The 144179-nt window shown below is 46.0% G+C and overlaps 1 protein-coding gene across 1 annotated transcript; it reads right to left on the bottom strand.

The window, feature by feature from the left end:
• Positions 1–47455: 47455 nt before the first annotated feature.
• On the bottom strand, positions 47456–100732 carry LOC140722069 (NACHT, LRR and PYD domains-containing protein 3-like). The gene is made up of 15 exons (XM_073036867.1): positions 100275–100732; positions 93133–93301; positions 91815–91982; positions 88408–88504; positions 83246–83605; positions 82507–82673; positions 73985–74156; positions 73812–73877; positions 66002–67739; positions 54092–54178; positions 49321–49491; positions 48995–49165; positions 48669–48839; positions 48346–48513; positions 47456–48181 (listed from the first exon to the last, which is right to left on the bottom strand). The coding sequence occupies exons 4-15, from the start codon at positions 88415–88417 to the stop codon at positions 48091–48093; spliced, it is 3372 nt and encodes a 1123-aa protein (XP_072892968.1). The 5' UTR covers positions 88418–88504; positions 91815–91982; positions 93133–93301; positions 100275–100732; the 3' UTR covers positions 47456–48090.
• Positions 100733–144179: the final 43447 nt, after the last annotated feature.

Here is a 144179-nt window from a genome sequence, read left to right as displayed (position 1 = left end):
TTTAGAATTTTATATGTTTCAATAAGATCCCCCCTCAGTCTTCTAAATTCCAGCGAGTATAAGCCTAGTCGATCCAGTCTTTCTTCATATGAAAGTCCTGCCATCCCAGGAATCAATCTGGTGAACCTTCTTTGTACTCCCTCTATGGCAAGAATGTCTTTCCTCGTGCTTTTATATACACGACAGATCATGTATACGGCTACATGATTTGTCACTGGAGGCAATGTAAAGCATGAAACCTGTCATAAAGCACTTTTCGATCAGGAAGGGCTTGTACCAACCTGCAGTCCCGGTAATTCTCCTAGTTTACCAGTTCCAAAACCAGGTCGTGATAATGAGTGACTTTTTTTTGCAATACTTAAGAGCGATTAGCAGGATAGCATGTCAAGGGTTTACTGATGGCTATTTATCAGAACGACACGGGACCGCAGACAACCCAATGCATAGTGCTCTGCACAATTACCAGCAGTTGTGAGAGGCATGCCTGGGTGTCTAACATCTGTCGCCGATACTACAATTAAAAAACATAGAACATAGAAACCTACAGCCCATTACAGGCCCTTCGGCCCACAATGTTGTGCCCACCATGAAACCCACTCAAGAAACTGCCTTGGATTTCCCTGGTGCATAGACCTCTACTTCTCAAAGTTCCATGTACCTGTCCGAGAGGCTCTTAAAGACCCTATTGTATTCGCTTCCATCACCGCCGCCGGCAGTGTTTTCCACGCACCCAACACTCTCTGTGTGAAAACTGGAGTCTGACATTCCCCCGGTACCTATTTCCAAGCACCTTAAAAGTATACCCCGCGTGTTAGTCATTTTGCCTCTGGTTATCCACACGATCGGTGCCGCTCATCATCTTATGCATATAATTATGGTAGAAACGTCCGATCCTATTAAGTTATATCTCCCTGATGAAGTGTGTCAGCCCGGAACATTGACTGTTTACTCTTTTGCATAGATTCTGCCCGGCTTGCTGAGCTCCTTAGGATTGTGTGGGTATTACTTTGATTTCCAGCGTCTGCAGATGTTCTCCAGTTTGCGATTACACTTGGACAACAGTCAACAGCATTGGAAACTGCGCTGCCTTTACGAGGCAAAATTAACCCCAGGTCATTACCAACTCCGGAATGCGATGGTCTTGTCATTTAATCTTGCCAGTCATTTATGTTGCAGTCTTTAAGCCACTCAATCTGATTGGGAGTTAAATTGGGCAAGACTAGAATGACGTCGCTTGGGATTCACGCTGCTTTTGTGTTCACGGTGGCCGGAGATGGGACACAATCCTTAAGTATCACTGGAAACATTATTTATGATAAAGCGTTGAGTTGGTAATAACCGACGCGAGATGCATAAATCAATTGTGCGCTCAAAACGATATCTGTCGTGTCGACTCTTACTTCCGTCATCTCCGGGCGAGGAGAATCACCGGTGTTGTGTAACGCTGATCGGTTGCAGGACAGACATCAGTGAGACGGAACTGGAAATGTAACAGAGTGAGTAATGGTCCGTCAGAAAGCGGTACAACGTCTTTGAAACTAATTTTAATTCGGATTTCCAGTATCATTCTTTTATTTTTCATACATCGATAAAACTTCCAGGTAGAGCATAGTTAGTTGGAGAGAGAAAAAATAAACAAATAACTTTTTTTTTACCCGTGGCTCTGGTAGCTGATTAAATTTCATCGTACATTGATGATCAATATAAATATATGTTCCTGCAATGAGATTTGCTTTGCTCAGTACGCGACCGGATGGAAGTTGTGGTCAGAGAGAAACAGAGAACAGAGGGAAACAGAGGGAAAGAAACAGACTGTGACGGGGCCTCGGGATGTGAACAGAGATAATGCCGGAGATATGCGGGGACAACGAGGGAGCAGGTCGGAGATGGAGACGGAGTTGACAAAGAAGGAAAAGAACGCACATACGCTATGTTCCAGCCCGATCATGTCTCCCTCAAAGTGAAACTCACTAGTCTGCAAGGAGATTAAATTCTGTTCCGAACGGGACCGGACGTGCGGACAGAGAGAAACAGGAAACAGTGGAAACAGATTTTCTCGGGACCTCAGGATGTGACCAGAGATAAAGAGGCAGATATGAAAGGACAAAGCGGAGCAGTCCGGAGATGGAAAAGGAGGAGGAAAAGTAAAGAAACACACACACCACACACACACACACACACACACCCTCACACACACACACACACACACAAACACACACACACACACACACACACACACACACACACACACACACACACACACACACACACACACACACACACACACACCTCCGCTATGTTTCAGTCTGATCACGTTCCCCTCACCGGCGTGGGGGAAGGAGTGAGCGAGGACAACGTGAGAGATATTGGGAGCAAAACACTGTGAGCGTCACTGAAAAGGATGAATCAGAAACAACGGAGAGAATGGAGAAAAGGGAGAGGATTCTTCCTAACTGGACCAACCCAGAGTAAAACGCTGTCAGATGTGATGGAGATTATTAAAGTAAAACGGACGGGATCTGACTATGGACCCTCCATCGGGGTGAATTACAGCTGAGGTGACCGCTACATATTACATATTTGATGAAGGACACATTTCACCTTTACGGGGAAAACAGCGAGTGAAATATATCATCACAAAATTCATGCGTATTTCACAGCGCTCAGTTGTTACCCTTAGTTCTACATATCGGCAGGTGGATAGATTATGAAGGAAACATGGTGTTTGACTTAAATGTCTGGCAGAAACCAACGAGTCGCTCTATGATTTAAGGAATTTGGTTAACAGTTTCAGCGGGTATTTCACCGCGTTCTTCAGCTCCTCTCTGAACTTGCTCTGAGTCACGGCGTAAATACATGTGTTGGTGCAGGAGCTGAGGATCTGCAGCATCGTCGCCGTGGATTCTGCGATATAAATCGGACCCGTGTCCGAGTAACGAGGGATGTTTGCAATCAGAACGTAAATATCAGAAACCAGCAGAGTTAACCACAGAAATATAAAACTACCGGTTATACTGAATAGTAAAACCACCGATTTCCTTCGGTTCTCCATCTCCGGGTCCTTGTCATTGTTTCCGGTGCTGCGGCCCCGGAACCCCATCCGGACTTTATTAGCGGACACAATCCGTCTGACCGTCAGAGTATTGAATAATAAAATCAGAACAAACGGGAGACAAGGCATGAAAATGCGATGAATCATAAGAAGTGCGGCCCACGAGGGAGATGTATAGAAGCTTTCTTTGGTCAAACAGCCATAGAAAACTCCATCAATTATCATCAAAGGCTCCAATGTAAAGTAGAAAGGGACACTTCCTAAACAGCCCAGAACACTCACTGTCCCGATAACCACAGCCGCCGTTCTTTCGGTGCAATATTTTGTTTTCAGCTTATCACAACAAATGGCTACAAATCTGTCACAGGTGAACGCGACTGTCAGCCAGACAGAGACCCCGGTGCTTCCTATGAGCAGGCAAAGAACAATCCTACAAACGGGAGTCCAATAGAGGAAGGAAGACCGAAAGTATAAGAGAACAGTCCACTTCAGCAGAGGGTCAGAGATAACGACCAGGAGATCGGCCGCTGCCATTCCCAGCAGGTAGCGAGTGATGCATTTGGAGAGGCCGCACTTTCCTCGGGACAGGATAACAATCGCCACCAGGTTAACTGCAAGAGAGAGGGAGGGAAACAGAGAAATTGCTGACCCGTCAGGGCAATAGAGCAAAATTATTATTATTAGACTTCATCTTGTGTTTTTTTTCTGCTTCAAATGGTGGAAACTGGACCCAGAACAAATGAACCCGCTGAGAGTGTGCAATATCGGCGTGATAGAGAACTCTCCGCGAGTTTTGTAAATGGGTTCAATCTGGGTGAATTCCCAAACCGACCAGGTGACAGCTGGTTAAACGCTTCCTGGCCGCAGTAAGGAATGGGTCTGATATACCAACGTCACTGGTCTGAGCCGAACAGGAATGAAATGAAATCCACATCGGCGGTTCCCTCTGCTCATATTTCTATCATAAATGAGTCATTCGCGTTGTTCCATCACCCAGTCAGGCAATTCACAGTCGATTCATACGGACAGAACAGAAGGTCGGCTGGCTCCCACGGATGCAGAGTAGCCCGGTGTCCCCCTGTGCAGACATTTTGATTCACAATTATTACATGATATCGAGCCAGCGGAGAGGATTTTCAGTCAAAGACAGCATCTCGGCTCCAATATGGAGCGCTGTCTGCTACGAAAGCAATGGGATTAATATTGTCAGCGCCTTCCGCCCATAACTGAACTGCAGGGACTGGACAGGTGGCTGTGGAAGCAAGTAGCGAGAGAAACGCTTCAGAACACCGGAATTAACTCTCAGTTCCTGCCGTTTGCAGGCGTGACAGCGGCTTTACCGGGAATTCCAACGGCTGAAATAACAGGGAAGTAAATCTCTTCTATCCGCCAGATTACTGGATATCCCATTTGAGTGACGCAGTGAAACGCTATTGCTCTGAATTCCACAGCTCGGCAAGACACTCTGGCTGACGTACTGCAACAGGCTCTGATTTATACAGGGGATCGATCTCCAGTGACAAGGTCCCACCTCCCACCATTGTTACTGAACAAACAAATTACATCACCGGCAGTGACTCAGGTGCAAATACTGTTTGGTATGTAACACGAACACGTCAATGCCATTGGCATTACCTCAGTCAGATCCCTCTGTGTAATTTGACCCAAAACGTGTAATGAGACCAGTAAGTGAACAATGAGCCGCCCTATTTACAACTTTTCAGAGTTGTATTGGCAGCGGTCACGACTGTTCGCATTTTCCAAACAGAAACTTTCACTGTGGTTCCACCATTTTCTGCCGCTTTTCACTGTCACGCCCGCTGTTTCATCTACAAATAAATCCGCTTTCCCCTCACTGTGCTCTGGATCCAGGGACACATGAAAACCCCTCCCACTCTCCTCCTACAGACTTCAGTTTAATATCTTCCACATTTTTTTAAATTCAGCTGCTCCACCCCGTCACGCTATGTGCCTCCAGATATAAAACATCCCCACTGTGTACACGGATACTCTGTCCAGTTCTCCATCAGCCCTGGACGACATCGATGTTGAAGTCATTTTTATCAGGTTCCAGTACAATATATATTCTCGATATCTTGAAGCTCAGAGCTGTCCACGGGATCTCTCCATCCCTCCATCTCTTAAACTATCTTCTCTACATCTGGTGTGTGTGTGTGTGTGTGTGTGTGTGGTGTGTGTGTGTGTTGTGTGTGTGTGTGTGTGTGTGTGTGTGTGTGTGTGTGTGGGTGTGTGTGTGTGTGTGTTTGCTTGAGTCTGTACATCTGTGTGTTTATGTGTAGATGTGTATGTATGTCTGTGTGTATATTTGTGTGAGTGTGTATCTCTGTGTGTATGCATATGTGTGAATGTGTGTGTGTGTGTGCGTTGCGTGGGCGGCGTGTGTGGATAAGGAGTCGGTCTAGTGATCTGAAGATCGCTGTTTCGATCTTAACTGCGTGTGTGTCCTTGAGCAAGGCACTTAACAACACATTGCTCTGCGACGACACCGGTGCCCAATCTGTATGGGTCCTAATGCCCTTCCCTTCGACAACATCGGTGGCGTGAAGAGGGGAGACTTGCAGCATGGGTAACTGCCGGTCTCCATACAAGCTTGCGAAGGCCTCAGTCAACATCGAAAATCGATGGACATCTCCTTGAGCCAGTGTGCAAATGTGGGTGGAGTAGTAGACTTCCGGGTCAGAAGAATAAGTTTCTTAGTCACCACCATTTCCTAGATGCAGAGCAATCCGCATGTCGTGCGGCAACTCCAAAGAATCAGTGCAGAGCATCCAAAGATGGCGAGGTCGTGATTCGGCTGATGTCCTCTACAAGAGGCTTTTGAGAGCCGCTCAAAAATTGCAGTGCAAAAGTTGTATAATGTAGGGCCAAACCAGAAAAGATGTGCTCGTGAGCCCTCGGCAGAGCGGCACCTGTCGCAATCAGGAGACACAGATGGGAAGATGCGATTCAGTTTTGTTTTTGAATAATGCAATCTATGCATCACCTTGTACTGGATTAAGCTGCAGCGTTAATAGAACAACAGTAAACCCGGGACATTGCCTCCTCCCAAAGTTCCGCTGATATCTCTGAGTTCAAGTCCCTAGCCCAGGCTTCCCTAATAAAATCTGTAGAAACCAAAGGAGTAAAACAATTCGCACATTTTGATATTAACTGTTTGGAGTCTGGAGGGAACAAGAGGTTTTCGAGAAAGGGATGTGTGGTGGAAATAGCTCGAAGTGTGGGCACTTTTCCTTAACGAGTGTCTAACTTGGAGACAGCGAAAAATGTGAATTTGGAAGGTTGAACTTGTGCATCTGCACAACCCCAATACACGGAATATATTTGATAGAATAAGGGGACCTTTCCTGGCTCAGTGTCATATTACCTCACATACATTGTGACCTTGACCTGTCTAGTCTCATGAATGGGTGTGATGCCTAACCGATAACTATATTCGGTGATACCACTATTGCTTCAACTGTTTTTTTGAAATATACTTATGTGATCTTGTAAATTGCTGGTAGCCTTTTTGTTCTTGATTTTGATTTGTTGGTGTCTGTGCTCCACCAGGAGCTACATTTCCTTTGTATTGTTTTGTACGTCTTCAATATGTTTTGTATTTGTAAAAATGAAAATTGTAATAAAGTATTAAAAAAAAAGAAAATTGATGGGCAAGCCGAAGAAAAAGTGTGTGTGTGTGTGTGTGTGATTGTGTGTGTGTGTGTGGTTGGTTGTGTGTGTGGTGTGGTGTGTGTGTGTGTGGTGTGTGTGTGTGTGTGTGTGTGTGTGTGTGTGTGTGTGTGTGTGTGTGTGTGGGTGGTGTGTGTGTGTGTGTGTGTATGTGTACTTGTAATTTATATGTATAAAAATTTCTTACTCGGGCTGTGGATTTGGAAGGGTTAAAGTGACGGAAAAGCCGCTGTTCATCCACCTGAGGAACAGTTAGATGCTGAAATACTCCGGTGATTAGAAATATAATGGCTGATATGGCTGTCATTCACTGTCCCGTGGGTTACGAACACAACCATCAACACGTTTGTCTCTGGTGTGAATACCGACATGAGTTAACAAAAATACCTTCAGCCGTGTATAGATTTCATTCCAATTTCATGTCATGGTTTTAACATAACAATACCCGTGACCTTAGCATTACCTCCGCAATGCCTTTGAAGAAATAAAAGCAGCACCACCAAATAATATCACACCATCGCATAAAAAACATGCTAGAAACCATTATTAGGCTCTCTCTCTCTCTCTCTCTCTCTCTCTCTCACACTCTCTCTCTCTCCATCTCTCTCTCTCTCTCTCCCTCTCCTCCTCTCTCTCTCTCTCTCTCTCTCTATCTCTCTCTCTCTCAACGCGCACACATTCACACACGCACAGATACTATCCCTCTCACATACACATGTACACAAGCACAGAAACATAAACCCAGAACGTTTCCTCTTTCACACACAAACCTAAATGCAGACACCCTCCCTCTCTCTCTCCCCACCCCCGAACACACAGGCAAATAAACGCCCGTGCAGCTATGAAATCCTTTGCCGATCTCCCTGCCCATGACTTTCCCTTCCCACTCCGACCGCGTAGAGTCAGCATGGCGATCAGGAGATAAAAGCAACAGGAGCGACATTGAAACAGCCGCAGGACCATGTTGTAGAAACTAAGAACACTCATAGCAGAATGACACACAAGCAGTAAACTGGGAGAGCAGAGAGCAATAGCCCAGGTTGCCAGAGAGCAAAGGATTCATGATTCAGTAGGTCTCCAGCTGAAAATGAAGAGATGGTTGATATGTAGTTCACATAAGATGCAGAATTAGTGAGATAGAACGACAGCAGTGCAGAGACAATCAACAAAGTGCAGACATTCAGATGGATAATATGAGAACGTGCGTTTCATTTTCCCCTGCTAGTCGCCGGTATAACGTGAAAAGGGTGTTCATTCTGTACCCACAGGTCTCGGGTGCAATGTGAGAGTGGGGGGCGGATTCATTTTGTGGATATCAGTCCCTGCTACAGACTGGGAGTGTGGGGTTCTGTCACTCTCTGGTTCTCATTGAGTGTGTGAATTTTATTCTGTACGGGACAGTATCTGTTACAGTCTGAGAGTGTGGGTTTCATTCTGTATCTAGAGTGTGGGTTTCATTCTGTATCTGTCAGTCTCTGCTACAGTGTGAGAGAGAGGGTTTCATTCTGTATCTGTCAGTCTCTGTTACAGTGTGAGAGAGTGGGTTTCATTCTGTATCTGTCAGTCTCTGTTACAGTGTGTGAGTGTGTGTTTCATTCTGTATCTGTCACTCTCTGTTACAGTGTGAGAGTGTGGGGTTCATTCTGTATCTGTCAGTCTCTGTTACAGTGTGAGAGAGAGGGTTTCATTCTGTATCTGTCAGTCTCTGCTACAGTGTGAGAGTGTGGGTTTCATTCTGTATCTGTCAGTCTCTGTTATAGTGTGAGAGTGTGGGTTTCATTCTGTATCTGTCAGTCTCTGTTACAGTGTGAGAGTGTGGGGTTCATTCTGTATCTGTCAGTCTCTGTTACAGTGTGAGAGTGTGGGTTTCATTCTGTATCTGTCAATCTCTACTATTGTGCAAGTGTCGGTTTCGTTCTGTATCTGTCAGTCTCTGCTATCGTGTAAGGGTCGGTTTCGTTGTGTATCTGTCAGTCTCTACTATCGTGTAAGTGTCTGTTTCGTTCTGTATCTGTCAGTCTCTACTATCGTGTAAGTGTCGGTTTCGTTCTGTATCTGTCTGCTCCAGCGTTACGCGTGTTGTCTCAGTCCCGTACCTGTGAATATCTGACTCAGTGTGAGCCGCTGGGTTTTTTTCTCCTTCTTTCCCGCTGTTCCACCAATCTAGTGAATACTCTTAAAATATATTCTGTAGTCACTGAGCTATTCTTAGAACAAGAGTCTTCTGCTGTTGGAAGATGTTAAAATTGTAAGAGGGACTGTGAACTGATGAATAATGACGGTTGTGTTGAGAAGCACATTCAGCGTCATAGGGTCATATGGCAAGCAGACCGTTCGGCCCGGCATAATTCTGCATGCTATTCGCTGCTAAACCACACAGCGCCAAGTTAGCAGCATCTGATCCGTAAACCTCTGTGGTTCGGCAACACAACTTCTGAAACGTTGAATGAAAATAAACAAAATAAATATATTAATTATTTTAAATAGATAAGTGCGTAATTAATTTCATAATTTGATCGAAATAAAACCCACCAAGGCAGCTTGTTTCATGTACCAGCATTACTTATATGAATACATTTCCCTCAGAAATTCTAAATTGCTGCCTTCACCGTGTATCTCGGCACTCTTGCGTTTGCCGAATCTGTCACATATTCCTCAATGTAAAGCGGAGCGTGAATCTATTCGAGTTATATCCCACTCATAAATAATATAAGAATCTTTTTGATTTTCTGATGACAGTTTCGGACTCCTCTGCAACATCCCATGCATTTTGATTTGGAAACTTGTAACTATGTTGTTCGGTGCAGCACTGAGAGTTTGGGAGCAGGAATTCGAGGGAAGCTCCAGTTTGACTTCTGGAATTATCCACAGGTTCACATTGCAGAAGGCGGTTGATTGATGGACTCTGGGAAATTGCAGTCACTGGTACGTCACTGCACAGCCGGGAATGTTCCGCTCGTCAGGGACATGGCTGGCGGGAGAGCTTGTTCCGGTGATGCAAGACACCGTGTCCTATATTACACCCGTCAGTGCAGAAGAACGAGATGAAAGTAGGTGAATGGACAGCGGATTCACATTACAATGTGAACACATCACCTGGACATGTTGGGATCATGGAACAGTAGAGAACAGGAACAAACCCTGTGACTCACTACTCCTGCGCTGAACAAGATACCGAATGAGACTAAACTCTGATTATTGTACATGACCCATCTCCCTTCATTCACTGGATGCTCATGTGCTTTGACTGAATATTTACCGTTATGGGAATGTACAGGTTATATCCCAATAGAAGGCGAACCTTTGCCATCACCTCCCTTGATGAAGTAAATATTTGAGAAGGCAAAAGAAAACACTGATGGATTAAAAAGGTGGAGGGTAACTTAAAGACATCCCCAGAAAGGAACAGGAGGACTGGTGAGCTAGTCGTAACTGGAATAAACTTGGGTGGTGAAATGGAATCCAGATATAGAGGTAGGAATGACAGAAAACCAGCCTGTACACATACTGTACATATACTGTTCACATATAGACTTAGTCATGACACAACAACATGATCAGGAGTTAGCAAAGGTACACACAGGAGAGGATTCTGAAGATTATGGGAAATATCGATGGATACAGGCACGGATTTGGATTATACTTGATAGTGGTAAATTTGAGTTGCGGAATTGTGAAAGAAACCAGATGATGTATTGGCACCATGACATTTGTGGGCATCAAGGATCAGATAGAACTGTGGAACAGTTGAAGAATCTGTGTCGGTGGCCAAAACTGCGAGGAGATGTACATTATTGTAAGAATTGTTTGATTTGTGAACAGTGATAACACAGATAAATCGGCTAGAAAAGCAGTTTCAGGATACGCCCCATAGGGGGACCATGTGTTAACTTGCAGGTTTGCTTTGTTTGATCTTCACCTCCATCCCTGGAAGACTGAACTATATCCCCGAGATAGTGGATGCATTCACCAAGTGGATAGAGACTTTCCCAACTAGATAATGAAAACCGCTGACGTTGCAGCCAGGATTTTGTTTGGAGAGAGTTTTTACCCGTCGTGCATTGCCGAGGATTCTAGGATCGGATCATGGTCCCCGATACACCGCACAGGCGATACAAAATGTAATGAAACTGTCTGGGGAAAAACACAGGTTGGTATCCCTTATCGACCACAATACAGTACAATTGCTGAATGGATAACTGGGACTTTAAAGTCAATGCGAAAATAAAAGTGTTAGAATCCTTGTTTGGGCTGGATTTATCATCAACCGCCCATAAGAGGAGACGGAAGAAACAGCAGAGCAAAGCTTATTTCAAGGTGCGAACAGAACCGCGGGAGTTGGAAATCGGACAGAAGGTTATAATGTCTTTCCATCAGCCGAGCCCCTTTACAGCTTCGCGATTTGTAGGGACATGTGATATCGCTGACAGAGCCAGTTCACCAGTATATTGAATTCAGACTGTTCCAAACAAGTTGGACTCGTATCATATTAACCCACGCAAACCCCTTGGAGATAGTCAATGTCATCTAGTAGCTCAGTTCTAGACAGCATCTTGTCAAAGGGATGCTCTGGACCGAGATGAGATCATACTCTTAGATTCACGTTTCAGGCAATCAATGGTAATGCGGATGAAGAGCAGTTGTCCATTCAGAGAGTTGGGCAGCCACTTCCGGTTTGTACCCGGAGGAGAAGGATAGTTCACATGTTCGCACTCGGCCGAGTCAAAGCGAGGAAAATGGAAGAGAGAAACAGATGGGAGAACGTGTTTATTACGTGGTCTTCTGCAAATAAAGTGGGAGTTAATGGATGTGGTGTAAATGCATTTTAATAACCCTAACCCTAACCCTAACCCTGACCCTAACCCTAGCCATGGTAGGACCATTCATGATGTCAGAAGGTTTGGTATCCACGGAACGTTGGCTGGTATATTCAGAAATGACGCCCGCGGAAGCAGAGGATAGTTGTGGATGGAGATTAAGGGAGCTTGGGCTTTACTCTCTGGAGAGAAGGAGGATGAGCGGGGACATGAAAGAGGTATACAAGATATTAAGAGGAATAGATAGAGTGGGCATCCAGCGCTTCTTCCCCAGGGCACCTCTGCTCAATACAAGAGGACATGGCTTTCAGGTAAGGGGTGGGAAGTTCAAGGGAGATATTAGAGGAATTTTGTTTTTACTCAGAGAGTGGTTGATGCGCGTACTGCACTGTCTGAGTCAGTGGTGGAGGCAGATACACTCGTGAAATTTAATAGACTACCAGGCAGGTATGTGGAGGGATTTAAGGAGAGATGTCATATGTGAGGCAGGGTTTAAGGGTCGACACAATATTGTGGGCCGTAGAGTCTGCACTGTGCAGTACTATTCTATGTTCTATGTTCCTGCTATGGGGTTAAATACCATCACAATGGAATAATAATTAGCAGGTACATTCATATTCACGAGAACAATTGCCGTGTCTGCTGCGCTGCCGAATCAGTGTTTGTGACACCCGGTCTAGGGCTCCACAGCACTCTGTGCTAGAGCATTACGCAGGTTCATTACTCTCTGGATAAAACAAGAAATAAACTCTTTACTCTGCTCTAAAACGTTGCCCTCCAATTTCGAGGCTGCGCACATCCCCCTTACACGGTCTTCTCAGCATCCAGTAGGTTTCTGTGAGATCCCCCCGCTTTCTTCTAAATCGCAGTGAGAACAGGCTCAAAGCTGCCAAATGCTCCTCATATGCTAACCCATTAATTCCCGGAATCATCATCGCCAACTTCCATTGGACTCACTCCAATGACAAAACATCCTTTCAGGGATATGGTGTCTAAAATTTTTGACATTATTCCAAGTTCAGCCTCGCCAATGTCTTATAAAACCTCGGCATTATGTCCTTGTTTTTAAGTTCTATTCCCCTTGAAATAAATGGAAACATTGCATTTGCCTTCTTTCCTACAGACTTAACCTGCAAATTAACCTACCAGGACTCCTTCACGAGGATTCAAGTCTCTTTGCACCTCTGATGTGTAAATTGTCTTCCCATTTAGATAATAGAATGTACTTTTGTTCCCTTTACCAGAATGTATGCCGATACATTTTCCGTCACTGTATTCCATCTGCCAGTCGCATGCCCATTCTTCCAGTGTTTCTGACCTTCTTGCACTTTTTCCCTTTGTAATAACAATGGCACCCATTCCTGCTTCCTGACAGTCACGGGCGTCTGGCACACTGCTAGGATATTCCACAGTGAAGACTGATGCAAAGGACCCATTAATTTATAAGTCATTTCGTTGTTCCCAATTAGTATTTCAGCTGCATCATTTTTCAGAGGCCGAATATCAACTCTCATGTCCCTTTTATTTTAAAAAAACTTTCAATCAACCGCTTTAAATTATTGGCGAGTTTAACCTCATATTTCATGTTTTCCCATCTTATGGCTTTTAGTTGTCGATTTGTTGAATTTTAAAAACTTCCCCATCATCCAACTTCCCACTCACTTCTGCTAAGTTATATGTTCTTTCCTTTTTTTTATGTCCTACTTAACTTCCGTTAGCCTCGGTTGCCCACACCTGCCATTGGAGAACAACTTCTGCAGTGGAGCATATTTATTCTCGGTATTGTGAGATTTTTCTAGAAACGTCAGCCATATCTGCTCTGCCGTAATGCCCGCCTGTATCCCCAGCCCCCTCCAATTTACACTGGCACCTCATCTTTCATGCTTGTGTAATTCTCCTATCGAATTGACGAAAAAGCTTTTCTTTGATCTCTAACCGGGTAAAGGCATTGATTTTAATCGACGTTTCGCTGACAAACTCTGTCACTACTTCAATAATGATGTCTGGACAGGCCTCCTCCGGTGGTATTCATATCCCCGGCGTCCGTCCTTGTGTATTTGTGTGTGTGTGTGTACATGTACCTTGGAGGAAGGATTACAGGAAGATGCACAGAAATATAGAGAGCCACATAGATGGATAGATGCAAGAGAGAGAGGGAGATGCCAATGGACAGAAAGTATTCATAATCAAGTACATACTCCCATTGTCTTATAACCTTTCTTTTCAGTATGATAATACAGAGCACCCTAACAGAACCTGTCACTTCAGGATTGAAAAATGCTGAGGGTTTCATCTTGAATGATTGGAAAATTATAAGAGACAAACGATAGTCTGAATGTTTCCCAGTCGTAGGGGCATAACAGGAATAAATGTATTGCTGTAATTTGAGAGAGAATTAAACAGTCCTACGTGGAAACCTGTTTATTCAGGGACTGTTTGATATTTGGAACAGTGGATGATGAGATCAGATATAATCAGGGACAGATTGATGTTGGAACAGGGGTGAGAGAGAAACGCCAGGCGATAGGTAAAACGGAGGGAAAGGATGAAGCAAAGAGCTAAGAAGTTGGTTGGTGAAAGAGACAGAAGGCCATGGAAGAAAGGGGAGGGTGAAGCACCAGAGGAATAACACCTGGAAGTTTTGCTTACAACATTTCCTGATTGAATTCCATTCTCTTGGAGATCCACGTTGTAGACTGCAATATATTTAGAGCAATAAGCTTCAACGTCCCTGGGAGCATACGATCATCAAGGACAGGGCCCACTATACCATAAGGTATTCTTACATTTGAAGAAAAGGTTTTAGCAGGTTATTGCAGCGACTTGGAGAATCACGCTCTGGAAATGTGAACGCTTCAAAAACATGAACTGATTTGCTCATTCGGAATTGTAACTCTGAGAAATTGACAGCACATTTTACACCACTACGACCATATATACTAGTTGACATTTTGGAATCAGATTCCAAATAAGATGATGTTTACCTGAAAAAAAAAATAGATTTTGTGCTTAACTTGTTATATGGGTTTTGAAAGAAAGCTTGAACTCTGAAAATTGAAAGGTGAGTGGAGTGACGGAAGAAAGTAGAGAACTTGATCCGGGTAGATAACTTTATTCCGTGAATCCAAAATACATTTATTACGGATTGGAAAGCTTGGATTGAACTGGGTTTTATCTCCTTGGTGGATGAGAGCTGACGATAGAATTGGACAAGATGGTAAGAGGCACATAGTGTCCGTGCAGTTGGCATTTGTATCCTCTCAGGTTTCCTCCAGGCACTCCAGGTCTACAAAACTGCGAGCATCAGCCGCTGCAAATAAGCAGCAGATCTCTACTGTGCTGGGAGATAGTGGCTCGGGGTTAAAATGGAAGCAATCAACTCCCGAGAGATGGTGGGCCTGGACTAAGAGAGGCCAGGAGCCAGTTCCGGTGTGATATCTCCTTGTGACTTTAATCCCGCCTACTCTCTCCTCTGAATTGGTTTAAACAGATCAGCGGCCAGTGTTCGTACATCTGAGTTGTGTACACTTCGGCCCGTCTTCGGACTGCACGGTTTTTTAATGTTTATTAATATATTGAACAAGTGAGTTCATCGGATATTTCGCTGCCTTCATTAACTGCTGTCTGAACTTGGACTGAGTGACGCCGTAAATAAATGTGTTTGTGCAACAACTTAAAGAGGTCATCATGATTCCGAAGTGTGCAAACAGATACTGGTAATCGTTATAGTTACTGGGATTCACTCCGCTAATTGTGTAATAAAGGAAATTGGCCACATTCACTGACCACAGGAGTACGAAATTGCCTGATATGGTGAAGAGTAAGATAGCGGACCTTCTCCTGCTCTCCATCTCGGGGTCACTGCTGTTCTCCGCCCTGCTCTGACCCCTCAGACCCTTACGAACACGACTGGTTACTAAAATGTGTCTGACTGTTATGGCGTTCAGCAACAGTATTAATACAAACGGGAGCAATGGCGTCAGAATTGTATCCAGCCAAACAAATGCCACCCACCCTGGATCCGTTACCAGGTCCGCCTTCCGAAAACAGCCCCAGGGCACGTTGCCGATCACTGCTCCGGGTTGCAATATAAAGTAGATGGGGACATTCATTGAAACGAACAGAAATCCTGTTGCCGTGAGAACCACAGCCGCAGTTCTCCCAGTGCAGTATTTTGCTTTCAGTTTCTGGCAGCAGATGGCGACAAACCTATCAAAGGTGAAAGCGATGGTAAACCAGACAGAACTGTCTATGGCTGCAGATACCAAGGCAGAGATGACACTGCACACAGGGGTGATATCCAAAAATGTCCCAGGGAAATAATAGTAACTGATTCGCCAGAGTATACCGTCAGTGATGATGTAAAGTAGATCCGCCGTTGCCATGGCCACCAGGTAGCGAGTGGTGCAGGTGGAGAGGCCGCACTTTCCCCGGGACAGGATGATAATCGCCACTAAGTTCACTGGGGAAGAAAAGTACAAATGTCTGAAGTTACTGGCTACTCACTCAGTACCTCTAAAACAGAGAGTCTCAGACTGAATCCAACAACAATCAGACTTTGATCCTGAGTTCATTCCAGACAAAAACGATTTTAAACGGCGATGTTTCTCGGCTTTCTCCTGTAATGTTCGGAATGAAAGTACGTACCGGGTATGCAGCGGAAAGGTGATAAAGGGAGTTGTTACGTTATGAGTTGATTACAGAGAGAGCTTTGCTAGTACCAGTCCATATCAAGCTCATGTTACCTACTGTTCGGTTACGATGAACCCGGACGTTACTTCACCTGACTCGCTGGAATCTAAAGTCGTCAGTCGTTTCCACTCATAGAGTATGTACCCGCGCGCTAAGTAAAATAACCGACTTTCATTTCCCCGCGCTCCCTTCCAACTCAAATGTATCCGTTTACAATGCTCCTTTCAACATCACAGGCGGCTTGATTCCCTCACTGAATTAAACGTACCGGAATTAACGTAAAGAGATATATGCTAATGCGTAATTCCATGAAATATAAACGAAACAGAGTTAGATTACTGAGACAGAATCATTCTGTTTTCTGTAATTTCTGATCATCACCCTCCCCAAACACCGAAGCGCGGTGAAATATCTGCCTTTATGACATGGCGGGTATGATATATCTTTCAGCTCGGCTTCTTATGCAAGATTAGAGAAACTCCCACCGCAGGTGAGAGTCTTGAGAATGAAGTGATGACGCTGTACAGAAAGAATTGATAGAGCTATGGTAATTTCATTCGGACTATTCCGAAAAACAAATGAAACGGTACTTGTCTTCATAAACAGTGGGGGTATCCACAACGATTTGCGCAATGGAACCCCAGTTTTCCAGCTTCGCTCCACCTGCAAGGCCTCGGTACTCGCGCCCAGCACGCATTCCGTGGGGTCGTCGCTCCAGTGGATCCACCTTGTCCTTTTGCCCGGACTTCTTCAAACACACCTCGCTCTGCTTCTCGCGCCTCCTTTATACTCACGCTAATAATTGGAACCAGACTTTATTTCATTACGAAATATATTGAAACTAATTCAAATCATTTTGAAGCATTAATATCTGAGGTCAAACATTTTAAATAGCCTGTTAGTTCCTCGCCATCAGCGCCTGGAAAGTGCCGGACTAATGATGATTTACCCTCGGGTGAATTTTGAGCCGTGGCTTAGGTTTAGCTTTCATCAATACTATGGATCGTATTCTGCCAAGTCCAGCAGTGTTTTACAATCGGATTAGCAGCTTTCATTCAGCGCTGTCTCACAGTGAAAGATATCACGTATCAAACTTCACTAACAAATGGTTAGCTGAACCGTGGAGCGGATGCAAGGCCGAGTTCGTGGCTTCCCCCGTGATGTTTGACCATGGACAAATCTACAAGTCTCATAAATGGAAGACCCAAGGGACTACAGATGGTAGAATCTGCGGCGACAGAAAACCTGCTGGGGAAACTTACCGCATCGACCTGAGGGGCGGTGAGGAATTGTCAGCGTCCCGCGGCGACTCCTGGGCCACAACTGAGAGCGCAGGGGAGAGATGCCGAGCATAAAGAGGAGTGAGGACAGTGACCGGTGCCGGAGGAGATTGTTTGATTAAGGCGAGATGAACGATGCTCACACCAGGAAAGCAATGATGCATAGAGACATATAAGGAGGTAAATGGAGGGATGTGGGCGGAAGATAGTGTAAAGTTTGGCGACATCTGATGGGTGTCGATGCGAAGGAACACAGGGTGTATTTCCTGAGCTGGAATACAGAGGTCAAGTATTAAGATACGGTTCTGAAATAATTCCAGTAGTTGGTAAATCCGCCGAGCTGTTCTAATTGTATTCAGGTTTCTTCAAGTTGAAATTAACTACAAGTTATTAAATGAATTCGGTCCTTTAATAATAGTGCAAACAGGTGTTGTTTGATAATAGTGCAAACAGCTAATTGTCGAAAATGATAACCAACTACCAACACACACACACACACACACACACACACACACACACACACACACACACACACACACACACACACACTCACACACACACACACACACACACACACACACACATACACACACACACACACACACACACACACACACTCACTCACGCACGCACGCACACACACACACACACACACTCACACTCACACACACAATGGTGACAGAATTCAGGTGGGGCAGAGTGGCTTGGCAACATCAATGGACATGAAGAAACAGTCGACATTTCGGTCATCCGGATGGAAGGTCTCGGTCTGAAATGTCGACTGTTCATTCGTTTCCATAGACGCTGCCTGATCTGCTGAGTTGCTCGAGCGTTTCCTGCCGGATATCCAGTATCAGCATCGTGTGCTCACTGCGTATTGTCTGATGCATTACATTCCACACAGCAGAGACCACCTTCAGTTCCAATGTCAGACCTATCACAGACCCGCAGCCGGTAACTGTAATTTCATACATTGTTTAAGTTCTGGGCTGATTACACGTGGTAATAAAATTTGGTGCAGCAAAACGCCGATAATCTATCATCTGAAAATTCATATAGCCCGGCGTTTGAGCATCTAGCCAACAGGTGATTTTCTTTTCCCCACGATTCTCACAGATCCTACCTTGCACTGCGGGTCACCGGCAGGTTTCCCAGAAGACATCGGGCGTAAAGTGTTAAAGAAAAAGATTTATGCAATCCTCTGCACAAGCGACCGGCCCGGCAGTGTTCAGCCACTCTGCACTTCCTCTGTCGCTGCCGCACTTCATTTGGCATTGAAATTGATAAACATTGCTGGACCACAATACACTGTGCACTCATCTCATGTGCATTAACAGTATGCAGGACAAGCAATTCACTGCATCTTGCTACACGTGACATTAAAAAAAATACAATTCCAATTCCAGATCCATTTTAACTGACAGGAGCATCGACATGACGAGATTACCCCTGCGCACTGGTCTCCGGTAGTACTAGACCGTCTCTAACATCGTTCTCATGGCGTCTGTGTCAACAGTGGCTACACAGCAATGGAGAAATTCGGAATATTCGGAATATTCGGAGAGCTCCCTCTTCCTGATGTCTTCTCAGGGGTGAATGATACATCTGCATCACAGTATTTCCGGGGACAGAGTGATCTTACGCACAAAATTGCAGAGGTTACTTTGCCAGTGTCCTTACCAGGAATCCCGATCACGACAATGAGAACGAAGTATATTTTTCTGACAGAGTGAAGTATCGCACGCATGATGATTGAATCAATCTGCCTTCGTTCTGCCCGCGATCTCTCTGAAGGAGATGCTCCGCCGATGAATCTCCACGGCCGCTAATTTATACCATGCTGCTTTCTCATCCCAGTCACGGTAATGAATGTCAGTTTACCTTGGGGATTAGACAAAACAACATTACGATACTCCAAGTAAGTCCCAATTGCGATGAGTAATGTGGAGTTCCGTGCCCCGATTGCAATATCCCAGAAGCAAGGGAATCGTCATCTCAGAAATCAGACAAGGTTCTTCATTTTACCTTTCGGATTCATCTTTCGATTTCGCCGCTTGTGATTTTCTGATCGATGATCATCACAAATCTCCAGTCCTACATTGTCTTCAAAGGCTGATTGATTCTGCACTAGAATTGGTCTCAAATTGAGGGTATTCACACAGAAAAACACAGCTTCGACTGCCTGCCTCTGTAAATTCCACAACTAATTCACGGACTAACTGAAAGACATCCAAGACTCAGACCATGCAAACTAAAGCAAATCTTCAAAGTATTTGTGATATAAGGATTTAGGAATCTAATAGATGCGAACAGATCTAAAACGAGACATCACCGACAGGAAAGTAACGCAAAAACTAACATTTACCCCCTCTATGTGCTAAAAATGCTTACAGTAATACAGCATATCAGGGGTCGAAATCTTCGTTGTCATCTGCCAATCATGCACGCGGGGTCTCGTTTTAGCTCTGACCATTTTCATTATGTCTGCCAAACCTACATTTCAAGTGTCTTGTTGATTCCGAGGCCTTCCGCTGGTCGGGGCCGACATGGATATTCCGTCCTCGCTCTCTGCGTGATACACAAGCCGGGACCGTACTGGAGAACCAGCAGTTGACAAAGAGCCTCCACTACCTCTTCTCCATGCAGCTGATGAACCCAGAGGAACGGCAGGGACTAATAGAGTTTGGCACACCCGTCGCAGGAACTGCTAGATAACATTAAACACAAGATATGACTGCTATATGGAATCGAGTTCCGGTTTGCACCCAGTGTCTTTCCAATGAGTGGGTTTAGCCGGAAGACGGCGGAGGTTTAAGATTAGTGTTTTCCTTCTCAGAGATGAGTTGTTAGCCACGGCTGACGAGCCCCATCTGTCCGTTGCGACTAGTTTTAAGGCACAGTAACTGGACCTTGCCCGTCTTCTGTCAGTAGAAACAGTTCCGCCGAGCTTATTACCTAAGACACAGGTAATACTGTTCAGACACTGGAGTTGTTTTGTGTTTTCTGGGAAGAGGTCTCCACCTGTGAGCGACGAGCGCAGAAAGCATTTAACTATTAACACGCTGGCATTTCTTTTCCCCTTAGGCCTCGAGCTACCATCAATATTAGAGACCCCTAATCTGATCTTCAGAAATGACCAAACTACTTCCGAACTCCCTTTGCCCGAGTCATGACCTCCCTAATCACATTGCAATTGGATTAGCTTATTTGCCCAAATTTCATTCCAGCGCCTGTCTTTGTACAGACGGTGCCTGACTTCCTTAGCGCCTATGATATTCACTGTACCTGTTGTAAATTCTCAATGGCTTTCTCAGGATGCGCGGACAATCCAAATCTCTCTGTGGGCATACAACTTCCTAAATATGTGTCTGAAATTCACTTCGCAGTAAATAGCAAAATAACAATTTTCCTGATTTATTAATTTATTTGGAGACGCAGGGCCGAACGGACCGTTCCGGCAACCCTCCTATTTACCTATTTTACAGTGACCAGTAGTGTGTCAATACAACTTTGATCCGCAGCAGGACATCGGAGCACCCAGGGAAAGCCACGTGCTCTGGGGAAGGACATTCTTACGGAGGACGCCGGAATGGAACTCCGAACCCTGGCACCCCAAGCTGTAATGGAGTCACGCTTCCCGCTAAGCTGCTGTGGCGCCTAATTATAGTTCTACCCAAGTTACAGAACTTTTATTGTAGGCTCTGTTCCAAATTCGAACAGTTTTACGTCTGAAATACAGCTGCACAGTCAATTTACAGTGGGTAAAAGATGCTTCCATCTAAGCAGCCGCCGGAAAAAAAAATCTGTCTGTTTCTGAAGCGCTCGTTTACGTCCCCGTGCTGTACCTTAAAGGATCTTTCCTATCATCGGCGGACACGGCTTGCTACAATTAATTCCCAACTATCTGAGAGTTCTGAAATATCATTCTATACACACAATTACAAACAAGAACAAAGCTGCCGATGCTGTTGCTATGCAGACAATTCACTTCTTTACCTATGTAACCCTCAGGCTCGCCCAGCTTTACCTGTGTAACCCTCGGGCTCGCCCAGCTTTACCTGTGTAACCCTCGGGCTCGCCCAGCTTTACCTGTGTAACCCTCGGGCTCGCCCAGCTTTACCGGTGTAACCCTCGGGCTCGCCCAGTTTTACCTGTGTAACCCTCCGGCTCACCCAGCTTTACCTGTGTAACCCTCGGGCTCGCCCAGCTTTACCTGTGTAACCCTCGGGCTCGCCCAGCTTTACCTGTGTAACCCTCAGGCTCGCCCAGTTCGTGTCCGTCTCGGGAAGCAGCCTTCGGCCCCGTCAAACTGGGAAATCACGTTTGGGTGGCTGCTGTACCCCCAGTTACAAACCCACAACGCAAAATATCAGACAGTCCACCATATGCAATTAAATGATTGAACTTTATGAATCTTAATATGAATATAGGGTTCATAATGAAGATGAAAAAGGGGCCCAAGTCAAGTCAGAGTCACGTTGGAGCTCACTCAGTAGTCCTTCTTCCACCAATGGTCTCATCCGAGCGTCGCCGACATTCGGACCCTCAGATCCCAGACCACAAGTACCAAGTGGGAGATCTGTGGGGAGGGACGTGTGGACCAGGCCGTCACCACAACGGGGTCTCTGTTCCCCTTGACTTCACCTACCACCTAATCAGCCTCCGGATCTAGCAAGTTTTCCTCTGCAACTTCCGCCACCTTCAACAGGACCCCACCACTAAGCACATCTTTCCCTCTCTACCCCTCTCTGCTTTTCGCAGGGATCGTTCCCTCCGTGACTGCCTGGTCCCCACGTCCCTCCCCACAGATCTCTCACCTGGTACTTATCCCTGCAAGCATAAGTGCTACACCTGTCCCTACGCCTCCTCTCTTACTACCATTCAGGGCCCCAAACGGTCCTTCCAGGTGAGGCAACAATTCACTTGTGAGTCTGTTGGGGTCATCTATTGCATCCGGTGCTCCCGGTGCTGCCTCCTCTACATCGGCGAGACCCGACGCATCAAACTGTTAACGCAGCAAATAACACTGGTATTTATTACAACAGGGCTGGAGTTTAGAAATACAACTGTGCAGAGTATTAACACAGACACACCTCGACCATTGTGTACGGTTCTGAATTCCCTATTTAAGAGAGAATACGTTCACGTTGACTGTCCAGAACATATCACCTCAGCGAATTCCTGGATCAAAAGTGTGCTGTTATCACAAAAGGCTAAAGATTGCAGAGTGTGGGGTGACCTATTTGAACCAGACAGAACCTGAGAAGACACGGCCGGAGGCAGAGAAACACACAGCACGAAAATAGGCTCTTCAACCTATTAACTCTTTGCTAGCCATCAAGGTCTATTTTAAAACTAAATATGCCCCAGCCCTTCATATTCCCCTTACATTCCCACTTGTTCTCATGCACAGTCTGCCGCTCACCTGCATTTAAAGCGACACATAAAACAAACCGAAATCACACACATATTTGGGATGTTAGAGGAAACTGGAACATCCGGGTTAAATATCTGTGAACACGAGGATTCCGTGTAATCTCCACGTAACCCACCCAAGGGATATGTATCCACTTGCAATAGAGCTTTCAAAAAGCGGACATAATGGGGCCGATTGACAACTGACGTCGATCGCAATTTCCTCTCGTGGAAAAGAGTGAATATCTGGAATTCTCTACCTTAGAGGTTTGCTGAGATTAGATCAATGGCTGTACATAATAAGGAAGGGGATACCTTTTCAAATACTGGGAATTTAGAACAATGGGGGCCTGGAACAGGAGAGAAGTTGAGAGATGGTAAAGATCCATGGATAGTATCGACTGTTAGGACTGGCTTGAGGGGCTGAATCGCCGACAGCTGCACCTGTTTTATTATCTTCCTGTCTAAAGTGAAAGAGGGATCCCGGGTGGTAAACTCGGAACACAGGGACTTGGAGGGAAGGGTTGGAGGATTTACATTCAGGATGATAAAGTGAACAGGGCTGGGCAGCAGCAATATCCAAGAGGGAATTCATGCCTTCCCCAGCCCATCGTCCCTCTTTCACCTCAGTCTCATTTATATTGGTTGTTCAAAGGCTTGGGGAAGAGGCTGGACACAAAATATTCACCGTCCATTCCCCCGCACACAATAGTTGCCTGACATGCTGACATATTGCATCAGAAGTTATGTTTGATCCAGGTTTCCGTATCTGGAGTGTCTCGTGTCTCAAAGGTGCTCAGTGTTCTTGTAACTTGTCACCAGATGTTGTCTCTGTCTTTCCCATGCTGACGCCATCTTTCTCAGTCTGACAACTTCCTGTAACAAACACCACATCGGTAAGTACTGCTGCCGCAAAACAAATACTTTCACGACAGACATGTCAGTGACAATATATCTGATTCTGATTGGGAAATGACCTGTGAAAGCTACAATGTACAATAGGCAGCAAGAAATTCAAAATGCATGAAGAAAGATCTTAAGTGGATCCACTGTGGCAATGGGCTGCGTCCTGGGGAAGGAATTTATAATCAATTTGAATTAATGTAATCACGCAAGTACAGCCCATTCAAGCAAAGCAGAACCAGCCTGTGTTTGTGATCTGCACCAGCTCCTTTAACCACGCCCCTTTCAAGTGGCCGTCATATTATCTCTTCCCATCTCTCCTTATGGAATTACGCAGCCACCCTTTGAATAAGTATTGAGCTGAATTTTGAGGAACTATCTCCATGTGTAAAGAAGCCCCACGACAGCTGCAGATACCAGCTGAGTTCCTACGAATATAATGGCAACATTCCCTGTGGAAAATGACCGTGCACAGGACAAACTCCCCCACATCAGCAGAGTGTCCATGTTGGACTCTGGGATGTGCATACAGGAATATATTAGATATTGAGGGAGCGCGGGCATACATACGCAGGATCAAACCCCATACTGTAATGTTGAACCCAGTGTGTGATGTGCTCTCACCCACGACCATTTCCACCCGATCATCATCATCATCAGGCCTCTCTTTTTCTCACAATCTTCCTCAGTACCTGAAACCAGAGAGTTTTGCTCACTCTGTTGTTGGAATAAAATGATTAGACTGGACGTAGTGTAGAAAGGTTTTATGAGGATGTTACTTGGTCTCGAGGGTCAGAATTATGAATTTGGCCAGGCTGAGTGTTTATGCCTTTGAAAGTAGACGAATGGGGATGAAAGCTATAGGAATGTAACTTGTCACAGTCACAGTGTCACTTGTCACAGTGTTTAACCCTTGTAACTTGTCCTATATCACACTCTATCAGGTGTGATAGAGTAGGAGGGGCCAGAGGAGGAGGTGTTGCATTGCTTGTCCGAGAAAATCTTATGGCGGTGCTTTGGAAGGATAGATTACAGAGCTCCTCTAGGGAGGCTATTTGGGTGGAATTGAGGAATGGGAAAGGTGTAGTAACACTGATAGGAGTGTATTATAGGCCACCTAATGGGGAGCGTGAGTTGGAAGAGCAAATGTGTAAGGAGATAGCAGATATTTGTAGTAAACACAAGGTGGTGATTGTGGGAGATTTTAATTTTCCACACATAGATTGGGAAGCTCATTCTGTAAAAGGGCTGGATGGTTTAGAGTTTGTGAAATGTGTGCAGGATAGCTTTTTGCAACAATACATAGAAGTACCGACTAGAGATGGGGCAGTGTTGGATCTCCTGTTAGGGAATGCGATAGGTCAGCTGACAGATGTATGTGTTGGGGAGCACTTCGGGTCCAGTGATCACAATAGCATTAGCTTCAATATAATTATGGAGAAGGACAGGACTGGACCTAGAGTTGAGATTTTTGATTGGAGAAAGGCTAACTTTGAGGAGATGCGCAGGGATTTAGAGAGAGTGGAATGGGTCAAGTTGTTTTATGGGAAGGATGTAATAGAGAAATGGAGGTCATTTAAGGGTGAAATTATGAGGGTACAGAATCTTTATGTTCCTGTTCGGTTGAAAGGAAAGATTAAAGGTTTGAAAGCGCCATGGTTTTCAAGGGATATTAGAAACTTGGTTCGAAAAAAGAGGGATGTCTACAATAGATATAGGCAGCATGGAGTAAAGGAATTGCTCGAGGAATATAAAGAATGTAAAAGGAAACTTAAGAAAGAGATTAGAAAAGCTAAAAGAAGTTACGAGTTTGGTTTGGCAAATAAGGTGGAAGTAAATCCGAAAGGCTTCTACAGTTATATTAAAAGCAAGAGGATAGTGAGGGATAAAATTGGTCCCTTAGAGAATCAGGGTGGTCAGCTATGTGTGGAGCCGAGGGAGATGGGAGAGATTTTGAACGATTTCTTCTCTTCGGTATTCACTAAGGAGAAGGATATCGAATGGTGTAAGGTGTGGGAAACAAGTAAGGAAGTTATGGAACCTATGACAATTAAAGAGGTGGAAGTACTGGCGCTTTTAAGAAATTTAAAAGTGGATAAATCTCCGGGTCCTGACCGGATATTCCCCAGGACCTTGAGGGAAGTTTGTGTAGAGATAGCAGGAGCTCTGACGGAGATCTTTCAGATGTCATTAGAAACGGGGATTGTGCCGGAGGATTGGCGTATTGCTCATGTGGTTCCATTGTTTAAAAAGGGTTCTAGAAGTAAGCCTGGCAATTATAGACCTGTCAGTTTGACATCAGTGGTGGGTAAATTAATGGAAAGTATTCTTAGAGATAGTATTTATAATTATCTGGATAGACAGGATCTGATTAGGAGTAGCCAGCATGGATTTGTGCGTGGAAGGTCATGTTTGACAAACCTTATTGAATTTTTTGAAGTAGTTACGAGGAATGTTGACGAGGGTAAGGCAGTGGATGTAGTCTATATGGACTTCAGCAAGGCCTTTGACAAAGTTCCACATGGAAGGTTAGTTAAGAAGGTTCAGTCGTTAGGTATTAGTGCTGGAGTAATAAAATGGATTCAACAGTGGCTAGATGGGAGATGCCAGAGAGTAGTGGTGGATAATTGTTTATCGGGATGGAGGCCGGTGACTAGCGGGGTGCCTCAGGGATCTGTTTTGGGCCCAATGTTGTTTGTAATATACATAAATGATCTGGATGATGGGGTGGTAAATTGGATTAGTAAGTATGCTGATGATACTAAGGTAGGAGGTGTTGTGGATAATGAGGTGGGTTTTCAAAGCTTGCAGGGAGATTTATGCCGGTTAGAAGAATGGGCTGAACGTTGGCAGATGGAGTTTAATGCTGAGAAGTGTGAGGTTCTACATTTTGGCAGGAATAATCCAAATAGAACATACAGGGTAAATGGTAGGGCATTGAGGAATGCAGTGGAACAGAGAGATCTAGGAATAACAGTGCATAGTTCCCTGAAGGTGGAGTCTCATGTAGATAGGGTGGTGAAGAAGGCTTTTGGAACGCTGGCCTTTATAAATCAGAGCATTGAGTACAGAAGTTGGGATGTAATGTTAAAATTGTACAAGGCATTGGTAAGGCCAAATTTGGAATATTGTGTACAGTTCTGGTCACCGAATTATAGGAAAGATATCAATAAATTAGAGAGAGTGCAGAGACGATTTACTAGGATGTTACCAGGGTTTCAGCACTTAAGTTACAGAGAAAGGTTGAACAAGTTAGGTCTCTATTCATTGGAGCGTAGAAGGTTGAGGGGGGATTTGATCGAGGTATTTAAAATGTTGAGAGGGATAGATAGAGTTGACGTGAATAGGCTGTTTCCATTGAGAGTAGGGGAGATTCAAACGAGAGGACATGATTTGAGAGTTAGGGGGCAAAAGTTTAAGGGAAACACGAGGGGGTATTTCTTTACTCAGAGAGTGATAGCTGTGTGGAATGAGCTTCCTGTAGAAGTAGTAGAGGCCAGATCAGTTGTGTCATTTAAGGTAAAATTGGATAGGTATATGGATAGGAAAGGAGTGGAGGGTTATGGGCTGAGTGCGGGTAGGTGGGACTAGGTGAGATTAAGAGTTCGGCACGGACTAGGAGGGCCGGAATGGCCTGTTTCCGTGCTGTGATTGTTATATGGTTATATGGTTATATGGTTATAATGTTGCGTAGGTGTGTCCAAAATGAGTGGCGCAGGTTCAGGCTGAGTGGGCAAAGATTTAGAAGGCGCTGAGCATCAGGAATGAGGCCAGGGAACGTGGTTGAGGCAGATTCACCGGGATCAGTGAAGAGGAGCTTCGGTCGGTACATGGGCGATGTTTTAAGTATCGATATTAAAGTGCAAGGGGCGAAGCTGAAGTTGAATTTATTGTTATAATTAGCACTAGAGCATAGATGAACAGTTACAACGCGCGAAGTTTCTGTGAGGTACATCCCACCTCACCTGGAAGGACTGTTTAAGGCCCTGAGGGAGGAGGTGTAGGGGCAGGTGTAGCACTTGCTCCGCTTGTAAGCATAAGCGCCAGGAGGGCGATCGATGGGGAGGGTCGAATGGACAAAGGAGTCCCGCGGAGAACAGAAAGTGGCTGGGGAGGGGGAGCCGTGAATTGAAGATGCACATGGTGGGATTCCGTTGGAGATGGTCATAGGAGGAGAGGAATGGAGTGATTAAATATGAAGGGTATCACGCCAATATTATCAACAATCATCCAGTTTTTTCGGTTATATATATAGTAAAAAACATGGGAGTGTAAACATTGCTGGGAAATAGCGCTGTAGAGATAATAACTGGATTCAAGGGAATGGCGGACGAACTGAACAAGTATTTTGCACCAGTCTTTACTGTCGAAGACACTGACAGTGTGCTGAGAGTTCGAGGGTGTCGGGGCAGAAGTGAGGGCGGTTGCTTTGACTAAGGAAAAGCTGCTTCAGAAACTAATCAGTCTGAAGGTAGATCGGTCACCTTGAAATGACGGGAAGACACCCCAGTGTTTTAAAAGTGGCGACTAACGGCATTGTGGGTGCTTTAGTCATCATCTTTCAAATATTAAGATACTCTGGCATGGTTGCAGAGGACTGAGAATACCAAATGACACTTCAGTCTTCAGGCAGGGAGGGAAGCTTCAGAAAGGAAATTATAGGGCAGTTTGCTCTATAATTAGACCGCAGTGGTTGGGAAGATGTTGGAGTGGATTGTTAAAGAAGCGGTTTCGGGATAATCGAAGACACGTGACAAAATAGGTTTCCTCAAGGGAACCTGGCAAACCCGTTGGAATTATTTGAGGAAATAACAAGCTGGATGGACAAATGAGAATCGGTGGATTTTGCGCACTTCGATTTTCAGAAGGTCTTTGACAAGATTCCGCACATGAATCTGCCCAGTGTATTACATGAAAGGCAGCCGCATACATAGAGCATTGGCTGGTTGACAACAGGGAAAGCGTGGGAACAAAGCAAAGGGATGGTTTGCGGGTTGTCTACCGGTGACTAGGAGTGTTCCACAAGGGTGTGTTAGGACGGCTTTTTTAACGATGATGAAATTGATGGCTCTGTAGCGAAGACTGCGGACTATGCGTAGACAGGTGGAGGAGCGGCAAGTGTTGTTTTAAGGAGGGCGGGTGCAGGAGGACAGAGACTGATAAAGAGAATGGACAAAGTGGTGGCATGAATCGCTTCGCGCTCGAAAGTTACCAGTCATCTCAACTCCTACTTCAATGGTGTTGTAAAACTCCGATCGGGTGGAATACCCACCAGATGATGAATGTAAGAAAATACCGTGTTCGAATCCACAGACACGAGGTACTGTGGTGCTTCTTCTTGTGGTGAAACTCCGATCGGGTGGAAGACCGATCAGATGATGAATGGAAGAACATACCGTGTTCGAATCCATAAACACGAGGTACTGTGGTGTTTCTCCTTGTGGTGAAACTCCGATCGGGTGGAAGACCCATCGGATGATGAATGTGAGAAGATACCGTGTTCGAATCCACAGACACGAGGTACGGTGGTGTTTTTCCTTGTGGTGGAACTCCGATCGGGTGGAAGACCCATCAGATGATGAATGGAAGAAGATACCGTGTTCGAATCCACAGACACGAGGTACGGTGGTGTTTCTCCTTGTGGTGAAACTCCGATCGGGTGGAAGACCCGTCAGATGATGACTGGAAGAAGATACCGTGTTCGAATCCACAGACACGAGGTACTGTGGTGTTTCTCCTTGTGGTGAACAGTAACTAGAGACACCTCAAATATCAATTATTATATTTAAAAAGACCTACATCATCAGCGGAGCGTTTTCTGCAATTTCAGTTTTAATTCGGATTTCCAGCATCATATTTCCTTCTTTTTTATTCAAAAAACGATTAGATTTCAAGTTAAAGTCCAGTTAGTTGCAGAGAGATAGAGAGACGGAAAAAGATCAAAAGACGTCTTTTTCTCCCGGTGTCTTTGAAAGTTATTTAAAGTGCAATGTACAATTATGATCAGTGTAAATATATGCTCCGAAACGCTACAACGAGATGTACTTTGCTCAGCAGCGGACCGGACTTGTGGTCAGCGAGAAACAGACAACAGAGGGCGAAGTGAGGAAGCAAATTGTCACGGAGACTTGGGATGTGAACAGACATAATGACGGAGATATGAAAGAACAAAGAGGGAGCAGTCCGGAGATGGAAAGAGTGTTGAAAAAGAAAACAAAACACTGTGTGAAGGTCCGATAATGATTCCTCATGCAGCAACACACCAATCTGAATTTGTATACCGGCGAGGGTGAAGACATAAGCGGGGATGTTTCCGGAGGATCGGGAGCGAAATCCGAAGCAAAACACCGTGAACATCACTAAATAGGAGAATGAGAAACAGCGAGGAGGATGGAGGAAAGGGTGCTGATCCACTCTGACTGGACCAGCCCGGAGTAAAACACCGTGAACATCACTAAATAGGAAAATGAGAAACAGCGAGGAGGATGGAGAAAAGGGAGCTGATCCACTCTGACTGGACCAGCCCGGAGTAAAACACTGTGAACATCACTAAATAGGAAAATGAGAATCAGCGAGGAGGATGGCGAAAAGGGAGCTGATCCACTCTGACTGGACCAGCCCGGAGTAAAACACCGTGAACATCACTAAATAGGAGAATGAGAAACAGCGAGGAGGATGGAGAAAAGGGAGCTGATCCACTCTGACTGGACCAGCCCGGAGTAAAACACCGGGAACATCACTAAATAGGAAAATGAGAAACAGCGAGGAGGATGGAGAAAAGGGAGCTGATCCACTCTGACTGGACCAGCCCGGAGTAAAACACCGGGAACATCACTAAATAGGAAAATGAGAAACAGCGAGGAGGATGGAGAAAAGGGAGCTGATCCACTCTGACTGGACCAGCCCGGAGTAAAACACCGTGAACATCACTAAATAGGAGAATGAGAAACAGCGAGGAGGATGGGGAAAAGGGAGCTGATCCATTCTGACTGGACCAGCCCGGAGTAAAACACCGTGATCATCACTAAATAGGAAAATGAGAAACAGCGAGGAGGATGAAGAAAAGGGAGCTGATCCACTCTGACTGGACCAGCCCGGAGTAAAACACCGTGAACATAATCAGATAGAAGAATGAGACCGAACGGAGAGAATGAAAACGAAAGAAAGGAAGAACGGACGGGACACGAGTGCCCCATCCCCGACAGTTCCCATGTTCTACAGAGCGACCATCCGGGTGGACAGCTGATCTGATCCTTATATATTATATATCTGATGACGGGCACATTTCATCTCTGAGCGAATTACTTCTCAGAGGCGAGTGAAATATATCATCACTAAACGCATGCGTATGTCAGAGATCTCAGTTGTTAACCGTGATTCCACGTATCGGCAAGTGGATAGCTTATGGAGGAAACATGGGGTTTGACTTAATTCTACTGCAGAAACCAACTGGTCGCTCTATGATTAACGAATGTAGATAACCGTTTCAACGGGCATTTCTCCGCGTTCATCAGACCGCACGGAGTATTGTGATCGGTCTGGGACACCTCATTAAGAAAGGTAGTGCTGGTATTGGATAAGGTCCAGAGGGGGCTCACTAGAATGATCCCGGGAATGCACGGCTGAGCGTATGAGGAGAGTTTGAAGGTTCTGAACCTGTACTCGCCTGAGTTCAGAACAAGGAGGGTGGATTTATGGAAATCTATCGAATACCCAAAGGACGAGATGGAGTAACTGTGGAAACAGGACCAGAGGGCACAGCGTCAGTACAGAAGGAAGACCATTTAAAGCAGAGATGAGAAGGAATTCGCTCAGCCAGATGGTGTTGAACCTGTGTAACTCATTGCTATCGACGGCTGTAGACGCCAAAACACTGAGTATACTAAAGCGTGGATTTGTTGGTTCCTGGTTAGTCTGGATGCCACGTCACGGGGAGAAGGCGGGAGAATGGGGTGAAGAGTAGTTATAAATGAGCCATGATAGAATGGGAGAGAAGACTCGATCGGCCGAGTGGACTACTCCTACTCCTGTATATAATGGTCTAATCACACTGGGAAAGATGGGGATCGAGCTAGAATATGAAACTGGAGGTGATAAAAGATAGAAGGCGATAGATAAAGCTAATAAGCTGGGGTAGGGGCGGGATGAAAGAAAAAAATCGTGTCCCCATTATGCTCCACAGCAGCTCTGAGGTGTCTATGAAAACACAGAGTTCTGTTTATTGAACTGGTGTCTTTTTGAAGGTCCAAATTACGGCTTTGATTACTCTAACATGTTTGCATACCATTCAGTTTGTGTTCGGGACTGCTGACCCCTTCAGTCGTGGCGGTGTCTCTCCAGGACGTCACAGACACGCGGTCAGTATGCCGAGTGGAGAGTTTGTGCTGATCCAATCGGAACTAATTCACGTCCTTCTCCGTCTGCAGATCTGCCTCGCTTTGATTCCCTGCCGCGTACAGACTCACATTCACGAATCTTTAAAACGCACCTTCTCAGTTGTTTGGCAGCGGCTATCTGCTTATGTGTAGCAGTTGGGGGAAAATAATTTACTTTTCTTCCACACCCTCCTGTAACAGCCAGAAAAGAAAAAGATCTTGAGATAGGATATGGTGACATATACGGATTTTGATGATAGACTCACTTTGAACCGGTGATTTCTAACGTATCTTGACACTGGAATAACATAGGGATTCGTGTTTTAATTGGAGATCGTTTAATAACTTGTCTATATTTGATTTTTCGCAAACGCACAACTGTGATTGATTCATCCTGTGATTGTACACTTTGGCTCTTGATGGAAAATTCACAATTTAATATGCAGAATAAGGGTTGGGTATTTAGAATTAAATGTAATATTGTGCTCGGATATTCAGTCACAGTCCGTGGTCGATGATTATGGGGTATTATTATTGACGAGTTTAAATATGAACGTCACTGCCGTGCCCGAGTTGGGACAGGAAATGTAACGGCAGTGTTAGTTTCGTGAGGGAAGTTCTGAATGAGCAATGAGATGATCTGTGCAGATATTCATGGACCTGATAGAAACATTTCTAACACGATTGCCGATATTGAGGGAGAAGCCTTGTCCCTGTGGTCAGTGACCGGTCTGAATACACAGTGACAATACCAGAGCGTCAGTGATGCGACACCAGCAGTCGTGATCGCTCTGTTTACTCCACGTTGAAGTGACAGGTCAGATCTCTCGCTTTTCTCCTCTGATTCAGGGAATAAAGCGATAACCTGTTCAAGCTATACTTATAGCTCTGTCCTCAATACCCCGCAACAGTCTCGTAAAATCTCTATGAACTCATTCAATCTTATTGATACCGTTCCTTCAGAAAGGTGACCAGATCTGCATACAATACTCCTAATTCGGCGTCACCGACGTCATAAAACTTCAACATAACATCTCATCACCGATACCCAATACCTTAACATATGAAGGTCAATGTACCAAATACCCTCTTTACGGCCCTGTCGAACTTTGATGCCGCTTTCGAGAGATTATGGATCTCCATTCCCAGATCCCCCTGTTCCACCGCACTCATCGCTGCCCCAACATTCAACGTGTGAATCCTCCTAACGCAACAGCTCGCAGTTCCCTGAATGAAATTACATCGACCACTTCTCAGCCCGTTTTGCCGGCTGCTCCAATGACTCTGAATGACTTTGACGGATTTGGGGAGGTCAGGTGAGTTTGGAACACCCGCCAATGGCATTAGGTCTGTGCTAAGTCTGAAGGAACGCGCAGTTCCAGAGTTTTCAGTCTCTCGATCCCTATCGGTAAAACACCAAAGTATGTGCGCTGTATTTCCCCCGCGTTTCTTTCACATTGGAATCCGGCGACGTGTCTGTCCTCGCCTTCCCCCCTCGACCAGACGGAGGCTTTATAAAAAACTACAGCAATTGCACCCCACATTGCGGACTGACATTCGCATTTCCACAAAACTAGCATCGACTTTTCAAGCTTCCGTTAACACTGAGATTGCCAGAAGTTTCCGGAATCCTTGGTCTCGGTCAGCGATACCCGGGACACGATCTCCAGTCTCGAACTGCGAACTGAGGGAACTGGACCGCTGAACAGGAGAGGTTTCGGGAACACAGAATCTCACGCTGGAGCAGGGCAGTGCATCCGAACCAGATGGACGGTGGGACTTGCAAGACAGAACTGTGGGTCACAAGGGCGGCGCTGATCTACACTGACAAACGTAGGTCGTTCCACTCGGGAAGAGAGGGGAATATACACTGGTGAATGCAGAAAAAAAGCGATTCAAAGGGTCGTCAGTTGAGCGGGAGTGAGGAATCATGCGCGATAGTAAAGCGAGTACGGAATGAGACGAACACGTATTTACACGGGTCCCCTTTGGTGCAGAGTTTGTCTACAATGTGGTGAATTAGTTGAGCCAGGCAGGGAAACATCATTAATTCATGACATCCTTCCAGCAATGAGAGCCAGGGGATATTTTATCGCGTCCTTCAGTTGCTCCCTGAACTTGGTCTGGGTGACGGCGTAAAGAGCCGTGTTTGTGCAGCAGCTCAGAAGCTGCAGCATCGAGCCCAGTTCTCGCAGAGAATCAGGAGGAAGATTCGCCCCAGAGGAAGCAGACAGTCGGTTCCACAAAGAATAAACAGTGAACGGTCCCCACAGCAGGACGAAATTACCAGAGATGATCAGCAGTAAAACGAGGGATTTCCTGCGGCTCTCCATCTCCGGGTCCCCGGCACCCTGTCCCTTGTCAGCACACCGGAGTCTCCTGCGCCCTCTGCTGGTGACTAAAACATGCCGGACGGTCAATGCATTCGTCAGGAGAACCAGCAGGAATGGGATTACAGGGGTGAGAAGGTAATGAAATAAGTCTATTGGCATTGCGACAGATAAGGACAAATAATTCTCAGTTTTCATACAAATAAATGGAGCAATTATCGCTTCATAATGTCCTGAGAACCGAAAATACCAGTAAATGTTCTTTAAGCAGCTGATCACTGTCACTGTCCCCAGAATCACAGCCGCAGTTTTCCCGGTGCAATATTTTGTTTTCAGCTTCTGGCAACAAATGGCCACAAACCGATCAAAGGTGAAAGTGACGGTGAAACAGACCGAACAATCGGTGGCGGCGTAAAGCAGGACGGCGTGGATTTTACACACTGGTGTACCCGCAGCCCAGAGGAAAAGTTTCACTGGCACGTAAGTGTACGGAATCTTGCTGAATATCAGGTCCAGGACAACGACCATAAGATCCGCCGCTGCCATGGCAACCAGGTAGCGAGTGACAACTCTGGAGAGACCGCACTTTCCTCTGGACAGGATTAACATCGTCACCAGGTTCACTGCGAGGAGGAGAAAAATAAATAATATTCAAGTGACACACATCAGGAAGCATTTTCTGTTAAGAATTTATCCGATTTGTGGCTAGTGTGTAGATTTGTGGCTGGCGCTTAGTCGACAGGGCAGTTGGCTGCAAGAATATTGCGGATTTGGATTATATTTCCAAATATTTGGATTTGGAAAATTAATTTGCATTGTAAACACAAGGTCTGGAAGCAACTTGATTCGGCTGCTGATGTTCTCGAGGGGAGATGAAGCGACAGAAAAGAAGCAACGTTTCCAGAGGCAAAATATCAAAGCCCCGGCCATGTCATGATGTGTGCAACGGCTGGACAGAGTTTACCGGTTACATCACCGACCTGAGCAGTGCCAGGAGTCACAGGGAACAGCATCGCTGCAGAATTTGAAGCTTTCAAAATGTCTTATCCGCAGTGTGCGACAGCAGCAATGATTTCAAATGGGCGATAAACATTAGAAAACAGTTTAATATTGTTGCATAGTTGAGCTTTCGAGAGAGACTTACCGGGAAGAGCAATGATAGCGAGGACGGGAAAGAAAATCATTTGAATTGTTATTAACGCATGCGTAATTCGAAGATCTAAGGTCATCCATTCATAATTCGCAAAGACAAACTGAGCAGCCCAGAAGACATTCTTCGGAATTTCTGTCACACTCCACGCTGCTGTTCCCGGACTCTGATCCATTACGGAACCAGCAAACCTTCCTTCTGCAGCGTGCTCTCTCTGTCCCGCTGTGTGGATCGGCGAATCACTGTGAGTGCCGGAGCGGCTGTTCAGTGAGAGCTCAGTGATTCAGATGCTTATTAATAGGAGAGGGAAACTCCCTGGAGACGCTGAAACCCTCCGTGGAAATGACGATATCGGCATTTAATGAAATGACACATGCAGTTAACCCTTTTTGCGTAGCAGCTGAGCAGCAGGTGTGGGGAGGTGTTGTCAAATAATATCGATGTATGAAGTTCTATATGTTCATAATTTATTGATAAAATATTCAGTAGATTTCGCAACAAAACTGAGTAAAATTCGAAGATGTTAGAATAAAACGTGCAGATTCTATCATTAAGCTCTTTTAAAGAAAAGCGGTATATGTTTCAAAAGCTTACTTTTGAATATTGTGATTGAAAAGCAGGGTGGCATGAGTATTTGGCTTAAGGAGAGAGACAGTGAGAGCGAGAGAGGGAGAGAAGCGAGAGAGACGGGAGAGGAGAGAGAGAGACTGACAGAGAGAGGGAGAGGAGAGAGGGGAGAGACTGAGAGAGAGACAGAGAGAGACTGACAGAGGGAGGGAGAGAGAGGGGAGAGACAGAAAGAGAGACTGTCAGAGACAGAGAGAGACTGACAGAGGGAGAGAAGGAGAGAGGGGAGAGTGAGAGAGAGACTGTCAGAGGGAGAGAGACTGACAGAGAGAGGGAGGGGAGAGAGGGGAGAGTGAGAGAGAGACAGTCACAGAGAGAGAGACAGACAGATAGAGAGAGAGAGGGGAGAGTGAGAGAGAGTGTGTCAGTGAGAGAGAGAGACTGACAGAGGGAGAGAAGGAGAGAGGGGAGAGTGAGAGAGAGTGTGTCAGTGAGAGAGAGACTGACAGAGAGAGGGAGGGGAGAGAGGGGAGAGTGAGAGAGAGACAGTCACAGAGAGAGACAGAGAGAGACTGACAGAGGGAGAGAAGGAGAGAGGGGAGAGTGAGAGACTGTCAGAGAGAGAGAGACTGACAGAGAGAGGGAGGGGAGAGAGGGGAGAGTGAGAGAGAGAGACAGTCACAGAGAGAGACAGACAGATAGAGAGAGAGAGGAGATTATTATTCTCTGCCCTCGGTCTTTCTGTTCCTTTTCACGTGTTTCATGGCCAATTTTCACATCATCATAATACAGTATAATTGTTCATGAAACATGTGGGGGAGAGTTTCTGAATTACAAAACCTTTGGCATTGGGACAGCTCCACTCTTTTGACCTCAGTAGTCCGTGTCTAGTGGCACAAACTGACCTCTTTCTTGGTTCCAGTGAAGAACCGTGAGTTCATCGGTGCCTTGACAGGCCCTTCGCTCTCCCCGGAGCGTTGCAGTACCGAATGCAAACAGATATTCTCAGGATCAAAATCACGTTTAATATCACCGGCATGTGCCGTGATATTTGTTAACTGAGCAGCAGCAGGTCAATGCAATACTTAACATAGAAAAAGTAGATAAATAAGTAAAGTAAATACATCGGGTGTATAGTGAATTTTAAAAATCGTGCAAAACAGAAATAATATATGATAAAAATGTGAGATAGTAAGCGCGGGTTCAATGTCCATTTAGGAATCGGATGGCAGAGGGGAAGAACCTGTTCCTGAATCGCTGAGTGTGTGCCGTCAGGCTCCTGTACCTCCCCCCTGATGGTAGCAATGAGAAAGGGGTATGCCCTGGGTGATCGGGGTCCTGAATAATGGACGCTGACACCGCTCCAAGATGACGTCCTGGGAACTTTACAGGCTAGTATTCAAGATGGAGCTGCCTAAATTTACCACCCTCTGCAGCTTCTTTCGGCCCTGTGCAGTAGCACCGCACCTACCCGCCCCCCCCCCCCTAACAACCCTCCATACCAGACAGTGACCCAGCCTGTCAGAATGCTCTCCCGTCTATAGAAGTTTTGGAGTTTATTTTGTTCACATACCAAATCTCTTCAAACTACAAAATGAAGTGTAGTCGCGGACTGGCCGTCTTTATAGCTGCATCGATGTGTTGGGACCAGGTTAGGTCCTCAGAGAAACAGACACCCAGGAACTTGAAACTGCTCCTCTCTCCACTTCCGATCCCTCTGTGTGGATCGGTATCAGATCCTTTGTCTTGCCGTTCCTGAAGTCCACAATCAGCTCTTCCGTCTCACTGACGTTGAGTGCCAGGTTGTTGCTGAGACACCACTCCACTAGCTGGTATATCTCGTTCCTGTGCGCCCTCTCGTCTCCATCTCATATTCGACCAACAATGGTTGTATCATCAGTCAATTTATAGATGGTATATGAGCCATGTCTAACCACACAGTCATGGGTGTACAGAGAGTAGAGCAGTGGGCTAAGCACACAGCCCTGAGGTGCACCAAAGTTGATCGTCAGCGTGGAGGAGATATTTTCACGAATCCGCACAGATTTTCGTCTTCCAGTTAGGAAGTCGAGGATCCAATTACAGACGGAGGCACAGAAGGCCAGGTTCTGTAACTTCTTAATCACGATTGCGGAATGATGGTGTGAATGCTGAGCTATTGTCACCAAACAGCATCCTGCACAGGTGTTTGTATTGTCCAGGTTGCTAAAGCCGTATGAAGAGGCATTACGAATGCTTCTGACGTTGACCTGTTGTGGCGATAGGCAAATTGCAGTGGGTCTAGATGTTTGCTGAGGCAGGACTTCACTCCAGTTATGAACACCCTCTCAAAGCATTTCATCACTCTAGATGTGAGTGCTACCGGGCGATAGTCATTAAGGCAGCTCACATTAATCTTTTTAGGCACTGGTACAATTGTAGCTTTATTTGAATCAGTGGGAAATTCTGCCCGGAGCAGTGAGAGGTTGAAAATGTCCTTGAATACTCCCACCATTTAGGTGACAGGTTTTCAGAGCCTTACCAGGAATTCCATCGAACCTTTCACCATGTGAGGGTTCACTCACTTTAAAGACAGCCTAACATCGGCCTCTGAGACGACGATCACAGAGTCACCGCGTCCAGCAGGGATCTTCACAGCTGTAGTTATATTCGCGCGTAGAAGACGTTGGGTACATTTGGTAGTGAAGCATCGCTGCCATTCATGCCATTGGGTTTCGCTTTGTAGGACGTAATGCCTTGCAAACCCTGCCAGAGTTGTCGTACATCCGATGTCGCCTCCAACCTCGTTGGAAATTGTCACTTCACCCTCCCCAAATCATACCTGTTTTTCTGGTACAGACACTGGTCGCCAAATGTAAATGCCACAGATCTAGACTTCAGCAGACAACGTACCAACTGGTTCAGCCATGGCCTTTGGTTTGGGATTGTACAGTAATTCTTTGTAGACACACTCTCATCCACACAGTTTTATTGAAGTCCGTAACAACTACATCATACTCATCCAGATTCGAAGATGAATCCCTGAATACAGTCCAGTCCACCGATTCAAGGCAGTTCTGTAGTCGCTCCTGTGCTTCCCTTGTCCAAACCTTCTTGGTCCTCACTTCTCTTGCTGTAGTCTTCGGTCTCTGCCTATACTTGGGGGTAGAAGTACAGCCAGGTGATCAGACTTCCCGAAGTGAGGGCGTGGAATAGGACAGTAGGCATTCTTGGCGGTGGTGTAGCAATGGTCCAGAGTGTTGTCTCCTCTGGTACTGCAAGTGATATGTTGATGGTAATTGCTTAGTGATTTTTTTCAGACTGGCCTGGTTGACAATTCCCAAACCACTGGTGAAGGCGTTAGGGGGCGCTGTTTCGTGCATGATGATCCCATTATTCCTTCCTTGTGCCACCGAAAGTACGGTTCACACCATTTACGATGGTGATTGATAGGTTCGTTGCCTAAGGTAGAGGGAGTCAATTTTAGAAAACCTAGCATATTTATTTTTCAACATAGTTCCCTCCTACACGTACGCACATAGTCCAGCGGTGGTGGAGCATACGGATCCCTTCATTGTAGAAGTGGCCCACAGCAGGGGTGATTGATAAGTTCGTGGCCTACGGAAGAAGGGGATGAGTTATTCCCTTCAAACTCTCTGCATTTTCACCCAAAGAGTTGAACTGCACGTGCATGTAACAGAGCGTCTTGGACCTGCAGGTGGGCCACAGCAGGGATTATTAAGTTCGTGGCCTAAGCTAGAAGGAGATATACAGCTCTCGTTACATGCACGTGCAGGTCAACTCTTTGAGTAAAAATGCAGAAAGTTGGACGTTAACAACTCATCTCCTTCAAACGTAGGCTACGAACTTATCAATCACCCCATGCTGTGGACCACTTCTGGAGGTCCAAGACGCCGACTTATACAAAGAAGGGATCTGTATGCTCCACGACCACTGGACTAAGTGTGTAAATGTAGGAGGGGACAATGTTGAAAATTAAATGTCCTAGGTTTTCTAAAATTGACTCCTTTTACCTTAGGCCACGTACTTATCAATCACCCCTCATAGGTTATTGATTGAAACGTCTGTTTTCTCTCTAACAACCTGGAAACGAGTAGGATGATGGTCATTCGTCCCAAACGAGTTCTCCACTGACACAGAAGCCGCTTGACCCGTCTCGTTCCCTCACAAGTGATCGAGTGCAACAGTCTGTCTTTCAGTATAAACTTCATTTCAGTTCTCAAAGCGGCGCCGAAGGCACAAAGCACATTTGACCCAATCTTCATCGGTGGCACTTCGGCAGCTCTGGGCAATATTTGGGAGGAATTCATCGGGTATTATTATTATATTTTTTTTACTCGCCTACCTATCTCTGAATTCCACACGTATTCTCACCTCTACTCTACCCGTAATAATGGATCGCTCGTCATGTTATTGTAGACCTCTGACTCTAAAACAGGACGCGGATTGTATTTATAGTAATGTATGGCACCTTTTATGAGTTTGCCACTTAAAGCAACATTTTGGTGAATGATGTTTGCCCCGTGATCGTGTCCGTGTCAGTAACCAGATGAGAAGCTCCCGCACGGGAGGTCGGTCACGAAGGTTCAGTCGCTCGGCATTCACGATGAGGTAGTAAATGGGATCAGACATCGGCTTTGTGGTGGAAGCCAGAGAGTGGAGGGAGATTGTCGCATCTCTGACTGGCGGCCTGTGACTCCTACAGTGCCGCAGGGAGCCGTGCCGGGTACGTTTTTGTTTCTCGTCTATATCAACCATCTGAATGATAATGTGGTTTACTGGAAATCTGCGGATGACAACCTGATTGGAGGTGTAGTGGATAGCGAGGAAGGCAGTAATGACTTACAGCGGGATCCGCACCAGCTGGGAAAATGAGCTGTAAATGGCTGATGGAATTTCATGCATACAATGAGGTGTTGCTCTTCGGCAGAAGTAACCAGGTAAGGCAATGTGGAGTGCGGTAGAACAAAGGGAGCTGGGAATACAGGTCCATAATCTGTTGAAAGTGGCGTCACAGGTAGATAGGGTCATAAAGAAAGCTTTGGGTACATTGGTCTTCATGTCTCAAAAAGTTAAGTACAGGAGATGGGATGTCACGCTGTATGATGCATTTTTGAGGAAATTTACAATGATGTTGCCGGGTCTCGAGTTCATGGTTTCTCGAGTTCGAGCTTAAGGTAACGGGAGGTAAGTTCAAGGGGGATATTAGAGGAAGGTTTTTCACTTAGAGAGTGGTTGGTGCGTGGAATGCACTGCCTGAGTCAGTAGAGAAGGCAGATACACTAGTGAAGTTTAAGAGACTTCTAGACAGGTATATGGAGGAATTTAAGGTGGGGGGTTATAAGGGAGGCAGGGTTTGAGGGTCGGCACAACATTCTGGGCCGAAGGGCCTGTAATGTGCTGTACTATTCTATGTTCTATGTTTTATGCTCTTCCATTGGTTAACAGTTTCTACTGTCTTGATACTTCCTTCATTTTTCATCCTTGTGCTTTCATTTAATTTCAGTTCCGTGTACTTCTTAACAGAATAGTATATGTTCGTTGGAGTGGTTAATCATGTTTCCGTTGATGAAAATATATCCTGAGAAGTTTTATCTGACTGTTGTGTAAAGTATTTATGTCTTATTCTGTTCATTCTTCTTTCCCAGGTGGAGTTAATGTAAATGGGTTCGAGTGTACATGGAAATTTCTAAAATTCCTCATTTCAGTCCACATTTTCCTTTGTAAGTCTTTTTTCAGATCTGTTTCAGAACGGGATATTATGCGATATATCTGCTATACATGTCAATATGTATTATATTGCTTTTCTAGGCTCAAGCTGATAAAACCAGAGGTCCGGACACACTCATTTCTCAATTGCTCAGAACTTTCCGACTATTCTAATGGTGGTTAGTATTGAGCTTTTCTGGAGATTTACTGACATACTGCTGTGTGAGGAGGACGGGGGGATGGAGGAGATGAGCCGTGTGGACAGGGGAGAGAAGATGGTGAGGGAGCTACACACACTCAGACAGGGGATTGGGAAGTTCCATTCTCTCTGACCCAAACACAGTAAGCAAGGCAGCACAAGGGGAGGGTCTGAGGTTTCCCATTCTCGCTCCGTTCGCCAGTTCCTCCTGTTCCCGAGCTGCGGTGCGAGTTTCTGCTGCTCTGAATGGAGCCTTTCACGCGTCGCTGTTCCGTCCACATCTCGTCTCCGATTGACACTGATCCTAACACTCACTATCTCTCTCTGTATTTCTCCATCCATTCGCTGTTCTCTCCCCCCTCTCTCTTTAACTATCACACATTTTTAACTCTCTCTCTCTCTCTCTCTCTCTCTCTCTCTCTCTCTCTCTCTCTCTCTCTCTCTCTCTCTCTCTCTCTCTCTCTCTTTTACTCATTTCTCTCTCGGACTTACTCACTCACCCCCTTGGGTTTGCTTTCTGATTTTTTTCTGTCTCTTTCCTGTATTTGTCTGTCTGTCTGACTGTTTTTCTCGTGTTTTTTTTTATTCTCACTGCTTCTAAATCTTTCTCTATAACAATCCTTCTCACACTTCGCGCACTTCCTCCCGTGGGAGAATCTGTGGTTTGGGATTGAGAGAAAGGGACTGTGGCATTAGGGAGAAAGGGGGCGGGGAAAAGAGAGAGTGAAAGAAAGAGACATTTACTTCCACCACACTTCTCACACTCAACGTCTCCGTTGAGGTGATGGGGGAAGAGAGGGAGACGTCAGAGAGAGAGACGGGAGAGAAAGAGCTCCGGGATAGAGAGTCTGGAGAGGGACTGCGAGTCTGAGGTAGATATACAGGGGTGAGGAGAGTTTGGAGAAGGACCCTGGAGGAAGAAAACACTGCTTAATTACCCCCAGCTTTTATATTTCATTGATTGTATTGTGGTTATTATTTTATGTTGTTTCTTGTGTATGTCTGCAAGAAAATGTCATGTTCGGCCCAACTTTGTCGTCCGAAGGGCCTGTATTGTGCTAGGTTTTCTGTTTCTAAACTGAATTTCAGAGCTGTATACGGTGACAGAGATGTACTTTCATAATAAATTTGCTTTTACCTATGAAAGAGACTGTCGGAGAGAGAGAATCTGGAAGGGTGGAGAGAGAGCGAATGGGGAGCCAGGAGTGTGAGACGGGGAGAAAGGCCAGTGAGAGAGAGGGAGAGACCAAGCCTGAAAATAGACAAGGTGGAGAGGGAGAGAAATCGTAGATGAGAGAGCAGCCGGGATGAGGGGGAGATTTGGGATGAGACCGGGGACATAGAGACGGGGAGAAGGGTACATGAGACTGGGTGCCGAGAGTGTAAAAGAGGAAAGGAGCAAGAGCGCGTGAGGGGTAGAGAGAGAGAGATGGGGACAGGGGGAGAAACGAAATAAAGGGTGGTGAGAGGGGCTGGAGGACAGGATGGGGGAGAGAGAGGTGGGGGAAGAGACGGAGAGGGCAAATGGGACAGAAGGGGAAGAGAGAGAGAGAGGCTGAGGGAGTGGGTAATGGACGACGCAGAGGCTCGTCTCGTCTCCTCTCCTCACCTTTTCTTTCTCCCCTCCCCTCCTCAACCTGATCCCTCCCTCTCACACCGCCCCCTGCTAACCAGCCCGCACCGACAGATCGCCTTCATCTTCTCCAGCAAGCCCGCGCCACTCCTGCCTTTGACGGATTCGGGCCGAGCGACCTGAGGCGGGGAGGGAGAAAAATCAAGGTGGTATTTTGGAGATGGGAGGGGGTGGTAACGGCGCCAAGCTCTAACCGGAACTACATTCCTCCCCATGGGTACCCCTCACTGTTCCAGCTCCCTTGTTACGAGTCTTCTTGTCCCAGCCCTGGCATCCTGTCGCTCCTGAAACACTCCGCTCTCTGTCCCCTCGCTCTCCCCTCTATCACCGCCCATCTCACCCTGGCTGGCGGCCATTTTGTGATGTTTACCATTGACAACCGCTCTCCCAGCATCACTCCCCTACTCACCCGGTCACTCCTGACACATCTATCCCCTCTCTGTCCCCTTGTCCGTTCTACTGTCATCCACCACATCTTGCGTGGTGAACATTTTCTGATGGGAAATTTCGCTCCCCCACCCAATCCCTTCCCTTCCCTCCGTCGTTGAGTGAGTCTCTCCCCTTTCTCTCCGTTGTGACACTCTACTCTCCCTCCCATCAGCTCTGACCACGTCCCGACCCCTTGTTCCCCTTTACCCCGAACACACCTCTCTTTCTTGCAGCTTGTTTTATTTGCGAAGGAATTGTCAGCACCCATCCGTCCTCCACTGTAGAAAAAGTCACTCCCCCCAACCTCCCCATCCTGTTCCTCCTCACCCTGTCCAATCAGACCACTCCTTCCCGTCCCATCATTCCCGCTCCCTCCCCGTCCCATCACTCCTCCCTTCCCGTCCCATTATTCTCGCTCCCTTCCTGTCGTTTCACACCTCCTCACCCCGTCTTTATCTTCTCCATGTCGGGCACCAGTTTGTGACAGGAAGTTCCGCCCCTCCCCTTTCCGTCCCCTACTGAGTCAGTGACTTCGCCACTTACACCGTCTCATCAGTCCACTCCTCGTCCCATCACTCCTCTTCCTCCCATACCCCTCCCCTGCACCCAAAAACCCACATGTATATGCGTATGTGTGGATATCTAAGATATATATATATATTAGTTTATTCAACATTATTAAAATTAAAACTATATATAGTACGCAAGGCTATGTGAAACACATATTAAAATAGTCAATAACATACTCGATCCCGGGATTGCATCTATGGGCACCGCATGTTCCTTCGCCATAGATTCTGTGCATGTCAGTGGCCATTATAAGTCAGTGTCTCACTCCATCCCTGGCGGCCACATTAACCAAGGATTCGCCCATTTTAAATCAGCGCGTCCCTCCCTCTCTTGTGCTCACTTCTACCAAAGCCGCCAGTTCCTCCCCAGCGGCCATTTCCAGTGAAGCGTCGGCCATTTGAAGTCAACGTGTCCTTCACTCCTTCTCTGTCGCTCACTTTAACCGAGGCTTCGCTCCCTCCTTGGTCCCGTTTCAACCCGGCCGAACGGGGTCTCCTTCAGTCACCACATCTCTGCCTTTTTCTCAACAAAATTAATCCGCACATAACTCCCCACCCCCCACCCGTGGTAATTTTCAGTAAGGACACAATCACTACCCTGTTGGTCATTTTAACTCTGCCAGTCACTCCCACTCTCTTGTCAGTGTGTCACTCCCTCCCTGCCGGCCATGAGAAACAAGGTGACCACGGCCATCTTAATTCCGCCCATCGCCCCCTCCCTGGCGTCCATTTCCACTCAGCCCATCACTTTCTCCCTGGAGACCATTTTCAGTCAACCTTTCACTCCCTCCCTAGTGACCATTCTAAATCCTTCTGTCGTTCCCTCCCTATTCACCATTTTCAATCAGGAGCTCCTGGCAGGACACTCTGTCGACCACCCTCCACTTGATTGCGTAGACTGTTTATCACAAACAATAGAGACCGATCCGACATCCTCATCTCCGGAGATTTGGAGACCGAGGGCACGTTTCTCGGTCTCCAAATCCCAAATTGCGAATTTTCCCAGCCACGGTTCCCGATCTCTGTCTCCACACCGAGAGTTTTACCGCGCACGGTGTCGGGTCTCTGCATCGACACCGGGAATATTACCGCACACGTTTCCTGGTCTCCACCAAAAGTTAGAACCTCATCAATTTTACAAACTCGTCAACATCCTCACGACCCTCGAATTTCCTGGTAACTAATAAACCATCGGCGTTCTCGTCAAATTCCCTAAACGCAGCCCTGAGTTCTGTCAAGCTCGGAATTCAGGCGTCCCGGAAATTTCCAGGTTAACAGACCGATAGGAAATGAACTGGAAGGCGTCTCATTGGGAGGCAGATGGACGTAGTGAATGGGAAGGGGTGGGGCCCATTGGGTGAGAATGGAAAGGGGTGGGTCGATTGGAAATGAATGGGAACGGTTGAGTCCTATTGGAAGTGAACATGAAGGTATGTGTCCCACTGGGGGTGAATGGGAAGGGTGAATCGCATTGGGAGTGATCGGAAAGGACTGGGTCCCTTTCAGAGTGAGTGGGAAAGGGTGGGTCCCATTGGGAGTAAATGGGAAGGGATGGGTCCCATTGGGAGTGAATGGGAAGGGCTGGGTCCATTGGGAATGAATGGGAATGGTTGGAGTCCATTGGGAATGAATGGGAATGGTTGGAGTCCATTGGGTGTGAATGGTAAGTGTTGGGGTCCATTGGGAGTGAATGGGAAGGGCTGGGTCCCATTGGGAGTATGGGAAGGGATGGGTCCCATTGGGAGTGAATGGGAAGGGCTGGGTCCATTGGGAATGAATGGGAATGGTTGGAGTCCATTGGGAATGAATGGGAATGGTTGGAGTCCATTGGGTGTGAATGGTAAGTGTTGGGGTCCATTGGGAGTGAATGGGAAGGGCTGGGTCCCATTGGGAGTATGGGAAGGGGTGAGGTCCATTGGGATGTCGGGCGATGAGAGCGAATGGATGGGGGTGTGTCCCGTTACGAATGCAGATGGGTGCAGTGAATGGGAAGGGGTGGGGTCTATTGGGAGCGCAGACAGTGATTAGACGATGGGAGTGAATGGGTAGTGGCATGTCCCGTTGGGAATGCGGATGGTGGGAATGAATGAGAAAAGGTGGCCTTTGAGAGCGAGGCCTGTGCGAGTGGATGGGAAGGTACGACATCCTGTTAGGAGTGCGGACGGTGAGAGAGACCGGCAAGGGGTGCGGTCTCGGTTTTGCAACATTATCCTCATCTTCGATCTCATCCTGGGCTACTTCTTAACGGTAGAAGTCAAATATGATTCTCAACCGGAAGTGTGTGATGTGTCGGTATGGAGGGAGCTTCACTCTGTGTCTGACCCCGGGAGTGTGTAATGGGACGGTGTAGGCAGCTTTCCTGCGTGCTAACGCCGGTTTTCCATTCCCATCCCTCTCGCACTGAGGACCTCAGTGGACTCACGACGATTTTAACTGTCTGCAGGGTAGGAGGGGGTCAGTTAGCCAGGAAGGGGGTTGGGTGGAGACGAGATACTGGGCATCCAGACTCTGCCAGTCCGACCTCCCTCAGCCTGGAGCTCAGACGCTACTGTGTCAGTGTGAGGAGCTCCGACCCACTGTTGCAGTGCACAGGGTGCGGGGGGCAGCAGAAACCTCAAATAAAACTCAAGTCCGGCACCAGGACAGGAAGTTACAGCGGTTTATTGATTTCATCATGACAAATGTAAATTTAACAATGTGTGAGCTGCTGACGTGAGGGAATAAATAAGCTGCTCCCGACTCACTCACAGTCACACACAATTAACTGACCGGCGACAACGAGTGACCGGTTGAATAATCAGTCCCGTTTCTCACCGTCACTCTGCATCGGGGAACCGATGATTATAAAATCACACTTCAGGACCGTGTCCGGGATCGCTGCAGATCCAGGGTCACTGCCGAGGGATTTGTCCATTTAACATCATTATATCGGCCAGGCTGCCGAATGCACCGTCCTCAGCAAAGGGAGCAAAATGATTCTCTCCCGGGATAATCCCACCCCGGGACACCGGTGTCCCAGACTGAGCCCCGGACCCCGGGCTCTTCCTGTCTGGGTATTTCCCCGGGTGGCACGTGGGAGTCCCGAACACGCACTGCGGAAACACGTCACTGCGGGACCGCTCCGAGTGGCACAGCGCGAGACCAGCACCGGTTCCGTTAAAACCGTTGGGAGTACACCGGCGTGCGGCCATTAAAGGAAAGGGCGGGAGTTAAAGGGGAGGGCGGGGAATCGGCCAAATGTCCCCATCCCGCGGGCGGGGATGTTCACACATTCAGATGTTCACATGGTCCACACTCTCAGTCCGGGTCTGACTCCCTGCAGAGATCTCAGTTGCTTCTCCCCGGTCCCACTGAACCGATTCCCCCGCAGCCTGAATCAGATGGGAGAATAAAGATGAAATAAACAGATTTCACAACAGTGTCAGTAACAGGGGACCGGGGTTAATGTTTCAACAACTCTCACAGACAAATATCATCAGAAAACCCGCGGATCCGCTGATATTTTATCACATTGAACATTAACACAAACATTCACCAGATCTGCTCCAGTCTCGGGAGGGTCAGTATGAGGCGGCGGAGAGCGGGGACAGATCGGTCTGTCAGCGAGTTCCATCCCAGGCTCAGCACCGTCAGTGATGGGTTTGTACTGAGAGCGGAGACGAGATCCTCGGCACCAGAATCTGTGAGACCGACATCCCTCAGCCTGGAGATGAGAGAGAGTGAGGGTGAAGGACACAGAGAGACAGGAGACGGTACAAATCCCCAGTGTTTATCAGTAACACAATTACTGATCACATTAATGTTCAGTGTCAGACACCCAGTGACTGTAAACACAATCTCCCACAGTCCGGTACTTACCACAGTTTCTGTATTTTACGCTCCGGGTCCCTCAGAGCCGCAGACACCAGTTTCACTCCTGAATCTCCCAGTTTATTACCACTCAGGTCCAGATCCGTCAGTGATGGGATTGTACTGAGAGTGGAGACGAGATCCTCGACACCAGAATCTGTGAGACCGACATCCCTCAGCCTGGAGATGAGAGAGAGTGAGGGTGAAGGACACAGAGAGACAGGAGACGGTACAAATCCCCAGTGTTTATCAGTAACACAATTACTGATCACATTAATGTTCAGTGTCAGACACCCAGTGACTGTAAACACAATCTCCCACAGTCTGGTACTTACCACAGTTTCTGTATTTTACACTCCGGGTTCCTCAGAGCCGCAGACACCAGTTTCCCTCCTGAATCTCCCAGTTTATTACCACTCAGGTCCAGCTCCGTCAGTGATGGGTTTGTACTGAGAGCGGAGACGAGATCCTCAGCACCAGAATCTGTGAGACCGACATTGTTCAGCCTGGAGATGAGAGAGAGTAAGGGTGAAGAACACAGAGAGACAGGAGACGGTACAAATCCCCAGTGTTTATCAGTAACACAATTACTGATCACATTAATGTTCAGTGTCAGACACCCAGTGACTGTAAACACAATCTCCCACAGTCTGGTACTTACCACAGTTTCTGTATTTTACACTCCGGGTTCCTCAGAGCCGCAGACACCAGTTTCACTCCTGAATCTCCCAGTTCATTACCACTCAGGTTCAGCTCCGTCAGTGATGGGTTTGTACTGAGAGCGGAGGCGAGATCCTCGGCACCAGATTCTGTGAGACCGACATTGTCCAGCCTGGAGATGAGAGAGAGTGAGGTTAAGGACACAGAGAGACAGGAGATGGTACAAATCCCCAGTGTTTATCAGTAACACAATCACTGATTTTTTTTCTTCAGCACGACTGCGCAAGTTGGCCAGTGAGAACAGCGAGAAGAGTTTAAAAGGAAGACAGATTTACAGAGCGAGTGTCAGAGGAGCGGGAGACAGAGTAGGAAGGCTTTGGCTCAACGGGGCTTCGGTGATAAAGGGTCGAGGCGAGGTAGGTTATCTGTTGACAATACAGACAGAGAGTATGTGTGTGAGGCTGGTTTTCTGTGCTCGGTGTCAGATGTGGGAGATACTGGAGACTCCCAGCCTCCTGAACGGCAACATCTGCACCCGGTGTGTCGAGCTGCAGCTCCTGAGGGACCGAGTTAGGGAACTGGAGATGCAGTTCGATGACCTTCGTCTGGTCAGGGAGAGCGAGGAGGTGATAGAGAGGAGTTACAGGCAGGTGGTCACACCGGGGCTACGGGAAACTGAAGAAGTGGGTGACAGTCAGGAGAAGGAAGGGCAAGAAGCAGATACTAGAGAGTACCCCTGTGACTGTACCCCTTGACAATAAGTTCTCCTGTTCGAGTACTGCCGGACGGGGGTGGCCTATGGGTTGGGGAGCATCAGTGTCAGTGCCTCTGGCACAGAGTCTGGCCCTATGGCTCAGGAGGGCAGGGAAAGGAAGAGGAAGGCAGCAGAGATAGGGGACTATAGTCAGGGGGTCAGGCAGATGATTCTGTGGACGCAGGAAAGAAACTCGGATGCTAGTTTGCCTCATAGGTGCCAAGGTCTGGGATGTTTCTGATCACGTCCAAGATATCCTGCAGTGGGAGGGAGAACAGCCAGAGGTCGTGGTACATATTGGTACCAGTGACATAGGAAAAGGGAAGAGGTCCTGAAAACAGACTACAGGGAGTTAGGAAGGAAGTTGAGAAGCAGGACCTCAGAGGTAGTGATCTTGGAATTACTGCCTGTGCCACGTGACAGTGAGAATAAGATTAGGATGAGGTGGAGGATAAACGCATTGACTGAGGGATTGGAGCAGGAGGCAGGGATTCAGATTTCTGGATCATTAGGACCTCTTTTGGGGCAGGAGTGACCTGTACAAAAATGACGGGTTGCACTTGAATTCCCGGGGGACCAATATCCTGGCAGCAAGATTTGCTAAGGCTATTGGGGAGAGTTTAAACTAGAATTGCTGGGGGGAGGGAACCAAATTGATGTGATGGAGGAGAGGGAGGTTGGCTCACAAATAGAGAGAATTTGGAGACAGTGTGAAAGGGAGGGTACGCGGGTGATAGAGAAGGAGGCACTCAGTCCGATGGTTTGAGATGTGTCTATTTTAATGCAAGGAGTATGATGAATAAACCGGATGAGCTTAGAGCGTGGATCAGCTCTTGGAGCTATGATGTTGTGGCCATTACAGAGACTTGGATGGTGCAGGAGCAGGAATGGCTACTTCAAGTGTCAGGATTTAATTGTTTCAGAAAGGACAGGGAGGGAGGCAAAAGAGGTGGGGACGTGGCACTGTTGATCAGAGATAGTGTCATGGCTACAGAAAAGGAGGACACTACGGCATCTCTGGGTGGAAGTTAGGAACAGGAAGGAGTCAATAACATTACTGGGTGTTTTGTATAGACCACCCAACAGTAACAGGGACATCGAGGAGCAGGTAGGGAGACAGATTCTGGAAAGGAGTTTTAATAACAGGGTTGTTGAGGTGTGAGATTTTAATTTCCCAAATATTGATTGGTATCTCCCTAGAGTGAGGGGTTTAGATGGAGTGGAGTTTGTTAGGTGTGTTCAGGAAGGTTTTCTGACACAATATGTAGATAAGCCTACAAGAGGAGAGGTTGTACTTGATCTGCTATTGGGAAATGAACCTGGTCAGGTGTCAGGTCTCTCAGTGGGAGAGCATTTTGGAGATAGTGATCACAATTTTGTCTCTTTTACCACACCTTTAGAGAGGTATGGGTCAGTTAAGTTAGGGAAACCTTTAATTGGAGTAAGGGGAACTATGGGGCTATCAGGTTGGAACTTGTAAGCATGAATTGGAAACAGATGTTGTCAGAGAATAGTACCGAAGCAATGTAGAAAATGTCCAAGGGATATTTACATGGGGTTCTGAGAAGGTGCGTTCCAATGAGACATGGAAAGGATGGTAGGGGACAAGATCTGTGATGTACAAAGGCTGTTGTAAATCTAGTCAAGAAGAAAAGAAGAGCTTACAAAAGGTTCAAAAACGAGGTAGTGATATGAATCTGGAAGATTATAAGGCTAGCAGGAAGGAGCTTAAGAATGAAATCAGGAGAGCTAGAAGGGGCCATGAGAAGGCCTTGGCGGACAGGATTAAGGAAAACCCTAAAGCATTCTGCAAGTATGTGAAGAGCAAGAGGATAAGACATGACAGAATAGGACGAATCAAGTGTGACAATGGAAAAGAGCGTATTGAACTGGAGGAAATAGCGGAGATATTTAATGAACTATTTCCTTCAGTATTCATGACGGAAAAGGATCTTGGCAATTGTAGGGATGACTTGCAGTGGACTGAAAAGCTTGAGAATGTAGATATTAAGAAATATGTGGTGGAGCTTTTGGAAAGCATCAAGTTGGATAAGTCACCGCGACCGGAAAAGGTGTACACCAGGCGACTGTTGGAAGCGAGGGAAGAGATTGCTGAGCCTCTGGCGATGATCTTTGCATCATCAATGAGGACATGAGAGTTTCCGGAGGATTGGAGGGTTGCGAATCTCGTTCACTTATTCAAGAAAGGGAGTAGGGTTAGCCCAGGAAATTATAGACCAGTGAGTCTTACTTCAGTGGTTGGTAAGTTGATGGAGAAGATCCTGAGAGGTAGGATTTATGAACATCTGGAGAGGCAAAATATGATTAGGAATAGTCAGCATGACTTTGTCAAAGGCAGGTTGTGCCTTACGAGTCTGAATGATTTTGTTGAGGATGTGACTAAACACATTGATGAAGGAAGGAAGAAGATGCAGTGTATATTGATTTTAAGCAAGGCATTTGATAAGGTACACCATGCAAGGCTTATTGAGAAAGTAAGGAGGCATGGGATCCAAGGGGACATTGCTTTGTGGATCCAGAACTGGCTTGCCCACAGAAGGCAAAGAGTGGTTGTAGACGGGTCATATTCTGCATGGAGGCCGGTGACCAGTGGAGTGCCTCAGGGATCTGTTCTGGGACCCTCAGTCTTTGTGATTTTTATAAATGACCTGGATGAGGAAGTGGAGGGTAGGGTTAGTAAATATGATGATGACACAAAGCTTGGGGGTGTTGTGGATAGTGTGGAGGGATGTCAGAGTTTACAATGGGACATTGATAGGATGCAAAACTGGGCTGAGAAGTGGCAGATGGAGCTCAACCCAAATAAGTGTGAAGTGGTTTACTTTGGTAGGTCAAATATGATGGCAGAATATAGTATTAATGGTAAGACTCTTAGCAGTGTGGAGGATCAGAGGGATCTTGGGGTCCGAGTACATAGGACACTCAAAGATGCTATGCAGATTGACTCTCTAGTTAAAAGGGCATACAGTGTATTGGCCTTCATCAGTCATGGGATTGAGTTTAAGAATCGAGAGGTAATGTTTAACAGTTGAGAGATTATGAGGGGGGATAGATCGAGTTGACGTGGATAGACTTTTTCCATTGAGAGTAGGGGAGATTCAAACAAAAGGACATGATTTGAGAGGTAGGGGGCAAAAGTTTAAGGGTAACATGAGGGGGAATTTCTTTACTCAGAGAGTGGTAGCTGTGTCGAGCGAGCTTCCAGTAGAAGTGGTAGAGGCAGGTTCGGTATTGTCATTTAAAGTAAAATTGGATAGGTATATGGACAGGAAAGGAAAGGAGGATTATGGGCTGAGTGCCGGTCAGTGGGACTAGGTGAGAGTAAGCGTTTGGCACAGACTAGAAGGGCCGAGATTGCCTGTTTCCGTGCTGTAATTGTTATATGGTTATATGTTGCAGCTATACAGGACCCTGGTCAGACCCCACTTGGAGTATTGTGCTCATTTCTGTTTGTCTCACTATAGGAAGGACATCGGAACCATAGAAAGGGTGCAGAGGAGATTTACAAGGATGTTGCCTGGATTGCGGTGCATGCCTTATGAAAATTGGTTGAGTGAACTCGGCCTTTTCTCTTGGAGTGACGGAGGATGAGAGGTGAATTGGTAGAGATGTACATGATAATGAGAGGCATTGATCATGTAGATATTCAGAGGCTTTTCCCCAGGGCTGAACTGGCTAGCATGAGAGGGCATAGTTTTAAGGTGCTAGGAGGTAGGTACAGAGGAGAGGTCAGGGGTAAGTTTTTTTACACAGAGAGTGGTGAGTGCGTCGGATCTTTAAACTCCAGGAAGGCTACATGGAGCTTAGAAACATGGAGGGCTATGGGTAAAACCGAGGTAATACTAAAGTAGAAACATGTTCGGCACAGCGTTGTGGGCCGAAGGGCCTGTATTGTTCTGTAGGTTTTCTATGTTTCTTTGTTTCTACTGATCAAATTAATGTTCAGTGTCAGACACCCAGTGACTGTAAACACAATCTCCCACTGTCTGGTACTTACCACAGTTTCTGTATTTTACACTCCGGGTTCCTCAGAACCGCAGACACCAGTTTCATTCCTGAATCTCCCAGGTCATTCTCCTCAAGTCTAAACACAAACAGACAGATTGATGAACAAAGTGATTCAAACCGTGGGTCTGGGGGAATTTCTCTCACTTGGATATTTCAGGAAACATTAAACCCTTCAGTAAATCACTGATCGGAGTTCCCATCACTATCAATGTCCCTCACTGACCAGCTCCAGCATATTCACCAAATGTCGGTAATTTAGTCTGTCGGTGTGACCCTGTAAACTCCACATATTCTCTCTCATTTCCAGATGGCTGAAGAAAATGTTCCTGACCGAAATGCAGAAATGTCATTGGGACACAGTGAAATAGACCCACCCGAGCTAAAGGGATGGGGAAGAGAGATCCCACAAGAAGAGTAGGGGATGGGAACAGAGGCCCCACACGAGAAAGGGTGATGGTGAATAGAGATCCCATAGGATGAAGGGGGATGGGGAAGAGAGATACCATAGGAGGAAGGGAGATGGTGAAGAGAGATCCCACAGGAGGAAGGGGAGGGGGAAGAGAGATCCCACAGGAGTTCGGATGGACGAGAGATCTGAAAGTAGGAAGGGGGATGGGGAAGAGAGATACCACGGGAGGAAGGGGGATGTGGTAGAGAGATCCCACAGGTGGAAGGGGGAAGGGGAAGTGATAGATCCCTGAAGAGGAAGGAAGATGTGGAAGGGAGACCCACAAGAAGGGTGGGGTATGACAACAGAAGCCCCACAGAAGAAAGGTGGATGGGGAATAGAGATCCCACAGGAGGAAGGGGGATGGGGAAGTGAGATCCCACAGGAGGAAGGGGGATGGGGAAGAGAGATCCCACAGGAGGAGGGGGGATGGGGAAGTGAGATCCCACAGGAGGAAGGGGGAAGGGGAAGGGAGATCCCACAGGTGGAAGGGGGACGGGGAAGGGACATCCCACAGGAGGAAGGGGGACGGGGAAGGGACATCGCACAGGAGGAAGGGGGAAGGGGAAGGGAGATCCCACAGGTGGATTGCTCCCCGTGCTATGTGCTAGTGAGGCTAGAAATAGGAAGATAATGCAGCTAAATACGTGGCTGAGGGGATGGTGCATGAGGGAGGGTTCATGTTTCTGGACAATTCGGCTTTCTTCCAGGAGAGGTGCGACCAGACCGAATTGGACAGTTTGCACCTGAACTGGAGGGGACTAACATCCTTGTCGGTAGGTTAGCAAGTTCTGCTCCGGGGGTTTTAAACCAGATTGTAGGCGGAGGGTGCAGTGTGTTAGAGCTGATAGTGATGTGGAGGAGGATACGGGTCATGTGAGGACTGCTTGTACAGACAGATATCAAAGGTTTGTACGTGATAGAAATGTTCTCAGGTACATCTATTTCCATACGAGGAGTATTGTAGGTAAGGCAGATGAGTTTAGGTCGTGGATTGGCACATGATGATATCGACATCATTGCTATTAGTAAGACTTGGTTGCAGGAGTGGCAGGACTAATAACTATATAAACATATAACAATTACAGCACGGAAACAGGCCATTTCGGCCCTTCTAGTCCGTGCCGTATGCTTACACTCACCTAGTCCCACTGACCTGTACTCAGCCCATAACCCTCCATTCCTTTCCTGTCCATATACCTATCCAATTTTACTTTAAATGACAATACCGAACCTGCCTCTACCACTTCTACTGGAAGCTCGCTCCACACAGCGACCACTCTCTGAGTAAAGAAATTACCCGTCATATTACTACCCTTAAACGTTTGCCCCCTAACTCTCAACTGATGTCCTCTTGTTTGAATCTCCACTATTCTCAATGGAAAAAGCCTATCCAGGTCAACTCTATCTATCCCCCTCATAAGTTTAAATACCTCTATCGTCCCCCCTCAACCTTCTATGCTCCAAAGAATAAAGACCTAACTTGTTCAATCTTTCTGTGTAACTTAGGTGCTGAAACCCAGGTAACATTCTAGTAAATCTTCCCTGTACTCTCTCTATTTTATTGACATCTTTCCTATAATTCGGTGACCAGAACTGTACACAATACTCCAAATTTGGCCTTACCAATGCCTTGTACAATTTTAACATTACATCCCAACTCCTATACTCAATGCTCTGATTTATAAAGGCCAACATACCAAAAGCTTTCTTCACCACCCTATCCACATGAGATTCCACCTTCAGGGAACTATGCACCATTATTCCTAGATCACCCTGTTCTACTGCATTCTTCAATGCCCTACAATTTACCATGTATGTCCTGTTTGGATTATTCCTACTAAAATGCAGTACCTCACACTTATCAGCATTAAACTCCATCTGCCATCGTTCAGCCCACTCCTCTAACTGTTCTAAATCTCTCTGCAAACTTTTAAAACCTACTTCATTATCCACAACGCCACCTACCTTAGTATCATCTGCATACTTACCAATCCAATTTACCACCCCATCATCCAGATCATTAATGTATATGACAAACAACATTAGACCCAGTACAGATCCCTGAGGCCCACCACTAGTCACCGGCCTCCAACCTGACAGTTATCCACCACTACTCTCTGGCATCTCCCATCCAGACACTGTTGAATCCATTTTACTGCTTCAGTATTAATACCTAATGATCAAATCTTCCTAATTAACCTTCTGTACGGAACCTTGTCAAGGGCCCTAAAGAAGTCCATCTAGACAACATCCACTGCTTTACCCTCGTCAACTTTACTTGTAACCTCTTCAAAAAATTCAATAAGGTATGTCAAACATGACCTTTCACGCACAAATCCATGATGACTGTTCCTAATCAGACCCTGTCTATCCAGATAATTATATATACCATCTCTAAGAATACCTTCCATTAATTTACCCACCACTGACGTCAAACTGGCAGGCCTATAATTGCTAGGTTTACTCTTAGAACCCTTTTTAAACAATGGAACCACATGAGCAATACGCCAATCCTTCGGCACCATCCCTGTTTCTAATAACATTTGAAATATTTCTGTCAGAGCCCCTGCTATTTCTACACTAACGTCAGGATCCGGAGATTTATCCACTTTTATATTCCTTAAAAGCGCCAGCTTCATGTTCCGTCATTCCGTTGTTTCAGACGTTATGGGGGTGAAGGATGAAAGGGGGAGAAGTGGCATTACTAGTCAGGGAGAATATCACAGCTGTGCGTAGACGGAACAGCCCGGAGGGCTCGTCTATAGAGGCCATATGGGTGGAGCTGAGGAACGGGGAAAGTGTGAGCACACGAATAGGGTTGTATTATAGGCAGAAAGAATTGGAGGAGCAAATCTGTAGAGAGTTAGCAGACCGATGTAAGAAACAGAAAGTTGTAATCGTAGAGGATTTTAAATTTCCACATATTGACGGGGACTCCCACTCTGAGAAAGGGTTAGATGGCGTGGAGTTTGTTAAATGTGTTCAGGAAAGTTTTCTAAATCAATATATTGAGGTACCAATGAGAGAGGATGCAGTACCTGATCTCCTACTAGGGAAGCAGACAGGTCAGGTGACAGAAGTATATGTAAGCAAACATTTTGGGTCCAGTGACCATAAAGTCATTAGTTTCAAGATAATTATGGATAAGGATAGGACTGGTCCACCAGTTAAGGTTCTGAATTGGAGAAGGGCCAATTTTGTGGAAATGAGAGAGGATCTGGGAAAAGTGGATTGGGATAAGTTGTTTTCTGGCAAGGATGGGTTCAGTAAGTGGAACGCCTTCAAGGGTGAAATTTTGAGATTGCAGAGTTTGCATGTTCCTGCCAGGATTAAAGGCAAAGTTAACAGGCATAGGGAACCTTAGTTTTCAAGGGATATAGGTGATCTGGTTAAGTAGGTGTTTAGCAGGTATAGGCAACAAGGAACAAATGAGATACTTGAAGAGTATAGAAAATGTAAGGGAGTACTAACGAAGGAAATCAGGAAGGCAAAAAGGAGACATGAGGTTGCTTTGGCAGATAATGTGAAGGTAAACCCAAAGGGTTCCTACAAGTATATTGAGAGTAAAAGGATAGTAAAGGACAAAATTGGTCGCCTAGAAGATCAGAGTGGTTGTCTATGTGTGGAGCCTCACGAGATGGGGGAGATCTTAAACAGGTTTTTTGCATCAGTGTTTACACAGGAAACTGGCATAGCGGATATGGAATTAAGGCAAACAAACAGTTGTGTCCTGGAACATATAGAGATTAAAGAGGAGGAGCTGCTTGCTGCCTTACAGTGAATAAAGGTAGATAAATCCCCCGGGCCTGGCATGATATTTCCTCGGACCTTGAGAGAGACTAGTGTAGAAATTGCAGGGGCCCTGGCAGAAATATTTAAAATGTCCTCAGCCACGGGTGCGGTGCCGGAGGATTGGAGGGTAGTTCATGTAGTTCCGTTGTTTGAAAAAGGCTCCAAAAGTACACCAGGTAATTACAGGCCAGTAAGCCTGACATCAGTAGTAGGTAAGTTATCAGAAGGTGTTCTGAGAGATCGGATATACAAGGATTTGGACAACCAAGGGCTGATTAAAGATAGTCAACATGGCTTTGTATGTGGTAGATCATGTTTAATGAATCTTGTAGTGTTTTTCGAGGAGGTTACCAAGAATGCATATGAAGGAAAGGCTGTGGATGTTGTCTACATTGACTTTTGTAAGGGCTTTGACAAGGTCCCACACATAAAAGGTCAGTTCAGAAGGTTCAGACACTAGGTATCCATGGAGAGGTTGTAAACTGGATTCGAAATTGGCTGAGTCAGAGAAGACAGAGAGTGGTAGTGGATGATTGCTTCTCAGACTGGAGACCTGTGACTAGTGGTGGGTCTCAGGGATCTGTGCTGGGACCATTGTTGTTTGTTGTCTATATCAATGATCTATATGATAATGTGATAAATTGGATCAGCAGGTTTGTGGATGACACTAAGATGGAGGCGTTGTGGACAGCCAGGAAGGCTTTCAAAGCTTGCAGAGGGATCTGGACCAACTGGAGAAATGGGCCAGAAAATGACAGATGGAATTTAGAACATATGACATATAACTATATAACAATTACAGCACGGAAACAGGCCATCTCGGCCTTTCTAGTCTGTGCCGAATGCTTACTCTCACCTAGTCCCACCTACCTGCACTCAGCCCATAACCCCCCATTCCATTCCTTTCCTGTGCATATTACTATCCAATTTTTTTTAAATGACAAAATTGAACCCGCCTCTACCACTTCTACTGGAAGCTCGTTCCACACAGCTACCACTCTCTGAGTAAAGAAGATCTCCCTTGTGATACCCCTAAACTTTTGTCCTTTCACTCTCAAATCATCCCTCTTGTTCGAATCTCCCCTACTCTGAATGGAAAAAAGACTATCCATGTCAACTCTAACTATACCCCTCATAATTTTAAATACCTCTATCAAGTCCCCCCTCAACCTTCTACGCTCCAAAGAATAAAGACCTAACTTGTTCATTAGGTGCTGAAACCCAGGTAATATTCTAGTAAATTTACTTAGTACTCTCTCTATTTTGTTGACATCTTTCCTATAATCTGGTGACTAGAACTGTACAGAATACTCCAAATTTGGCCTTAACAATCCCTTGTACAATTTTAACTTTACATCCCAACTCCTATACTCAATGCTCTGATTTATAAAGGCCAGTATACCAAAAGCTTTCTTCACCACCCTATCCACATGAGATTCCACCTTCAGGGAACTATGCACCATTATTCTTAGATCACTCTGTTCTGCTGCATTCCTCAATGCTCTACCATTTACCATGTATGTCCTTTTTGGATTATTCCACCAAAATGTATCACCTCACACATATCAACATTAAACTCCATCTGCCATCTTTCAGCCCACTCTTCTAACTGGCCTAAATCTTTGAACAACAAGCTTTGAAAACCTTCATTATCCACAACGTCACCTATCTTAGTATTATCTGCATACTTACTAATCCAATTTACCATTCCAGCATCCAGATCATTAATGTATATGACAAACAACATTGGACCCAGTACAGATCCCTGAGGCACACCACTAGTCACCACTTTAATGCAGACAAGTGTGAGGTGTTGCATTTTGGAAGGACAGATCAAGGTAGGACATACACAGTAAATGGTAGGGCACTGAGGAGTGTGGAGGAACAAAGGGATCTGGGAGTTCAGATACATAATTCCCTGAAAGTGGCGTCACAGGTGGACAGGGTTGTAAAGAAGGCTTTTGGCATCCTGGCATTCATAAATCAAAGTATTGAGTATAGGAGTTGGGATGTTATGGTGAGATTGTATAGGACATTGGTGAGGCCAAGTTTTGAATATTGTGTGCAGTTCTGGTCACTGAACTATAGGAAGGATATCAGTATGGTTGAAAGAGTGCAGAGAAGATTTACTAGGATGTTGCCGGGTCTTCAGGAGTTGAGTTACAGGGAAAGATTGAACAGATTACGACTTTATTCCTTGGAGCGCAGAAGAATGCGGGGGGATTTCAAAGAGGTTGACAAAACTCTGAGGGGTATAGACATGGTAAATGAGAATAGGCTCTTTCCACATACATTAGGAGAGATAAATTACAGGAGGACTTGGCTTCAGGGTGAAAGGGGAAAGGTTTCGGGGGAAATTCTTCACTGAGAGAGTGGTGAGAGTATGGAACGAGCTGCCATCCGATGTGGAAAATGTGGACTCACTCTTAAGCTTTAAGAATAAATTGGATAGATACATGGATGGGGGAGGTCTGGAGGGTTATGGACTGGGTACAGATCACTGGGACAAGCGGAATAAAGTTTCGGCACAGAGCATAAGGGCCAGATGGCTTGTTTTCTGTGTGCTGGTGTTTTATGATTCTATGAAGGGCTGTGGGGAGGAGAGTTCACTCAGGCGTAAGCGCGAATGGGAAGAGAGCTCCCACAGGAGGAAGGGAGATGGGGAAGAGAGACCCCACAGGAGGATGTGGGAAGGGGAAGAGAGATCCCACAGTAGGAAAGGAGAAGGGGAAAAGCGATCCCACCGGAGGAAGGGGGATGGGGAAGAGAGAACTCGCAGGAGGGAGATGGGGAAGGGATATCCCACAGGAGGATGTGGGAAGGGGAAGAGAGAACTCGCAGGGGGAAGGGGGATGAGGTAGAGAGATCCCACAGAAGGAAGGGAGATGGGGAAGAGAGATCCCACAGGAGGAAGGTGATGGGGAAGGGAGATCCCACAGGAGGAAGGGGGATGGGGAAGAGATATCCCACAGGAAGACGGAATGGGGAAGGGAGATCCCACAGAAGGAAGGGGGATGGGGAAGAAGGATCCCACAGGAGGAAGGTGGATGGGGAAGGGAGATCCCACAGAAGGAAGGGGGATGCGGATGAGAGATCCCATAGAAGGAAGGGGGATGGGGATGAGAGATCCCACAGGAGGAAGGTGGATGCTGAGGAGAGATCCAACAGTTGGAAGGAAGGTGGAGTGGGAACAGAGAGCCCAGAGGATGAAAGGGGATGGGAAAGTGAGATCCCACAGGTGGATTGCTACCCGTGCCATGTGCTAGTGAGGCTAGAAATAGGAAGATAATGCAGCTAAATACGTGGCTGAGGAGATGGTGCATGAGGGAGGGGTTCAAGTTTCTGGACAATTGGGCTTTCTTCCAGGGGAAGTGGGACCAGTTCAAATTGGACAGTTTGCACCTGAACTGGAGGGGGACTAACATCCTTGCCGGTAGGTTAGTAAGTTCTGCTCCGGGGGTTTTAAACTAGTTTGCAGGGGCAGGGGAACCAGAGTGTTAGAGCAGATAGTGAGCTGGAGGAGGATAAGGGTCATGCGAGGACTGCTTGTATAGACAGATAACAAAGGTTTGTACATGATAGAAATGTTCTCAGGTACATCTATTTTGATGCAAGGAGTATTGTAGGTAAGGCAGATGAGTTTAGGGCATGGATTGGCACGATAATGATATCGACATTATTGCTATTAGTAAGACTTGGTTTGCAAGAGGGGCAGGACTGGCAGCTTCATGTTCTGGGTTTCCGTTTTTTCAGAGGAGATAGGGCGGAGGGATGAAAGGGGGAGAAGTGGCATTACCAGTCAGGGAGAATATCACAGCTGTGCGTGGACGGAACTGCCCAGAGGGCTCGTCTATAGAGGCCATATGGGTGGAGCTGAGGAACGGAAAAGGTGTGACCACACGAATAGGGTTGTATTATAGACCGCCCAATAGGCAGAGAGAATTGGAGGAGCAAATCTGTAGAGAGATAGCAGACCAATGTAAGAAACAGAAAGTTGTAATCATAGGGGATTTTAACTTTTCACATATTGACGGGGACGCCCACTCTGAGAAAGGGTTAGGTGGCGTGGAGTTTATCAAATGTGTTCAGGAAAGTTTTCTAAATCAATATATTGAGGTACCAACGAGAGAGAGTGTGCAGTACCTGATCCCCTATTAGGGAACCAGACAGGTCAGCTGACAGAAGTATATGTAAGCAAACATTTTGGGTCCAGTGACCATAATGTCATTAATTTCAAGATAATTATGCATAAGGATAGGACTCATCCACCAGTTAAGGTTCTGAATTGGAGAAGGGCCAATTTTGTGGAAAAGAGAGAGGATATGGGAAGAGTGGATTGGGTTAAGTTGTTTTCTGGCAAGGATGTGTTTAGTAAGTGGAACGCCTTCAAGGGTGAAATTTTGAGAGTGCAGAGTTTGCATGTTCCTGCCAGCATTAATGGCAAAGTTAACAGGCATAGGGAACCTTGGTTTACAAGGGATATTGGTGATCTGGTTAAGTAGGTGTTTAGCAGGTATAGGCAACAAGGGACAAATGAGATACTTGAAGAGTATAGAAAATGTAAGGGAATACTAAGGAAGGAAATCAGGAAGGCAAAAAGAAGACATGAGGTTGCTTTGGCAGATAATGTGAAGGTAAACCCAAAGGGTTTCTACAAGTATATTGAGAGTAAAAGGATAGTAAAGGACAAAATTGGTCCCCTAGAAGATCAGAGTGGTCGTCTATGTGTGGAGCCTCACGAGATGGGGGAGATCTTAAACAGTTTTTTGCGTCAGTGTTTACTCAGGAAACTGGCATAGCAGATATGGAATTAAGGCAAACAAACAGTACTGTTATGGAACATATAGAGATTAAAGAGGAGGAGCTCCTTGCTGCCTTATAAAGGTAGATAAATCTCTGGGCCTGACATGATATTTTCTCTGACCTCGAGAGAGGCTAGTGTAGAAATTGCAGGGGCCCTGGCAGAATTATTTAAAATGTCCTCAGCCACGGGTGCAGTGACGGAGGATTGGAGGGTAGTTCATGTTGTTCCGTTGTTTGAAAAAGGCTCCAAAAGTACACCAGGTAATTACAGGCCAATGAGCCTGACATCAGTAGTAGGTAAATTACTGGAAGGTGTTCTGAGAGATCGGATATACAAGGATTTGGACAGCCAAGGGCTGATTAAAGATAGTCATCATGGCTTTGTATGTGGTAGATCATGTTTAATGAATCTTGTAGTGTTTTTCGAGGAGGTTACCAAGAATGCATATGAAGGAAAGGCTGTGGATGTTGTCTACATTGACTTTTGTAAGGCCTTTGACAAGGTCCCACATAAGAGGTTAGTTCTAAAGGTCCAGACACTAGGTATCCATGGAGATGTTGTAAACTGGATTTGAATTGGCTGGGTGGGAGAAGACAGAGAGTGGTAGTGGATGATTGCTTCTCAGACGGAGGCCTGTGACTAGTGGTGTGTCTCAGGGATCTGTGCTGGGACCATTGTTGTTTGTTGTCTATATCAATGATCTAGATGATAATGTGATAAATTGGATCAGCAGGTTTGTGGATGACACTAAGATGGAGGCATTGTGGACAGCGAGGAAGGCTTTCAAAGCTTGCAGAGGGATCTTGACCAACTGGAAAAATGGGCCAGAAAATGGCAGATGGAATTTAATGCAGACAAGTGTGAGGTGTTCCATTTTGGAAGGACAAATCAAGTTACGACAAACACGATAAACGGTAAGGCACTGAAGAGTGCGGAGGAACAGAGGGATCCGGGTTTTAGATACGTAAGTCCCTGAAAGTGGCGTCACAGGTAGACAGGGTTGTAAAGAAGGCTTTTGGCATCCTGGCATTCATAAATCAAAGTACTGAGTATAGGAGTTGGAATATTATGGTGAGGTTGTATAAGACATTGGTGTGGCCAAATTCGGAGTATTGTGTGCAGTTCTGATCACCTAACTATAGGAAGGATATCAGTAAGTTTGAAAAAGTGCAGAGAAGATTTACTAGGATGTTGCCGGGTCTTCAGGAGTTGACTTACAGGGAAAGATTGAACAGGTTAGGACTTTATTCCTTGGAGCATAGAAGAATGCGGGGAGATTTGATAGAGGTTTACAAAATTATGAGGGTATAGACAGGGTAAATGCGAATAGGCTCTTTCCACATAGATTAGGAGAGATAAATATGAGAAGACATGGCTTCAGCATGAAAGGGGAAAGGTTTAGGGTGAGCATTAGGAGGAACTTCTTCACTCAGAGGGTGGTGAGAGTGTGGAACGAGCTGCCATCTGATGTGGAAAATGTGGACTCACTCTTAAGCTTGAAGAATAAATTGGATAGATACATGGATGGGAGAGGACTGGATGGTTATGGACTGGGTGCAGGTCAATGGGACTAGCGGAATAAGGTTTTGGTACAGACTAGAAGGACTGAATGGCTTCTTTTCTGTGCTGTAGTGTTCTATGATTTTCTGATTCTATGGGGAGGAGAGTTCCCACAGGAGGAAGGGGGATGGGGAAGAGAGATCCCACAGGAGGAAGGGGGATGGGGAAGAGAGATCCCACAGGAGGAAGGGGGATATAGAGAGAGATTAAACAGGATGAAAGGGGAACGGGTTGAGAGATCGGCCAGGAGGAGGAGGGATGTGAAAGAGAGTTCCCACAGGAGGATGTGGGATTGGGAAGAGAAATCTCACAGGAGGAAGGGGGATGGGGAAGAGAAATTCCACAGGACAATGGGGCATGCCAAAGACAGATCCGACAGGAAGAAGTCGATGGGGGAGAGAGATCCCACAGGAGGAAAGGGTATGGGGAAGCGAGTTTCAACAGCAGGAAGGGATGGGGAAGAGAAATCCATAGAAGGAAGGGGGATGTGGAAGAGCGATCTCATAGGTGAAAGGGAGATGGGGAAGAGAGATCCCACAGGAGGAAGAGGGATGGGGAGGAGAGCTCTCACAGGAAGGGGGGGGGGTTGTGTGGAAAAGACATCCCACAGGAGGATGAGGAAAGAGTAATAGAGAGTCCACAGGAGGAATGGGGATGGGGGCGAGATTCCAAAGAATGGAAGGGGGATTGGGATGAGAAGTCCCACAGGAGGATTCCAAGGTTAAACGATAATACTACAAGACGAGAGGATGCAGAAATTTTTTGTACATGTGTGTTGGGTCTGAACAGAGACCCAGAGGAGATGCGCCCTTGCTCTTTGCGTATCTGGAAGTGAGCAAAGTCACACACGGGGAAGGGCAGGGGTGGACAATCTCACAATGGTATTTCTTCCTTCTCACTGGGACAGTCTGCTGACGGTCTCTTGTCCCTCACCGGGAAGGGGGTATGAATCTCTGACCCACCTGCTGCAGTCAGTGTGAGTCTGGGTGTCAGTAACAGTGAGAAGGAACATTGTCAATGGACGTGTCACAGGCGGCGAGAAACACGGCCATTCCTGTGATTTACTCCCATTAAACCAATGACCGTTGTTCACTGATCTGATGAAGTCTCCAACATCCCTTCACAAGGAACCACTGAACCCTCCCATCCTTGGGGAATTACTGACTGACCCTGTGGGCATTTGTCACAATTCTTCACAATCAGATTCACTACAAATTTATCAGAATTCTTTTACAATGAAACAACACAATGGAACAGTTTCACAGTTCAGAGTGAGAGATAAATCAAGTTACCCCAACTTCTGGCACTTGTGTAGCCCGGGTCCCAGCCGCTGGATTCCTTCACACTGAATGTGGCAGCTCTCCAGGTCGAGGTGTTTTATTGTATCACAGAGTCCGATGACATGAGACAGGACCGCGCAATCAATCGGGGTCAGAGACATTCCACTGAATGAAAGTGTTTCCACAGATCCCAGTGCGGCCTGAGCCAGTCCACGATTCTGAGACTCAAACAGGTAGTGCAATGTGTTCAGGAGGCTCCTTTTACTAGCCTCACTCCTTGTGTTTCCACTCTGGCGTTTAACCTCCTCCTTCACCCAGTCAATCACCCGGCAGGTTGTTTCATGAGGAAATGGACCCAGAAACTCCTCCAGGCCCCGAGTTGTCATTAGGGAGGAGAGACCAGCAACAAAACGGAGGAATACCTCAAATCGCCCATCTGTCGTGTTGTGAGCTTCAGTGAGGAATTTCAGTATATCCCCGGGATGTGGATTCAGGAATTGTGCGACTGCAGCTACAAACTCTTGGATGGTGAGGTGTGGGAATGTGTACACCACACACCGGGTTGAATCCTCTCTCTCCAAAAGCTCCATCAGGAACCCGGACAGGAACTGGGAAGGCTGCAGATTGTAGTTGATCAAATCTCCATCTGTAAACACAATCTTCTTCTCGAACACTCCTCTGAAGGCCATCTGACCAACCCTGAGTAACACATCACGGGGGCTCTCAATCTCACGGCCGTGGTTTTTTAGGATGTTGTAAATATAGTAGGAGTACAGTTGAGTGATGGTCTTGGGAACTCGCTGTGGGTCCTTGACCCTTTGTGTGAAGAAGGGGCCCAGTGTCAGAGCGAGGATCCAGCAGTAGGAGGGGTTGTAGCTCATGGTGTACAGGATCTCGTTCTCCTTCACATAATTGAAAACAGCTTCCGCCACCTTCTGATCTTCAAAATGTCTGATGAAATATTCCTTCCGTTCCTCACCAACAAATCCCAGGATTTCCACCCAGACACTGATTTCTGCCTTTTCCAATAAATGTAACGCGGTGGGGCGGGTGGTCACCAGCACTGAACACCCTGGGAGCAGCTTGCCCTGGATTAAACTGTACACAATGTCCGACACCTTGCACTTGAATTCAGGATCTGTGCATGTGTACTGAGATTCTGTGTCTCCCCGACTGTCAGCAAAATCAATTTCGTCATTGAATTCATCCAAACCATCGAATATAAACAACAATCCCTCTGGGTTCTTCCAGACCTCTCTCAGGATATTCCCAAAGTAAGGATATTGATGCAGAATCAGTTCTTTCAGGTTTATTCTGCAGTTAATGGAGTTTAAATCCCGGAATTTGAAGCTGAAGACAAATTGGAACTGTTGGTATATTTTCCCCGTGGCCCAGTCATAAACAATCTTTTGTACCATTGTTGTTTTCCCGATCCCCGGGACCCCGGCCACTGCTGCTGAATTCCTAGATTTGGATTTACTCTGGGAAAAGCAGCTCTGGAACAACTGCTCAGTCTGGATTTTTTCCAGCTCTCGGCGGAGATGTTTCCCTCTCCACTCCTCGTGGTCTCTGCCTCTTGCCAGCAGCTCATGTTCCACCAGTCTCCGATCTCGAACAGTAGAAATGACCGTGAGCTCAGCGTATCGATCAACCAGTTCGAAAACCTTCACCTTCTCCCTCATCAGGATCGTGTTCACTCTCAGAGTTTCAGTTTGTGCCCGCAGAGTCTCTTTGTGTTTCTGTTGAACATCTTCCATGGGAACAGAGAACATGGTCACCAAGTTAAATTGCTCAACTGACAAAGAACTTTCTAACAGCATTTCAACATTCAGTGTTTGAGATTACATGAATTATTTCAGTGCTTCCATGGATACTAAGACAGAAAGTAAAATTGTGTTCACAGACACCAGAATTGACAGCGATAGATGTCCCAGAAAATGTCCAATACTCATATCCTGTTATTGATTAATTTTGAAGAGAATTTTCCTGATATCCAATTGCAATCCTGACTGCACTTTCGTTAGGACAACATTTGAGTATATCTGAAGCATTGTTTGCATCATTAGCAGACGATGAACACAAAGGAACTGCAGAGACCGATACAGCTTGGCACCAGAAGTGTCACAGGAGTTGCCAGACCGCGTTGAATGCAACCTAAGTGCCTTAGGGGCTCCAGCTGTAGTAGAAGTGGTAGAGGCAGGTTCGGTATTCTCATTTAAAGCAAAATTGGATAGGTATATGGACAGGAAAGGTATGGAGGGTTATGGGCTGAGTGCGGGTCAGTGGGACTAGGTGAGAGTAAGCATTTGGCACGGACTAGAAGGGCCGAGATGGCCTGTTTCCGTGCTGTAATTGTTATATGGTTATACTTTTCCCATTGGGTTTACTCCCAAAGTAACAGCGTGAGATCACTGTTTTCCTTCTTCTGGATGAGCTGCCAGTCACGAACGATGAGCCCCAACTGCCCGAAGCGACTGGTTGTCAAGTGGCAGTAACCCGCATTTGCCCTTTCTCCTATCAGAAAAAATGCCTCTGCCAAGCTTAGTAGCTGAGTCACATGTGAAGGCCAGGAGCTGAACCTGATTTTCAGAGGCTGTTTGAGTCGCACGCCACTGGGAGCATTTGATAGGTCGTGGGAGTGTATCCCCACTATCACCCCTGGGTATAACAATCTTAAACAACCAAGCAGCTCTGTGATATTGACAACAATAACTTGGCAATTTGGGTTATTATAGTCACATGTACCAAGGTACAATGAAAACTCTTATGCTCGCGATCCAAATAGGTCATTACATCACATTGGTGCAATGAGGTCCTACAAGGAAAAACGGAACAGAATAGTGCAGGGAAACAGTGTTTCAGTTGCTGAGAAAATACAGTGCAGGCAGACTATAAGGTACAAGGCCAAAGGATCATTGGCAGGTCAGATTTTTTTTTAGTTTTTGAAATATTCTCCTAAACTGTAGAATTCAACACTTAAAAGAAATGGTGCAGTACTGCACAAAATTCTGAGGCAGATATATATAACTAGGGAGACCAAGACTTCTGCAAGTACTGTGTAAGGGATGTAGACTCCGTTAGTCACTTTTAAGCACCAGCATAAAACTTTTTTTTAAAGAATTTGAACCTTGCTTGTAATTGAAATTATTTTGTCTTTTATTTTCTAGTTTGAACTTGATCCCATTGTAATGCAGTTTGACTGACATCGTCCCGATGAAAAGTGCTTTATAAATAACTTATTTTTTTTATTTTTTCTAACTTAAACTGGCAAATCCTGAGGTACGGGCAAATCAAAGCACACTCATTTTAAATTGATAGGTAATTTCAGATTACTCTCGTGGCGTATACTATTGTGGCTTTCGGAAGATTTACATGAACATTGCTGTGTGGAGCTAATTCTTTATTACTATCGTGTAGTGCTTTTTGGATGATACCAGTTGTCGATATTATTATCGGGACGATGTGTATCGTGTTCATGTTCCACAATCTTTCAATTTCCTCTTTTAATTCAGCATATTTCTAAAGTTTTTTATTAATTGATATCTGTAATTTATGTGTGTTTGGAATGGCAATATCTATTTAAAAAGTTGTTTTTGCTAGTTTGTCCGGTACAATTATAGCCGGACAGTTATTATGAATTTTCCTATCTGTAATAATGAATCGGTTACGGTGGATTTGTCGGACTCTAACTCTAAATGTGGAGTAGACTTGTATTTATAGTGAGGGATGGTGTTTTTTGTCAGTTGTAGTTTAAGCAAGATGTTGGTGAAAGTTGTCTACCACTTGATAGTGCAGTGCTCAGATTGAGTAAAACTACTGCAGGATCCTGTAATGTGTTCAATTGTTTCTGGCTTCTCTTGTAATTTTCAGCATTTATCATCTTGAACCTGTTGGCCTTTATTCCTCATTATTGATAACTAGATGTGTTAACCACCTGGTCCTGTATGCTCCCTTCTGTTTCTGGGAAGAGGTCTCCAACTCTGAGCCAGGCGCTCAACGCTTCCTTGTCGACATCTAGTGCGCTCAGATCGTGGGGATGTATTCCATGGGGAGTCACACTCTTCCACTCTTCCAAGGTTCACGTTCTCCTATTATGATCGTTTCTTCATTTTTATGGGTTATGCTTTCATTTACGTTCAGTGATGTGTACCCCTTATCAGAATTGCATATGCTTGGATGGAGTGCTGAATCCTGCTTGCGTTGATAAAAATATATCGTTAGAGATAATTGTGGATTTCAGAAAGGGTAAGATGAGGGAACACAACATACCAATCCTCACAGAGGGATCTGAAGTGGAGAGTGTGGGCAATTTCAAATTCTTGGCTGTCAATATCTCCGAGTATCTGACCTGGACCCAATATATGGATGCAGCCACAAAGAAACTACAACAGTGGCTATATTTCATCAGGAGTTTCCAACATCACTGGAATATTTCTACAGGTGTAACTTGGAGAGTATTGTAACTGGCTGCATCACCGTCTGGTTCATGGGGACTACTGTACAGGATCGGAGTAAAGCGCACACTCAACAGTTCAGAAACTTCTCCTCTGTCATCTAGTTTCTGAATGGACAAATAACCCATCGATAGTGACTCACTAATCTCTTTTATATTTCTATTTCTGCACACTTATTTACGGAATCACACAGACATGCATAGCTATACTGCATATGTTTTCTTTGGAAATTAGTTCCATTATTTGAATTAATTGTTTTAGCTCCACTGATGCAAGAGCAAATAATTTCCAATTATCCCTGCATCGTTGTGTCAAGGTATAATTTGTTTGTTTTTTTTTCTGATTTGATACCTGATTTTTGTCTGTTTCAGGAAATTCAAGAGTGGGTTTAACGGCAGACAAAACCATAGTGGGCTTAGTGTGTCACTCTGGAAAATGTCTCCATTTATTGTGGTATCAGTGGTTGTTCCGTTGTTCTTGTTAATAGGGCATTTATTGTACTTCATTAGATGTTGTAGAAATTTCACAAGTATTGGATGCATCTTATATAATATTGAAACCTCTTAACCATGTGAGAGACAGAATCAAATCGTTTTTGATAGACAATATAACACTGAGAGATTTCTACACTCCCCAGTGCTCGATAGATAAATAATCTATTATCAGTTGCTCCTTAAATCTGTTCATACACTGAGTGTATTCTTTCTGTTCTTCTGTAAGTATATTGTGGTTATCTAAGTGAGTGGTTATTAGTTACGAGCTGCACGATGCTACGATTTTATATACAAAATTGTCTTCTTATTATTGAGAGCCAATAATAACATAGAAGTTAATCATTCAGTAGTCTTATAAATGCAGAATTAAAGCTGTCCTTGAGGCTGGTGGTACATACCTTCAGCCTTTTATATCTTCTGTCCCTTGGGAATATGAAAGAGAGCCTGTTTGAGGTGGTTTGGGGTTTAGCAGCAAGGCTTTGGGCGGGGTTAGCATCTTGCCAACTTGATGCAGTTCTTCCAGGAGATGACAAAGGTGATGGATGAAGTTACACATGGAGATCTTTTACTTGGATATTAGTCGGGTGTTTGACAAGGTCCCACATGGAATCCTTATACAGAAAATTAACATGCTTGAGTACTGTGTGAATTGTCCTGGCTGGAGGTGACCCACACTGGGAGAAATTTCTTTCACTGGTGGGTGGTGAATCCATGAAATTATTGTCTTAGAGAGCTGAAGACGACAAGTCACTGGGTATATTTAAAATGCTGGTCGATAGGTTCTTGATTTGGAAAAGCATCAGCTTTTACTGGGAGAAGGCAGAATAATGGGGTTGTGAGCATTTGCGGAGCAAATTCACTGAGCCGATTGGCTTAATTTTACTCCTGGATCATATGATTTTAGGGTGCATCTGGAGTATTGTATTCACTTCTGATTTGCAGCTTTTGGAAGGATTGGAGAGAGTGCAGAACAGGTTCATCAGGGTGTTGCCTGGATTCGGTGACATGTACTACAAGGAGGGGTTTGATAAACTTGGTTTGTTTACTCTGCAGTTAGAATAGAGATCTGACTGAGGTGTACAAGTTTGATAGATAAGAGTTTGGATCGACAGCTTGCAGTTTGTTTGTTTGGCAGGTGGTGACTTGTGGGGTACCACAGGGCTCGGTATTGGGACCACAGCTGTTTACGATTTACATCAACGATTTAGATGAAGGCATTGAGAATAACATCAGCAAGTTTGCTGATGATACTAAGCTGGGTGGCAGTGTGACATGTGATGAGGATGTTAGGAGAATTCAGGGTGACTTGGATAGGCTGGGTGAGTGGGCAGATACTTGGCAGATGGCGTTTAATTTGAATAAGTGTGAGGTTATCCACTTTGGGAGTAAGAACAGGAAGGCAGATTATAATCTGAACAGTGTAGAGTTAGGTAAGGGAGAAATACCAAGAGATCTAGGAGCACTTGTTCATCAGTCACTGAAGGTGAATGAGCAAGTGCAGCAGGCAGTGAAGAAGGCTAATGGAATGTTGGCCTTTATTACAAAGGGAATTGAGTACAAGAGCAAGGAAATCCTTTTGAATTTGTACAGTGCCCTGGTGAGACCACACCTGGAGTATTGTGTACAGTTTTGCTCTCCAGGGTTAAGGAAGGACATCCTGGCTATAGAGGAAGTGCAGCGTAGATTCACGAGGTTAATTCCTGGGATGTCCGGACTGTCTTACGCAGAGAGGTTAGAGAGACTGGGCTTGTACATGCTGGAATTAAGTGGATTGAGAGGGGATCTGATTGCATCATATAAGATTATTAAGGGATTGGACAAGATAGAGGCAGGAAATATGTTCCAGATGCTGGGAGAGTCCAGTACCAGAGGGCATGGATTGAGAATACGGGGTAGGTCATTTAGGACAGAGTTAAGGAAAATATTTCTTCTCCCAGAGAGTTGTGGGAGTCTGGAATGCACTGCCTCGGAAGGTAGTGGAGGCCAATTCTCTGGATGCTTTCAAGAAGGAGCTAGATAGGTATCTTATGGATACGGGAATCAAGGGATATGGGGACAAGGCAGGAACCGGGTATTGATAATAGATGATCAGCCATGATCTCAGAATGGCGGTGCAGACTCGAAGGGCCGAATGGTCTACTTCTGCACCTATTGTCTATTGTTATATGTTTTACATAAGACTGATGTCTAATACCAGAGGGCATTTGGTTAAGGTGAGATGGTGTAAATTTACAGCAATTGTGGTAAGTTTCTTCACAGAGTTGTGGGTGCATGGAAGTTACTGTCCGGGTCATGTCGGTGGCAAATATGTTATAGATGCTGCTAGATATACATGAATGTGCAGGAAGTGCAAGGATATGGTCAATAATATAAGAAAGGATTTCAAAGTATCTAAAGTATTTTTTTTCTTTCCCAGATGACCGCTGGAAAATGATGTTGTAGTTGCAGTAACGGGCGAAAAGGAAATGCCAGACAAACTCTGTGGAAGTCACTAGCGGAATTACAAAAGGTAAAGAATATCAGCAAACGGAAGTGTGTGTAGTGCTATTACAAAGGAAAAGGGGCTTGGAATATGAAAGGTCTGAAGATAGAAAAGTCACCTGGACTGCGTCATACAGTGTATCAGGAGCCTGTTTGGGGTGTGTAAGAATTCCCAGAGTGTGAGGACCTGGAGTGAAGACTTCAGCAGTACCAACAGCTGGATTAGGACAAAAATACAATGTAGAATATTCAGGCTGCAAAGAGAGATTCTCTGAATTGTAACCTGAATCCAGAGATCGGCGAATGATTAATGGCGAATTTTGATTCTGAGGTTTTGCCAAGTCAGAGATTAACATTTGAGATGTGATTTGAACTGTACATTTCATCACTCACCTATCAGTTGAGTGGGTAACTCAGATAACCCTTGCCAGATGTTCATGTATTCCTGTGGATCAGGACCTGTTTAAATATAAAACAAAATCCATGGAAACAGAGCTAAAACAATCAATATAACTAAAATGTTTATTTCAATGTGCCTTTGTGTTCAGTGCGTGGCTTTAACATACCGAGTTCCTGTATTTCCCTCAGTATTCTGTCCAATTTCGGTAACTCAGTCCTCCATGTCACAAAGGATTCCCACATCGCCCTCCGGGCCCGGGAGCCTTTGCCATTCACCAAACTGAGGAAGAGTCTTGAACTCTCTGTCCGGTTTCCCTTCTCTGTCAGTTCAGTGACTTTCTATAAAAGGAAAACAATGAATTTATTGTGGAGCAGACAGACAGACATGGGGAATGTGGAGGAAAATGTCTGTTCATGGCCCCAGTAGCTTCAGAACAGATGCAGTCACTGGGCTGCTGCCTCATCCTCCCTGGGTTCAGTCATTAACAGAGAAACAGTAACTGAAGGAAATTCTAAATCAATATTGTGCAAGAATAAGGATTTACTGACAGCCTGCAGTATATTCAAAGAGATTAACTTACTTGGCCATCAATGTGCAACATTACATCAAAAAGATGTGACAACAAGAACAGAAGAGAGGGGAGAGCGAGACAGCAAAAATGGATGGCAGGCATCACTGAATCATTGTTGAAAGAAGATTATATTTGGGTGCTTACATCCAAGGATAAATAGTTAATGGAAAGGATAGGCGGGTAGGTGAAAGGGTTGCGTTGACTCCGTTCTCATAGAAAGATAAATGTCCTTATAAAGAGGTGATAGCGGATTGGACAATGTAGATGTTAAGCAACTGCTTAGGAAAAATGACCCTGATGGAACAGTAACCAGGATGTGGGCTACAAATTCCAGAGGGAGAGAGAAGAGGCATGTAAAGAGCTCAGTATTTAAATAATCATGGGGAATTTCAATACGCAGGTAGCTTTGGAAAATCAGGTCAGTGCTGAATCCCAAGTGAGGGAATTTATAGAATGCCTATGAGATGGCTTTTGAGAAAAGTCTATGGTTGAACCCACTCTAGGAAAGGCGGATCTGGATTCGATGTTGTGTATTGCACCAGATTTGATTGGGGAGCTTCAGTTAAATAAACCCGTAAGAGGCAATGATCATAAAATAGCAGAACCCACACTGCAGTTTGAGAGGGAGAAGGTTTAAGTTAGATGTATCCGTATTACAGTGGAATAAAGGAATTACACGAGAAAGGAGCTGGGAAAATAAATTTGAAGAGGACACTAGCAGAGGCAACAGCAAAGCAGGGATAGATGAGGATTCTGGGAGTGATTCAGAAGGCGCAGATAGAGGTAGATTAACCCAAAGATGAAAAATTATACCAGAGGGAGGATGATCAACCGTGGTTGACGAGGGAGTCAACGCAGCACAAAAGCAAAGGAGAGGACACAGAATATGGAAAAAGATATGGAGGAAAGCTTTTACTAAACAGCCGAAAGCAACTAAAAAGCCGTAAGTAGAGAAAATATGAAATATGAAGTAGGTTAGCTACTAATGTAAAATAGCTCACCAAAAGGTTTGTCTGATATATATGCTCTTTTCGGACAACCCATTGATTTTTGGGGTCATAAGACATCAAGTGGTAGTTCATGTCTAACCAATTTTAAAGTTTTTCCAGGGAGTTACGGGAAAGTTGATGGATCAAAGGGAATGGCTGTTGTCGAAGGAATGCACGACATTTGACAAGGTACAGCACAGGAGGGTGGGCAAGAAAGTTCAGTTGCTCAGCATGCAAATTAAAGTGGTAAATTGGATTTGACATTGGATTTTTCGAAGAAGACAGAGAGGTTATATACTGTTGAATCTCTGACTGGGAGTTTGTAATTCGTGCTGTGCCACAGGGATCGGTGCTGGGTCCGTTGTTGTTTGTCATCTATATCAACGACCTGGATGAAAATGTGGTCAATTGAATCAGCAAATTTGCAGATGACTCCAAGAGTGGGGACGTGTAGTGGAGAGAGAGGAAGGCTACCAAAGCTTGCAGTGGTGTCTAAACCAGCTGCGAAATGGGCTGAAAAATGACGGATGCAATTTAATACAGACAAGTGTGACGTGTTGCACTTTGGAAGGACGAAGCAGGGTCAATCTTAGACAGTGACCGGTAGGGCACTGAGGATTGTGGTTGAACAAAGTGAACTTGGAATACAGGTTCATAATTCATTAAAAGTGGCAGCAAAGTTAGATACTGTTATGAATGTACCACAGCTCTGAGGGGCCGAAGGGTGCGGGACCAGCCCCCTCCTTCAAGAGAATCGCAAGATCGCTATTAATTAGGGTCTTGGACCCAGGAAATGAGAGACAATGCAACGGAGTTGACCATTGTTCTTAGAGGCACCTGTGTGAATTGCAACTCTATAGTACGTGCCAGCTATCAGGGACATGGACACCCTCGGGCCATGTGGTGTGGGGATGGTATCACCCTACCTTGATTGACATTTACAAATCTGCCAGTCATGATAAAAAGGAGACGGCTGGAGGCGGTACTCCAGCGACGCACCAGACGGAGACCATCGCTCATTCCTCTCGTAATAACGGGAAGCTGCTCGGAAGCCACGTGTGATTTGGATTCCCTAGCTAGGGAATCGAGTCGCTAATAACCCCGAAAAGGATTTCGGACTGACAACGAGGAACTCCCGTTCTCGATCTCACGCTTTGAATCCAGAAGGCTGGCAAGTTTATTTTCTCTGAACACCCAGCGGTCCCTCAAGCGGCAAAAAGCCTCCATGAACTGGCGAGACTTTTATATTTCGATCGGACAATCGTTTAACCCCTAGACAATGATAGAGCTTATTTCTTATTGAGTAGTACTACCCCTGCGCTTTAGATTGAGTATTGACGACGTATGTTATCTGAATGTTTGTATTAACCTTACGTTTGTGCCCCTTTATAAATAAAAACGTTTGAAAATGGTACCATCAGACTTCAGCAGACCTCTCTATCTTTGCTGGTAAGTGATCCAGTTACGGGATACGTAACAATACACACAAAAAATGCTGGTGGAACGCAGCAGGCCAGGCAACATCTATAAGGAGAAGCACTGTCGACATTTTGGGCTGAGACCCTTCGTCCGAACTAACCGAAAGGAAAAATAGTAAGAAATTTGAAAGTAGGATGGAGAGTGAAAATGTGAAATGATAGGAGAAGACCGGAGCGGGTGGGGTGAAGCTGAGAGCCAGAAAGGTGATAGGCAAAAGGGATACAGAGCTGGAGAAGGGAAAGGATCATGGGACGGGAGGCCTAGGGAGAAAGAAAGGGGAGGGGAGCACCAGATCAAGATGGAGTACAGGCAGAGTGATGGGCAGAAAGAGATAAAAAAAAGAAGGGGGAGAAAATAAATATATCAGAGATGGAGTAAAAAGGGCAGGAGGGGCATTAACGGAAGTTAGAGAAGTCAATGTTTATGCCATCCGTTTGGAGGCTCCACAGCCGATATATAAGGTGTTGTTCCTCCAACCTGAGTGTGGCTTCATCTTGACAGTAGAAGAGGACATGGATAGATATATCAGAATGTTAATGGGACGTGGAATTGAAATGTGTGGCCACTGGGAGATCCTGCTTTATCTGGCGGACAGAGCATAGGTGTTCAGCGAAATGGTCTCCCTGTCTGCGTCGGGTCTCACCAATATATAAAAGGCCACACTGGGAGCACCGGACGCAGTTTACCACACCAGCTGAGTCACAGGTGAAGTGTCGCCTCATCTGGAAGGACTGTCTGTGGCCCTGAATGGTGGTGAGGGAGGAAGTGTAAGGGCAGGTGTAGCACTTGCTCCGCTTACAAGGATAAGTGCCAGGAGGGAGATTGGTGGGAAAGGATGGGGGGGGGGGGGGGGGACAAGTGGACAAGGGAGTCGCGTAGGGAGTGATCTCTGTGAAAAGCAGAAGCGGGTGGGAGGGAAGGATGTGCTTGGTAGTGGGATCCCATTGGAGGTGGCAGAGGTTACGGAGAATTATACGTTGGACCCGTTGGTGGTGGCGGAAGTTACTTTCCCGCCCCCCCCTTGCAAAAACCTACACCCTGTCAGTGGCCACACATTTCAATTCCACGTCCCATTCCCATTCTGATATGTCCATATAACCATATAACATTATAACAATTACAGCACGGAAACAGGCCATTTCGGCCCTTCTAGTCCGTGCCGAACGCTTACTCTTACCTAGTCCCACTGGCCCGCACTCAGTCCGTAAACCTCCATTCCTTTCCTGTCCATATACTGATCCAATTTTACTTTAAATGACAATACTGAACCTGACTCTACCACTTCTACTGGAAGCTCATTCCACACAGCTACCACTCTCTGAGTAAAGAAATTCCCCCTTGTGTTACCCTTAAACTGTTGCCCCCTAACTCTCAACTCATGTCCTCTTGTTTGAATCTCCCCTACTCTCAATGAAAAAAGCCTATCCACGTCAACTCTATCTATCCCCCTCATAATTTTAAATACCTCTATCAAGTCCCCCCTCAACCTTCTACGCTCCAAAGAATAAAGACTTAACTTGTTCAACCTTTCCCTGTAACTTAGGTGCTGAAACCCAGGTAACATTCTAGTAAATCTTCTCGGTACTCTCTCTATTTTGTTGACATCTTTCCTATAATTTGGTGACCAGAACTGTACACAATACTCCAAATTTGGCCTTACCAATGCCTTGTATAATTTTAACATTACATCCCAACACCTATACTCAATGTTCTGATATATAAAAGCCAGCATACCAAAAGCTTTCTTTACCACCCTATCCACATGAGATTCCACCTTCAGGGAACTATGCACCACTATTCCTAGATCACTCCCTTATACTGCATTCTTCAATGCCCTACCATTTACCATGTATGTCCTATTTGGATTATTCCTACCAAAATATAACACCTCACACATCAGCATTAAACTCCATCTGCCATCGTTCAGCCCACTGTTCTAACTGGCCTAAATCTCTCTGCAAGCTTTGAAAACCTACTTCATTATCCACAACGCCACCTACCTTAGTATCATTTGCGTACCTATTAATCCAACTTACCAACCCATCATCCAGATCATTAATGTATATGACAAACAACACTGAACCCCGTACAGACCCCTGAGGCACACCACTAGTCACCGGCCTCCAACCTGACGAACAGTTATCCACCACATACAAACAAGCTGGATGAACTCAGCAGGTCGGGCAGCAGCCGTTGCAATGAACAGTCAACGTTCCGGACCGAAACTGTTGATATGTGTTGATTTGACCACAGCATTTGCAGCGTACTTTCTGTCCAGTTATCCACCACTACTCTCCGGCATCTCCCATCCAGCCACTGTTGAATCCATTTTAGTACTTCAATATTAATACCTAACGATTGAAGCTTCCTAACTAACCTTCCGTGCGGAACCTTGTCAAAGGCCGTACTGAGGTCCATATAGACAACATCCTCTGCTTTACCCTTGTCAACTTTACTCATAGAAATGCAATAAGATTTGTCAAGCATGATTTTCCATGCACAAATCCATGCTGACTGTTCCTAATCAGACTCTGTCTATCCAGGTAATTATATATACCATCTCTAAGAATACTTTCCATTAATTTACCCACCATTGACGTCAAACTAACAGGCCGATAATTTCTAGGTTTATTCTTAAAACCCTTTTTAAGTAATGGAACCACATGAGCAATATGCCAATCCTCCAGCACCATCCCCGTTTCTAATGACATTTGAAATATTTCTGTCATAGCCCCTGCTATTTTTACACTAACATCCCTCAAGGTCCTAGGGAATATCCTGTCTGGATCCGGAGAGTTATCCACTTTTATATTCTTTAAAAGATCCAGTACTTCTTCCTTTTTAATCGTCATAGTTTCCATAACTTCCCTGCTTGATTCCCTTACTTACACAATTCAATATCCTTCTCCTTAGTGAATACCGAAGAAAAGAAGTTGTTCAAAATCTCCCCCAACTCTTCCGGCGTCACACATAGCTGTCCACTCTGATTCTCTAAGGGACCAATTTTATCCCTCACTATCCTTTTGCTATTAATATAACTGTGGAAACCCTTCGGATTTATGTTCACCTTACTTGCCAAAGCATCCTTGTATCTTCTTTTAGCTTATCTAATTTCTTTCTTAATATTCTTCTTACATTCTTTATATTCCTCGAGCACCTCATTTACTCCATGCTGCCTATATTTATTGTAGATATCTCTCTTTTTTCTAACCAAGTTTCCAATATCCCTTAAAAACCATGGCTCTCTCAACGTTTTAACCTTTCCTTGCAACCTAACAGGAACATAAACATTCTGTACCCTCAGAATTTTACCTTTAAATGACTTCCATTTCTCTATGATATCCTTCCCATGAAACAAATTGTCCCAAATCCACTCCTTCTAAATCCTTTTGCATCTCCTCAAATTAGCCTTTCTCCAATCAAAAATCTCTACCCTGGGTCTAATCCTATCCTTCTCCAAATTATATTGAAGCTAATGGCATTTTGATCACTGGGCCCGAAGTGCTCCCCAACATATACCTCCATCACTTGACCTATTTCGTTCCCTAACGAAACACCTTCACTCAGAGGGTGGTGAGAGTGTAGAACGAGCTAGCAGCACAAGTGGTACAAGCGGTTAAGAGAAGTCTGGATAGATACATGAATGATAAGTGTATAGAGCGCCATGGCCTGGTGCAGGTCAATGGTAATAGGCAGTTTCGGTAGCCCAGCATGGAATAGATGGACCAAAAGGCCTGTTTCTGTGCTGTACTTTGCTATGACTATGACAAGTCAGCCACTTATTGTTTGGGAGCTCAGGTGGAGATCAGACCAGCTGTGGTTAGCAGGTTTCCCTCCCTCAAGTACAGCAGTGAACCCAGATGGCCCAATTTACAATCTCACAGTTTAATATTCATCCTGAATTAACGACCTGAGAGGAATTGACTGACGGCCCTGATAAGATGAAAAAATTAGTTTTGGACTGAATGCCTGTTCAACAGTCCAGATATGCAGTCACTGCTCTTATATCACATTTCTAAATACAGCAGGTGTGAGAGGAAAAGGTGAAGCCGAAGCCGCAGTTCCCAGTGCTCCCCACCATAACAGCTGAAACCAGATCTGCTGGAGTCAAGTCAGAGATCAAATTCTCCATTGCCATGTCGAACTCCTAGAACGTGCCGGGATTAATATCGATCACTATTCCCTCTGATAGCACCAGTTCAGTGACAATACACTGTGATGGTCCGGTCCTAAATCCACATTCCGGTCCACGGACTCCGGACTCCGGGTCCTCTGACTGTCCCTTGTTTCGGATTGGACTCAAGCATTTGCACCTGATGCTCATCTTGTTGGCTGGGAATAAAAGTGGCTCTGGGATTGAGGGTAGTTGGGGGGTTTTCCTGTCAGTCTCTGCTTGGTGTAACCCACTGGTGGAAGGCGAGTTCTTTCAGTGAGTTATGGATTTGACTGTTCTGTAGCCCGCTGAGTTTACCGGCCACCTCGAGTCTTGAAGCCACCTCAGACCAAGCTTCCTTCCTTTCCCTTGCATCCGTCAGGTAAGTCAGGCTGTTTGCCGTTGCCCTGCAGTTGGTTCTGTGCCTTCCTGTTCCTTGTCTCCGTCGGGTTGTGTCTCGTGTCCTGCTCAGGAGTCCCGTGGCCCGCACAGGAGGCTAGCTCCAAGAACACAAGACTCTGGCCTGTTCTGTACCTTCATTTCCCTTGTCTCTGTCGGGTTGTGTCCCGTGTCCTGCTCAGGAGTCCCGTGGCCCGCCCCGGAGGCTATCTCCAAGAACCCATGTCTCTGGCCCGTTCTGTACCTTCCTGTTCCTTGTCTCTGTCGGGTTGTGTCCCGTGTCCTGCTCAGGAGTCCCGTGGCCCGCACAGAAGGCTAGCTCCAAGAACCCAAGACTCTGGCCCGTTCTGTACCTTCCTGTTCCTTGCCTCCGTCGGGTTGTGTCCCGTGTCCTGCTCAGGAGTCCCGTGGCCCGCCCAGGAGGTTACCTCCAAGAACCCAAGACTCTGGCCTCGAGCTACCCAAGCCTCCAAGCAATCCAAGTCTCCAGAGAACCCAAGACTCAGCCGGTTCTGTCCCTTGCCTCCGTCGGGTTGTGTCCCGCGTCTTACCCAGGAGTCCCGCCGCCCACCCAGGAGGCTAGCTCCAAGAACCCAGGACTCTAGCGTTGAGCAACCCAAGCCGCCAAGCACTCCGTCCTCCAGGAAACCCAAGTCTCCAAGAACTCCAGGAGCCCAAGTACGGAAGCCTCCAAGCACTCCAAATCTCCAGAGAACCCAAGGCTCTAGCCTGGAGCTACCCAAGCTTCCAAACACTCCAAGTCCTCCAGGACCACAATTTCCATCGGGATCAATAAAGTATGTCTGTCTGTCTGTCTCCATGAACTCCAAGTACCCAAGGTCTCCAAGTCTCCATGGACATCAGGAACCCAACTCTCCAAGATTCCCAAGAACCCAGGACTATAACATCCTTCTACCCTAGCCTCCAAGAACCCCAAGCCTCCGGATCTCCATGAACTCCAAGATCTCCATGATGGCCAGCAACCCCACGAGCTCCACGAACGCCATGTCCAGTCCCTTAGCTTTGTCCCACCCTGTTCCTAGTACTTCAGTGTCAACATTTGGGTCCCGTCTCAACGCCCCCCTTATGACACTCACCTCATTTTCTTCTCGACTGAAATGACCCTCCTTTGTCAACATCCAACCGAGTCTTTCAACCTTTTCTTCAACCGCTTGTTTCAGTCTGTCCCTGTAGAACTTTGTCAGCTGGTACAGTCGATACTCGCCCCCCTCTGCCAGGAGGTCAGAGATTGTAAACTCTGGCTCTGCGAATATAAAAAGAGAATGTAGTCACAGACTCAAATATCACTTGTTTCCACCGCTCTCACCCAACTCAACAAACCAGTCATGTCTTGAACCTCAGTGTTCACCTGCTTTCAGCTGGAAACACATATTTTGCCCTAATAAACATTGGCCTTAAAACAGACCCATCAATGCGCTGGGCCAGTCATTACCAGAAGAAACACATTCACTAGAAACCTGTCTCTCCCACCGTCCCACCCACTCACCAATTTCAGTTCAAGATGAGCAATAAATGTTGGGACTGTCAATGAAAGTCACATCCCAGAGATACTCTCTGCATCTTGGCGAATACATTTCCCATAACTCATATCCTGGAAATACTCTCTTATCTGGATAGCTGCATTTCCTCCGATACACATCCTGGAAATCATCAGAGCAGGGAATACATTTCCTGTAGTGGGGTAACGGGTGCCCACTACACCACATGTACCACACACACACAGTTCCCCTCTCTGACCAACCATCCAACAAAGAAACACATTCACCCGCCTTCCTACCTCATTCTGTGAACACATCACCCTCACATTTCACTCACCTGCTCCTTGTGGGAGTGTTGATAATTCTGTGTTCAATGAGCTTCCAAGCTGACAGGCAGTCGCCTCACTTGTGCCGGTTCCAGGGTCCTGATCAGTGTCTCTGACGTCACTGTCTCTGGGCTGACAGACAGTCGCCTCACTTGTGCCGGTTCCAGGGTCCTGATCAGTGTCTCTGACGTCACTGTCTCTGGGCTGAATTTGCTTCACTTCCGCTGCGGTCGGACCACATTTCATTGGGACATTGCTCCCAATCTGACCCTGCTTTGGCACCTTGCTCCCCGTGTCCCGATCATCTTCCCTTAGAGATTTGCCTGGTAAAAACCGCTTGAGTACTTTCCGTGCCCGATTTAATTTCCCACCTGAAGTAAATGATGAATAGCAGGTTTAGAGTGATTTATACTCGAACAAAGATTCACAATGGGTGTCTGCAATGGAGCTGAGACTCCGGCTGACCAGATTTGGAGTGGGACTGTGCTGCTGAATGTGAACCACACTTCCTGCTAGGAGATCATCCCAATAAGCCACTCTCAGAAAAGAACTGGATAGAAACAGTAATACTGATAACCGACTATGCATTAGTTGAACACACTGATAACCAGCAGTTATTAATGCAACGGCATCAGGTGAGAGCGGGAATTATCAATGGTGTTATCTCCCACAGACATAAATCTCCCTGGATCACAAACTGTCCTATCACCTGTGTCATTCACAGACAAGCCATCGGATTACTGATGGTCCGATCCTCTAGATCACACGTTCTTTGTTTGCTTTGTCACACACTGTCTTGTCCCCTGGGTCACAGACTGTCCATTGCCTTGATACGAACAATGTCCAGTCCCCTGGGTTACAGACTGACCATAACCTTGAATCCCATGATGCCTGGTCCCTGGGTCCCATCCCATCTCTTGGATGATGATTGTCAGGTAACAACTGTACAAGTCATTGGCAAAGGGAGAGTCTTGATGGGGCTGTTTGGTTTTTGTGTTAAATGGTTTGGCTGGGACAGTTTGCCCTGGATCATGGGAGCTTGAATGGTAACCTTATGTAGCGGGGTGCTACGCGCAGCGCTGAAATTACGACACGGCGTCGATAAACTGCAACCACAGAATAAGTTTATTTCAAAAACACAGTCTTGCTTTAAAGCCTGTCTCCCCCACTCGATACTTCGAGAGGCACGTAACTGAAACTCCTTGAGGCTATCTACCTTTGTCTCTGGTTCTGGCTAATTGTCAGCCGGTTCGAGTGTGCTAGTAATTGGGTCTCCACATAACCGCCCCCCAGAACCGGCGGTACACCCCCCAATGTCCACAGTCTGGGCCGGGCCCTGTTTGTGAGGTCGGTCTCTGCGCCGCGGTGCCGGAAACTCGACCGGTTGCGCCAAGACCACATGGGCCGGTTTGAGTCGGTCCACCGTGAAAACCTCCTCTCTCCCCCCAACGTCCAGCACGAATGTGGACCCGTCGTTTCTGATCACCGTGAACGGCCCCTCGTAGGGTCGTTGCAGCGGTGGCCGATGCCTGCCCCGGCGTACAAACACAAACTTACAGTTCTGCAGGTCTTTGGGTACGCAGGTCGGGTGCTGCCCATGCCGCGAAGTGGGTATGGGGGCCAGGGCACCGAGCCTCTCGCGTAGTCTGCCCAGGACCGCTACGGGTTCTTCCTCTCGCCCCCTTGGGGCTGGTATGAACTCCTCGAGAACGACCAGGGGCGCGCCGTACACCAACTCGGCCGACGAAGCGTGCAGATCGTCTTTGGGCGCCGTGCGGACGCCGAGTAGGACCCAGGGAAGCTTGTCCGCCCAGTTAGCTCCTCGCAGGCGCGCCATGAGAGCCGACTTCAGGTGGCGGTGGAAACGCTCCACCAGTCCGTTCAACTGTGGGTGGTAGGCAGTGGTGTGGTGCAGCTGAGTCCCCAACAGGCTCACCGGACGGGTGCCATAAGTCCTTATGGTGCTGCCGTTCGCGGCCCGTAGGGGGGGGGGGGGGGACCCGGCGCCCTGCTGCGGGTGTCGTAACTCGTCGGAGGTAAGACGCTGATCTCGGCACCGGTGTCGACCAAAAACCGGCGTCCCGACTGTTTGTCCCAGACATACAGGAGGCTATCCCGATGGCCAGCCGTCGTAGCCATCAGCGACGGCTGGCTCTGGCGTTTCCCGGGAACTGGCAGGGCGGGCGACACGGCGGGCTTCGGCGCCCCACCGCTGGTGGTAGAAACGCCAGTTCTCGTTGGGCTCCACACCCCGGCCTTTGGGTTTAGCGGGCTCTGCGGCCGGGCCTGGACTGGTTTGCTGCTGGGAGCATGGCCGGGTGGTCTGTGCGATGGACGCCCCACTCACCTTCTTGGCGTTCCATAGATAGATAGATAGATAGATACTTTATTCATCCCCATGGGGAAATTCAACATTTTTTTTCTAATGTCCCATACACTTATTGTAGCAAAACTAATTACAACCAATACTTAACTCAGTAAAAATATGATATGCATCTAAATCACTCTCTCAAAAAGCATTAATAATATGGCCCGGGCTGCCACCTTCCGGGGGTCGCTGAAATCCGCGTCGGACAGCAGCAGGCGTATGTCCTCGGGCAGCTGCTCCAGGAAAGCCTGCTCAAACATGAGGCAGGGTGTGTGTCCGTCGGCCAGAGACAACATCTCATTCATTAAAGCTGATGGAGGCCTGGCTCCCAAGCCATCCAGGTGCAGTAAACCGGCAGCCCGCTCGCGCCGTGAGAGCCCGAAAGTCGCTATGAGCAGGGCTTTGAATTCCGTGTACTTGCCGTCCGCTGGGGGAGACTGTACGAACTCCGCGACCTGGGCCGCTGTGTCCTGGTCGAGGGAGCTCACCACGTAGTAGTAACGGGTGTCCTCTGAGGTTATTTGCCGAACGTGGAATTGGGCTTCTGCTTGCTGAAACCATAGGTGAGGTTGTAGCGTCCAGAAGCTTGGCAGCTTCAAGGAAACCGCGTTAACAAATGGTTACGGTCTGCCATCTCCGGTCCAAAAAAACGTTTGGACCGTCGGGGTCACCAATGTAGCGGGGTGCTACGCGCAGCGCTGAAATTACGACACGGAGTCGATAAACTGCAACCACAGAATAAGTTTATTTCAAAAACACAGTCTTGCTTTAAAGCCTGTCTCCCCCACTCAATACTTCGAGAGGCATGTAACTGAAACTCCTTGAGGCTATCTACCTTTGTCTCTGGCTCTGGCTAATTGTCAGCCGGATCGAGTGTGCTAGTAATTGGGTCGCCACACTTACACATTTAATGAACAAATATAAAAATGCATGATTTAAAATGAATGGCAGTGATGTAAATAAATGATACTCGGAACTGAATTTTTGTTAAAAGATTATGACATTTTTGATGTGATGATTGACGCCAAATATGTTTTCTGTATAAGTAAGAGGGGTAGGCATAATAAGCTGTAGCTTCAGCTGACACCCTTTTGGTCAGTTTTAAGGAATATCTACATGTTCTTGTTTTTTTATTATTATTTAATTTTGTCTTATCAAATCATCGTTGAAAATGATGTTTTCTGTTATGTTTTTACTGACCGAAATACAATGTCATTCATTCTTTCATGCGTTCATTCGTACAAAAGGGACTGAAGAAGCATTTTTTTTCCACGGAGCGGGTGATGAGTATAAATTACGTGCAACCAGAGGAGGCTGTAACACAAATAAAATTACAAAGTTGAGAAGATGTGGGCAGGAAAAAGAATAGAAGAAGTCTGCAAGGGAAATTTGGGAAAAGCTGCTGGGAAATCGGGCAAGCTCAGAGACAATTAGAACGGCATGAATTAGTTGGGCCGAAGGACCCGTTTCCAGGCTGTAATCTCTCTTTCATTCCACCTGGAATCACAGAGTTGAGCACAATCACAGTGCCTACAGGAGACAGAGACAGTTGGTCATTGGTTATACCGGGTCTCCCATCAGAGATACTGGGTATTTAAATTCAGGTAGCAGATCATCTCAAGAGGGAAATATTGAGAAATCACGTTCACCATTTGGCCACAGACCGGACATGGATTGGTGGATGAAAAACAGAAACAGGTTTATTATCACCGGCATGTGACGTGAAATTTGTTAACTTAGCAGCAGTTCAATGCAACACATAATCTAGCAGGTAACAAATAATAATGGATAAAATAAAATATAATAAACAAATAAGTAAACTAATTATGTATATTGAATAGATTTTAAAAAAACATGCAAAATCATAAAGAATGTATATTAAAAATAAAGTAAGGTAGTGTCCAAAGATTGGATGTCCATTTAGGAATTGGATGGCAGAGGGGAAGGAGCTGCTCCTGAATCGCTGAGTTGTGTACCTTCAGGCTTTTGTACCTGCCTTCTGGTGATAACAGTCAGAAAAGGGCATGCCCTGGGTGCTGGAGGTCCTTAATAATGGACGCTAACTTTCTGAGACCCCGTTTCCTAAAGATGTCTTGGGAAATTTGTAGGCGAGTACCCAAGATGGACCTGACTAGATTTACAACATTCTGCAACTTCTTTCGGTCCTGTGCAGTAGCCCCTCCATACCAGACAGTGATGCACCGAAGCAGACCACAAGTCTATCTAAAATGAAGTGTCTCCTGATCCTCAGCCATTTCCAAGGCTGGCAATGTTCTCGGCTCGGCTACAGAAAACAGAGTTCGGAAAATTCCCCTCATCTACTCTGCGCAGCGAGGGGGGAGTTGATAGCTGCCCTGCCAAAACGTGAAATGTTGTATTATCACACAATTCCTGAAATCCCGGAAATGCTCCAATCACCTGCGTCTGAATTTTATAAATGAAAGTTGGAGATGTCTTTCACCTCTAAACCAGCCCTGATGTGCAACAAACCCTGAACCTGGACTTTTACATAACAAACAACACCGCTGTCACATTCCTGTTAATGTTTCACTCTCAACCTGCTGATTCAGGGTCTCCGGCTCCTTTCACTTAGGTGAAGCTTTGCCTGGTGAGCGGAGTCATTCGACCATTACCGGTGTCAGGTCCCTGAACTAGAACTGTTGGATTGACCGATTACATAAAGCCGCTTTACCAGTGGGATCAGTGACACTGCTTGATGAAACTTTTCTCTGCCCTGTTAGTGCCTGTGTAAATTTCTTAATCAACAGGGCTTAAGTTTAATTATAAAGATCCCAGTGATCATACCTGTAGCCATTCTGATTCTGACTGACGATTGTTGATTGTCGTTGTCTTGTTTACACTTTGGTCGTGATGCAGGACAGCCCCACCTGATGGTGATGCTCTGAATTACACAAAACAAGCAGATAGTGAGTCAGAGAGAATTGGTTTACTTTGCAAATGTGACAGTACTGTCAGCCTCTGTATCAGAGCAGCAGTGTGCTTAGGGAACAAACATCAACTCCCACACCATGTCTGCATGTCGGTCCGGTGATACCTGACGCATCCTACTGATAGAGTCACAGAGCAACAGAGCACAGATACAGACTCTTCAGCCCATCAAGACTATGCTGACCACAGTGTACACTTAGATGGTGCTAATTTCCTGTGTTGAGCCCATTTCCCTCCTGGCCTCTTCATTCCATATTCACATCCCAACTGCTTCTGGAATTATACAATTGTGCCTGCCTCACCCACTTCCTCTGGCTGCTCCCTCCACATCATCACTAAACTCTGCATGAAACCGTTGCTGCTCGTGTTGGTTTTGCAATCTATATACCACTCCTCTGCCCATTTAGATCCGCTATAAGCTACGATAGTCTTCACCGTGAGTACCATCTACTAATTTTGCGTCGCCCGTGAACTGACCAGTCAAGCCTTGTGCACCTGCATTCACTTCATTGCTATCAACTAACAAATATCAAATGTTACTTGTAGCTTTGTGGTACACCACTAGTTACCCGCCTTCGCTCTCAGGAGAAACCTTCAACCATCACTCTTTGCTTGCTACCTTTAAGGCAATTTTTGAATTCATCTAACTTTCTCTCTCTGTACCGCATGGCACCGTATCTTCCAGACCAAGCTGTCATGAGGCACCTTGCCAAAGGCTTCACTGGAGTTCAATGTACAACATCCACTCCCCCACCCTCATTGATAATCTTCTTGAAAAACCTTAAAAAGTATTGTTGAACACAACTTTCCATGCACCATGCCGTAGTGATTCCTGATCAGTCTCTGTCGATACAAATGTTAGTAGATATTCTGTGTGTGACTGGTCCATACTGTGGAAAATTATGTCCCGCACCTGCCCTTCCATTTTCTCCACTCACCATCAAAAAGCCAAAATGGCAACCCGTAGTAAGATTATGCTTCTCCAGATGCTCAAATTTCTTATCCCTCAGTAACCACTCCAAGGGTTTGCCCACCCCTGATGTAACACTCACTGGTCTATCATCCCCAGGATTTAAACCCATTGGGTTTATTGAATTACATAACAACATTTGACAGCCTCCAATCATGTGTTACTATCCCTGTGGCCAGAGAGGATGCAATGTTCATTGTCAATGCCCTGTAATCACCCCTCACTTTCTGTAGTAACATGGTGTTTATTGGTAGATTGAACAACATCACTTTCTTAGCAGAATGGCAATATTATGCTATCATCACAATCACTGTCCATCTCATTGGTAACTCTGAATCAAAGCATTCATTAAGCAGCTCACCTATCACTGCATCGTCCAGGCATGTTTCCATCTTTGCTCCTGAGTATCCTACCCTCAAGCTATTCCTCCTCCACTTCTTCACCCACATGAAGAACGCCTTGGGCTTTCCTTTATCCTACTTCCCAAGAACTTCTCAAGTTCCCTTTGACTTCTAAGTCGCTTCTTAAGTTCCTTCCAGGATACCATATAATTCTCTAGAGCCTCGCTTGAATGTTGCTTACTGTACCTAAATAATGCTTCCTTTTCCCTCTTGCTTAAATGTTCTCATCCCTTGTGAACCACGGTTCGTTTATATAAACATTCTTTCACTGTGTGTGGAACAAATCTACCCTGAACCACATTCAAGTGTTCCTGAAACAAACTTCTCAGTTCCATCTTGCATTTCCCTTTGAGAATGTTTTCCCAATTTACACCCCCAAGATGCTTCGAATACCATTGTAACTATCTATCCACTGATTAAATACTGCCTCGTATCGTCTGCTACTATCCTTGTCCATGACATTGATAAAAGTTGGGGTGTTATGGTCTCTATCTCAAAAAGATCACCCATCGTGACATCTGTCACCTGACCAGCATCATTGCCTCATACTAGATACAGTATGGCAAATCCTCCAGTTAGCCCATCCACATACTACGTCAGAATCCTTCCTGGAAGCACAATGAATTCTGCCCCATTGACACATTTTGGAACAAGGAGGTGGGATCAACATCAGGAAAGTTGAGATTAATAATGATAATAACCTTGTTGTTTTTGCACCTTTCCCAAAACTGCCAAGTTATCTGCTCTCATTATCCTAGTGGCTTTGGGGGAGGCCTATAGAATACTTCCAGAATGATAGCCCCCTTCCCTTTTCTGATTTCCACCCACATTGATGTCCTCTGTTTATGTAACTATCATATGATTCCTAATTAGTAAAGACAATTCTCCGCCTTTCACCCCCACCCCCCCCCCCCATATGTATTATGAAACAACTAAAACTTGGAGCATCAAACACTAATCCTGCCCTTGTAACAGTCTGGTCTGTGTAATGGTGATAACATGTACCATCCATGTTCTAAGTTACTCGTATTCTTAATACATATTGTATTGAATTAAAGACATTTCCGACTGACTACATGATGTCCTGTCCACAACCGATCCTTCCACAGTCTCTGTAAACTTCGCATCTACCTTTATATCAACTCTTCTATTATCTGACCAAACATTCTGGTTCCCATCCCGCAACGACTGAGTTTAAACTAACCCTGGCAGCTCCAGCAGTCCTGGCTGCAGGGACATCTATTCATCTCAAGTACAGATATAACCCATGCCTTTGGTACAGGGCCAAATGGGAACATAACTTCATTATAAAACCTAAATATGCTTAATCACAGATTCGTAGGTTCTGACAATTTATTAGTAGAAAAGTACTTGATGGCGACAGGGTATACAAATGTAAATTATTGGTTGGCATTTGCTAGTTAAGACTGAAATGTGGTGCTGGGACATTTGGCTTCAAGAGGGTTTGCGGAGACTTGTGTGACAACATACTCGAGGGCAAGTATATCGTTGCAGATTGCAATAGACAGAGGAGTCAATGGCATGTTGCTGTAGTTCATGGTAATTCCACATTTCTGCAATCACTAGAGCAGGAGAAAACTGCGGCCTCTTATAAAGGGAGGAAATTCTCAACGCATTTTGAGATTATTGTGACGTAACACAGCCAAGCAAGGAAACAGCAGAACTGATAAGAGTTTGAAATGAGTAAACAATATGAGGTAATGTGCGTGGCTTCCCAGAGTAATTAGCAAATCTGCAGTGAGTGCAAATGGGTCTGACAGACGCATACTGGTATTCCGAGGCTTATTCAGTCCCAGTCCAGCTATTTCCTACCTTCCTTGATACAGAAATGTAATGTCTAAAGGACCAGTGTTTGGGTAAATAAGACTCACCAAACTTTCTCCTGACTGAATCAATGGAGATGCCAAGTCAGATGGGTTATCTCGATTTGCTGCTCTCCGTCTTCGGGCTGGTTCATTGTTGCTGTTCACTCATTTTCAGTTGTGATTTTCTTCCTGTCGTGGGCTTTTCTTCCAATAAATCTCACAGGTCAGGTCTTCCTTTAACCAGAGAGATAATGAAGCATGTTACTCATACAAAGCAGAACAAAGAATTAAACGTATTGGAACTTGAACTCATATATAATGATGCGAGTGAAGAAATCTGTAACTGCCCCTCACACTTTCCAAAGCCTGACATGGGATACAAAGAAACACACACAAAATCGCTGGAGGAACTCATCAGGCCAGGCCGCATCTGTATGTCGACTCTACTCTCTTCCATAGATGCTGCCTGGCCTGCTGATTTCCTCCAGCATTTTGTGTGTGTTGCTTGGCAGCATCTGAAGATCTTCTTTTGTCTGTGATGGGATAAAAAGAAGTCATCACTCAGTCATGGTATAAGATACAAATCATAATGCATTGGAGTAGAATTAGGTGATTCGGTCATTCTAGTCTGTTCCAAAATCAATCATGGAGGTTTTTTTTTCCAACACCGTATTCTTGCTTCCCTGCTATAGCACGCAACCTATTTAGCAATCCAGAACATGAATATACCCAACGACAGCCTCCACCAAATTCCACAGATCAACCAACATTTGGCTAAAGTAATTGCTCTCGTCTCAGTTTTAAAGTGAAACTTCTTTATTCTGAGGCAGCACTCTCAGATCCCAGACTCTCTGTCTAATCAAGACACCCTCTCCATTTCCACTGCAACCAAACTTCTTGTCATTCAGTCAGTGTAAATAATCACCCCCGTCCTAACCCGCCAACCATTTGAACTCCACTGAACACAGGCCCAGGGCCATCAAATGCTCCGCATGCATAATGCTTATCATTCCTCGGACTATTCTCTGAACCTTGTTATCAACAACTGTACTGAATGCATTTCCGGGGGGAAAAAACAGGACAATTGGTTCCAGGATAATGTACTGGAGAAAATTCTCAATGCATTTTGAGATGATCGCAACCTAACACAGCCAAGCAACGAAACAGCAGAAGCGATAAGAGTTTGAAATGAGCAAGTTATGTAAGGGAATGTGTGTGGCTTCATAGAGCTGGGATGCTGACAGCAATTAGCAAATCTGGAGTGATTGCAACTGACGTAACTGGCACTTCTACATTTATTCAGTCCCACTCCAGCTATTTCCTACCTTCCTTGTTACAGATATGTAATGTCTGAAGGACCAGTGTTAGAGTAAATGAGACTCACCAAACTTTCTCCTGACTGAATCAATGGAAACTCTGAGTCAGAATGGTTCTCTCCAGTTGATGCTCTCAGTCCTCGGGCTGGTTCACTTGTTGCTGTTCCCTTGTCCTCAGTCATGGTTTGCTTCCATTTGTGGGCTTTTCTTCCAGTAAATCTCTCACTGTAGGTCTATCTTTAACCAGAGAGATGATGAAGCACGTTAACAACACAAAGGAGAACTAAGCATTCAACTGAAATTTAAATCTTGAACGCATAAATAATGATCCGAGTGAAGAAATCTGGAACTGTCCCTCACACTTTACAAAACCTGACATGGGATACAAAGGAACACACAAAAAATGCTGGAGGAACTCATCAGAACAGGCAGCATCTGTACGTCGACTCGACTCTCTTCCATAGATGCTGCCTGGCCTGATGAATTCCTCCAGCATTTTGTATGTGTTGCTTCGCAGCATCTGAAGATTCTCTCTTGTTTGTGATGGGATACACATACCGGAGCTCAGTCATGGTATAAGATACAAGTCATAATACATAGGAGTAGAATTAGGTGATTCGGTCATTCTAGTCTGCTCCATAATCAATTGTGGAGGATTTTATTTCCAACACTGTATTCTTGCTTCCCTGCTATAACACTCAACCTCACAATCCAGAACATGAATATACCCAACAATAGCCTCTATCATCCACTGTGGCATCAAATTCCACAGATCAACCAACATTTGGCTAAAGTAATTTCTCTCGTCTCAGTTTTAAAGTGAAGCTTCTTTATTCTGAGGCTGCACTCTCAGATCCCAGACACTCCGTCTAATTAAGACACCCTCTCCATTCCCACGTATCCAGGCTTGTTGTTATTTAGTTGGTGTAAATAATCACTCCCACACCCCCCCCCCCCCCACAACCACCATCCCTTTGAACTCTACCGAACTCAGGCTGAGGGCTATCACATGCTCCACATGCATACTCATCATTCTCCGACTTACTTTGTGAACCTTGTTATCAACAATTGTACTGAACACATGTCCAAGATTAAAAGGACAGACAACTGGTACCAGGATAATTTATAGGGAAAAGCTCTGATTTCTTTACTGTTCTACAATCACAAAACGAGTGTAGCTGCACTGCTCCATTCGCAGAAAATTTAACATGTTCCAGAGTGAATGTAATAAAGAGAAACTGGAATCACTAGAAATGCTCAGCAGGTAAGGAATTTCCGTGGGGAGAGGACCAAGTTAACAATTCGGTTTCCTAACCTTTCGTCAGAATGGATTCAAATATTACCCAATTTTTACTGGAAATCTTGGGTTGTTCTTCTTGGAGCGGTGGAGACTGAAGAGAAATCTGTTAGAGGTTTGTAAGATTATGAAAGACATTGATAGAGTAGACAGGGAGTATCTCTTCGCTGGTTAGACATGTCCAATACCAGAGGACATGCATTGAAGGTGTGAGGGAATAGATGCAAAGGGAATGTGAGGGTAAGATGTTTTACTCAGGGAGGGAGTGGTGAATGCATGGAATGAGCTGCCTGTTATGGTGGTGGAAGACAATACATCGGAGTCTTTGAAGACACATTTAGATAGGCACATGGGTGTGAGGAAGATCGAGAGGATATGGATATTGTGTAAGTCGGACAGTTTAGTTTTTTTTTTGGGGGGGGCTTGATATCTTTTTTAGCTGGTTTAGCACACCATTGTGGCCGAAGGAACGGTTCCTGTGATGTACTGTTCCATGTTCTGTTCTATCTCCAGCATCTTGAGTTTCACTTTGACTCCCACTGGCAGATAGACAGGTGAGAGTGAGGGGGAATTTCCAAATGTGAATTGAATTCTGAAACCCTGGTCTATTTCTACTGGTGCAATCACAAAACAACATGTTTAATCACAGGCTCACCCTGTGAGGGACAGAATGGAAATTCAATTCCCTGCTTTTCTTCCAAAGGAACTATAGAGTCAAATATCTGAGCACAGAACAGAAATACTAACAGATCATTTCATAAACCCGGGAAACTTGATCCCCGAATTAAATTTATCTGGTTAAAAAAATAGTGGCATCTATCCCGGGACCCAACCTCACTGGGTCACAGCCCACACCGAGAGTTTATCACATCTTTCCCATTTTCCACATTGGGTGGCATCAACACAGATTCAACCTGATAGTTTTCAACCAAATTTCCCAGTTCCACTCAACTGCGCTTCCCAAGAGACTTAACCCCTTCCAAAGCAATGTACTAAAAAGCTAAAAACGAAATGAATATTCAACAGATAAAGATCATCTGTGGAAAAATGATTTTTCAGGTCCAACACCCTGTATCAAAATGGCTTTGAACATTTTTTTGATTTGATTTCAGGTCTCCAGCATCCAGTGTTTTTTTTTAATAAACAGCTGCTCACAGACAGGCGATGGTGAGTGTGTATTTCCAAACATGGTGAGGATACTGAACCCGCGGTAGATAACCAACGATGCAAACACTGAACAGCTCACTCCACGTACTCACTGCCTCTGTGTATTTTGTTATGAACCCCGTAACTGGGTGTCTTACCAGCAAAGATAGAAGTGTCCGTTGGTGTCTGGTGGTACTATTTTCAACAGTGTTTAATAGTAAAAATATACAAAACAATATCAATGCAAATATACAGATAATATATGTTAGCAATACTAAACCTAAAAGTGTGGATATAATAGTAATCAATACTAAAACAAGCACTATCGTTGTCTAGGGGATAATGAATTGTCAGATGGAAATATAAAGTTCAGTTCTGTTCATGCAGACTGCGGTAGTTGTCGGTCGATGTGTTGCACTTGGAGAGAGAGAGAGAGAGAGAGAGACGAGAGAAAGAGAGTGCTCAAACAGTAACAGCTATGGTCATTACCAACCTTCCTTTATGATTTCGATCCGTCGATGTGTCATTGTTGTGGCCATTCAAATGTGACCCCTCCGTCCTTTAGCTAGACCGTTCTTCCGTGGTGGACTCGTCACCCAGGCAAGGGTGGACACTTACGCAAGCCCCCACCGGCCTTGCTATAAAACACTGAGTTAAAATTTACCGACCCTTCGTTCGGTCTCCGATGTCCCACCCTGTCTCGTGGGTTTCTGATGCTCACTAGCGTTTCTCCTGGTGCATCTGAGGGATGTTACCCCTGACCTCACTTTTATCCCCACTCACGGGGTCTCAGGTGTCAATCAGGTTTGAATGACGTAACCCATCAAACCAGCCCACTCTGGCTGTTCCCTGAGGGACTTCAATGAACAGAACAGTACCAAGTAACCAATCCTTCTCCAAAAGACAATAGCATTAAATCTCCTCTTTTGTCAGTAGGAGACGTTCCTCCTTAGCTGTGTCTCTTAGCTGTCTCTCTCTCGCTCTCATTCTCTTTCATGAGCTGTTATCAATAACAACTGCCCTGGCAGATTTCCTTTTGTCTCTCTTACTTCCTCGGTAGCAGCATCGAAATAGTAGTGATTTGCGATTCTCCAAAAGGGGGGGGGAGGGGCCACTCTGCACCCTTCTGCCCATCAGAGTTATTCATCCTTCGTATGAATTGAGATTAACTCGCAGGTATATTTGATCTCTCTGCGCTACTGTATCTGTGCCCTTCGGTTCGGACTCACTAAACCTGGGAAACGAACACTGGTGTATGTGGCTGGGCATCAAGGGTTTATAGACTACGTAAGGCTTGACTGTACCAATGATGCCCCCCTCCCTGGCATTCCAAACACAAGCCAGCCAGGAAAGCCACTACCCTCACAGCTGCGCATCCAATGTCGGTAACAGCAAAGTTAATGAGGACTCTGGCCAGAAAGCGTCCAGGCTGAGCTCGCAGAAAGAGTGTACATGTGCACATTGATGTCTTCACAGCTATCGTCAACACTTCACTCATCCAGGCTGCTGTTCCCACGTGCTTCAAATCAACCACCATTATCCCTGTACCAAGGAACCCTACATATTCGGAACAAAGTGACCTACTGCCCAGTGGAGTTGTCGCCAATCAGCATTAAGTGCTTTGAACGGCTGATAGTGGCACAAATCAAAAATTCCAATCCTTGTTCACTGGTCACTCACCAGTATGCTTACCGACTGAATCGCTAAGTGGCAGATGGCATTGCGTCTCTCATTCTCCTTGGCCTGACATGCCTAAAAAAAGACAATTAGGTCAAAATGTTGTTTCTGGATTTCATTTCGGCATTCGACGCTGTTGTCCCACAAACCTTGGTGAACAAATTCCCATGCCTCCGTCCAAAGCCACCACTGTGCAACTGGGTGGTGGACTTTCTAACCAACAGACGACAGACAGTCAGGGTGCACAGCTGGTTCTGTCTTCCCATCGTCGTCAACCTCTGTGACCCTCAGCCTTGTGCTGAGACCATTGCTGTCCACTCTGCTCACACGATTGCAAATCCAAACTCCCAAGCAAGTCCGACCTGCCATCAAGCACATATTCACAGAAAAATGGTGGAAAAGTACCATAATATCATTAAAGGTCCCACACACCCTGGTCAGGGACTGTTTGTCCCACTCACATCAGTCCATCAGGGAAGAGGCTACATAACATCCACGCCAGTGCAATCATCCTCGAAACAGTTATTTTCCCCTTTTTGAATAGTAAAGAAAACTATTGAGGCTTGGTCGACCTCATTAAATTGGTTTACAATCAGTCTGTAGTCAGAGCATTTCTTGTAAACATAGCAGGAGTAAATTGGCCACTACCCCACCGAGCCTTCTGCCCCAAGTAGTGAACTCATGGCTTTCGTTCCGCAATGCCGCCGGTTGCTTTCTGTAAGTGGTCACACTCCCCCCCCCCCCCCCACTGTTTGCTGTGTATCGAGCCTTTGAACAGAAACAAAGTCTTTGCTTCTACAGGACTTTCAGGAGATCAGCTCTGAAACACCCAGAATAAACACACTCTCAAAGAGAGAACAACGAACATTTATCGGAAACGGCAAGTACTGATAAAAGGGAAATCATGTTGCCTGAACAGTTCTTCGCACGCTTGCTTTGCAATTGTAACACCCGGTTAGAGAACTGTTCCAAATCTCAAACATCTCTTGCAGACTCTCTGGTGTTCACTCCTTTCGTAGCATCATTTCCCTGCTAACATTGATTTACAATAACACCCACTTTGCATCATTTCTACCTTTATATCAAAATTCTCGTGGCGAAAGGGCTGCAGTAGTAGGGTATATAAACGTGAATTCTGTAAACACACTGTAAACCAGAGAATGGGGTCTGAGTGCAACTATGAGCGAATAATCAAAAATGTTGTTCATAAATGATCAGACTGGAACAACGTGACACTTCCTGTTCCGGGGGGAAAAGGAAGAGGTAATTCACCGAATAAAAAATAATTAGTATAATTTAGAAAAAAATACCAGGTCATTCGGCAGATTCCCACATCGGAGGTTAGTCAAGAAGCTTCAGTGGCTTAACGTTAAGGAAGCGATGGTAACATAGCTTCGGCATCGGCTTCCTGGGAGAAGCCAGTAAGCGGTAGAAAATGTTTTGGTCCTCTGACCGGAGACCAGTGATTAGTGGGGTTCCTCGGGGATCGGTGCTGGGTCCATTGTTGCTTATAAGGTCTGTTAGCACTCTGGTTGATTTAATTACTGCAATGTTTGTTTTTGGTTCAGAGACAGGTAATTTGGATGAGTGATAGTCCGTACTTTTTAAATTGTTTTACAATAACTCTGGAGTCATAGCTTTACTGTAACTATACCACACATAAATCGGCCACTCATCCCATCCAGCCTTCTACCCCGTGCGATAAAATCATGGTTTTCGCTCCGCAATCCCGCCTGCCGCCTGCCTCTTTCTGTAACCGGTCACACCACCTTTTTACTGTCTGCCGTGGCCTTGAAAGGAATCAAAATCTTTGCTGCTACAGGATGTCAGCGTGATCATTTCGAAACACCCACAACAAACACAGTCTCAAACATCTGAAATGACAAGTATTGGAAATTGAAATCGTGTTGTCCGAACAGGTTTTTCAAACGCTTACATTGAAAACGTAAACCCTGGTTAGAGATCTGTTTTTAATCTTGACATAAACTGTGGAAAATCTCAATGGCGCTGACAGGAAACTGCAGGATCACAAATACAATCGCTGACAGAAGGGGGTTAAAATGGAGCGAATGAGCTATTGATCACGAATCCAAAACACAGAATGATTTGAAATAAATATCGGAAGCTGAATTATTCCCACCTAATTCACCAAGAATGTTCAGTCTCCATGAGGATATATTTTCAAGTCGTTCTCTTCCAATTTCATATCAGACAATCAGACGGACTTCAGTTAGTAGATGCGGGGGAGGGGCCGGGTTGCTGTTCTGTGAGACTCACAGCGCGGGTTTCTGTGTGCAAGCTGCTGCCTGTCCGCAGCGCGGATTCTCTGCTGAAACCACACACACCAGTTCGACACTCCACTTAAACTGCACCAAGTTGCCTTAATATTGTATTTAATTCTGTTACAGAAAATAAAGCAACAAACACCAGATGGTAGAGAAAAAAAGAAGTCCCACAGTGTCTGCAATCTGAATGACTACTTGTTACAATTGCTACCAGACGTTGTGAGATTACAGCATTTAATTTTACCCCAAACTCCCATCATTTGTAATTTTAATATCATATTTTGTGAGTTAATTAAATAAATTGCTCTGTGGCATTCTCCACTGCGACGTCCCGGACAGTAAAACAGTAAAATTTCACGGTCGGTCTGTTATTCTGAGTGGTGAGTTTTTATTGTGTGTGTGTGTGTGTGTGTGTGTGTGTGTGTGTGTGTGTGTGTGTGTGTGTGTGTGTGTGTGTGTGTGTGTGTGTGTGTGTGTGTGTGTGTGTGTGTGTGTGTGTGTGTGAGGGGGGGGGGGGGGGGGAGGAGAGAGCGAGAGAAAGAAATCGGAGAAGGGACCCGGCCCTACCCTGTGGGACATTTTGGATATTATTATCCGTGAGCAAGGTTCATCTGCACTGACTCAGTACAATAGAAAATGTGCATGACTGAAGGTGACGACGTCGTTTCTTTTAATGCATTTGGTCAATAACTACTTCATTGAACTTGTCAGAACTCCCTTCTCCCCTTGTTCGCTCACAGTCCGAACAATAGCCGAGCCCCGCTGTAAACGCTCACTGATCTGCAAAATCGGAGACAACATTTACCTCTGATGTTGATACCGGACAGAGTTTAGCGCGGTCCTGGATAGCCGATCATGCACCGAGAATTCAGTCGGTGCTGCTGCTCCCGGGGCGATTCGGTTAGAATGCGTTAGTCGCTCGTTACAGATAGGCAGGTCCGGATGATCCGGGGTAAATGAAGCCGTCCGCAGTTCTGATCCCTCACCTCCTCACCAGCCTAGTACAGGTCTGTCAGCGGGAGGAGAGGGGACTAGGACAAATACAGCAAAAACAGACAGAATTACAGAGGCTGTGTGAACGCTCCCTCACGGTCGCAAGAAGTTTCTGTCTGGATTTCCGTGTCGATCGCACTTTTCCAACTCGCTGGGCGGAGCTTCTCCGGTTTAGCCAGCCAATCCCAGGCTGTGATTTGATCCAGACAGGTTGAGGCTCCACCCTCTTTGTCAACGCGGCTGTCCGCTGCGGGGCGAATTTCAGCTCAAACACTCCACACCCAGCACAGCTATTTCGAGATCAAATTATTTAAGGCGTTTCAGAGGGGGGAGGATTAATGAAGGGGTGGCGTTACCAGTCAGAGAAAATGTCACGGCAGTGCTCCGTCAGGACAAATTGTAGAACCCGACTAATGAGCCATTCTGTGTGGAAATGAGAAATAAGTAAGTTATGGCCACGGTAATGGGGCGATACAAAAGACAACCCGACAGTCCCGGGGATTTAGAGGAACACATTTGTAAGATCGTATATTGCTGCAAGAAGCTTAAGGTTGTTACACTTGGTGATTTTAACTTTCCACATAATGACTGGGAATCTCATATTGTAAATGGACCAGGTGGGATAGAGTTTGTCAAGTGTGTCAAAGAACTTTTCCTTCATCAGTACGCAGAAGTCCCAACAGTAAGCTTGCAATACTGAATCTGCTATGAAGGAATAAGGCAGGGCAGGGGACAGAAATTTGTGCATAGCAACACTTTGCATCCAGTGACCACGATGCCAGTAATATGCACCTAAATATACAGAAGGTTCGGCCTGACCCGTGGGTTGGGATTCTGAATTGGAGAAAGCACAATTTTGATGGTGTCAGAATGGATCTGGCAAGTGTGGATTGAGACAGGCTGCTGCTTTGTGGCAAAAGTGTACTTGCAAGGTGTGATGCCTTCAAAAACGGAATTTTGAGACTACCAGCTTGCAAGTGCCTGGCAGAATGAAAGGTAAGGATAACAAGCATAGGAACCTTGATATGCAAGAATTATTGAGGCGCCGGTTAAAGGAAGAAAGGAGGTGCATGGCAGAGAATGGCAAGTTGGATCAAATGAGATTCTTATGGAGTATAGTAAATGCAAGAAAAGAAATCCGGGCGGCTAAAAGAAGGCATGAAGTTCCTCTGATAGACAAGGTGAAGAGAATTATTGAGGATTCCACAAACAGGATCCGAGCAAAAGGATTGCAACGGATAAAACTGTATCACTGGAAGATCAGAATGATCAGAATAGATCACTGAACCTACTTCTTCAGGCGGGATCTCTCCCACTCCGGGGTCCGGCAGCAAGCCGATGGACAAGCGGTCTCCTCCTGCTTCTCAAACATACATCAGACACTGGCTGCAGAAGACGGTTCACAAACGCCCCCAACTTCCCTCAGAGGGAAATGGAGATAAATAAAAAAGGGGGTCATTTAGTTTGAAGTTTGTTCCACTTTGACAGGGAGTTCAGAACGGAAGCGGGAGACCCGTCTCCCAGGTGGTACCACCCTCACGGCTGGTCCGCCTCTGCAGTTGGGTGTAACCAGTGATTGACATCTCTTCGCATCAATGAAAATAACGTAGTTTGTAAATACTCTGTTGATAGTGACGGTGGGGGTGGAATGACGTGATTGTTACCTCAGCCGTTAACACGTCTCAAAGCCAGCCAGGCAGTGCGGTTGAGTGAACTCGGCCTTTTCTCCTTGGAGAGATGGAGGATGAGAGGTGACCTGATAGAGCCATATAAGATGATGAGAGGCATTGATCGTGTGGACAGTCAGAGGCTTTTTTTCCCCCCAGGCCTGAAATGGCTACAACGAGAGGGCATAGTTTTAAGGTGCTTGGAAGTCAGTACAGAGAAGATGTCAGGGGTAAGTTTTTTTACGCAGAGAGTGGTGAGTGCGTGGAATGGGTTTCCGACGACAGTGGTGGAGGCGGATACGATAGGATTACTTAAGAGATTCCTGGATAGGTACATGGAGCTCAGAAAAATAGAGGGCCATGGGCAACCCTAGGTAGCTCTAAGGTAAGGACATATTCTGCAGAGCTTTGTGGGCCAAATGGCCTGTATTGTGCTGTAGGCTTTCTATGTTTCTACGTGTGTGACGTAAAGTACCACACTCGTGTCGTCAGATCTTGGTGTGGGAGAGACTTGTTTTTTAAAACACCTGGATGGCCATTTATTCTTTTTTCAATCAATCCTGGGATTCATCCAGCTGTGCCGTTGTTGGAGTGGGCAGCGTGTTATTTGTCTCGAGTTTGGTCACAAAGTTCCGACTGATTTGGGAGAACTATCTCGGCTGATCCGATTTCGAGTAGATTAATCAGTGCAGTATTTCGCTGTTCAGTATTTGGAAAAACATCTGTTCTACAAATGTAAACCAGAATTGCCAGCGGGGTCCACACACAGTGTATTAGTCACCAGAAAACCTCTCGTCCCTGCAGTCTTTGTCTCCTGGTAAACTCAACACCCTGACAATGAGGACCATAGATACCCCTTCCTCTCAGAGTCAGGGAATCACTCAGACAGCTGATCGCTGAGAGGAATTATGTTTATTAATTGTTAAAATTCTCCCAGAGACAGACAGATGGAGTTGATGTGGAGATCGGGAGTGTCACAGAGAAAGGACCGGACAGCTGAACCCTCTCCATTGTCCGTCCGGCTACCGGCAAATGGTGTGTCCGTGGGGATCTATGGCCAGTCATGTCCATCCGAGGTCCCCCAACCTCTAATCCTACTGTGGGGTCTGTGTTGGGGTCGTGGAAAGACACATGGAGTCTGCAGGAGGATTAACATGGAATTGGGAGCTTGCCTGTTGGTCCAACACCGTGTTGTCCAACTCACCGAGTTGGTCATAAATTGAATCCCCTGACATAGCTGGGGCACATACTTAAAGCACAAAGTTGGAGGTAAATCGTTCATCAATTTAATGCTTGTTTTCAGCTCACCATATAAATAAAATTATATCTCTCTTCGAATGCAGTCATTATACCAGCTTACATTATTTGAATGTTCAGAGTTTTTCCAGTCGACATACCAATACCGTACGCATAACTGGACCACACATCCCTCAAAACTGATGCTGCAGATAATGAAAGCACAGATGATCTGATCTAAAATTACATTCCGTATTCGCCCATCTCCATCCCTGTAACCCACTGTTTATCAAGAATCTCGGCCTTCAACAGAATCAAAGGCTTTGCTTCCACTGGCCATTGAGGAGAGGAGTTCAAAACACCCTCAATCAACACATGAACAATAGATGTATCCGTCTGAAATTAGAAATTATGAAAACGGAACAGGTGTTTGCTGCACAGATCCCGCATCCTTGCTATGAAACAGGTGCCATTGTTCTAGAGCAGTTCTTAAACTTTACTTAACCTGTAAAATGTCAATCGTGCGAACAAGTAACATTGAAAAACATGGAACATAGAAAACCTGCAGCACAATACTTTGTTCGGCCCACAAAGTTTTGCCGAACATTTACCCTACCTTAGAAATTACTAGGGTTACCCATAACCCTTGATTTTTCTAAGCTCCATGTACCTATCTAAATGTCTCTTAAAAGAGCCTATCTTATCCACCTCCACCACCGTTGCCGGCAGCCCATTACACCACTCATCACTCTCTGTGTAAAAAAAAACTTACCCCTGACATCTCTTCTTACCTACTCCTAAGCACCTTAAACATGTACCCTCCTGTGGCAGCCATTTCAGCCCTGAGAAAAATCCTCTGACTATCCGCATGATCACTGCATCTCACCATTGAATATAACTCTATCAGGTCAACTCTCATCCTCTATCGCTCCAAGGAGAAAAGGCAGAGTTCACTCAACCTGTTTTGATAAGTTATGCTCCCCAATCCAGGCAACGTCCTTGAAAATCTCCTCTTCACCCTTTCTATGGTTTTCACATCCTTCCTGTAGTGAGGAGACCAGAACTGAGCACAGGGTCCTATATAGCTGCAACATTACTTCTTGGCTCGTAAATTCATTTCCACGATTGATGAAGGCCAATACACACCAAATGCCTTCTTAACCACAGAGTCAACCTGCGCAGCAGCTTTGAGCGTCCTATGGACTCGGACCCCAAGATCCCTCTGATCCTCCACAGGGCCAAAAATCATACCATTAATACTATATTCTGCCATCATATTAGACCTACCAAAATGAACTACTTCACGCTTATCTGGATTGAACTCCATCTGCCACTTTTCAGCCCAGTTCTGCATCCTATCACTGTCCCGCTGCAACCTCTGACAGACCTCCACAGTATTCATAACACCGCCAACATTTGTGTCATCAGCAAACTTAATAACCCATTCCTCTACTTCCTCGTTCAGGTCAATTATAAAAATCACGAAGAGTAAGGGTCCCAGAACAGATCCCTGAAACACACCACTGGTCACCGGCCTCCATGCAGAATATGACCCGGCTACAATCACTCTTTGCCGTCTGTGGGCAAGCCAGTTCTGGATCCACAAAGCAATGTCCCATTGTATCCCCTGCCTCCTTACTTTCTCAATAACCCTTGCATGGTGTACCTTATCAAATGCCTTGCAGAAATGCATATACACTACATCTACAGCTCTTCCTTCATAAATGTGTTTAGTCACAACCTCAAAAAATTCTAACACTGGGAACAGAAAAAGCAAAGCCGCCAGAAGTGGCTCAAAAAACAAGTATCTCCTTGATCGCTGATTCAATGCAGAGACAACTTGTTGTTTGGAAATAAAGATCCGAAATAAATATCCGAAGCTGAATTATTCTTAAGTCAATTCCACAAGATTTTCTGAGAGTATAAATACTGTGTACCGTTTCTTACAAATAATCCCGCCCACAACCCCACACGTAACCATGGCAACACACAAGAGTGCTGGGAGAACTCAGCAGGTTAGCCAGCATTTACTGATGGGTGTAAGCAGTCGATGCTGTGGACCGAGTCCCTTCATCAGGACTGGACTGGAAAGGGGAAGCGGGCAGATGATTGACTGATTTGGAAGGTGCGGCTTGTTGTTCTGTGAGAGTCGGTGCTCAGGGTCTGCGAGCAAGCATCTGCCTGTCCGTCACATTCCTCAGAACAGGCAGCGGCCGTTCCGCTGAAATCAAATCCAAACCGGTTCGACAAAACACCGTCATTCAAGCGTGAAGAAAGTTTAATATTGCATTTAACCCCTTCTTCTACAGGGAAGAGCAATAGAACCAAAGGCACAATGTAAAGAACATTACTGGGATCTCGAATGTCGACTGTACTCTTTTCCATAGATGCTGCCTGATCTGTAGAGTTCCTCCAGCATTTTGTGTGTGTTGCTCGGATATCCAGCATTTGCATTTTCCTCTTGTTTGAGAGAGATCGGTGACGAGTCACTGCCCCGTGGGGTATTTCACATGTCACTACCGGGGTGAAAGATTTCTTCTGCTCGCACTCACGTTTCTCTTGATCCATTTGGATAGTAATTGACTCGTTAACATGAACATGTCAGGACTCCCTTCTCCCACTAAATTCACTCCCGATCCCGAACAACGCCGATTCTCGGTGTAAACGCTGAATAGTTGTGTAGAATCATAGACAACACTTACCTCTGATGTTGTAACCGGACGGCGTTCAGTGTGGTCCCAGGGAATCACAGTCTGACTTCCCGGGTGATCGCCAATGGTCCTGCACCGGTGTGCTCACCCTGTACGGAGAGCTGAGTCTGAGCTGCTGCTCCCGAGGCCACTCGGCTGTGATGTGTCCGTCGCTCATTACAGATGGACAGGGCCGGGTGAGCCGGGGTAGAGCGGGACTGCCGCAGTCCCGGTCACACTAACTCTCACCGGCTCAGGACGGGTCTGACAGCGGGAGGAGGCCGGAGTGGGATCACTCTAGCAACCCTAAAGAGGAAAACAAACAGGCTGCGTTAACCTTTCTGTCCGGATTTCCGTGTGGATCTCTCCTTTTTCTTTCATCACAACCAGTGAGGCGGAGTTTCTCTGTTTAACTCAGCGAGTCCCAGGCTGCGGATTTGATCCAGTCCGGGTTCTGTGAGGATCTGAGCTCCGCCCCCTGTGTGGAAACAGGACTGCCCGGCGTAGGTACAATTTCAGCTCAAACGTCTTTCAGGGAGCCGCCTTTCTGCTGAAATTAATCCAACACCTTCGACTATATATATTCACAATGAACTGTAATAAATCTGATCAAAGATTTTCTCAGGGCCTCTCGATTCAGGGGAATTTATTAACATTCATTTATTAACTCTATCACTGAGAGTTTATTGCATTTCCATCCGGACAACTGTTGTCACAAGAACCCCCTCGCCCACGGTTAACAGCGGATTTCTTTTCGCAAGCAGTGATTGTTGATTCACACCCCGCCGGAAATACTTGTGGAATTTGTTTCCAGCCATTCCATGTCCTGTCATGTGCAGAAGTTCGCTGATGACACGGCCATAGTGGGGTGTGTCAGGAATGGACAGGAGGAGGAGTATAGGAAACTGATACAGGACTTTGTGATATGGTGCAACTCAAACTACCTGCGTCTCAATGTCACCAAGACCAAGGAGATGGTGGTGGACTTTAGGAGATCTAGGCCTCATATGGAGCCAGTGATCATTAATGGAGAATGTGTGGAGCAGGTTAAGACCTACAAGTATCTGGGAGTACAGTTGGACGAGAAGCTAGACTGGACTGCCAACACAGATGCCTTGTGCAGGAAGGCACAGAGTCGACTGTACTTCCTTAGAAGGTTGGCGTCATTCAATGTCTGCAGTGAGATGCTGATGATGTTCTATAGGTCAGTTGTTGAGAGCGCCCTCTTCTTTGTGGTGGCGTGTTGGGGAGGAAGCATTAAGAAGAAGGACGCCTCACGTCTTAATAAGCTGATAAGGAAGGCGGGCTCTGTCGTGGGCAAAGTACTGGAGAGTTTATCATCGGTAGCTGAGCGAAGGGCGCTGAGTAGGCTACGGTCAATTATGGAAAACCCTGAACATCCTCTACATAGCACCATCCAGAGACAGCGAAGCAGTTTCAGCGACAGGTTACTGTCGATGCAATGCTCCTCAGACAGGATGAAGAGGTCAATACTCCCCAATGCCATTAGGCTTTACAATTCAACTGCCAGGACTTAAGAACTTTTTTTAAAGCTATTATTAATGCTTTTTGAGTTAGTGATTTAGATGCATATCATATTATTACTGAGTTAAGTATTGTATGTAATGAGTTTTTGCTACAACAAGTGTATGGGACATTGGAAAAAAATGTTGAATTTCCCCATGGGGATGAATAAAGTATCTATCTATCTATCTATCTATCTATCTAAATGGCCAGATGTTTTGCCGGGGGAGGTCTCATGGACCGATTTATTTGGAAGATCCATGCAGCCTATTTTCACGCCAACAGGGCAACAGCTGCAACTGGCAATGCTGCGCGTTCCAGACCCTGGGTAATTTTCTTTAAATCATGCTAGAGATTATCTCGCTCTTCCCTGCAGCAGAAAGGGTTAAGTACAATACTGAAGCGACTTTCTTTGCGCCTGCATGTGAGTGTTTTTTCAGAACCGGTTGGATTTGTTTTCTGGAGAAGGGCCGCTCCCTGCTCTGCGGAATGTGCGCGAACAGGGAGCTGCTCACACACAGACGCTGAGCACCGAGTCTCACAGAACAACAACCAGAACCTTCAACTCAATCCATAATCTGTCCTCTACCCCTTCATTTCCAATTTCACCGTTGCGTCTCTGCTTGAAGCACCGACACTATTCAGTTCCATACATGCTGATCCCTGCACTCCCAAACTTGGCGTTATCTTCAAATTTGCTGATGCAGTTAACCCCATTATCATCCAGATTGTTTACAAGGAACAGCCGAGCCGGCACTGATCGCTGCAGCACTCCATCTTTCACAGGCCTCCAGTCTCCAGTCAGGTAACCATGTACTACCACATTCCAGATTCTCCCACCAAACCAATGTCTGATTCAAATTACTGCCTTATTTTGAATGTCGAGCAACTGAAACTTTTTGACTTAGCTCCGAAGTGGAACCTTGGCAAATGCCTTGTTAAAGTCCACGTAGGCAACATCCACTGTCTTGTCTTTTATAAGAGTGCTGAGACACAACCTATCACGCACAACGCCATGCTGGTCATCCCGAATCAGTCAAAGTCTATCCAAATAGTCATATATCTGGTCCCTTAGAATAGCTTCCAATAACTTTCCCACTACTTATATTAGGATTCCTAGCCTCTCATTTGCTGGTTTATTTTTGGAGGTTTTCTGAAGCAGTGGAACAACATTAGCTATCTTCCAATCCTCCGCTACCTCACGTGTCGCTATGGATGATTTAAAGATCTCTGCTCGGGCCCTGCAAGTTCTGCACTTGCCTCCACACCATCCAAGGGAGAACCTTGTCAGGTCCTGGAGAGTCATTGTCCCTAATGTGCTTTGAGACAGCAAATAACTCCTCCTCTCTAATCTGTATAGGGTCCATTATTACATCGAGTCATTTTACAGTTTGGACGTCCCAGTCCATATGAGAAAAGATAAAATCACCTACCATCACAAATTATGTTTCTACAACCGTCTGCAATCTCTCAGCAAATCTGCTGCACTAAATCCCACAGACTGTTGGTGATCTGTAATACAGCCCCATTAACGTGGTCGTATCTTTCTGATACCTCAGTTCTGCCCATAAAGCCTCACTAGACGAGTTCTCCAGTCTTTCCTGACTGAGCACTGCCGGGACATTTTCCAGGAGTACTAGCCCTCCTGGGCCACCCCTACGCCATTTAATTCCACATGGACTGTCGCATTTAAAACAATGGAAACCCAGAGCAGTCATTCCCGCCCGTCCTGCAACCAAGTCTCACGAATGGCTACGAACGTCATAATTCCACGTGCTGATCCATGTCCTGAGCACATCTGCCTTTCCTTCAATACTTCGTACATTGAAACATATGCAGCTCAGAAATTAGTCGCATCATGGTTAGCCTGCAATCCTTGCCTTTGTCTGCGGTCCTAACAATATCTGTTTGAGAAATTTGGATAAGTGAACAGATGGTAGGGGATGGAGAGCATGTCAATGAGGCTTGGCAAGTTAACAGATCGACACGGAGACTGGGAACCGTGCAGAGCAGAAGGCCCGGTGTTGGATATGGTGATTGGGAATCATGCACGGTAAAACTCCCGGTATGGGATATGGTGATTGATGAGATACAGAGACTGGGAATAGTGACCGGTAATACTCCCTATGTGGGTTGTGGAGATTGGGATCCATGCATGGTAAAACTCCCGCTCTGAGTTGGAGACGGGGATCAGTCTGCGGCAGAACTCCCCGTGTGGAATCGCGAGACAGGGAACCGTAACCTCACTGTGCATCTGTTCAGTGACTTGTGATAAACCATGACTAACATCCTTGCCTCAGTGAATGAATAAATAGTTTGTCTAATAATTCTGACCAGGCTCAGTGCCTCCCTCACTCATCCATGTCTCTTTCACTCTGGTCTCTTCTGTATTCCTCTCCCTCTTCCCTCCCAACTCACCACCATTCACCCTCACCCCTCCTTTCTCACCTCCCGCTCGTACTCACCCTGCTCTCTGCACCACACACCTTCATTCCTGCCTCAAAGCCCTCCCTTACCCCCTCTCATTGACGGCATTCTCACTCACCCATTTTTCCTCGCTGCCAATCCCAGTCACCCTTCATCCTCACTGCATAGTCCACACCGCACACCCTTGTCACCCATTTTACTCATCCCTCTCTCCTCGCCTCCCCATCACTCAGCCCTCATGCTCACTGCCCTGTCCGTTACCAATACAACGACACCCTCACATACTCAATAGTCCTCCCTCAACTCCCTCTCTCATCCCACAATCCTCAGCCCCTCTCCCTCACTCACACAACGTCACTCCATCTCTACTCCTATCCCTCACACTCTCCCTTCAGCTCACACATCCATCCCCGCTATCTCCTCCTCTCTCCCCTTCCTTTCAATCTCCAAACCTCTCTACCCCTCTCACTCAACCACTCACCAACCGTCCCACTCCATTTCTTTCCCTTTATCTCTCCCCTCTCAGGCTCTATATCCCTCACCCTATCCCTTTCTCTCTAACCCATACCCTCTTTGTTTATCTCTCTCTGCTGCCTCCCCTTACACTCATCTTCATCTTCAGCTTCCTGTTGATCCTGTTCACCCCTCACTCTGCTCCTGCCCCTCACCCTCACCTCACCAGCATTTAAACGATTCGAGGAATCTGTAACTGGGAGCGCTGCAGGTTGCAGTTCTGAGGTAATGTTCTTCATATTAAGGAAAGTCACAATTGGGAATGCCAGGGACTGATTTATTTAAAAGACCTTTGAAGATTATTTTTAACCCAACTGCAGAGGATACGTGTCTGAGGTAAACACAAGATCCTGGGAACTTGCAGCAAACAGGGCAGCGTTGCAGTTTCGAGACCCAAGGTAATTTTCTTTAAATCATGTTAAGGATTCTATCACTCTACCCTGCAGCTGAAATGGTTAAATGCAATATTAAAGTGACTTTGTTCACACCGGAAGGAGAGCGAATTGTCAAACTGATTAGATCTGATTTCAGCAGAAAGGCCTCTCCCTGTTCTGAGGAATGCGTACGGACAAGCTGCGAATTGTCAAACCGATTAAATCTGATTTCAGCAGAAGGGCCGCTCCCTGTTCTGAGGAATGCGCCCGGACAGGCAGCTGTTTACACACAGACCCTGAGCTCAGAGTCAAACAGAACAACAACCCGCATCTTCCAAATCAATGATCTGATCTTTTCCCCCTTCATTTCCAATTCCACTGAGCTGTCAGGGCCTGAAACATCGATTAATGATTCAGTTCCATAGATGCTGCCCGACCTTCTGAGTTCCTCCAGAACCTTGTGTGTTTCCATGGTTATGAAAGATCGGCAGGAGGAAGAGAACGGGGCATTGGGGTAGGGTCAGAGTGAAACGACTTTAAATTTATCTACACCTTTGGCATATTCTTGGGGAATAAACGTGTGAATAATTCAACTTCTGATATTTATTTTGGATCATTATTTAATCAATCGCTGTCTGGATCGGAGATCAAGGAGACATAGAGTCAAAGAAAAGTACAGCACAGAAACAGGTCCTTCGGCCGAGGAACTTAAACTGCCTAATCTCATCAGCCTGACCGGGAACATCGCCCACCACACCCCTACCATCCAAATGATTAATGCATCAACCTGCACCGGGGTCATAGCCCACTATGCCTCTACCATTCAAATAATTAGTCCCATCGACCTGCACTGGGGCCATAGGCCACCATACCCCTACCATCCAAATAATTAATCCCATCGACCTGCACTGGGGCATTACCCAGTATGCTCCTATCGTTCAAATAATTAATCCCATCGACCTTCGCCGGGGTCATATACCACCATACCCCGATGATCCAAATGTTTAATCTCATCTACCTACACCGGGGACATATCCACCATACATCGACCATCCAACTGATTAATCCCCGCGACAGAGCCCACCATACCCCTAACGTCCAATCGATCAGTTAAACAGTGACACCGTGTTCTCATGCACTACTTTTGCTGGCCTCTCATTCCACGACCCTCTGAGCGAAGAAGTTTCCGCTCACGTTCCTCAAACTTTTGATCTTTCACCCTTCACCCATAACCTCTGGTTGCAGTCCCACTCACCTTCAGTGAAAAAAAAACATGCTTGCACTTACCCTGCCCATACCCCCCATAACTTTGTATATCTGGGTCAAATCTCTCAGTCTTCCAATTTGTTCAATCTGTCCTTATAACTCTGGTCTTCCTGACCCAGCAATTTCCTTGTAAAATCACTCAGTACTCCTACAACCTTACTCACATCTTTGATGCAGGTAGGTGAACAAATCTGCACACTGTACTCCAAAGTCCGCCTCACCAATGTCCTATAAAATTTCAATATAACATTCCATCTCCTCAACTCAATACATAGATTTATGAATGCCAATGTCGGAAAATGTTTCCTGTACGACTCTATCTAACAGTCACGCTAATTTCAATGCATTATGTACCTGTAACCCCAAATGCGTTCGTTCTCCCAAACTCCTCAATGCCCGATCAATCACTGCTTAAGTCCCATCCTGGCTGGTCCTGCCGAACTGTAACACCTAGCATTTATCTGCGTTAAATTGGGTATGACGTTTTTAGCCCATTTTTACAGCTCGTTCAAATCATGATGACCTTCCTCGCTGTCCAGTACACCCCCAATCTTGGCGATATCTGCAAATTTGCTGATCCAGTTAACCGCATTATCATCCAGATTGTTGACAAAGAACAACCGATCCAGCACTGAACCCTGAAGCACTCCATTGTTCACAGGCCTCCAGTCAGAGAGGTGACCATCTGCTACCACATCGCAGCTTCTCCCACCAAACCAGTGTCTTATACAGTTTATTGATCCCGAGCGACTGAAACTTCTTCACGAACCTCCCACGTGGGACCTTGGCAAATACCATGTTAAACTCAATGCAGACTATATCCACTGTCTTGTCTTCATCAACTTTCCCGGTAACGTCATAGAAGCATAGAAGACCTACAGCCCAATACAGGCTGTACAGCCCACTGCGCTGTGCCGAACATGTCATTACCTTAGAATTTACCTGGGGTTAAGCATAGCCCTCTATTTTTCTAGTTCTATATACCTATCTAGGAGTCTCCTAAACTAACCTATTGTATCCACCTCCACCATTGTCGTCGGCAGCCCAATCCATGCACTCACCTCTCTCTACGTAAAACACGTACCCCTGACATATTCTCTGTACCTACTTCCAAGCACTTTAAAACTGGGACCTCTCATGTTAGCTACTTCAACCCTTGGAAAAAGACTCAGACTATTCACACGACCAATGCCTCTCCTCATCTTGAACAAACTTATCAGGCCACCTCTCATCGTTGGTACAAGTAGAAAATGCAGAGTTCACTCAACCTATTCTCATAATGAATGCGCTCCAAACTAGTCAACATCCTTGTAAATCTCCTCTACACCCTGTCCATGGATTCCACATTCTTCCTGAAGTGAGGTGACCAGAACTGAGTACAGTACTCCAAGTAGGGTCTGACTAGGGTCCTATATAGCTGCAACATTACCTCTCGGCACTTAAACTCAATCCCACAATTGATGAAGGCCAATGCACCGTACGCCTTCTTAATCACAGAGTCAACCTGCGCAGCTGCTTCGAGTGTCCTATCGACTCGTGCCCCAAAGTCCCTCTGATCCTCCACACTGCCAAGAGTCTTATCATTAATAATATATTCTGCCATCCTATTTGACCTACCAAAATAAACCACCTCACTAAACTGGGTTGAACTCCATCTGTCATTTTCAGTCCAGTTTTGCATTCTATCAATGTTCCGCTGTAACCTCTGTCAGCCCTCCATGCTATCCACAACACCTCCAACCTTTGTGTCATCAGCAAATTTACTAACCCATCCCTCCACTTCCTCATCAAGTTAATTTATAAAAATCACGAAGAGTGGAGTTTCCAGAAAGATTCCTGAGGCACGACACTGGTCAACGACTTCCACGCAGAATATGACCCAGCTACAACCACTCTTTGCCTTCTGTGGGCAATCTAATACTTGAACCACAAACAAATGTCCCCTTGGATCCCATGCCTCCTTACTTACTCAATAAGCCTTACATGGGGTAGCTTACCAAATGCCTTTCTAAACTCCATATACACTACTTCTACTGCTCTACCTTCATCAATTTGTTTGGTCACATCCTCCAAAAAATCAATCCGGTTCGTCAGGCACGACCTGCCTTTGACAAAGCCATGCTGACTATTTCTAAAAATAATATACATCTCCAAATGTTCATAAATCCTGCCTCCCAGGATCTTTTCCATCAAGTTACCAACCACTGACGTAAGCCTCAGTGGTCTATAATTTCCTGGGCTACCTCCACTACCTTTCTTGAAAAGGGGAACAACACTCGCAACCCTTCAGTAGTCTGGAAATTCTCCTATCCCCATTGATGATGCAAAAGTCATGGCCAGAGACTCCGCAAACTCCTCCCTCGCCTCCCACAGTAGCCTGGGGTACATTTCATTCGGTCCCGATGTCGTATCCAACTTGATGCTTTCCAAAAGCTCCAGCAAGTCCTCTTTCTTAATATCTATATGCTCAAGCTTTTCAGCCTGCTGCAAGTCAGCCTTACAATCGTCAAGATCCTTCTCCGTAGTGAATACTGAAGCAAAGTATTCATTAAGTACCTTTGCTTTCTCCTCCAGTTCCATACACACTTTCTCACTGTCATACTTGATTGGTCCTATTATCTCTCTTCTTATCCTCTTGCTCTTCACATATTTGTAGAAAGCCTTGGGGTTCTCCTCAATCCTCTCCGCCAAGGCCTTCTCAAGGCCCCTTCTGGCTCTCCTAATTTCTTTCTCAAGCTACTTCCTGCTAGTCTTATCTTGTAGATCTCTATCATTACCTAGTTTTTTTGAACGTTTCGTAAGCTCTTCTTTTCTTCTTGACTGGATTTACAACAGACTTTGTGTACCACGGTTCCTGTACCCGACCATCCTTTCCCTGTCTCACTGGAACTTACCCATGCAGAACTCCACGCAAATATCCCCTGAACATTTGCCACATTTCTGCTGTACATTTCCGCGAGAACATCTGTTCCCAATTTAAGCTTCCAAGTACCTGCCTGATGGCCTCAGATTTTCCCTTACTCCAATTAAACGCTTTCCTAACTTGTCCGTTACTATCCCTCACCAATGCTATGGCAAAGGAGATAGAATTGTGATAACTATCTCCACAATGCCCTGCCACTGAGATATCTGACACTTGACCAGATTCATTTCCAAATATCAGATCAAGTACAGCCTCTCCTCACGTAGACTTATCTACATATTGTGTCAAGAAACCTTCCTGAACACACCTAACAAACTCGATCCCATCTAAACCCCTTGCTCTAGGGAGATGCCAATTGATATCTGGGAAATTAAAATCTCCTATCACGACAACTCTGTTATTATTACACCTTTCCAGGATCTTTTTCCCTGTCTGCTTCTCGATATTCCTGTTACTATTGGGCAGCCTATACAAAACACCCAGTAAAGTTATTGACTCCTTCCTGTTCCTAAGCTCCACCATCAGAGAGTCCGTAGACAATCCCTCCATTGCGTCCACATTTTCTGCAGCCGTGACAATATCTCTGATCAACAGTGCCACGCCCCCACCTCTTTTGACTCTCTCCCTGTCCTTTCTGAAGCATCTGAAAAAGTAACCATTCCTGTCCCTGAGCCATTCAATTCTCTGTAATGGCCTCCACATCATACCTCCAATTACTGATCAACGCTCTAATCACATCCGCTTTGCTCACAACACTCGTTGCGTTAAAATAGACACATCTCAAACCTTCGGTCTGAGTGCGTCCCTTCTCTATCACCTGCCTATCCTCCCCCATACACTGTCTCCTAGCTTTCTCTATTCATGAACAAGCCGCCTCTTCCTCAGTCTCTTTAGTTCGGTTCCCACCCTCAGCCATTCTATTTAAACTCTCCCCAATAGCCTTAGCAAACCTCCCCGCCAGGATATTGGTCCCCCAAGATTCAAGTGCAACCCGTCCTTTTTGTACAGGTCACACCTGCCCCAAAAGAGGTCCCGATGATCCAGAAATCTGAATCCCTGCCCCCTGCACCAATCCCTCAGCCAGGCATTTATCCTCCACCTCTCTCTATTCCTGTACTAACTGTTACATTACTGCCTTTGAGGTCCTGCTTCTCAACTTTCTTCCTAATTCCCTGTAATATGTTTTCAGGACTTCCTCCCTTGTCCTACCTATATCGTACCGCAACCTCTGGCTGTTCTCCTTCCCACTGCAGGATATCGTGCTTGCAATCAGAAACATCCCGGACCCTGGCTCCTGGCAGGCAAACAACCATCGGTGTTTCTTTCCTGCATCCACAGAAGAGCCTGTCTGACTCCTTATCTATAAAGTCCTCTGTCATTGCTGCCATCCTCTTCCTTGCCTTACTCTTTTGCACCACAGGGCCAGACTCTGTGCCGGGGGCACTGCCACTGTTGCTTCCCCCAGGTAGACTGTTGCCTCAATAGTACTCAAACAGGTGTTCTTATTGTTAATAGGGTCAGCCATTGGGGTACTGTCTAGTCTCTGACTCTTGCCCTTCCTTCTCCTGACTCTTACCCAATTGTCTATTTCCCTAGGCCCCGCTGCAACTATCTGCCTATCGCTCCTCACTCTCCCTGACCAGATGAAGGTCATCGAGCTGCATCTCCATTTCTCTAACGCGGTCCCTAAGGAGCTGCAGCTCGACGCACCTAGTGCAGATGTGGCTGGCCGGGAGGCTGGGACTGTCCAGGACTTCTCACCTCTGACAGCCAGCACAGACCAGCGGCCTCACACACATACTTCCTGTCTCTAATTCTACACAGGCAACCTACCTCGCATCGACCTGTTATCACCTGAGACCCGTTGAGCCAAAGCCTTCTTACTTTGTCTCCTTCTACTCCATCGGCCGCTCTGTAAACCATATGCTTTTAAACTCTCCTCGCTGTTCTAACTGGCTGACGTCCATCTATAAGGTTGTTGAGACATGACCAACCACGCACGACGCCATGCTGCCTATCCTTAATGTCTATCAAAATATTCATATATCCAGTCCTTAGAATAGCTTCCACTAATTTTCCTACTACTGATATCAGGCTCACCTGCCTATAAATTCCTGGCACATTTCTACACTTGCCTCCACACAGACCGAGGAAGGACCTTGGCAGGTTCTGGGGATTTATCTTCCCTAATGTGTTTGAAGACAGAAACCACCTCCCCTTCTCTAATCTATATAGCATCCAGGACTTCTTTACTTATACATATTCTGTACGTGTCTCTTGAGTAAATACAGACGCAGAAAATCCATTTCAGAACCCCTTCATCTCTTTTGATTCCACACAGGTATTACTGTGTGATCTTCCAGAGGACCAATGTTATCCCTTGCAATCCTTTTGATCTTATCTGTGAAATCTGTAAACATTGGCCTTCATCTCATGCATTCCTTTAGCAGTCCTGATTTCCGAAGTGTTCTCTCGCATTTCCTATGCTCAATAAGTACCTCATTTGTCCCCAGCTGCCCATAACTACTATGGAACTCCTTTTATCTCTTAACCAGAGCCTCAACATCTCTCACAAACAAGGTTCCCTCAACCAGTTATCCTTGCCTTTTGCTCTGACAGGCACATACGTAATTTATGCTCTAAAAACTTAACTTGCGAATGCCTCCCGTTTACTCATACAACTTTGCTGGTAAGCAGCCTATCCCATTCCACACTTGCCAGGCCATTTCTGATAACCTTTCTGATTTCCTTTCTCTGAATTTGAATCTCAACCCATGGAGTAAAGATACCCTGTTCCATATTTCCGTTGAATCTGGTAGCATTCTGATCAGTAGATGCTACCCTGTCTCATTCCCTGATAGGAGATATAGTATCGCATGCTCTCTCATTGCATTCTCAATGTACTGATCAAGTGGTCTTTACTGAACACATTTGACAAACTCTATCCCATCAAGCACTTTGTGCAGTATGGCTGTCTCAGTCAATATTTTTAAAATTTAAAATTATCTACCATCACAGAATTATGTTTCTTGCAACAGTCTGCAATCTCTCTGTAGATTTGTTCCTCTATATCCCACGGCCTGTTGCGTGATCTGTAATAGAGCCCCATTAACGTGATTATATTTTTTCTTATTCCTCATACTACCCATAAAGTCTCACTAGACAAGTTCTCCAGCCTGTCCTGACTAAGCACTGCCGGGACATTATCCCTGACTAGTAACTGCACACCTCCACCTTTAATCCATCCCAATCTGTAACGTCTAAATCAGTGGAACCCCAGTATATTGAGCTGCCAGTCCTGTGCCTCCTGCAACCTGTTGTCCATACCTCTCCTGTCTCCATACCTCTCACCCATCACTTTCACCCCTCCTGTCTCAGCACTACCTGATGCTCATCACACACTTCCCACCTTCTACCGCAAACGTCAGCCCTCTCTCACTCACGTTATTCTCACTCTCCCGTCCTTCCTCACCATCGAACAGTCACCCCGATTCCTCACTGCATATTCCCCACACCCCTCTCTCCTTGCCGCCCATCTCACTCATTCTTCTCTCCTATGCCTCCCAGTCATTCACCCTGATTGTTCACTGCATATTCCCCACACCCCTCTCTCCTTGCCGCCCACCTCACTCATTCTTCTCTCCTATGCCTCCCAGTCATTCACCCTGGTTGTTCACTGCATATTCCCCACACCCCTCTCTCCTTGCCGCCCATCTCACTCATTCTTCTCTCCTATGCCTCCCAGTCATTCACCCTGATTGTTCACTGCATATTCCCCACACCCCTCTCTCCTTGCCGCCCACCTCACTCATTCTTCTCTCCTATGCCTCCCAGTCATTCACCCTGGTTGTTCACTGCATATTCCCCACACCCCTCTCTCCTTGCCGCCCACCTCACTCATTCTTCTCTCCTATGCCTCCCAGTCATTCACCCTGGTTGTTCACTGCATATTCCCCACACCCCTCTCTCCTTGCCGCCCATCTCACTCATTCTTCTCTCCTATGCTTCCCAGTCATTCACACTGGTTGTTCACTGAAAAATTCCCCACACCCCTCTCTCCTTGCCGCACATCTCACTCATTCTTCTCTCCTATGCCTCCCAGTCATTCACCCTGGTTGTTCACTGCATATTCCCCATACCCCTCTCTCCTTGCCGCCCATCTCACTCATTCTTCTCTCCTATGCCTCCCAGTCATTCACCCTGGTTGTTCACTGCATATTCCCCACACCCCTCTCTCCTTGCCGCCCATCTCACTCATTCTTCTCTCCTATGCCTCCCAGTCATTCACCCTGGTTGTTCACTGCATATTCCCCACACCCCTCTCTCCTTGCCGCCCATCTCACTCATTCTTCTCTCCTATGCCTCCCAGTCATTCACCCTGGTTGTTCACTGCATATTCCCCACACCCCTCTCTCCTTGCCGCCCATCTCACTCATTCTTCTCTCCTATGCCTCCCAGTCATTCACCCTGGTTGTTCACTGCATATTCCCCACACCCCTCTCTCCTTGCCGCCCATCTCACTCATTCTTCTCTCCTATGCCTCCCAGTCATTCACCCTGGTTGTTCACTGCACCCCACTCTCACCCATCCCACTTGCCCCATCATGAACACCCCTCCTTCCTCACCCCTCTCTCTCTCACCCTGCCCTCCTCGCAGCCCTCCCCATTCTCGTCTCTCGCACTGTCCCGAAACTGCTCGCACTCCCCCTCTACTTCTATCAACCACAACCTCACCATCTCCCTCCACTCTCTCCCATCTGCCCCTTCTTCTCACCTTTCTCTCTCCTATCCTATCCACCACTTTACCCGTGACCCAGCCTTTTACCATTTCTTCCCACCTCTGTCTCTTCCAATCATTCACCCTCACCTTCAGTTTCCCCCTCTACAACTTCTGCACCCCGGCCCTGCCCCTTCCCATCCCCTTGATCACCTGCTCACTCCGATCCATCCCGTCATCGTCACCCTTACGCCAACACCATTTAAAAGGTTAGAGCCAACTGTAACTGGGAACGTTGCAGGTTCCATGCCCGAGGTAATGTTCTTTATATTAGGGAATGCCGCAGTTGGGAATGCCACGGACTGATTAATTTAAAGGAATCGGGGGTGAATATTTTTTCTTTATGTGTTAAATGTATTTGTCATGTTAAAATCTCTATCGCTGTACCCTGTAACAAGGATTGCTAGATGCAATATTGAAGTGACTTTGGGTGAATTATTTCCTTGTGATTGCAGCAGAAAGGCTGTTCTTTGTTCTGAGCAATGCACACGGACAGGTCCCGAGGAATGTGTACAGGCAGGTCCTGAGCATCAAGTCTCACAAAACAACAACCCGCATCTTCCGAATCAAACACTGATTAGAGCAATAGCGTGATATTTCCCCTGACTAGTAACGCCCTCCCCTCTATATTCCCCTCCCCTCTATAATCCCCTCCCCTCTATAATCCCCTCCCCTCTATAAACACCTCCCCTCTATAATCCCCTCCCCTCTATAACCCCCTCCCCTCTATAATCCCCTCCCCTCTATAATCCCCTCCCCTCTATAACCCCCTCCCCTCTATAATCCCCTCCCCTCTATAACCCCCTCCCCTCTATAATCCCCTCCCCTCTATAACCCCCTTCCCTCTATAACCCCCCCTCTATAATCCCCTCCCCTCTATAACCCCCTCCACTCTATAATCCCCTCCCCTCTGTAATCCCCTCCCCTCTATAATCCCCTCCCCTCTATAATCCCCTCCCCTCTATAACCCCTTCCCCTCTATAATCCCCTCCCCTATATAATCCCCTCCCCTCTATAATCCCCTCCTCTCTATAACCCCCTCCCCTCTATAATCCCCTCCCCTCTATAACCCCCTCCCCTCTATGATCCCCTCCCCTCTATAACCCCCTCCCTATAATCCCCTCCCCTCTGTAATCCCCTCCCCTCTATAACGGCATCCCCTCTATAATCCCCTCCCCTCTATAACCCCGTCCCCTCTATAATCCCCTCCCCTCTGTAATCCCCTCCCCTCTATAATCCCCTCCCCTCTATAACCCCCTCCCCTCTATAACCCCCTCCCCTATATAATCCCCTCCCCTCTATAACCCCCTCCCCTCTATAATCCCCTCTGTAATCCCCTCCCCTCTATAACCCCCTCCCCTCTATAATCTCCTCCCCTCTATAATCCCCTCCCCTCTATAATCCCCCCCTCTATAACCCCCTCCCCTCTATAATCCCCTCCCCTCTATAATCCCCTCCCCTCTATAACCACCTCCCTATAATCCCCTCCCCTCTATAACCCCCTCCCCTCTATAACGCCCTCCCCTCTATAATCCCCTCCCCTCTATAATCCCCCCTCTATAACGCCCTCCCCTCTATAATCCCCTCCCATCTATAACCCCCTCCCCTCTATAATCCCCTCCCCTCTATAACCCCCACCCCTCTATAATCCCCTCCCCTCTATAACCCCCTCCCTCTATAATCCCCTCCCCTCTATAATCCCCTCCCCTCTATAACCCCCTCCCCTCTATAACCCCCTCCCTCTATAATCCCCTCCCCTCTATAATCCCCTCCCCTTTATTACCCCCTCCCCTCTATAATCCCCTCCCCTCTATAATCCCCTCTATAACCCCCTTCCCTCTATAATCCCCTCCCCTCTATAACCCCCTCCCCTCTATGATCCCCTCCCCTCTATAACCCCCTCCCCTCTATAATCCCCTCCCCTCTGTAATCCCCTCCCCTCTATAACGGCATCCCCTCTATAATCCCCTCCTCTCTATAACCCCCTCCCCTCTATAATCCCCTCCCCTCTATAACCCCCTCCCCTCTATGATCCCCTCCCCTCTATAACCCCCTCCCCTCTATAATCCCCTCCCCTCTGTAATCCCCTCCCCTCTATAACGGCATCCCCTCTATAATCCCCTCCCCTCTATAACCCCGTCCCCTCTATAATCCCCTCCCCTCTGTAATCCCCTCCCCTCTATAATCCCCTCCCCTCTATAACCCCCTCCCCTCTATAACCCCCTCCCCTATATAATCCCCTCCCCTCTATAACCCCCTCCCCTCTATAATCCCCTCTGTAATCCCCTCCCCTCTATAACCCCCTCCCCTCTATAATCTCCTCCCCTCTATAATCCCCTCCCCTCTATAATCCCCCCCTCTATAACCCCCTCCCCTCTATAATCCCCTCCCCTCTATAATCCCCTCCCCTCTATAACCACCTCCCCTCTATAATCCCCTCCCCTCTATAACCCCCTCCCCTCTATAACGCCCTCCCCTCTATAATCCCCTCCCCTCTATAATCCCCCCTCTATAACGCCCTCCCCTCTATAATCCCCTCCCCTCTATAACCCCCACCCCTCTATAATCCCCTCCCCTCTATAACCCCCTCCCTCTATAATCCCCTCCCCTCTATAATCCCCTCCCCTCTATAACCCCCTCCCCTCTATAACCCCCTCCCTCTATAATCCCCTCCCCTCTATAATCCCCTCCCCTTTATTACCCCCCTCCCCTCTATAATCCCCTCCCCTCTATAATCCCCTCTATAACCCCCTTCCCTCTATAATCCCCTCCCCTCTATAATCCCCTCCCCTCTGTCGGGCCTAAAACAATGGAACCCCGGAATATTGAGCTGCCGGTCGAGCCCCTTCTGCAACCAAGCATCAGTAATAGCTGCAATATTTTAATTCCATGTGTTAATCGATAAACTGAATTCATCTGCCTTTGCTACGTCATAGGTTGAAAGAATATGCAGCTCAGGACATTAGTCGCACCAATCTCATCTGTTTCATTCCTGACTTTGCCTGAGGCCAAAACAACATGTCTCCAGAATTCCCCCATTATCTGATCTGGCACTCTGGTCCCCATCCCCCGAAGCTCTCGTTTAACCCCCAACACCCACTGCAGCACGAGCAACCGCATTCCTTCTAGGGCTCTATTCCCACCTCCCTGTTCAGTGGCAAACCGACTCTTCTGCCGCTTCCCTGCCGCGAGCCGTTGCTTTACGTACTCAGTCGGCGAACCTGAGTGAGCTACGTCTTCTCACACTTCGGATTCCAATTGGCCGCTGTTCAAAAAGCGGTACAAATCCCCAGTGTTTATCAGTAACACAATTACTGATCACATTAATGTTCAGTGTCAAACACCCAGTGACTGTAAACACAATCTCCCACAGTCTGGTACTTACCGCAGTTTCTGTATTTTACACGCCGGGTTCCTCAGAGCCGCAGACACCGGTTTCACTCCGGAATCTCCCAGTCTATTACCACCCAGGTACAGTTCCGTCAGTGACCAGTTTGTACTGAGAATGGAGACGAGATCCTCGGCACAGGAATCTGTGAGACCGACATCCCTCAGCCTGGAGATGAGAGAGAGTGAGGGTGAAGGACACAAAGAGACAGGAGACGGTACAAATCCCCAGTGTTTATCAGTAACACAATTAGTGATCACATTAATGTTCAGTGTCAGACACACAGTGACTGTAAACACAATCTCCCACATCTGGTACTTATCGCAGTTTCTGTATTTTACACTCCGGGTTCCTCAGTAACCCAGACTCGGGTTCCATCTGAAGCATCCACGTCATTCCAGCCAAGTCTAAACAAACAGAATAAAAAGAGAAACAAAGTGATTCAAACCCTGGGTCCGGAGGAGTTTCTCTGCCATGGGTAATTTAGGTCTGCAGTGTAGTGTAGCAGTAAGCATTCTGCTATCAAAGCATCAACGACCGGGTTCCATTCCCGAGACTGTCTGTTTGTCCATTCTGCCCGTCACTGTGTATGTTTTCTCCGGGTGCTCCAGTTTCCTCCCACTTCCCGTAGGTGTACGGTTCCGTGGGTTAATTGGTCATATTGGTGTAATTGGATAGCAAGAAATTGCTGGGTCCTTAGGTCCTGTTCTTCCTTATCTATACAATAAAATAAAGTAAAACTCACGAAGCATCAAACCTTCCAGAACTGTCAGTCTGTCAATGCCCCTCACACCCCAGCTCCAGTGTGCTTGGTAAACTGATTCCCCAAAGGAGGAAATTATTTCTGACATGAGAGGGTCAGCGGGGACTAGGGGGATGGACGCAAGAAAGTCCCTCAGAGGGTGAGATACGGGTGGGAAATAACCCACAGGAGTTACGGGGATAATTCACACGGGAGAGGGATGGACAACAGGGATTCCACAGGAGGGGGTGATGGGGAAGTGAGATCCCCACAGGAGGGAGAGGATTGAGAAAATGGAACGGGTTGGGGTTGTGAATCGCAGAGGGAGGGGTGGTTGAAATGAGGCCGACAATGGAGGCAGACAAGAAATCCGGATGGCTGGCGTGGCGGGAATGACAAGAGTCTTGCAGCAGAGAGTGATGATAGTAACTCACGGTGGCAGGAAGGGGAACGGGGTGAGCAGAATGCCACAGATGTACCCTTCTCCGTCTCCTGGCCCTCAACAGAAAGAGGCTGTGAAGCTCTGACACAGCGACTGTTGCAGTTAGGAACAAGGTCCATGTCATAGTCACCGAAAAGCACGGCCATTCCTGTGATTGACGGCCATTAAACCAATGGTCATTGTTCACTGATCTGATGATTACTCCAACATAACACAAGCTCCTTCAACATGACTCTAGGTCTCGAAACGCCGACTGTTTACTCTTTTCCGTGATGCCGTCTGGCCTGCGTGGGTTCCTCCAGCATTTTATGTATATTACTGATGTTCAGTACTGTTCGCTGCTATCCCAATAATAAGCCCTGGATCACTAGTCACATCAAAGGCCTCCTAAACCAGAAGAAGAGGGCCTTTAAAGATGGTGATCGGTTGGAGCTTAAAAGAGTTCAGAAGGAACTCAGAGTACAGATAAGGGGGGCAAAGGAGCAGTATAGGAGGAAGCTAGAACAAAAGCTGCAGAAAACAAGCATGAAGGAGGTGTGGGATGGGATGAAGATCATCACCGGATGCGGTGCAAAGCGGAGGGCGAACATAAGTGGAGATGTGGAGAAAGCGAACCAGCTGAACAACTTCTTCAACAGGTTCGACAGCTCAATCTCATCCTCACCGCAGAAATCCACACCAGGCTTACTTCCCTCACAGGAAAATAGCCACTCACAGGAGACCTTGCCCACGCCCAGGATTACGGCTGTACAGGTGGAAGGTCAACTGAGGAAGATCTGTACCAGCAAGGCAGCTGGACCGGATGGAGTTTCCCCACGATTACTGAGGGCCTGTGCGACTGAGCTGGGAGAACCACTACAGCGCATCTTCAACATGAGCCTGGAGCAGAGAAGAGTACCCAGACAATGGAAAACATCCTGTATTGTCCCGGTACCGAAGAAACCACAACCAAAGGAGTTGAATGACTTCAGACCTGTTGCCTTGACGTCGCACGTGATGAAGACCATGGAGCGGCTGATAATACAGAATCTGAGGCCACAAACCAGGCACGCCCAGGATCCTCTTCAGTTTGCGTATAAGGAGAAGGTGGGAGTGGAGGATGCTATCACGTATTTGCTGCACAAATCACTCTCTCACCTAGAGGGGGTCAGTTGTGCTGTGAGGATTACATTCCTTGACTTCTCTAGTGCCTTTAACACCATCCAGCCCAAGATCTTAAGGCACAAACTAACGGAGATGGGAGTAGACTCTCACATGGTGGATTGGATAGTGGACTACTTGACAGATAGACCTCAGTATGTGCGGTTGGGAGACTGTAGGTCTGACACAGTGGTCAGCAGCACAGGGGCGCCGCAGGGAACCGTACTCTCTCCGGTCCTGTTCACCCTGTACACATCAGACTTCCAATATAACTCAGAGTCCTGCCATGTGCAGAATTTCGCTGATGACACGGCCATAGTGGGGTGTGTCAGGAATGAACAGGAGGAGGAGTATAGGAAACTGATACAGGACTTTGTGATATGGTGCAACTCAAACTACCTGCGTCTCAATATCACCAAGACCAAGGAGATGGTAGTGGACTTTAGGAGATCTAGGCCTCATATGGAGCCAGTGATCATTAATGGAGAATGTGTGGAGCAGGTTAAGACCTACAAGTATCTGGGAGTACAGTTAGACGAGAAGCTAGACTGGACTGCCAACACAGATGCCTTGTGCAGGAAGGCACAGAGTCGAATGTACTTCCTAAGAAGGTTGGCGTCATTCAATGTCTGTAGTGAGATGCTGAAGATGTTCTATAGGTCAGTTGTGGAGAGCGCCCTCTTCTTTGTGGTGGCGTGTTGGGGAGGAAGCATTAAGAAGAGGGACGCCTCACGTCTTAATAAGCTGGTAAGGAAGGCGGGCTCTGTCGTGGGCAAAGTACTGGAGAGTTTAACATCGGTAGCTGAGCGAAGGGCGCTGAGTAGGCTACGGTCAATTATGGATAACTCTGAACATCCTCTACATAGCACCATCCTGAGACAGAGAAGCAGTTTCAGCGACAGGTTACTATCGATGCAATGCTCCTCAGACAGGATGAAGAGGTCAATACTCCCCAATGCCATTAGGCTTTACAATTCTACCGCCAGGACTTAAGAACTTTTTAAAGCTATTATTAATGCTTTTTGAGATGGTGATTTAGATGCATATCACATTTTTTTTTACTGAGTTAAGTATTGTATGTAATTAGTTTTGCTACAACAAGTGTATGGGACATTGGAAAAAAGTTGAATTTCCCCATGGGGATGAATAAAGTATCTATCTATCTATCTATCTATCTATCTATCTATCTATCTATCTATCTATCTATCTATCTATCTATCTATCTATCTATCTATCTATCTATCTATCTTCAGCATCTGCAGATTTTAAAGAGCAAACACGAGGAAATCCGCAGATGCTGGAAATTCAAACAACACACACAAAATGCTGGTAGAACACAGCAGACACAGTCCTGACAAAGGATCTAGGCCCGAAACGTCGACAGTGCTTCTCCCTATAGATGCTGACTGGCCTGCAGTGTTCCACCAGCATTTTGTGTGTGTTATCTGCAGATTTTCTCTTCTTTGCGATTCCACGCTGTATTCCTTGGTAGCCTCCAACATGAATGCATGAAATCAATTCCTCCTCCGGGTAAACAAATTTCTCTCTATTCCCGTCACTGACTTTTTGCCTCTTCTCACCTACCTGGATCTTCCCTCAGGGCCCCGCCTCCTTACACTTTGGTCCAGCTGGAGGAAAGCCCCACCTGCTGGTGACATCCTGAATTACACACAACAAGCAGACATCGAGTGAGATTGTCTCTAATTGGTGAGTCAGAGATAGCACGATTACTTTGCAAACATGACAGTATTTTCATCCTCTGTATCGGAGCAGCAGTCGCTGTAGGGAGCAAACATTCCCCATTGCTATCAACATTCACACCATATCTTCATGCCTGTCCACTGATATCTGTTGCATCCCAATGATAGAGTCACAGACCATGCATACAGTCCCTTCTGCCCAGTGGGACTATGCTGACCACAGTGACCACCATGATGCTCCCAATTTCCCGTGATAGTCCCAAATCGCTCCGGGCCCCGAGCCTCTATGCACCAATCTAAACTGCTTCTTGAATAATACTGCATAAAAGAATGTCCCTCTGCTATTCCTCTGGCAGCTCACTACACATATTGTACAAGCTCTGCTTGAAAAAGTGGTGGATCACATACTTTTTAAATATTCCCCTCTCACCATAAATCGCATTCCCTAGTTTGCGCTCCACCTCCAAAAAGGAAGCCCACCTAGAGGCCTGGCGCCTAATCAAGTTCACTGCCTAGTGTTAGACACACTACAGCATCTCATCCGGCTGGCCCATCCACATAGTATGTCAGGAATTCTTCCGGGACTCGCATAGCGTGCTGCCCAGTTTTCTGAAGCATTTTTTAATAAAGAGGTGGGAATCAACACTAGGGAAATTGAAATCATCAACTATAACAATCAAGTTAGATTTTCACCTTTCCAGAAGCTACCAGCTTATCATCTCCTCATTGTCCCAATGCCATTAGTGGGAGGGGGGGCTACCGAGTACTTCCAGAGCGATTACACCTTTCCTGCCATTACACTAATCCTGTTGAAGGGATTCGGTCTGAAACGTCAACTGTTATTTTTTTTCAATAGTTGCTGCATGACCTGCTGAGTTCCTCCAGCATTTTGTGTGTTACACGTTTCCTGTTTCTGACATTCACCTACACTGAATCCGTGTCTGCTACTCCTTGTCCTGGTGAACACTGGGGTGGGGAGGTGCGATAGAACACTCCCAGTGTGATTATTTCCTTACTGTTTCCGACTTTCACTCATAAAAGATGGTGTAAACATGTTTCATCTATCTACTGAACATTGTACTAAGTTACTGCTATTCTTCATACTTACTGTATTGACATGAACACATTTCAAAGCATCCAACTGAGTACATGATGCCCTGTCCACAGCTTATCGTGACACAGTCTCTGTGAACGTCGAGTCTACACTTATATCCACTGCTCCATCATTTGCCCTAACACGCAGCTTCCATCCCTCATATCAGCCGAGTTTAAACAAGACACCAGCAACTCCAGTAGAACTGCCTGCAAGGTATATCCCGTTCCCTTTGTGCACGTCGAAATGGGAACAGAGCTTCCTTCCAATTCCCACTTCTCCTTAATCACAGGGTCAAAGAATCTGACATTTTAATTCATAGAAAAATACCTAACGATACCTGACGTATATAAATGTAAATTACTGGTCGGTATTTGCTCATTAGGACTCACAGAAATGCTACGTTGGGACATGTCGCTTCAAGAGGGCTTGTTCTCAGCAGAGGCTGCCCAACAATACACTCGAGTGTCAGTATATCATTGCAGCATGCAATGACCAGAAAATCAATCAAATACTGCTGCTGTACATGGTAATTTCACAATTGTACGGGTGGGAAATGTACCAAACCCGAGGGGGCCTATATTCTCGTGGGCATATTTACTAGAGCTGTTGGGAGACATTCGTGGCTTAAAGAAGCCCGTAGTTGGGAGATAAATATCAAAGGATATACATTTTTTTCGAAAGGACAGGCAGGAGGTCATAGGCTGTGGTGTGTCTCTATTGTTAAGAGCGAATTTATTGAATGGCTACGAGATGGCTCTTTAGAGCAGCTTGTGCTTGAGCCCATTCGGGGAAAGGCTATCTTAGACTGGGTCTTGAGTAATAATCCAGATCTTATTAGGAAGCTTAACGGAAAAGAACCCTTAGGCGGCAGGGGGCATAATATGATCGAATTCATACTGCAGTTGGAGAAGGTGAAGCATAACTCACATGTATCAGCATCGCGATGGAACAAAGGGAATTACTGAGGCATGAGAGGGGAGCTTGCCTAGCTGGACTCGAGGAGGATACTGGCAGGATGACGGCAGAGAAGAAATGGCTGAGGCTTCTGAGAATAGTTCAGAAGGCGCAGGATTATTATTCCCTACAAAGGAGCAAATTCTCAAATGGCAGGCGTAGGCAACCATGGCTGAAAAAGGAAGTTAAGAACTGCATAAAAGCCAAGGAAAGGGCAAATAAGGCAGCAAGCTGAGTAGGAAGATGGATGATTGGAAAGCTTTCAAAATCCGACAAAAGGCAACTAAAAAAGCTACAAAAATAGAAAAGATGAACTATGAGGGCAGACTAGACAATAATATAAAGTAGGATAACAAAAGTATGATTGGAGGGTTGCGGATGTTGTTCCCTCATTCAAAAAAGGGAATAGAGATAGCCCAGGAAATTATAGACCAGCGAGTCTTAATTCTGTGGTTGGTAAGTTGATGCAGAAGATCCTGAGAAGCAGGATTTATGAACATCTGGAGAGGCATAATATGATTAGGAATAGTCAGCATGGCTTTGTCAAAGGCAAGTCGTGCCTGACGAGCCGAACTGAATTTTTTGAGAATATGACTAAACACATTGGCGAAGGTAGAGCGGTAGATGTAGTGTATATGGATTTCAGTGAGGCAGTTGATAAGGTACCCCATGCAAGGGTAATTGAGAAAGTAAGAGGGCAATGGGTCCAAGGGGACATTGCTTTGTGGTTTGTGGATCCAGAACTGTCTTACCCACAAGGAAGTAATAGAATGGTTGTAGACACGGAGCCTGGACTTGGACTTGGACACGGGACGACAAAACCAAACAACTATCTTGGCTCGGAGGTAGCAGCAAAACGGCCTGCAGTACTCAGCTGGACACAAGAGGACAAGAACAAACAACAACAGACAATTCGTATCTTTATTCAGAGTGGCGGTAAACGGCCGACAACTCAGCTGGCCAGGGGAGCAACAGAATTCTCAAAGCAACCCGGGCACCGAAGCAACTTAGAGTCCACTGTTCTCGGCGTCCCGGAACGTGCATTGCCGCACTGGTTCGGAAGACGCTCCAAATTCCTGGCGGCCGGAACGAGCATTGCCACACAACCCCGGAGACGCACCCGCAGCGAGTAGATGTGAGCCGGAGTTTCTGTGCGGCCGGTTCGAAAGAGGATCAGGTGCCCTAATCAAGGAGCCCAGTGAAACGCGGGGAAAAGGAAATTAACTGAAATGAGTGGATCGTGACAACTTCCTGCTCTGGGAGAAAGGACAGTTGATTTACTGAATTGAAATATTCCTGAATAATTTTGAACAATTTAGCAAGGTATTTGGCAGGGTCTCACATGGGAGGTTAGTTAAGAAGGTTCAGAGGTCTGGCATTCGAGGTGATGTGTTAAACTGGCTTTGACATCGGCTTTTCGGGAGAAGTCAGTAAGGGGTAGAAGATGGACTGATCCTCACCAGTGAGCAGTCGGGTGCTGCAGAGATCGGCGCTGGGTCCATTTTTGCGTAAAATCTATGTCAGCGAACTGAATGATAAAATTACTGCAATGTTTATTTTTGGTTTTGCGAGAGGTAACTTACATCTTGGACTGTACTCATCGGTTTAGAATAACAGTTTGAAACGCCCACAATAAACACATTCGCAAAGAGAAAACAACACGCATTCATCTGAATTGACAAGAACTCTTGTTGGAAACGGAACTCCTGCTGCCGAAACAGTCCGCGTGCTTTGAAATCGTAACCCCTGATCAGAGAACTGGATTTTTTAAATCTCGACGAGCTCAGTAGTTCAGATGAAAACTGCAGGATCAATATTACCACCACCGCCAGAGGAGGGTTATATGTCAAAACACAGATAACGCGCTAATCGGAAATAAATATCAGAAGCTGAATTAGTCTCACCTCTATTATCCTAGAATGTTCTGTCTCCGTCTGGATATATTTTCAGGTCGCTTTCTTCCCCCTTCATACAGACAATCAGGCGAGGATCATTTAGTAGCTGTGGGGGGGAGGGGCCGGGTTGCTGATCTGTGAGACTCACAGCGCGGTTTTCTGTGTCAAGCTGCTGCCTGTCCGCAGGGCGGATTCCGACACGCAGACATTCCTCAGAGCGGGAGCGGCTTCTCTGCTGAAAACAAATCCAAATGGGTCGACATTCCGCGCTCGCATTCAACTATGAACAAAGTTTTCCCAATACTGTTTTTAAGTACTTCTGTTACGTGGAATGAACTATAAAAAGAATGATACAGAAAAGCAGGTTCTCCAGTGTCTGCAATCTGAAAGTCCACTTGCTACAATTGCTATCAGACTTTATTAGTTTCCAGTATTTTAATTTTACCTCAAACTCCCATCATCTGTTGACTTAATGTGCGTTTTTGGGCAACTTAATTCAAGAAATCGACCTGTGATATGTGAGATTCTGAACGGCAACGTTCGAACAGTCCCTCAGTTATTCTGAATAGTTTCTGTGCGTGTGCGTGTGCGTGTGCGTGTGTGTGTGTGTGTGAGCGTGTGCGTGTGTGTGTGTATGTGTATGTGTGTGTGTGTGTGTGTGTGTGTGTGTGTGTGTGAGCGTGTGCGTGTGCGTGTGTGTGTGTGTGTGTGTGAGCGTGTGCGTGTGTGTGTGTGTCTGTGTGTCTGTGTGTCTGTGTGCGTGTGCGTGTGTGTGAGTGTGAGTGTGCGTGTGCGTGTGCGTGTGTGCGTGTGTGTGTGTGTGTGTGTGTGTGTGAGCGTGTGCGTGTGCGTGTGTGTGTGTGTGTGAGCGTGTGCGTGTGTGTGTGTGTCTGTGTGTCTGTGTGTCTGTGTGTCTGTGTGCGTGTGCGTGTGTGTGAGTGTGAGTGTGCGTGTGCGTGTGCGTGTGTGCGTGTGTGTGTGTGTGTGTGTGTGTGTGTGTCTGTGTGTGTGTGTGTGTGTGTGTGTGTGTGTGTGTGTGTGTGTGTGTGTGTGAAAGTTCAAGAGAGAGAGATCAGAGGCGGAAATGCTCCATCCCTGATTCATTTTTTTACTTCCCCCTCCCCTTTTTGTTCTGTCTCTGCCCATCACTCTGCCTGCTCTCCATCTCGATCTGGTGCTCCCCTCCCCCTTTCTTTCTCCCTAGGCCTCCCGTCCCTTGATTCTTTCCCTTCTCCAGCTCTGTATCTCTTTTCCCAATCAACTTTCCGGCTCTCAGCTTCACCCCACCCCCTCCGGTCTTCTCCTATCATTTTGCATTTCCCCCTCCCCCTCCTACTTTCAAATATCTTGCTATCTTTTCTTTCAGTTAGTCCTGATGAAGGGTCTCGGCCCGAAACGTCGACAGTGCTTCTTCCTATAGACGCTGCCTGACCTGCTGTGTTCCACTTTGTGTGTGTTGCTTGAATTCCAGCATCTGCGGATTTCCTCGTGTGTGGATAGTGATGCATTGTTTAAAACGCAGATGATGAGGAATGGCTTTAGCCGGAGAGTGGTGAATCAGTGGAAATATTTCCCACAGGCAGCTAGGGAAGCGAAGTCTTTATTTATATTTAAGGCAGTTTGACGGACTCTTGATTGATCGAGGCAAGAGGGATACGGAGATTAGTCAGTAGACTGGGGCTGTGGGGAAAAATGAATCAGCATAATGAAATGGCGGAGCAGAACCGATGGGCCAAATGGCCTAACTCTGCTCCTATATCTTCCCGTATTATGGCCCTATTGCACGTAACAGAGGCTTGTTTAGGGAAAGCCTTTGCTTCTAGAGATCACAAAGCCAGTAAATCCAACTGATCTATGGAAAAACAGCGCACCGTGTTGAGATTTTAAACTGGAGAAATCTATCAGAAAGGATTTGACGTGTGGATTGGGAGCAGCAATTTTCTGGCAAATCTGTACGTGGTAAACAGGAGACCTCCAAAAGGGAAACTGTGAGAGTTCAAAGCCTGTACGTGGTAAACAGGAGACCTCCAAAAGGGAAACTATGAGAGTTCAAAGCCTGTACATGGTAAACAGGAGACCTCCAAAAGGGAAACTGTGAGAGTTCAAAGCCTGTACGTGGTAAACAGGAGACCTCCAGAAGGGAAACTGTGAGAGTTCAAAGCCTGTACGTGCCTCTCAGAATAAGAACTAAGTGTATCAGTTTGGGGAAACTGAGGTTTTCAAAAGATATTGGGGCCTTGGTAAAGAAAGAAAATGTAGGTTCATAACAGGTATAGATAGTTAGAAACAAATGCGGTATGTTTGGGGTCGAGGGAACATAAGAAAATACTTGAGAAAGATACCAGAATGTTTAAAGGAAGGCATGAATTTGCCCTAGCAGACAAGGTGATGGAGAATCTTATGGGATTATACTGATATTTGCAGAACAAAATGATCGTCAGGGACAAAATTGACCCTCTTGATTATCAATTTATACAATTTATTGCAATTTATGCTTGGAGACAAACAAAATGGGGGAGATTTTAAATGGTTTATTTGCATCTGTGTTATCTCAGGAAACGGACACAGAATCTACCGAAGTGAGGCAAAGCAGCAGCGACGTCATGGACCCTGGACAGAATGCGGGGGAGGAGGAGTTTGCGGATTTGAGGCAAATCAGGGTGAATAAATCCCCAACGCGAGACAAGTTGTTCCCTTGGATACTGAGAGATGAAATTACAGAAATTGTAAGGGTCGTAGCAGACATATTGAAAATACGCTTAGCGACAGGAGAGGCACCGGATGATTTTATGCTCCCCTCAAATTCGAATTACCTGCTGTTGTTTTCACGATGTCTTTAAATAAATCAACCCGCGGCAGTCCCAACCGCGACATGACACAATATAAAGAACTGTATCAAGGGGGAGGGGAAGGGCAGGGGGTGTGTGTGGAAGTTCGTGAGGGGGAAGCTGAAGATGTGTTTCCCTCTGTGAGTAGGTTGAGAGAATGAGAAGAAGCGACTGAGAAAGAGATGGAAAGAGAGGAGAGAGAGTGTGTGTGAGGAGGGGGAGGAAAGTAGGAGGAGTGTAAGCGACAAAGAGCGGGGTAACTAGAGGGGGCGAGAGCTTGAGTTACAAGAGATGAGTGTAGAAGAACTGGATTATGAAGAATGGTGAGACGATAAGTAACAGAGGTAGAGAGCGGGGAATGTGATAGGACTGGCACCTCAATGTTCCGCAGCTCCGTTGTTTCAGACTCAACAAAGTTGGTGGGTGGGGGGGGGGGTAATTAAAGGGGCTGGTGGCGTCACTATTCAGGCAAAATGTCATGATGACTCAGTCAGGTCAGACTGGAGAACATGTCCACATACAACACAGAAAAATACAGCACAGCAGCAGGACATGAGCCAAAATGTTGTGCCGAACAAGCTAAAATGCAAATCACTACATCCCTTCGACGTATGTCATGTCCATATCTCCCAAACTTCCTTACCTCTATGTGCCTACCCAAACGTCTCCTAAAAGTCTCTAATGTATCTGCCTCTACCACCAAACCAGGTTATTTACAAACAGCACAAACAACAGAGGCTCCAGCGCCGATCGCTGCAGACTCTCCTCATTACAGACCTCCCGCTCGAATGTCCCTTCAACCACTACCACCTGTCTTCTATACGCAATACAGTTCCGAATTCAGGCAGCCGATTCACCCTGGACTTTCCCTTGTTCCCTTCACAAACTGAACAGCAAGATTGGCTACTGGCCAGTCCTTCGGGACATTGCCTGTGGCAAAAGATGACAAGGATACAGGTCAAGGGGCCGGCAATCTCAACTCCCGTCTCCTTCAATAACCCGGGGCTAATTAAACTTTGGGTCCGATCCACCTTAATACTCACCTTAATCGACAAGTGTCCATTGGAACAGGTTCTTTTCTGGAAAGAAAAAATACTATGTCAGTGGGAGAACATCAAAGGTAAAATTTTGAGAGTTTAAGCTTTTCTGGGTCTGTCAGAATAAAAAGAAAAAGTAACACTTTTTGGGAATCTTGATTTTCAAGAGATATTGAGCCCTGGTAAAAAGAAAAATTGAGGTGTGTGTGATGCAGAGGCAGGTTGGAATAAATGTGGTATCTGTGGAGTATAGGAATAACAGTGAATGCTTAAGAAAAAAATCAGCATTTCTATAAGAAAGCATGAGGTTGCCTTAGCAGACAAGGGGATGGAAATCCGATGGGATAATACAGATATTTTAAGAACAAAGGGATTGCAAAAACAAAATTGACCTCTGGATTTTTACAATGGTAATTTAGACGCGGAGACAAAAGAAAAACAATGCGGGCGATCGTAAATGGAGATTTTATATCTGTGTTTACCCAGGAAACGGACAGAATCTATAGAAGTGAGACACAACAGAAGTAGGTCATGGACGTGATACAGATTACAGAGAGGACGTGCTTGCTCATTGAAGCAAGTTAGAGTGGATAAATCCCATGAGACTGACAAGTTGATCCCTCAGACCCCGAGGGAGGCAAGTGCGGAAAGTGCAGGGGCCATAGCTGATATGGGGGAGGTGTAGGGGCTGCGAGAAAGGGTGCCAGAGGAATGGGACAGAGGGTCATGAGAGGCGCATGGGAAGAGTAGGATAGGCGAGAGGAGAAAGCATGAGGAAAATGGAGAGCGAGGGTGAGAGAAGGGTAGGAGACCAGGGAGGAGCAAGGGGTAGGGAGAGTGAGGAATATGAGTAGTAGTGAGGGAGAAACAGATGGCGTATGAGACAGGATTAGGGAGATTGAAAGGGGGAGGGGAAATAACGGAAGCGAGGAGGGGCTGAGGGAGTGGGATGCGGAAGGAGAGGTGTGCGTCGAGGAGAAATCGGTGTGTGATAGGGGTAGCAAGCAAGGAGGGATGTAACTGAGGATGCGTGAGATGGTCTGCAGGGAGGGAGGGATGGTGGACTCTGCGAAGAAACAGGGTGACGAAGTCGAACGGCGAAGAACAACGAGTGAGTGAGATGGCATCAATGACGACAGTGAGCGAGACGGGTTGGAGGCAGAAGGGGGGAACGTGTTTGCTGCGGAGGGGCAGGAGGGTGAGCATAACGGTGATGGAGAGAAAGAGAGTTGAAGTTGTCGGGTGGCGAGGTCAGAATTATTGGAACAAGTATTTATTTATCTACAATTGCAAGGATGTTCATCATGGCTTTTCACGAGTCACTGAACAAATCCAGTGTGAGATTGCTGTTCCTGGTCTTGGGACACCACAGCGGGGATGTTCACCACGAAAGGTTCCTGGTGTGCGATTCTACACGGGAATTCTCAATAAATCTTATCGCGCACCATTCCATGCTTTACCGCACATGATTTCCATTCTCTGTATCCCACAGCAGGAGATTCACTGTGTACAGTTCCCGGTCTCCAGGTCGATCTGTTAATCTATCGAATCCCATTGATCTGCTCTCCATCCCCTCCCATCCATGTTCCACGAAAAACAATGAGATGATTATGGAGTCGAGGAAAAGCAAGATAACATGGAGAAACAAAATAAGAAGGTTAATAGGTGGCATAAGTTTGCCTTATCAGAGAAGATGAGGAAGAATCCTAAGGGATTATACAGGTCAAAAGGTTTGCAGAGGACACAACTGATCCTCTGGATTATCGGAATGGTAATGTATGCGTGGAGCCAGAAAAAAAAAACTATAGAGGAGTTCCTAAGTGGATGTTTGCATCTGTGTTCACTCGTAAAGAGGACACGGAATCTGTAGAAGTGAGGCCATGGACGTTATACACGTCACGGATGAGGAGGCGCTTAGACGAATTAAGGCAGATACATCCCGAACAACTGACAGGTTAACCCCCTCGGACCCTGAAGGAGGCTTGTACGGAAATTGTAGGGACGTAGCCGATAAGTTCAAATTATGTTTATCGACAGGAGTTCTACCAGAGGATTTGTACTCTGTTTTGTTAATTTTGTTCACTTTTTTTTAAAGAAAAGCTCTAAATTTAAACTAGAAAACTATAGGCCAGTGTGCCTCGCATCAGTAGTGGAAGGCGCTGGAATGACCAAAATAACTAGCATTTGAACAAACAGGTCTGATTAGGGATTTCGGGTGTTCTAGACAATCTTATAGATTTTTTTGAAGAATGTGCGAGGAATATTACCAGGAAAATTGATGAAGGCAAGGCATTAGATATTTTCTACCCGGACTTTAGTAAGGCTTTATACAAGGTCCCACATCGGATGATGATCTGATTGACTGATGGTCTGGTTGCCTTTCTAACTGGAGAACCTGTGATTGGCAGAATGTCTCAGGGATCGGTGCTGATATCCGTTTTTGTCATCTATATCAATGATATGGATGATAATTTGATTAACTGGATCGGCAAATTTGCGAGGAGGATTATCAGAGCTTGCAGAGGGATCTGCATCAGGTGGGAAAATGGGCTGAAAATGGCAGATGGAATTTAATGCAGGCCTGCGAGATGTTGCTTTTCGGTATGATCAAGCAGGAGAGGTCTTACACGGTGCACGGTAGGGCACTAAGAACTGCGGTAGAACAAGGGCGCCTGGGAATACAGGTCCACAATTCGTTAAAAGTGGGGGCGGACCTAGATATGGTAGTAAAGAAATCTTTGGCACATTGTCCTTCATAAGTTAAAGTATTCAGTACAGGAGATTCCGTGAGTTAAGAAGGTTCTGAGGTCTAATTTGGAGTATTATGAGCAGTTTACGTCACCTACCCACAGGAAAAATGTAAATAAGTTTAACAGAGTACAACGACAATTTACAAGTATGTTACTGTGATTGGAAGACCCGAGTTATAAGTGAAGATTGAAAAGGTTACGACATTGCTCATGACACGCAGAAGATCTGGGAGAGATTTAATAGAGGTCTACACATTCATGAGGGTATTGATAGGTTACATGGGGTAGAGGGATGGGGAGAGTAAGGTTTAGGTCAGGCGATAGAGCGAACTGAGAGTCCCGTTTTTAATCAGCACACTACTACTCCCCACCCCACTCTGATAGTTCATTTTCAATCAGCCCATCATCACGCCCCCTTGGTAAAACTTCTGGCCATTTGGAATAGCCGAATTTTAAGTGAAACAAATTCTACAAGTATTTCCGGCAGGGTGTGAATCAACAATCACTGCTTGTGAAACGAAACCCGCTGTTAACCGTGGGCGAGGGGATTTCTTGTGACAACAGTTGTCCAGATGGAAATACAATAATCTCTCAATGATGGAGTTTATAAATGTTAATAAACTCCTCTGAATCGAGAGGTGCTGAGAAAATCATTGACCATTTTTTTTTTCCAAATTGAGTTGGAATATGTAGTCGAACGTGTTTGCATTAATTTCAACAGAAAAGCGGCTCCCTGTACCTGGACAGGCGACAGACGTTTGAGCTGAAACTATACCTACGCCGGGCAGTCCTATCTGCACACGGGGCGGAGTTCAGATCCTCCCAGAACCCGGACTGGATCAAATTCGCAGCCTGGGACTCGCTGAGTTAAACAGAGAAACTCCGCCCCACTGGTTGCGATGAAAGAAAAAGGAGAGATCCACACGGAAATCCGGACAGAAAGGTTAACGCAGCCTGTTTGTTTCCCTCTTTAGGATTGCCACATTGATCCCACTCCTGCCTCCTCCCGCTGTCAGACCCGTCCTGAGCCGGTGAGAGTTAGTGTGACCCGGACTGCGGCAGTCCCGCTTTACCCCGGCTCATCCGGCCCTGTACATCTGTAATGAGCGACGGACACTTCACAGCCGAGTGGCCTCGGGAGCAGCAGCTCAGACTCAGCTCTCCGTACAGGGTGAGCACATCGGTGCAGGACCATTGTCGGTCACCCGAATAGTCAGACTGTGATTTCCCGGGACCACACTGAACGCCGTCCGGTTAAACATCAGAGGTAAGTGTTGTCTATGATTCTGCACAACGATTCAGCGTTTACAGCGAGGCTCGGCTTTGATCGGAATCGGGAGTGAATTTAGTGGGAGAAGGGAGTCCTGACATGTTCATGTTAACGAGACAATCCTTGTCCAAATGGATTAAGAGAAACGATGCCGTTGCCTTCAACCAGAAATACTCTCCAGGGTGGTTTCTAATGAGTGGGAACTGAAGGCATCTTTCACCCCGATAGTGACACGTGAAATCCCATGGGGTAGTGACCCATCACTGGTCTCTCTCTCCCTCATTAAAACACAACTACTTAAAATAACAGGACGAGATCCCAGTTATATTACAGAATGTCGCTTTTGGTAATGCCTCGGTTCGATTTATTTGAAGGAAGCCTGAGAATTATTTCATCACATCTCCAGATGAAGCGAATCTGAGATTAAACGCAAAATGCTGGAAACTCGTAGCAAAGTAACTGGTAACGTTGTGGGATCGCGACCACACGTGATGTTCTGTGCAGCACGTCATTGGGACTATCTCTTCCTGTAGCAGACAGGGTTAAACTTCCTTCAGATTTGAAGGGCAGTGTTTTATCCAACCGGTTGGATTTAGTTTCTGCAGAGCGGCCGCTCCCTGTTCTGAGGAATGTGTACGAGCAGGCAAATACTTGCACGCAGACACTGGGCTCCGAGTCTCACAGAACAAGCCGCACCTTCCCAATCAGTCGATCATTTGGCCGCTTGCCTTTTCCATTCCAGTCCTAATGAAGGGACTCGGTCCGTGACGTCGACTATTTACACCCATCCATAGATGCTGCCTGACCTGCTGAGTTCCTCCAGTATTGTGTGTTGCCATGGTTACGAGAGATCCGTGTGGGGCAGTGGGCGGGGTTATTTGTCAGAAACGACACACGGTATCCACACTCACAGAATATTCTTGGGGAATTACGGTGTGAATAATTCAGCTTCTGATATTTATTTCGGATCTTTATTTCCAATTAGCCAGTCCTCTGTGCATTGGATCAGCGGTCAAGGAGATATTTTAAGCCACTTTTGTCTGTGGTGCTTTTTGTCTTCCGACTGTTACCTATCTGCACAATTTACATTTTCCACAAGTTAAGTAAAGATTAAGAACAGCTGTAGAACAATGATCGCCTGTTTCAAAGCAAAGATACGAGATCCGTACAGCAAAACACCTGCATCGTTTTCAGAATGTCTTATTTCAGACGAATATATCGATTGTTCCTGTGCCGATTGGGAGAGGTCTGAACTCTTCTCCTCAATGACCAGTGGGAGCAAAGTCTTTGACACAGTTTACGGCCGATATTGTTGATAAACAGCGGGTTTGAAGTGTTTCAGGGATGGACAGGGGTGGGGCGGGGGGGGAGAATGCGTAATGACATTTTAGATCAGATATGACATGGCTTCATGATCTGAAGCAGCACATTCGAGCGGCCGTGTGGTCCAGTTCTACGTATTGGTATGTTGACACAAGAAGCTCCGACAATTTATTCAGTGCAATTAATTATAATGACAGCATGTGAAGAGGGATATGATTTTATTATAGGGTTGAACTGGAAACAAATATAAATCGATTATTTTTTTAATTTCCAGTTTTGTGCGTTGATTATTTCCCCCTGCTGATAAATAATCAACACACAAAGCTGGAATTTAAATAATTTAATTTATTAAATTATAAATTTAATTTATAATTAAGGTGCGGGGCTCACACTGAGACGATTTGGGGAACCTTGTGTGCCCGTCATCTGCCAGACAACCGTCGGCAGGAGACGTGCGAGTTATTTAGCTCCATTGGTGCCGAAAAGTGTCAATCTCTGCCTCATCTCAGACTGAACTCTCCGCGCAGGTTAAGCACCCTGGTCCAGATCCACTGCCGCCCACCCGGGAAGTCAGGGTGAGATTACCCGTGACCACACCGAACGCCATCCGGTTACAGCATCAGAGGTAAGTGGTGTCTCCTATATCAGGTTTTAGGTTTTATCTGTTTCCCCGCAGGGCAAAGGGTTGAGTGAAATATGAAAGCGACTTTGATCATACCCAAACGAGAGTGCGTTGTTGGGTAAATTGGTGTTTGCGTGGATAGGGAGCAGCTGACACACAGAACCAAGTCCCACAGAACCACAACCCACTTCTCCCTAATCAATCAAACATCTGGCCCTTCCCCCTTCCTTTCCAGTACTGATGGAGTACTGATAAAGCTGTTCACCCTCTCAACCACAGATCCACTGATGTCAAAGGGGGTCAGCCTGTCTCCATTCCTCCTGTAGTCCACAATCGGCTCCTTAGTTTTGTGACAATGAGGGAGAGGTTGTTTTGTTGACAAAAGACAGATGTTGTTCAGACGTCAGGGCATGGAATTATGATATTGTAGACATTACTGGAATTTGGTTTCACCCAACATTCTGAGGGATTTAGAGGAACCTATTTATAGAGAGATCGCAGACTATGCCAAGAAACAATTTTTCATTTAGTAAGTGAATTTAACTTTCCATATATTGACTGGGACTCCCATACTGTAAAAGGACTAGATGGGGTAGAGGCGTCAAATGTTCCCTTAATCAGTACGTAGAATTCTCGACGTAGAGGTTAGGAAATGATCCAGGGCTAGAGACATATATTAGTGTATGGAAATACTTTGTGTCTAGTGATCATAATGCCATGAGATTCCAAGTAAATACGGAAAGACAGAGGCCTGGACCTCTCTTGAGATTCCAAATTGCAGAAAGCTCAATTTTAAGGATTTGACAGAATGATTTTTGGCAAAGGAATACTTGGTAAGTGGGAGGCCTTCAGAAGTGAAATATTGAGGATGTCTAGTTTGTATATGCTTGCCTAAATAAAAGTTGAAAGGGAACTGGTGCAGGTTACCTTGGTTTTCAAGAAATATTGAGGCCCCGGATATTTTGTTCCTCTAAATGCCTCAGACTGTTGGGTGCAGCCAAGAGTCATTAATGACTACATCATTGCATCATGACAACATGACTACATCATTCCACGCCGTGAGCTCAGTTGACATTTTTAGTGGTCTTCTGTTGGTTTCTAAAAGCTTCCCAACGGGTTTTGCTCGTTTGTTTGCCCTTTCTTTGGCTTTTATGCTGGCTTTGGTTTCTCATTTCAACCACAGTTGTGTCCTCCTGCCTTTCCAATGCTTCCACTTCTTTGGGATGTAACTACCACGCACCTCCTAAGTTGCTCCCAGAAACTCCAGCCATTGCTGCTCTGTCGTCACTCCTACCAGATTCCCCTTCCAGTCAAGTCTGACCAGCTTCTCTGTCACAGAAACATGGAGAAGGTCAGAACAGAAACATGCCCACTCTGGACGATCAGAATGGTAATCTATACGGGAGACAAAATAGATGGGGGAGGTTTTAAATAGTAGTTTTGCATCCGTATTGACTCAGGAGATGGACACAGAGTCTATAGAAGTGAGGCAAGGCAGCATCAACTTCAGGGACCCTGTACAGATTACAGAGGTGGAGGTGTTTTCTGTCTGAAGGAAAATTAGCGTGGATCAATCCTCAGGGCCTGACAAGTTGTTCCCCAGGACCCTGCATAAGATAAGTGCAGAAATTGTCGAGGCCTAAACACAGATATCTAAACCATACTTAGTGACAGGTGAGGTACTGGAGGATTGGAGGACAGCGAATGTTGTTCCTCTGTTCAAGAAAGGTTCTAAAAATAAACGAGGAAATTGACATCAGTAGTGGGAAACTTATTGGAACATTTGCGCAGAAACAGAATATATAAGTATTTGGATCTACGTGGATAGATGGCATGGCTTTGTGCATGGTAGGTCATGTCTAACCAATCTTCTCTCTAGTCTCTCGAGGAAGTTATCAGGAAAGTGGGTGAAGGCAAGGCAGTGGATATTGTCTACATCATATATGTCAAACTCAAGGCCCGCGGGCCAAATCCGGTCCGCGGTGGAATTATCTTTGGCCCGCGAGGTAATATCTAATTACTATTAAAGCTGGCCCCAGTAATCGAAGCGCCTATGGCGTATGATATGGCTAATGCTGAGTTTATTCAGGTACCAGGTTTTCAGGGTTTTTAGTGTTTATTCGGCAGTCTTGCTCGGCAGTCTTCTTCATAAGGTCCCCCAGGACCTTGAGGGAAGTTTGTGTAGAGATAGCAGGAGCTCTGACGGAGATCTTTCAGATGTCATTAGAAACAGGGATTGTGCCGGAGGATTGGCGTATTGCTCATGTGGTTCCATTGTTTAAAAAGGGTTCTAGAAGTAAGCCTGGCAATTATAGACCTGTCAGTTTGACATCAGTGGTGGGTAAATTAATGGAAAGTATTCTTAGAGATAGTATTTATAATTATCTGGATAGACAGGATCTGATTAGGAGTAGCCAGCATGGATTTGTGCGTGGAAGGTCATGTTTGACAAACCTTATTGAATTTTTTGAAGTAGTTACGAGGAATGTTGACGAGGGTAAGGCAGTGGATGTAGTCTATATGGACTTCAGCAAGGCCTTTGACAAAGTTCCACATGGAAGGTTAGTTAAGAAGGTTCAGTCGTTAGGTATTAATGCTGGAGTAATAAAATGGATTCAACAGTGGCTAGATGGGAGATGCCAGAGAGTAGTGGTGGATAATTGTTTATCGGGATGGAGGCCGGTGACTAGCGGGGTGCCTCAGGGATCTGTTTTGGGCCCAATGTTGTTTGTAATATACATAAATGATCTGGATGATGGGGTGGTAAATTGGATTAGTAAGTATGCTGATGATACTAAGGTAGGAGGTGTTGTGGATAATGAGGTGGGTTTTCAAAGCTTGCAGGGAGATTTATGCCGGTTAGAAGAATGGGCTGAACGTTGGCAGATGGAGTTTAATGCTGAGAAGTGTGAGGTTCTACATTTTGGCAGGAATAATCCAAATAGAACATATAGGGTAAATGGTAGGGCATTGAGGAATGCAGTGGAACAGAGAGATCTAGGAATAACAGTGCATAGTTCCCTGAAGGTGGAGTCTCATGTAGATAGGGTGGTGAAGAAGGCTTTTGGAACGCTGGCCTTTATAAATCAGAGCATTGAATACAGAAGTTGGGATGTAATGTTAAAATTGTACAA

This window comes from Hemitrygon akajei, unplaced genomic scaffold, assembly GCF_048418815.1.
Source record: "Hemitrygon akajei unplaced genomic scaffold, sHemAka1.3 Scf000069, whole genome shotgun sequence".
NCBI lineage: Eukaryota > Metazoa > Chordata > Chondrichthyes > Myliobatiformes > Dasyatidae > Hemitrygon > Hemitrygon akajei.
The sequence above is the reverse complement of the archived record's forward strand: the minus strand, read 5'-3'. Positions and strand labels throughout refer to the sequence as shown.

Bases quoted from the DNA above. Each gene is read 5' to 3' on its own strand.
- LOC140722069 (XM_073036867.1), bottom strand. The intron at 48,840-48,994 runs GTAAGTACCAGA...TCTCATCTCCAG, and splicing joins TGTAAAATACAGAAACTGTG to GCTGAGGGATGTCGGTCTCA. The intron at 48,182-48,345 runs GTGAATGTTTGT...CATCTGATTCAG, and splicing joins CCGAGACTGGAGCAGATCTG to GCTGCGGGGGAATCGGTTCA.